The 110,453-nt window shown below is 32.4% G+C and overlaps 3 protein-coding genes and 2 pseudogenes across 5 annotated transcripts; 4 read left to right on the top strand and 1 right to left on the bottom strand.

Moving 5' to 3' along the window:
* The first annotated feature begins 4,512 nt into the window (after positions 1 to 4,512).
* Positions 4,513 to 8,413, top strand: LOC132277988 ((E,E)-alpha-farnesene synthase-like; annotated as a pseudogene).
* A 12,886-nt stretch (positions 8,414 to 21,299) lies between these two features.
* LOC132307303 ((E,E)-alpha-farnesene synthase-like) lies at positions 21,300 to 24,881 on the top strand. 3 transcript variants are annotated; one of them, XM_059805040.1, is made up of 8 exons: positions 21,409 to 21,544; positions 22,058 to 22,076; positions 22,329 to 22,586; positions 22,689 to 23,031; positions 23,169 to 23,387; positions 23,642 to 23,783; positions 23,911 to 24,159; positions 24,305 to 24,881. In XM_059805040.1, the coding sequence occupies exons 3-8, from the start codon at positions 22,352 to 22,354 to the stop codon at positions 24,611 to 24,613; spliced, it is 1,497 nt and encodes a 498-aa protein (XP_059661023.1). In that variant the 5' UTR covers positions 21,409 to 21,544; positions 22,058 to 22,076; positions 22,329 to 22,351; the 3' UTR covers positions 24,614 to 24,881. The 3 variants fall into 3 exon arrangements, with proteins under 3 accessions (XP_059661015.1, XP_059661009.1, XP_059661023.1); XM_059805032.1 differs by lacking the exon at positions 22,058 to 22,076 and having other exon boundaries at positions 21,300 to 21,544; positions 22,331 to 22,586; positions 23,962 to 24,159; XM_059805026.1 differs by lacking the exon at positions 22,058 to 22,076 and having other exon boundaries at positions 21,300 to 21,544; positions 22,331 to 22,586.
* A 9,262-nt stretch (positions 24,882 to 34,143) lies between these two features.
* Positions 34,144 to 39,790, top strand: LOC132307293 (UDP-glucose:glycoprotein glucosyltransferase-like). Its single transcript, XM_059805015.1, has 5 exons — positions 34,144 to 34,399; positions 35,272 to 35,345; positions 37,390 to 37,488; positions 37,588 to 37,752; positions 39,426 to 39,790. The coding sequence occupies exons 3-5, from the start codon at positions 37,396 to 37,398 to the stop codon at positions 39,531 to 39,533; spliced, it is 366 nt and encodes a 121-aa protein (XP_059660998.1). The 5' UTR covers positions 34,144 to 34,399; positions 35,272 to 35,345; positions 37,390 to 37,395; the 3' UTR covers positions 39,534 to 39,790.
* Positions 39,791 to 45,225: 5,435 nt separating this feature from the next.
* On the bottom strand, positions 45,226 to 76,096 carry LOC132277981 (uncharacterized). Its single transcript, XM_059779818.1, has 2 exons — positions 76,011 to 76,096; positions 45,226 to 45,802 (listed from the first exon to the last, which is right to left on the bottom strand). The coding sequence occupies exons 1-2, from the start codon at positions 76,094 to 76,096 to the stop codon at positions 45,226 to 45,228; spliced, it is 663 nt and encodes a 220-aa protein (XP_059635801.1).
* Positions 76,097 to 76,141: 45 nt separating this feature from the next.
* LOC132277976 (alpha-farnesene synthase-like) lies at positions 76,142 to 79,826 on the top strand (annotated as a pseudogene).
* The last annotated feature ends 30,627 nt before the right edge of the window (positions 79,827 to 110,453 follow it).

The raw sequence follows: 110,453 nt of genomic DNA, 5'->3' as shown, positions 1-110,453 counted from the left end.
GGCCACTTTCCGGCCCACAAGGTGGGCACGTGACTGTCTTTTTCTTTTAATTCCAAAATTGCCCTGGAATATTACCGTTGTAGCCCTTTGCCTATATGTAAGTATATATACGTGTGTGTGTGTGTGTGTGTGTGTGGCTACTGTTACTGCTCAGGCAACCTCGCCACTTCAGTGCCGCCATTAAAGCATTGGAAATTGGGGGTTCCATGAAGGTGGTGGTTTGGGCAAAGAATTGGGATGGAATCGAATACAAGCTTGTCGGAAGAAGCCAGAAGGCAACTCTTCCACGTGAAGCGGCGTAGTCTAGCCATGATTACGATAATCGGCTTCAGCGATCGAGTGATTCAGCACACTCGCTCCCTCCAACAAATTTAATGAAGGCACATGAATCTGGATTTAAATTGACCAAAGAAAAAAAAAAATACAGAAATAAGCAGAAAACAAAATCCATAAGTGATAAAAGAAAGTTGGGAACTTTACCTTAAATACAACACTATCTCTTGCATTGACTGAAGATTTAATGGCGCTGCCATGCATCTACCAAGAACTTTAACCTTGGAAGAATTTACTAGTGGGATGAGGCATTTTGCCCACTCCATAGGAAGATGACCAATCTAAATTATGAAATGCATAGATGGTGTGAATTAACAAATTAGTACCTATCTCGCATTTTTAATACTATCCCACACACACACAAAATGAACATTTTAGAAAACATTAGTATACTACAACAAAGGGCAAAATAAAAGAAAATTGAAAATGGAGATTACCTCACCGGATCGTTTAGTTGAGAAGCGAACAATCCCCGATGTTGTAGCAGTAGCCTTTGCACTCACCCACTGTGAACTGTGTCTACTTCGACCCATGATTAGATTGAGGTTCTTCTAATTCGTTTGGCCTATCCGGTTTAATCTGGATCTTTGCACATTCATTATTGGAAAAACTTTAGTCTCAGTTGATTGAAGACTATCTGAACCCACTATTTCTCCGTTTTCAGACACCTTCTCAATAATCATATCAGGTTCCTCCTTCAAATTCACATCCAGCTTCGACTCAATAATCGATTGAGCTTCTTCTGATTCTTTTGGCCTCTTCTGCTCAATCTGGGTCTTGAGATATTCATCATCGGACATAACTTTGGTCCACTCACGATCTCGTCCACTTCAACTCTCTTAATCACCTGGTCTAAATTATCTCCCTATATCTATATATATGTCGATATATATAAATTTGTCTCGCTGTACCAGTCGGCCAAACCAGGAATCCTTGCCTGAAATTGCACATCGCCGATTTAGTCCTTACCGCCGATTCAGTCTCGCTATCACCATCATCGTTCTTCGCCGAATTCTCAGCAATCAACAAGCTCTGTTTCGCAGCCTCTGATACGATGGAGACCATCCTCTGAAGCCGACCAAATTTGCCGACAAATAGAGAGGGTTACAACACTTGTGACCATAATAAATTGATCTGTATGCTGTTACAAAAAGTAGGTAGCCTTCAAATTTTTTGATTACCAATAATCACCACTAGATTGCCACCATATAAAATAAACTTTGATATATCATCATGAATAAAGTTACAAGAAGTTCAAAATAATAACCTAATACTTATAATAATCGGAGCTTCAGCTTCTCGCTGGACTGTCGAAAATATTTTTGGGGAATCCCTCATTTTCGTTAATTTTAGCTTATCGTCGGAATATATGGTGATTTTTCCAACTAGATCTCCTTGTGTTTGCTACGCCTCTTCGATCTTCACCAAGAGAGTTTTTTACACATAAACATAAATAGCAGAGTTTTGGGGAGAGTTTCTTCACCGGATTTCAAATTTCAAAGAGAGATTTCCTATTTGATATTTCAGACATAGTATATATAACAGAGTTTTGGGGAAGGTTAACTTTCCTTTTGGGGAGAAATTGAAAATTAAAACTCAAATATAATTTTGGAAAGATGCAATAATACGGTGCATAAAGAAGATGTATAAATTACGCCGGATTGGATGATCGGAGCTTCAGCTTCTCGTCGGAAGGGATGATCGAAACTTCAGCTTCTCGCTGGAATGTATGGTGATTTTTCATAATGGAACTTCTGAACAGGGACCTTCTCTTCAAAAATCTTTAAGTGTCTAAAGTCTTGGTTGCCTTCTTTCTCGGTTTCCCTTTCTCTTAAAGTTCAGTTTCATTGTTTGAGAAGAAAATTTCAGGATCTGTATATATATATCAGTATCAGTTTTGAGGGCAATTTTAATTTTGGTTTTGGGGAGAATTTGAAATTAAAAATCAAATACTTATGTACAGAAAGGGTAGAAGCTACAGAGTATTATAAACAAGTATGTAAATAAATGGTATAAGAAAAACTACACTACTTACCCATTTTACCACCTTTGCCACATCAGCCAAGGGGCCCCACCACTGGGCACTTTCTTGAGATGCGAATGGAGAGGTTTTTTTTCCTTATTGAGCAGCTTGCAACATTAAGTCAAAATCATAAAATGATTTAACCAAAAAAAGTTTAAAAAAAAAAAAGGTGTGCCAGTTGCAACATAAAGAAGAGTATCCAACTTAACCATCATATGGTGGGCTCATTCTCTCATGCGATTTTATGTCATAAAAAATCAATTAACATGACATGCAATCAAATTTACAATGCATCTGTCTCGTTGAAGAAAATCTGAAGCAGAGTGAATTGAAGAAAATGAGACCCAGTCTCCGCGCGCGCGCGCGCGCGGGGGGGAGGGGGGAAGGGGGAACAGAGTGAAGTGAAAAAGTTGAGCCACGTATCAAAGGAATGGTACACATGTAATACATAAAATAAATGATTCATCAAATGAATCTGTACCCATATTACTGTTCTTTCTTCAGCTGAAAATGGGAACATTTTAGTCCGTATATATTTTATTTTACACCAAGCAAGAAAATGAATTGACAGCAGCGGCTCAATAATGTCAACAATATGCCAACTAGAATTAACTCTTATGTCCCGGAATGCCACATAGGGACAGCTAAAGGAATCTAGACTAATCCCTTCAGTATCATTTTCCTAAAGTCTTTCAATTGAATGGTGGTACTTCTCAATCTAAGACTCTGAAAGAGGTGTTGGGCATGGGAAGCAATAAATGCAATGAAAAAGGAATTTTAAATCACAATCAAAGATTGACGTGGTTTACCAAATTTAGATTTATCATCCATTGCACTTACAACCTCATGAGATTGTCCGTGAGATTGTCCTTATGATTACACGTCTCTCCACTCATGCCTCTCAACAATGCCCAAAGTGTCTCAACAACACCCTATATGTCTATTTATAGAATTTAATACCCAATTTCTTGATGGACAAACATTACAATTTCTTACGGTCCAAAACACATCTCTATAAGAAATTAACACAATAAAATAACTCTAAAATAGAAACCAATATTAGTAAGAATTATGAGCCACAATTCATAACAAGAGGAAGACCAAAGATGAATCTAACATTAAAATACCAGTACTTGGCTGGAATGATACTCTGTCGTGCCATTCAGTTCAAACTTTTACTATTAACCACTAAAATTAAACTACTTGAATAAAATGAAGGGTGATTTCTACTTATCTCTCCTAAAGTGTCAATATTTCACATATACTCATCTATTTTTTATAATCTCACGTATCTCTTTTGTGTGTTAATTTACTGATTTGCTTATGAAATATTTGCTATTATTTGAGGCATTGGAATGTCAAAATTGACATTCTGGTCACTTACAAGGGAGGTAAATAGGATTATAATAAGGTAAGTTAGATTATGAAACGTAAAAATAATTTATGTGAGATATTGACAAAACTGAAAAGAGATAAGTGAAATTTACCCTAAAATTAAATATATAGAACATGTCTAACCGTTTGATTTTTGCAAGTGAGCTAAGGATGAAATGTTCTTTCGTCCAACTAATATTATATACAGGTTGCTTATTTAGAACTGCATATAGAATTGTTTATTTATGCAAACACTCAGACTGCGTTCTGCTGTATGGAATTGGTGGAGCCTTGGAACTAATTAAAATTTGTGTAATTGGAGAAAATTTTAGTTCTATTTTGTGAGTTATTTTGCTCCAATTGCACAAATTTTAATTCTAAAACTTCAAGTTCATGTAACTGAACGCAATCTCAATTAATGGAGCCATGTTTGTTGTGCAGCGAGTAGGGAATCACAATCACAATAAATGTAGGGGACAATGGATTTTCCTTACACGGCTTGATTGAGGACCACAAACTTGTACGTTTCTTTCATTTTCAGTGCATGTAATGCCTTCATATATTTATGAGGCACAGTTACTTTTAGGTAAAATATATTGATATTACCTGCATCAATAATGATCCATCAACGTGTTTCACGTGCTAGATCAATATGACCCATTGTTTATATAAACACGACCAATGTAGGTCTCAAAGCACAGTCTCTCATCAGCTAGTTACTCATATTATGGATTACACTAATGGAGTAGTGCCTACTGAGGAGCAAGTGGTTTCAGTGCCAAATGAAGGCTGAAGCCTTCAATATGACACATCAAAGCTCGCAAAGGCGATCCGCGAACTACAAGCCAAACATTTGGAAATATGAACTCTTTCAATCTCCCAAGAGTGATTACATTGTGAGATTGCTAACTTAATTTGAAATTCAATTTGCATAGCTTTCATTATTATAAATGTTTCCTATTGTGTTATAGTTATGCAATATTGTATGAGTCACAAACAATAATACAAAATACCTCATTACCTAGCATTCGTACTGCGCGATGAGGGACTCACAAACATATTTTTTAATTTTTTTGCAACATTTTTACACATAGTGAATGCTCTCAAAACTGTTCCCCCATGGCTCAGGGTTCGGTTTTTAAAATATTTTAGTTGATTTGATTAAAGGAATTTGCATAATAAGATAATACTTAACATTTTGAAAAATAATAAATAATCTGAAAATGGAATGCATTATTTTATGTGAGTAGAGGATCACTGTAATTAATTATGAGAAATATAATGCAAATAGATATAGGGGATATTGACTAGCTATTAACATTTTTCATTGTTATTGCAGGATGAGAAATATAATGCACACGTGGAGAAGCAGAAAGAGGAAGTTAAGATCATGTTTGTTGAATCATTGGACCGAGTGGCTAAGTTGGAGCTAATAGACAGAATAGAAAAACTTTGGTTTGGCTTACCTATTTGAGGAGGAAATCAAAGAAGTCCTAGACAACATAGTATCCAAAAGTCCAAGTGTAGAGGACGACCTCTATGCTACTGCAATATGCTTTAGGCTCCTTAGGCAGCATGGCTACAGCGTTTCTCAAGGTGAACAAATGAATCTATTTCTAAATTTACACTATAAATCTCTTAGAATATATCTTGCTATGTAAGTATATAGTAGTAACTTTAAAGAACGTGTTTTGAAACTCAGATATGTTCAGAGGGTTCGTGGACGAGAAGGGTGCATTCTTGAAAGGAACACATGCACGATTTGATGTTAAAGCAATGCTCGAGCTTTTTGACGCCTCTGATCTAGCCTTCGAAGGTGAAAACGTATTGGATAATGCTTAAGCTTTGTCTAGTGAAGTTGTCACAAAATTGAGCCATGCAGTAGAGCTTCCATTGAACTGGAGAGTGCAGTGGTACAATGTCAGGAGGCAGATAATTGCGCTTGAGAAAGAGGATAAAACAAATCCTATCTGCTTGAACTGGCAAAATTTAACTTCAACATGGTCCAAGCCATAGACCAAAAAGATCTCAGTGCCATAGCTAGGTGCGTAATGGCAAGAGAATCTCACTTGCATGGATATCCTATACAAATGAAAACAACCACACACAGAAACACACACAAATGTAAGATATTATATCCTAATATTTTTTGTCATTCAGGTGGTGGAGGAATCTTGGTCTAGCAGAAAATATGAACTTTACAAGGGACCGACTTGTTGAAACTTATCTGGTGGCAGTGGGAATTGCTTTCGACCCTCAGTATGGAAATTATAGAACACGGTTAACCAAAGCCATTAATTTTGTCGTAGTTATTGACGATGTTTACGATGTCTATGGTTCACTGGAAGAACTGGAGTGCTTCACTAATGCAGTAGATAGGTTAGTATTTGCAGATAGCAAGATAATAGAATGAAATGTGTCCATTTTGAATTTAAATAAGATTTACTTTGAGGAGGCGAGCATTGTCATGTTTAGTACGTAGGAGTATATATTATCAACATTCTAACTGATTTTTAATTTCAGGTGGGATCCCATAGAGGTTCAACACCTTCCAGAATGTGTGAAATTTGTTTTGAAGCACTCTATAATACCACTAATGAAGTTGCTGATGAAATTAAGGAGGAGAAGGGTTGGAACTCAGTATTGCCTCATTTACAGAAAGTGGTATATCACTGGACCACTCTTTCGTTGTCATATCAACATTAGTTATTTTTAGTAATTCTTAAATGATATATAATCTTTCTTCTTTATCTCAGTGGGCAGATTTTTGTAAAACCTTACTTGTGGAAGCAAAGTGGTACCACAAGGGTTATACACCACCCTGCAAGAGTATCTACACAATGGGTGGATTTCATCATCTGGCCCTGTGTTTTCTCTTCATGCACTTCTTTCTGTTACAAAGGAGGTCACAGACGTTCTGGAAAATGGTCATGACCTTGTGTACTATACATCACTCATCTGTCGACTTTGCAATGACCTTGGGACCTCATCGGTAATTATTCTTATTCAAAACGAAACAAATAACAAATAATTCCTTGAGGGGGTTTCTGCGAGTAAAAATTACCCCGTCGGTGTATCCATAGTAAGACAATAGGGTATATCTGGGCCCCATCATTTTCGATGGTCCATATATAGTCCCATAATATGGTGCTCGGTTTGGGTTGATTTGGCCGGGATAGTATCACTCTTCACGATTTATGAGTATGGACATATTAAAAATATTTATGAAGTGAATCATGGAGTGTAATTTTGCAAGTAGTATATCTTTTTTTAAAGAAAAAAATAGTAGCATGACTGATTGAACATATAAATATCAACAGGCTAAGCTTGAGAGAGGTGATGCCCCTTCGTCAATTTTATGTTTTATGTGTCCCAAAAGCTGAGTCACTGAAACCATTTTTGAAGTATACTACAAACATGGCACACAATGGCGAATTACATGTACCAAAATGGAGATGGATTTGGTGTTCAAGACCACGAAACTCGGGACCTGGTTCTGGCTCTACTCATTGAACTGTAACGACCCCCTTTCCAGGGGGTCACCCATCTTGGTACTACTCCAAGTTAAGCACGCTTAACTACAGAGTTCTGATGGGTTCACGGCCATCACGGCTTTAAAACGCGTTGTGTCATAGAAGGGTGTTGAATCTAAATATAGCACTTACCCCATCCACACCTAGACGATGTGGGATTGTGCACCTGCAGCTCGCCCAGTGTGATAGCCTACTGGTGCCCCTTGCACACGCTCACACACACCCGCCCACAAGGTCGCCACATGAACCTCTCCCACTTTGAGACCGACAAGTCTAGAGGCAATAGCAGCAGATGCCGCCGTCATGGTTTCGCTTGCAGCAGCAGCAGTGCTAGTCAGAACCGTCACCACCAGATTGACTTAGTTCGTGAATATTTAAGACATTTGAGTATTAAGCTTTTGTTTTGCTGAATATTTGGCTTACAGCATGTGCTTTAAGTATTTCATCTTCATGGTTTACTTCAGTTCTTACTTTGGATTTGGACGTTAATATACAATATTTCAGAGTTTTTTTTTTTGACTGGGCAATGTAAGTGGGGTTAGGGAGTAGAGATTAAGGGAGTGGGGAAATGATGTAGGTAGGTTTTGAACACGGGCGAAATACCCCGAACATTACATGTCCTACCGTTGGGTTAGCATCGCACATGCTAATGCAGAGTTACCTAACTGGAATTTTAAAAAATAAAAAAATCAAGTAAAATCCCCAAAAAAATAAAATAAATAAATATAGTATTAGGGGGAGTTTGTTACTGTTGCAATAACAGTATTACCGATGGTATTACAAATAACACATATGGCGTCGCTAATACTTGTATGATTAGTGACGGCAACTACTAAGCATTAGCCACCCCGCCGTCGTCCTGATTAATCTGCAATGGAGTCCACCGGAATTGACATCCTTTGGGTTGGGCTTGTATGTGGGCTTCTGGCCATGCTTTATTTGGGTTATCTTGTAATTACCGTATTTTGATTGTCTTTATTGAGTCCATTCCCTTTTTGACTGTGCATCTTTTACATATGAATATACTTACTTTTACCTTATCAAAAACTACTAAATTATCATTTTATTAAAAAGGGTTGAAATTTAAAAAAAAAAAAAAAAATTACTTGTTTGGAATGATGGGACTTTAAAGTGGAATTGATCGGTAAGCTGAACAAATTCCAAGAAAAATGATAGAATTTGATTTCATTTGGAATATAATTACAAAATTATCCTTTTATTAAAAATGTTTTCAATCACTAATTCTACCAACCTCCTTCACAACTTTTCACGATTCATTATCTCAAACTAGTACAAAGTCTATTTTATTTCATATTCTTTTTTATAAATTCCATTTTCTTTCGAGCATTGAAATATAATTTTATTTTAATTACAATCCAATTCCTTTTCTATTTCCAAATTCAAATCCAAGGAATTTGGTTTCAAACAAAGCAAGTATCAGTGACCCTCAAACTCAAGACCAGTTAAATGGGTTGTGAAATTTCAAATTTAATCTTGCTATATTAAATTAAAAGTTAGGGTAAAGTACAATCACACCTCCTGAGGTTTGGCAAAAAGACATTCAAATGAAACTTATCTATTTTTTGGACAAAGACACCCTCTGAAGGTTCAAAAATGGATAAAGATACCACTTTAAATAAGAAAGTGACCAAATTATCATTTGACCGTTTATGAGATTTTTTTAAAATTTACAATTTAATAAATTGGACCAATCTATCCTCATGAACAATTTATGTATAAAAAAATAAAATAAAATAAAACATTTATATTGTTCACTTTTTTTTTGTTATTTACTTTATAAATGTCCTAACTTCTTAAAAATATAGACGTCTAAAATAATTATTTGATCCAATACATATATATCAAATAAATTATATTTTGTTATTACTTTTTTTCTTTTTCTTTTTTATTTTCAAATCAAGATGCTTAATTCTTTCATCTAAAAAAATTCAACCAATCTATTTTCCTTAAAAATATAAAATATGGTATCAGTATAACTTTATGCATCTTCAATTATATATCAAATATTATGTATTTCCCAACATAAAAAGGAAAAAAATAATAATAATTAAAAAAAATAAATAAATAAAGATATTCATAAAGTTAAGATGCATAAAATTATACTGGTACCTATTTTCTTTTATATTATGAAATGCATAATATTTGATATATAATTTAAGATGCATAAAGTTATACTGGTACCATATATTTTATTTTTAAGGAAAAGAGATTGGTTTAATTTTTTTTAAATAAAAGGATTAAACATCTTAATTTAAAAAAAGAAAAAAAAAAGAAAGAAAAGAAGTAATAGCAAAATATAATTTATTAAAAATATATGTATTGAATAAAAAAATCATTTTAGACTTCTACATTTTTAAGAAGTTGGGATATTTATAAAGTAATAAAAATAAAAAATAAAAAAAAAAGTGAACAATATAAAGTTTTTTTTTTTGGTTACTTTTTTTTTTATGCATAAATTGTTCATGAGGGTAGATTGGTCCAATTTATTAAATTGTAAAGTTTAAAAAAGTCTCCTAAAATGTTAAAGGGTAATTTGGCCAATTTTTCATGTAAAGGGGTGTCTTTGCCTATTTTTGAACCTTCAGGAAGTGTATTTGTCTAAAAAACCAGATAAGTTTCCTCTGAGTGTCCTTTTGCCAAACCTCAAGGGGTGTGCCTGTACTTTACCCTAAAAGTTATAATAATTATTTTAAAATTTACAACTCATTTAATGGTAAGGTCATGGGTTTGGGGATAATTTGATAAGTTTTGTTAGTTTAGGAGTTTTTTAAATTTTATTAGAAATTCTATGCACGATTTAAAAAATAGAAGAGAACTTTATTATTTCAACCCTTATCTTATACTGATTTCCCTCCAATAGTAGGCTAGTTCGGAATTCTTAGACTTTTCTAACACCTGAGGCATGCCCCTTGTAATCTGGGCTTTGTTTCCTTCTTTATAAAACTGCTTGCTTACCCAAGAAGATGTAGAAAATAGTAAATGTATTTTTTAGAATTGAAATTTTATTTAGGAAATTAAGATTTCAGTAACTAAACTTTCTTCAAAGTTTTCTGCAAAAAAAACACAATAAAACATGGATGTGTTCAAGTTATAAAATGGAATTTTCTACAATTTTTTAGTAAATTTTTAATCTAGCTAGACAAGAAAAAATAGTTTTAATTTTTTCGTTGACTACATTTTCCAATAGATAGAGGAGGAAAAAATAAAATAAAATAAATTTCAGAAGCCCTAGTGAAAAAAATAACATTTCTCTTCCGATTGCTTGACAAGGTTATGGAAAGATAAGGAGTTTGCATGGTTATTGTAGTGGCTGTTGGAAAGTTCAGAGGCTGTATTCGGTTGCATAAAATTGGAATATTGAAATTAAAATTAATAAAATTAGAGAAAAGTTTGGTTCAAAATTAGAGAAAATTGAACTAAATTTTTTTCCAATTCCATCGATTCTATTTATATGCAACAGAACATAGCTTAAGTTATTTTCTAAAGATTTAGTAACTATTGAAGATAAGGTTGTAATTCAGTTTATGGGGTGCATTGCATGAAGTTGCTTCATTGATAACAAGGTCAAATGCAAAAAACACCTTTATAATATGTTTACAATGCATATTACACCAGTCATGTACAAAAAAATAATCATAAACTATGACATTTGTACAAGCAAGACTTCTTACAAAAATACTCGAGCACATTTTATAAAATATATAAAATAATTTATATTTTGCGAAATGACTAAATAAAATAAAATAAACTAAGGTAGATCTCATCAAAAGTGTAAAAATAATAATAATAAATAAGGAAATCATTATCTTCTCTCCTCTTGCTCATCCATACCCAAATCAACAGCCTAAAGCTCCAACAAACGTGGAGACCGGCGCGACCCAGAAGCATCGGCGACAGATCAGAGTGGCAACGACCCACCTTTGCTAGACCCATCATTGATATATTCACATCCACTCCGAGAACAGATCTCGGAAACATGTTCGTCAAAAAGTAACTGATCCCTCTCTTGATCACTTCTGCTTTGATTCAATCTCTGATTTATCAAATCTTCGGATTGATTGATTCGAAAAGTTGAAAATTTGGAATTGTTTAGAAGATTAGAGTACGAATTGGTGAAAAGCAGTTATATATATATATACACACACACACACTTTGTTTTTTATATAATCATTATTTTTAATTTTTATTTTAGTCATTCTGTTTACTGTTTCGTGGTTTGTGTCATTAAAGGTACAAATACCTATAGTCAAAATGACAGTTATATGGACATAAAGACAAACCAAAAAAGAGCAAAGCAAATAAATGATATTTTATAGAGTTGAAAGTTAGCATCGAATTATATTTAATTAGTGATATTTGAGGTTTTCTGGGCTTAACTGATGCTCACCGGAACTGGAACTGAAGGTTTCTGTTCTTGACTGATACGGAGATACCATGGCTCACCGAAGCCGTGCTGATTGTCTCTTTCCTCAATTACATCTCCTTTTGATTAGGATCAAATATATTATTATGATATTTACAACTTCTTTTTATGACTTACGTCCTATTTCATTACATGTTAGGACACAAATCCTAACATCACTGTCATTTGACGCTTTTGTTTGAAACCTGTTATTTTCGTGTCACAATGAAAAACCCGCATTCTAATGAAATATAACATATATATTATCTAAAGCTTTGAGACTTCAGTGAGAACCTATAAGTTTTATCTAATGAGGAGGAAAGATTATTGGTATGATTTTTTTTTTTTTTTTTTTTTCTCTTAAAGGAAGGCTGATTGTTTGAATCTCTATTTTAAGTGCGTGTTTACTTTAACTTATGAAAAAAACATTATAGGAATATGGTGATGAGTGTAAAATTATTTACTTATTGTAACAGTCCATTTCATATGATAATGTGTTTGCATCATTGGGACCTCGGCTTTGCTTAATTGGGTGCTATATCCTTTGAAGTACTAATTGTGCCTCATTCTCCAAGTAAAAATATTGTGTGCGTAATTCAAAGTATAAAACTGTAATTTGTACGGGAAAGAATCTTCCCTTGATATGACAGACCTTATAATTACCGAAAAACCAAAAATAGAAGCCCAACAAAAAAGAGCTGTGTGAATGATCTTACCCGTGTAAAGGCGTTTGAAAACTATAAATACAAAATGTGTACAAAGCAAATAATATCTGCATGGTTGATAGAATAATTATAATATATCATTTGCTGCAAAATCATATTACGGTAGTGATTGACTTTCTGCTACCTCACTTTTCCCTATAACTTGCTTCCTGTATACCTTTGGATTTTTTAACCCATCTTTCTTTCAACAAATTTAACGCACAAAAATAAATAAATAAATCTTTTGGTCAAAAACCTTTGTAGCAAGAAACTTTAAAAAAAAAAAAAAAAAAAAAAAAAAAAAAGAGGATTATTTGTTGGTACAAAATAATGATAGTCTTCTACGCTTCTGATTTTGATTTGTGTGTGTGTGTGTGTGTGTGTGTGTGTGTGTGTGTGTGTGGAAGGTAAAGGTAAATTTTATAAATAAAGAGAATGCACAGAAGGTTGAGGTAGTCAAATACAAAAGCCCAGTCCAAAGGACAAACAATTACAACCATTGTGGTACACGATTGAATCAACCAGGGACATGAAGCTTCAGTATTCCATTCCTAGCGTGGAGGTCAAAGCACAGACCAAGGGATATACTGAAATTCTTTTTCGCCATATATTTTAAATGTGAAATTTTAACTCGTCTTTAGTAAATTAAAATAAAAATAGATTTTAAGTTGCATTTATAAATTATAATACCTATCTAGCTCTTAATTTTTATGTGGTTTGGGCTGGGCCTTGACAAAATTCGTATACTTTTCTGGTAGGTTTTGGGTTTTACTTGGCCCAACTCAGTCCCACTCTATCATCTACGTGCTGTCCAAGTGGAAATGTTAAAGCTGAGAGAAAAAAATTAACAAATAAATCATGTGATGTGATTGATTTGGGGTTGGATGGATTAAATTCAGAAATTTGAGCCGCCCCCCAAAATTTTCCACGTCAATATTGAGACTGAAATTAAGTTTAAATCTTTTAAGGCTATCATCTATGTGCTGGAGTTGTCAACGCCAATTGGATGGAGATAAAGTTTTCAATCATTCCATGAAATGCCAAGTCTCTAACAATAAAGTCATATATATTTTAGACTTGGGTGTTTCATGTAATTAATGGGCCAATTCAAAATTAGGACTTGGATACTAAACTATCATGAGTTTTTACATTTTGACTTCATCGAACAATATAGTGTGTCCTTAAATTTCACTTGTCTATTAGGTATTTCAATTGAGAAAAAAAAAAACAAATTAGGTATTTCAATTGAATGGTACTCTGTCTATTTAAGTCTCTTACAATAAATCCAATTTTACATGCCTTGGTGTTTCATGTAATGGACATATTCAAGATTAGGACATGGCATACTAAAGTATCATGAGTTCTTTTACATTTTGATCCTTCATCTAACAATGGTAGTGATTACATATTATTTTATATATATGATATGTAATCACAAAAATATAAAAATTAAACTTTTCTTGTATTTTGGATTACTAAAAAATTTACCCAAGTTTTACATAAAATAATTTTGGGTCTAACAAATTTTCTTTTTGTTAATTATTAAAATTTTAATTCCAACATCTAGATGCAGTGAATTTTTTGAAACTTGAATTTGGTGCGAATCGCATTATTAATACCTTAACCTATCTAACCATACAATTACCACCCATAAATGATTGTCATGGATCACATGTTACATTGTTATGTCATAATTCAATGTCACATTCAATTTGAATTTGGTATTAATACCTTAACCTTTCTAACCAGCCAAATACCACTTTTGTGGTTGTCATCGATCACATGGCAAATTATTATGCCATAATTCAATGTCACATTCAATTTGAATTTGGTTAGTCAACTTCGAAAACCATTCCATGAAAACTTTGTGTATTGCCCATATTTACATAGTTCTCGTACGTTGTAGTCCACCATTGAATGTTCACCAGAAAACGTGGATCTGTCCTCTAAAATCCAAATTGATAATAAGAACAGCAGAAAACATTAAACGTCAATATGAACCCATCCATTCACTTCACATTACAGGTTATCAAATTGGAACTCTCTTTGTTAGGCCGTCTCAATTTGGTATCTTCTATTGTTCACTCATGCCAAAATCTTATGACAATAGTTCCACCGTACAAATTCACATTTTCAAAAAGAAAGTTGAGAGTTTAAGTTTCATATGCTTGTGTAAATTTGTTTAACCTTTTGAAAAAAAAATAATAAATAAATTAGCTAAAACTACAAAGTTATAAAATGTTAGAATCACATATAAGATAATCAATAGCATAATTAAATGTTAGAATCACAAATAAGATAATCGAAAGCAGTCATTATGACGCTTCAAAGGCGCGAATTAATGTTAGGACTTCTTGAGAAAATGTAAGGTTATTTTATTGTGAGTTGGAGGTCACAGATTTAAAACAGAAAATAGTTTCCTTAATCAATTTGACTTGGAAATCACGAGTTCGAAACAAGAAATAGTAATATTACTCCATTGTGATTTGAAGGTCACAAGTTTAAAACAAAAAATAGTCATTCCATGAGATATAGGTAAGACGATATATATCTGACCCTCTTCAAACCTTGCACCAACTAGAGTGTTGTACATTGAGATAGCCCAATTAAAGTCAATCTGGACAGAGGGCAAACTAGTACTCATACTTTACCACAAGGCCGCAACTTCAGTCAATGGTGCACCGACTAGAGTGTTTGTACATTGAGATAGCCCAATTAAAGTCAATCTGGACAGAGGGCAAACTAGTACTCATACTTTACCACAAGGCCGCAACTTCAGTCAATGGAATTGCGTACATGATTGTTTATTTATGCACGTTCATTCAGTTCCAAACATTTTATTTGAGGAAGTTCACGGAGTCATGTTTGTTGTTCACACTAGTCGTAGTCCAAGCACAAATCACAATGTTAAAATTTAACAGGCATCTCATGAGGGATTCATTTTGCAGTAGTTCCAATATGTTAACAATCTTACATCTCTAATGATGCATTGGGGTATATGAAATGACAAATAATTAGTCAAACTCTAAGCGGTAATACATTCAATCCCGTACAAAAAAAGTTGAGACCAACATTTGAATTGTGCAGCGAAATAGATTGTGAAAAGTTTGGGTATTTAATTAGAGAAGATTTAATCACATATTTCTCCGTTCAATTTACTTTACTAAAATTATTGATTAATTAAATAATCACATGTAAATTAAAAGCGAGTAAAGTTTAGAGAGATATCGGATTTTAACGAGAAAATTAATTAAAAAATCTAGAGGTTTTGTCCGTAAAAAAATTCACTAAGTATGACGTAAAGTACACGAAACTTTGACCTAGACTTAAATCCCTTCGCTCTACCAAGACTCAATTCGCTAAACGTTCTTGACTTTGCAATTTTTCGTTCAACAACTCTCGACTTCAAACTTATGTATCGAACTTTGTAAAAAGATAACTGGTAGATCAACAACACTCCACAAACGTCTTAATCCCTTCAAAGTGTAATATGAAATTTTTCTCATTTAAATTTGAATTTGATGTAAAAGAAATAAGATCTATTTTATTTGATCATTAAAAATGCAATCTTCAATGGACTCGAATACAAGCAGGATATGAATAAAACTCTAAATTTACCGAATCTCAAGTGACAAGCGAAAATATAATCAAATTTGTATAACAGTTCTAAATTAAATACGTACATAATATATACATATTATACACATATATACATATAGGAGAGATAGAAACGAAATTTTTCGTAAACAATGGAATGCACCAGTGTAATACCCCGATAATTTTAAAAGATTTATTAATTAGGATTAATTATTTTATTTTATTTTTCAATGATTTATTTTATTTTATTAAGTGCTAGATTAATTATCTTATTTTAATTAAGTTATATTTCGTGATTATGTATGATGATTGATTGTTTGTGTGGTTGATTATTGATTGAATTATTGGTGTGTTGATTTTATTGGTATTATATGACTTAGTTGTAAATTCTTGTTTGTTTATGTGCTTCATGTAATTAGTATTTTAATTTCTGTATTTAATTAATTATCTTATTTATTTAAATTAATTGGATTGGGCTTAAGGAAAGTTGGACCAAAAGATGTGGTTTGGGCTTGTATGAAACCTTATTGGGTTAATTAATGAAGGTCCGTGGTTATTTAATTATTTAAATGATCACTTTTGTATCAATTATATATATATATATATAATTATATATAAATATAATTAATTAATAATTGTTATGGAAAGATATATATATAGATATATATTTATTGATATGTATAAGTATATATGATTTAATTAACTAATGAGTTAATTATGGAAGGAATATATATTTATATATATATATGTTTATAGATATAAATTATTTAAAGATTATTATTTTAATTCATAATACTAGTTGGAATAGGATTTGGAATTTAAGGTGTATAAAAATAGACATAAGGCTTTAGGGTTAAATGTTTTACACGTTAGAAAAATAAAACAGACAGAGAGAGAGGAAGAAGAAGGACTGACAAGGAGGAGGTCGGATCTGAAAAGGAGGACGTCGGAATTGGAAGAGATAATTAAAGCTTAAAGCGTTGGTTTCGTTTCGAAACCTTCAGGCGAGTTTTCTCTAACTTTCCTCTTAGAACTCATAAGGATTTCACCTTGAGTATCAAGGCTTTAATTAAATTTATTTGTTTAAAAATTATGGTTAGATCGGAATAATTAAAAAGTATAAACTATTATATTTGATTTTTAGATTATTGGATTTTAATTGATATATATAGGTGTTATGTATATTTTAAAATCAATCTATAGGTGGATTTGTGACCCAAGAGAGTTAATTATGGTTTCTTTATTTTCTAGAATTGTTCTGTAATTTTCTGGAATTTTTCTGATATTTTTAGGAATTTATTAGGATTTATTTTCCTATTATTTGTTAGGATATATATATATACTAGGTAACTGGTGCATGTGGAGCGGCGGCACAATAAAGAATTGATCCAGTGCGGCGCGGTGTAGGATAATAGGGTGTATATGCCAATTAGGGCCATTTGATTAATTAAACTTATGTGAATTGATATGGTGCATCGCGGCGCATAAAACTTTGGTGCGCATGTGTATCTGGACCATAGAAGTGGTCTGGTCAACTATGGGATTATTTGGTGTATTGCAGACCATGAGAAGATGGTGCACTCGCTGATCTGGACCTTAGATCTATTATAGTTAATAGAAAATAATCTAGTGTGAGCGTGTTCATTTGCGCACTCATTTATGACCATTGGATGCGGCATAAAGGAAGTGATGGATTCAGTGTGGTGAGCTCACGGTAGCTGAAAGAGCTTAGCCAATACCAGCACACAAGGAGGCTTGAATCCAGCGCGTGCAAGTGCATAGTAAGCACGTGGGCGCGCGTGAGAAACTATGTTGGCCTAATTCGACACTAGAAATTAAAACGGTCATAACTTAGTCATTTTAAATCGAAATTGGGTCATTCTTGAGCTCAAATTCAAGGATTTTTCGTCTTCTTTCCAATGGTACCAATTTCATTATCAGATTCCCATCCTACTAGGAGATATTTATGTTTTAGTGAGAAAGTGTCGGAAAACTATTTAAACCAATATGGAGTATTTAAAGGAAACTATTTCTGACATATTTAGTTGCACTAATTGGTGTAAATATAATAAATTAATAATTTGTTATGGAAGGAAGTATATATATATATATATATTTAATTTGCCTATGAGTTGTATGGAAGGATGAATATATATATATATATATATATATATATATATATATATATGTATGTATGTATGTATATTGATTTTAAATAATCAAGGATTATTAAAGAAGGTGTTAAACACATATATACATTAAATAACATATGTGTAGGTATATATATATATAAATCATTTAAGATGATTAATATTATCATTCTTATTTGGCATATCTTAATAGGCTGGTTGTTAAATTAATGATATGCGTATAATATGCATGTGATGGCTATGTATGATTTAGCGTATTGTTAATTTTAAAGTTAATTCATGGTTAAAGTGTGGGCATGGATGAATTGTCAAATGATTAAATATATTACCTAAATATTTGTATGAATAGAATACATATATGGAAAGTATGGATGAATTGCTAATTAAATGTATGAATAAATATACCTGTGGAGGCATGGTTGAATTGCCAATGTATAAATATACATACATGGAGGCATGGTTGAATTGCCAATGTATAAATAAATATACTTATGGAGGCATGGTTGAATTGCCAATATATAAATAAAAATATTTACAATGGCATGGTTGATTTGCCAAAGCATAATTACGTTGTTATGTGTTAAATGATTAAAATATCATCTATAGTTGTTGTATGTATGGATTGGATTAGGGTTAGATATTCTTAAATGAGAATAGTTTAGTACTTACTGGTTAGTGTATTATTTTACATTAATAAAATAATATTGGGGAAGACGTGGATGATTTGTCAAAACTTGGATTTTGGATATGTGATTTAAACAATTAAAATCATTATCGGGTTGGGATTAAATAGAGTATTTCTTTTATTATAATTTGTTGTTTAAATGATTAAACAACTGACTAGGATGGGATTAAGGTCAAAGGAGTTTTTATAAAATGAAATGGTAGATTGGTCTAGGTATGAATATTATTTTAATAATTATTTAATAGGTATGGAAATTTAATAAACCTAATAATGGATGTGATTAGTATAGTATATATAATTATATATAGACATGTATATCGTGCTTTAAAGTTGAAACTTTATTAGGTTTGGTTTTGATCAGAGATGATCTGCTTATTGGTTTTCAGAGGCCTGGTAAAGTGAACTTGCTCGTAGGGTTTAACCCACGATTTATTTTTCAGGTTATTAGAGGTTCCAGTCTCGAGGTTGAGGATCCGCAGCTGGGAGACTGTCATTCGTCTATTTATCTTGTGTATTTTTAAATAGTATTGGATTATTGGATAATGTTTTAAGGGGTTCTTGAGTTATGGGATTTCCGAATTGTAATTGTTGGAGAATCATTAAGTAATATTTATTTATTAGTTTTCTTTAGCGGTTTATTTATTCTTTATTATTCATCTTTGTATTCTGTGCTTGTTAAATACTTAAATTGTTTTGATATCCCTTGATTTTGTGCGCGGAGTTGATCAATCCGTGTTCCAAAATTAAGGGGTATCACAACCAACGTTGAGAATGACATTTGAAATATAAATTAATTAAAGAGAAGCAATTCTTAGACAACTGCCTTCAAAAATTACTGCCAAAATCTAATACTAGCACAATTGTTCTCTCAGTAAATGTACCATTACAGGGTGCTAACTTAACACTGACGTTAGCTGTTATCAATTATTTTGTCACGGATTGAATCATTACAGTTCTGTTTGTTCTGAAATAGCATATGTGGATGAAATTTTCACACCTCAATATCACCCGAACCCTACCACCTGACGCCAACAAAAGGACGCGCTACAAAGAAATTTTCACACCTCATTATCACCACGAACCCTACCACCTGACGCCATTGTATATGGGACAAAAGGACACGCGCTACAAGGAAATTTTCTTAGGCTGCTTGTTTGAGAATCACAAACTTCTGTTTGTCCTTTCTTGTATTCATAGATGTAGTCTCCTCAATGACGAGGACACCAAAGACTTTGCTGACTGAAGATTTCTTTTGAACCCGCGCAAAATTGAAAATTCTAGAATACCCCAATACCCAAATCTCTTATGCTCTATTCCGTTGTAAAGAAAAAAATTGAGTGAAAGAGGGAAAAATGAATGGATGCGACATTTCAAGATAATGAAATTTTGTAATTTTTTCGGTTGGATAGAAACAAGAAAATAAATTTATAAGTTAACTATGTTAGTTAAGAGAGAAGGAGAGAGAAAGTTTTAGTGGTTTTTATCATTATATCCAATAATATTTACTAGTATAACATTGGAATCTATGGAGAGGATAGTATTGTAACTTAAAACTAGTATAATTTAGAATAGTATTTAATTTAAAACTTCTAAAATAGTCCACATATCTTCTCTCATTTTTTTGGATGAAAATTTGTAAAGTTGGAAGAATATGTCATTCTTCTTATTCTCCTTTCTTTCTATCATCTCTAAGGAATAAAGAAAATTCATTTTTTCTGCCATCTTTTCTTTCCACACCTCTTCATTTCTTCCTACCGAACACAACATTAGTTTTTGAATGCGGTGGCGGAGCTCACCTGCTAAATGATCCAATAATTGGAATATGCCGTACACCAAAGTACTGTAGAACTTCTGGTTCAGAGGCTGTAAAGATTAGATTTGATTGTGTTGAAAATCTTTAATGTTATTATTTTTAATTTTAATACCATTATTTTCAACTTGAAATAATGCATTAAAACAAGGCGAAACCATAGGTGATACAATGGTTGGGAAACCCTGGGGTGTCCTACCCAGAGTATTATAAAACTTCTAGTTTAGAGGCTGAAAAAATTAGATTTAATTGTGTTAAAAATTAAGAAAAAAATAATATTCGGGGGACATTATATAATACTATACTATTTTACAAATTTAGGGTGACATTATGTCATATTTTATCAATTTTATACATAAATATATATAATATCTATTGTGTCAAAATACGATTCAATCGCGTTAAACACATAAAGATAGCAAGGCATAGAAGAGAACCTTTCTTATGAACGTCATTATTTTTACTTCAACACTATTACACAGTTTTTCATTACCCGAAGGAACTAGTGATTCGTTTTTCACTTTCTTTGAAGTTGACTCAACCTACATGACCACAATAAAATAAATATCTTAATACTACCAAAATCAATAGGGACCAGGTAACGTGTTCCACATTGTAGATCAATTTGAGCGTTGTATATATAAACATGACCAGTGTAGGTCTCAAAGCATAGTCTCTCACCAGTAGTTACACATTATTGATCATTATTTTCCTTTCCTTCACACACAGCTAGTAAACCAAATAATGGATTGCACTAATGGAGTAGTGCCCAGTGATGAGCAATTGGTTCAGTGCCAAAAGAAGGCTGAAGCCTTCAATATGGCACATCAAATCTCCGAAAGGAGATCCGCGAACTACAAGCCAAATATTTGGAAATATGAACTCCTTCAGTCTCTCAGAAGTGAATACACTGTGAGATTGCTAACTTAATTAATCTTGCATCATACCTTATGACATTAGTTTGTTTTTAATTTTTTTTTTTTGTTTGCGTAAGTACTCATACACATTTCTGCCAGACCTGACTGTTGGAAATAGTGGCCTAGTTACACACACAACACTATACTATTTCGAAGAGAATAGAAATGGAGGAAAATACTTTTTATTTTACTTGATCTATTATTTGACTAGAGTACATGAATATATAGGCCTCACATATGTATGTGTAACCATTACATTTAAATGTCCATAACTCTCCTATCTCCCACTAACATAATCTTCAATATGCATAACTCTCACTAACATAGTATTTGTTAGGCTTAACTCTCATGACTCTTTATTTTACATAACCTTAACTCCCACTAAGACAATTTACTACCCACTAACATGCTAAATTAACACATGCATCATGGATACAAAAATACTTGAAAATACTAAATACTAAAATCAAGTTTATTTTCAACACTGACTTCTTTCCTCCTTTTTTAGGACGAGGAGGTTATGCCATTAGGTAAACTTTTGGTATTATGTACAAGTTATGTAATGTATATAACTTTCGAGCAATGTTACAAAAAGATAACATTAGCCGGTATTTATCTTGTACGCTGATGAATGTATTGGACAAATTAACATAATTTTATACAAAGTAAATGATCTCAAAACTGTTTCTTTATGCGGAAAGGTTTGAAGGAACTTCCATTGTAATAACAATATATATATATATATATATATATATATATATATATATATTTGTTATATCAGGATGAGGAGTATAATGCACACATGGAGAAGCAGAAAGAGGAAATTAAGATGATGTTTGTTAAAGCATTGGACCAAGTGGCTAAGTTGGAGCTAACTGACAAGATAGAAAAACTTGGCCTGTCTTACCTATTCGAGGAGGAAATCAAAGAAGCCCTAGACAACATAGTATCCAACAGTCCAAGTGTAAAGGACGACCTCTATGCTACTGCACTATGCTTTAGGCTCCTCAGGCAGCACGGCTACAGCGTTTCTCAAGGTGAGCAAATGAATTTACTTCTAAATTTACAGTAAAAATCTCATAGAATATATATTTCTAGTAAGTATATAGTAACATTGGAAAACTAGTTTTGAAACACAGATATGTTCAGAGGGTTCGTGGACGAGAAGGATGAATTCATGAAAGGAACACATGCGCAATTTGATGTTAAAGCAATGATCGAGCTTTTTGACGCCTCGAATTTGGGCTTCGAAGGTGAAAACATATTGGATGATGCTAATGCTTTATCTAGTGAAGTTATCACAAAATTGAGCCATGAAGTAGAGCTTCCATTGAACTGGAGAGTGCAGTGGTACAACGTGAGGAGGCAGATAATTGCGCTTGAGAAAGAGGATAACACAAACCCCATTTTACTTGAATTGGCAAAATTTAACTTCAACATGGTTCAAGCCATACACCAAAAAGATCTTGGCGTGACAGCTAGGTAATGACAAAAGAACCTCACATGCATGTAATTATCCGATACAACTGCACACAACCACACACACACACATGCACACACAAAACAAAAACAAAAACAAAAGTAAGAGATTAATATCTTGATATTAATATTTCATTCAGGTGGTGGAAGAATCTTGGTCTGGCAGAAAATCTGAAGTTTACTAGGGACCGAGTGGTTGAAAGTTATCTGTGGGCAGTGGGAGTTGCTTTCGAACCTCAGTTTGGAAATTTTAGAAAATGGTTAACCAAAGCCATTACTTTTATCATAGTTATTGATGATGTTTACGATGTCTACGGTTCACTGGAAGAACTAGAGTGCTTCACTAATGCAGTAGATAGGTCAGTATCTGCAGATGAATATTGATCACAATAAATCAACAACCCTTGTTTTCTTAAAACTGAAAATTCGTAAACTGTACAAAAATCTTCCTTGACTGTTTTTGAAAACTGCTTTTCAAAAACTCACTATAAAAAGGCATGTTTTCAGAATATCGTCTTTTATAATTTCTCTTAAAACAATTTTCTATTTTCTGTATGGCAAACCAAGCAAGCCTTCGCATCTATCAATATCTTTATTGATTTTTCAATTTCAGGTGGGATCCCAAGGAGGTTCAACACCTTCCAGAATGTATGAAGATTTGCTATGAAGCACTCTATAATACCACCAATGAAGTTGCTAACGAAATTAAGAAAGAGAAGGGTTGGAACTCAGTATTGCCTCATTTGCAGAAAGTGGTATACCACTTGATCATGACAACTATTTTTTTGTCATATATATACTAACATTTAGTTATATATAGCTCTCATTATTAGCTAGTCTGAGTTCGATCTTGACGAAAATCGATCTTTGTTGTTATCTCAGTGGGCAGATTTTTGTAAAGCCTTACTTGTGGAAGCAAAGTGGTACCACAAGGGCTATACACCATCCCTGCAAGAGTATCTCGACAATGGGTGGATTTCATCGTCTGGCACCGTGCTTTCTCTTCATGCACTTCTTTCTTTTACACAAGAGGTCACAAAGGAGGTCACAGATGTTCTAGAAAATGGTCATGACCTTGTGTACTATACGTCACTCATAATTCGACTTTGCAATGACCTTGGGACATCATCGGTAATTATGATCTTCTTGAAATTAAGGTTTTCAATATAAATAAATCATGTTAATTTAAAAAAAGAAACTTAGACCGATTTTTCCTAGATACCTGTACTTTACATGTTTTATGTGACTGAACATATATATATATATATTTGAACAGGCTGAGCTAGAGAGAGGTGACGCGCCTTCTTCGATTTTATGTTTCATGCGAGAAGCTAATGTTCCTGAGGAGATAGCTCGGAAGCACATTAGAAGCATAATAAGGAGTACATGGAAGAAAATAAACAGTGAATGCGTTGACCAAAAAGCTGAGTCACTGAAACCATTTTTAAGGTATACTACAAACACGGCACGAGTGGCAAATTTCATCTACCAAAATGGGGATGGATTTGGTGTTCAAGACCGAGAAACTCGGGAACAGGTCCTAGCTGTACTCATTCAACCTCTCCCACTCAAAGACAGATCTTGAGGTGCTTGTCCCACGGTCTGTCATGCAGAAAGGTTATGTACTTAGGTCACAGTGGAAGACCCGCCTTCTAATATAATATAACATTTATATATATATATATATATATATTAAGTCTTCAGTGAGAAGCTATGTTCTTTCTGCTGTGAGGAAGAAAGATTGTTGGAGTCTGGGTGATGTGTTTAAAGTTATTTGCTTATTGTAATATATAGTGCATTTCATATAATAATTTGTTGCATCAGTGTGGTTAATGTGGAATATGTTTCATTCAGCTTGTTTCGCTCTATATGTAATAGTTAAATTTTGATTCTTGTTTGTATACTTGTCGATCGATGCATAAAAATACGCATTGTTCATCGCAACCAAAACAAATCACAAGCAAACATAAAAATTCAATCACAAAACAACAAACAATTACACAATATTTAACATGATTTGATTTCACTCGACCTATGGAGAGAATAAATTTTACTATCATTAATTAAAATTATATTGCAACTGTAAAAAAATATAAAAATTTTTAAGGATAAATTAAATTGGTTCAACATTCAACATTCACATTCACCATTCAAATAATAAATTGCTTTCAATAAATTAAAACGAAGAATGTTGATTGAATGGGTATGAATTTCATCTGTCCTTCCTCCTGGAATGACCTCATCATCAACAAAGCTGTTATATGAGATTTTGAACCCACTCCATTTCATAGTATAGCCTGAAACCAGTCACCCAAGTCAAATATATTACTACATTTGTAGGTTTTGTGGGCCCTAGAACAGCCTGATATGAGTTTTGGGGTTAGGATCAGACATGATTGGCCCAATCCAAACACAGCTTCAGTCCTCCAAGGCAGTTGGCCCTACATTTGTGTACTCCATTTCACGTCACAAGGAGACCCCAAAAGTATTTTATGATGGGCCCAATAGTTGATATTGAAATTGAGTTTTAAATCTTGGAAGTCAAAAGTATTTTGGATGAAATTTGAACAAAAATTTCTGTAATTAATTAATTTTTATATTTTTAGGACAACATATTATTCATATAAAGCAAGATTAAGGTTAAAATTGGGTGATTATTCTTTGCTGACATAAAGTTATTGATAATTACTAATATAACTTGTGACAAAGTTGGTTTAAATGCTTGAAGCAAAATAATAATAACCGATATTAAATTAAATTTATAAACAAAATAATACAAACTATAAAAAATTTCAATCCTTTGAAAATTATAATCCAAACGTAACATTATTGAATTCACAAGTTTAAATAATTTCATTTTAAGTTAAATGTATATAATTTCAATGTGTAATGTGTAATGTATATGCTTTAGTCCTTTGTTTTTTTAATAATTGAAGATTTTAATAACCAAAACAATTCCCAAAAAAAAAATCTCTAACAGTTAGTTTTTATTTTTTTTTTTTGCATTGTTAAGAATGCCACTCACATAATTTTTTTTGACCACCTGACCCGAACTCCTTCCCTTCTGAAGAGAATGCATAATTTATACCACTAAACTAGATGCTCTTTAATCTCATAAACAATTTGACATACTTAAAACTTGAGTTTAACTCGAGTTGACATTACTTTGAATCTGACAGTGGCCCCTTAACACTCCAAATCCATTAAATTCGTCCCGCCACTCTCACGTCCTAATTGTCATTGATATGATGGTAGCTAGCTATGCCATAATTTAGTATCATATCCAACTTAAATATTTTTTTCTTTCAGTAAATATATCTAATTTGAATTTGGCGAAGTAGAATACAAGTACTACTTTACAATGTACACCATTTCATGTCACAATAAGGGAGAATAAAATATATACCTGGATCTTGTACTCTAAAATCTAAATTAAGACAATGTGTCAATCGCTATTTGCAAAGTACTTAAAACTTAATTAACTATCTTAAAAAATTAAAATCACAAATAAAACTATCAATATCGAACATCTTAAGAAAATGAAGTTGGCATGACAAGGTTATGAAATGTTAGAACCACAAATACAATAATCTACAACAACAGATGTTACGAGGTGTACTTAAAAACAAAATTTATGTTACATCATTTTCAACGTTATTTAATGTTAGGAACTTATATGAGTTTTTTCAATTATTTCATGAGTTTTCAATTATTACACATGCCTTGGACAGTTCCATGTAGTCAATGGACCTATTTACCAGTAGGACTTGAGAAACTAAACACAATTAAAGCAAAATAATTTCGTGTAATATCCATGAGTTTTTACATTTTGATCCTTCATCTAACGATGTAGTGTTGTTAAATTTCCCTTATCTAAGGTGCTGAAACAGGAGGACCAAAGATGAATTTCACCAACATTTAGATCAACCTAACATTTACAAAGCAGTACAACAGCCCAACAAGATCAAGCTCAAACACTATATATACAAATAAAAGGGAAGCCAAAAATAATTAAAGCCAACCCCAATAAGCATGAGCTGAACATATATGTTGGAGTATTCAGGTTATAAAAATTTCGTATTTCGAGTTACGGGTAGTGCCCTATCCGATTAGCGATATAAGAATTCTCACCTCAATAAATTTAGTGTATTGAAAACAAATTTATTTACGTTGAAGGCACCTATAACTACTATAACCTATCCTTTCACGCAGAGGACTGATCTCTAATAATTAACTACTATAACCCTATCCTTTCACGCAGAGGACCGATCTCTTTGGAGTGTACTCCACCATTTTACTTCGCAAGAAGTTGGAATCTTGTGTTATAGGTGCCTTCAACATAAATAAATTTGTTTTCAATACACTAAATTTATTGAGGTGAGAATTCTTATATCGCTAATCGGATAGGGCACTACCCGTAACTCGAAATACAAAATTTTTATAACCTGAATAACTCAAAATACAAAATTTTTATAACTACATAATATTCATATAAAATAACATTAGGATACATAAAAATTGGATGATTTAATCTTTGGTGGCACAAAGTTGTTGGTAGTTGGTAACCAAACTTGTGAAAAGGTTGTTTTAAAAGTTTAAAGCAAAAAAATAAAAAATAAAAAGGTACTATGTTAAATTTATAAACAAAATAATAAAAAGTAATGGTATAAAATTTTGAGACCTATCCAAATTATAATACAAAGGAGCATTACTGAATTCACAAATTTTAGTAGCTTTACTTCAAATTAAATGTATAAAAGGGTTAACGTTGCTACTGCGGTTAACATTGTTTGTATTTTTCTTTTTTCAAGAATCAAAATGGTAGTGTTTCTCTTATTCTTGCAGATAATTTTATTTTTTTATTTATTTTTAATTTTAGATCCAGCCCTATGTGATCCGGCTCGATAGAAAAAAGTATATAATACTCCATTACTCCAAAGATATTTTATATGTGATTTAACTGTTCAATACATGATCACGTTTTTTCTTAAAAAATTATCATTTCTCATGTATCAAGATAAATTAAGAGTTTTCACGAATGTGCGTGGGTTTAGGATACCATGAGTAAATACCCTAGCGTATTGTATATTTTCTCGAGCGAGATCGCTAGGAGGAGGACATCTGGCTATGGCTGTGTCCCCAATCTTTAGTGCCTTGAATCTGACATTGACCCTTAACCCATCTAGTCTGGTTAATCTCACCCTAATAGTCTTGGGTCTCATGGTACGCTATGTCATAATTCAATTTCATATTCAATTTGACCGACTTTGGTGACAATGAAATCGTAGAACCATTCAATGAGAATGCTACCTGTAACCTATCTTATGAGAATGCTACCAGTGTCCCCAATCTTTAGTGCCTTGAATCTGACATTGACCCTTAACCCATCCAGTCTGGTTAATCTCACCCTAATAGTCTTGGGTCTCATGGTACCCTTAACCCATCCAGTCTGGTTAATCTCACCCTAATAGTCTTGGGTCTCATGGTACGCTATGTCATAATTCAATTTCATATTCAATTTGACCGACTTTGGTGACAATGAAATCGTAGAACCATTCAATGAGAACGCTACCCGTTAAAGTTGAAGAGAGACAAAAAATGAAACAAGCACAAAGCCAAAAGGACTACATTATTTTTATTATATTCACTAATTTAAGGAGGAAAGAAGGAAAAAGGAAACAAAATATAATACATATATATAATATACATTTCAATAGAGACTATTTGTACATTTGTGATTGGATCACATTAGTAGTAATTAGGGAAGACCTACTCGATGAGTAGAGAAGTCTTGTCCTAATTGTAAATTGTTTTGAATTATTGAAGAGTGATTTTATGTTAAAATACTAATGTTGAAATTAGAAATAATGTTGTTGAAAAATGTTTTCAACACAATTTATTATGGGATTATTATATATAGATGGACTTATGAAGCATATTTACTAGAGTCAAAGTACTAATCTTTTGAAAAAATGAAATTGATCAAACTGTTAATGTGAATATAAAAAAATATTATTGATTATCCAAATTACCCTTCATTTTTTGAGATATCACTTTTGTCTATGGAAGTACTACTTTTTTGCACATAATTACCACTTTTTGTGCATGAAAGTACAATTTATTTTTATTTTTTTTATTTTTTTTATTTTTATTTTTTGTAGACATGTATACAAAACGTGGTATTTCTGTACAAAAAATAGTATCTAATGCAAAAGAATGGTGCATTTGTGCAGAAAAATAGTACTTGCATGCACAAAAGTGGTACATGGAATTAATACTAAGGGTAATTTGCAAAAACGAATATGGTTTTTCACGTCCATGTCAGCATTTTGATCAATTTCATTTATTTAAAACATTATGATTTTTATTCTACCAAATAGTATATATAAGTCCTTAATACCATAATCCCATTTACTATACTACAAACGCATTACAGAGCTAGCTGTGCACGACAAAGATTCGGACTCAATATTGGGCAAAGCCTTAATTTGGTGTCCGTGTCACTGTGGAGAGAGAGAGAGAGGGTGTGTGTGTGTGTGTGTGTGTGTGTGTACCAGTCCCCCCAAGTTTGTGGTTCTCAAACAAGGTGGTGGTAATGAGCCACCAAAATTTATGGCATTTGGGACCTTGTCAGGTAGCTGGGAAAAAAAGAATGGTATGTGTGTGTGTACCAGTCCCCCCAAGTTTGTGGTTCTCAAACAAGGTAGTGGTAATGAGCCACCAAAATTTATGGCATTTGGGACCTTTTCAGGTAGCTGGGAAAAAAAGAATGGTGTGTGTATACCAGTCCCCCCAAGTTTGTGGTTCTCAAACAAGGTGGTGGTAATGAGCCACCAAAATTTATGGCATTTGGGACCTTTTCAGGTAGATGGGAAAAAAAGAATGGTGTGTGTGTGTGTGTGCGCCAGTCCCCCCAAGTTTGTGGTTCTCAAACAAGGTGGTGGTAATGAGCCACCAAAATTTATGGCATTTGGGACCTTGTCAGGTAGCTGGGAAAAAAAGAATGGTGTGTGTGTGTGTGTGTACCAGTCCCCCCAAGTTTGTGGTTCTCAAACAAGGTGGTGGTAATGAGCCACCAAAATTTATGGCATTTGGGACCTTTTCAGGTAGCTGGGAAAAAAAGAATGGTGTGTGTGTACCAGTCCCCCCAAGTTTGTGGTCAAACAAGGTGGTGGTGATGAGCCACCAAAATTTATGGCATTTGGGACCTTGTCAGGTAGCTGGGAAAAAAAGAATGGTGATGCAATTTTGTAACAAAGCTACTGCTAAGTTAACAAAATAGTCCTAAGATCATATAATAACTTCTCGTTATAGTCATCTAGTGATATATTTGCTTAGAGGTAAGAATTGTTTTATTTGATTTTGGCTGCAATTTTTGAGCAAGTAGTTTCATAATTGCTTCTCTTTATTTTATATTTCAAATGCCATTCTTTTTCGCCTCTCTCTCTCACACACACACACACACACACATATATATATGTGCATTTTATGTACATGGTTAGTTTACATGTGATATCTAATAATATTACACTGATCTTCTCCTGCTTTATCATAGTAAAAACGTTACCAATCAAAATTGATTGATTGATCAGGAAATTCCCTATGAGACTTCGGCTTTTTATTAGAGTACTTCAGAAGACCGAATTTGATACTTTTAAATGAGCAACCTGTATGTTTTTAAATTATAATATTAGTTGGATGAAATAATACAGTATATAGTACCCACCTCATAAGATGTGATTTGCATTTAATTATATTTATGTTATTGGTTATAGGACATTTAAAAATTAGTACTGACCCGCACCAGAATATGAATTCCAATTTAGGAGTACCAGCTTTGTACATGTTACATTCATCTTTGGTCTTACAATTTCAGTACCCTAGAAAAGTTATATTTAAGAACACCATATTGTTCGATTAAGGATAAAAAAGTTCAAAACTCACGGATATTTCATGAAACTCTTTTGCTTTATGTTTTTATTTTCTCAAGCCTTAATGTTAAAAAGGTCCATTCATTACACGAAACATCCAAGGCATGTAAAATATGATTTTTTTGTAAAAGACACATCATGAAATAATTGAAAAACTTATATATACATCGGATCATTAATAGACACTGAGCAGGCCATCAAGCAGGAAATAGTGTCCCATTTCACCACAGCCCTTGGGAAGAATCCTCATTCCTACCCTGGTATTAACCACCTAAATCCATTTATCCGGCCAACAATCCCACCCCATTTTATCCCATCACTTACAATCATTCTCACAGACACTGAAATCATGCAATGCATGTTCTCATTGAGTAGTGATAAGGCCCCTGGTCCAGATGGATACAATGCCTACTTTTTTAAAAAAAAAACTTGGCCTATTGTTGGGGCTGACATTACTCTTGCCATCAAACAATTCTTCCACAATGGGAAACTGCTCAAGGAAGTTAATTCCACATACCTTACACTTGTCCTTAAAACTTCCAACCCTTCAACCCTCAATGAATTCAGGCCAATTTCATGTTGTTCCACCATTTACAAATGCATCTCCACCCTTCTTTCAAACAAACTTAAACCTATCCTCCACTATATTGTTGGTCCTACTCAATCAGCATTTGTTCAAGGTAGAATCATTAATGATAACATTCTTATGGCCCAAGAACTTCTTAATGGTTACCACAGGAATGCTTCTTCCCCTAGATATGCAATCAAGATTGACATCAAGAAAGCCTTTGATTCTGTTTGCTGGGAGTTCCTTTTTGATTCCATGAAGTTGTTTGGTTTCCTGAAATCTTCATAAAATGGATCCATGCCTGTGTAACAACTCCCTCATTCACCATCTCTATCAATGGCGAATTTAATGGCCACTTCAATAGTATTAAAGGCCTTAGGCAAGGAGACCCACTCTCCCCTTTTCTCTTTGTGCTTGTAATGCAGGTTTTTTCTTCTATTATGGAGAAAACTATTTCAGGAAATCCCTTTAAATTCCACTGGAAGTGCAAGGAATTAGGCCTCTCTCATTTGATTTTTGCTTATGACCTTTTTCTCTTTTCTCATGAAGCTTACATTCTATACAGACCATGAAAATTGCAAGTGACACATTTTCTAACCTTTCTGGTCTACTCATCAACCAAAAAAGAGCCATGTTTGCTTTTGTGGTGTAAATGATAGCCTACAAGGTGAGATTCTCTCAGTGTTCGGTTATGAGAAAGAGGAGTTGCCAGTAAGATACTTAGGTGTCCCATTGGTGGCAACTATGCTTCGAGCCAATGATTGTAGAGCCCTGTTAGACAAGGTCACAGCAAGGATTGCTCACTGGACCAGCAAAAACTTATCATTTGCAGGGAGATTGCAGCTTATTAAAGCAGTCTTATTCTCCACACAGATGTATTGGAGTTCCAAATTCATTCTCCCAGCAAGTATCACACATGAGCTTGAGAGCATCTTTGGAGCTTTCCTTTAGACAGATCCAATCCTAAAGAAAACTAGGGTAAAGATTGCTTGGGATAAATGTTGCTTACCAAAGAGAGCAGGAGGCCTTGGTTTGCCAAATCTTCACACATGGAATGAGAGTGCTATAATGAAGCACTTTTGGCACATTATAAACTCAAAGGACATGTTGTGGTTGAAATGGATCAACATTTTTCTTTTAAAAGGAAAAAGCATATGGGAGGTCAAGATTCCAAGTCAGTGCTCATGGAATTAGAGAAAATTGCTTAGCCTCAAAGACACAATTCATCCACTTGTCAGAGTAAAAATTGGAGATGGTTTAAGCTCTAATTTTTGGTTTGACAACTGGTGCCACCTAGGTCCTCTGCACCAACTGACATCTCCACAAATGATCTCTCTCTCTGGCTTCAACAGCAAAACAAATGTAGGTTCCTTCATTACAAACAACTCATGGTCCTTTCCCCCTTCTCTACTATCTATAATTCCGCAGCTAGACACTACATCAAACCTACCCATTCTACAAACCAACTGCAATGATACCCACATCTGGACACCCTCACCCAATGGGCAATTCTCTATATCACATACCATGAAGCACTTCAACAAACAACACACCTCTCTGCCATGGACTCACCTTGTTTAGACCAAATCATCTATCCCTAAACACTCCTTCACACTTTGGGTGGCAATTCAACAAAGACTTCCTACTTTGAATAGGAGATGTACTGCACACATTAACTTCACTTTGTGCCCCCTCTGCAACACAGAACCAGAATCCCACAATCACCTTTTTTTTTCCAGTTTTCCTTTGTTAAGCCTTTGTGGACATTTTTACAAACAAGATGTGGGTTTCACATCCTACCTTCATCCTGGCCTGATCTTATTAATTGGGTTGCACATCATTAGAAGGGTTTCTCAACTTCTCATAATCACACTCTCTCCAAAATGAGCTTGGCAGCACTTATGTATCACACATGGATTGAGAGGAACAGAAGGATTTTTCCACTACAACATATTAGGGTTTCACCAGCGCTTTTAAAAAAGGCGTTGGTGTTGAGTACTAATTACCAGCGCTTCTAAAAAAGTGCTGGTGCTGAGTATTAATTACTAGCGTTGGGGTTGAATACTATCAACACCAGCGTATCTAAAAAAAGCGCTAGTGTTGAGTACTAATTACCAGCGCTTTTTAAAGAAACGCTGGTAAGTGCGAAATGTAGTGCGGGAAAATTTGGCGCTCTAATATTATTTCACTTTATTTCTAACTTTACCAATTTCATCCGAGCCCTAGTTTCTCTTCAGCTTCCCCAATCGTCTCCATCTCTATTCTCGGTTTCAACTCTGAACTTGCCCCCCTCTCTCTCTGCAACTCCCCAATCGCTTCAATCTCTCTCTCTGCAACTCCCAAATTGCCTCCATCTCTATTCTCGGTCTCAACTCTGAACTTACGCCCCCCTCTCTCTCTGCAACTCCCTAATCGTGATGACGTGTGCCCCTCTTCCTTAACCACCCCTCTCTCTTAGCAACTCTGCCTCCAATCTCTCTGTCACTTTTCTCACTTTCTCTCTCTACGTACCTATATCATACCAGTCTTGATTGATCAGAATGGTGAAGCTTGTATCGGCCCGAGAGGGTCGGATATACGGACCCTAGCTGGCTCGAAACTGGTCCGAGTACATAAACGCCGGCCTATCTGTGGCTTCGCAGTTCAGCTCTCCAGCGAGCCGAAATCGGTTTTGGTTCTTCTATTTATAGGCTTAGCTCTCATAATCTTTGTGAACGTTCACGATCTTCTTGCTCATCTCGCCGGCATCGATTACCGGTTGCCGTTGATGAAATTCGACGTCCAGCTCGGCCTCGTCGAGTTCGCCGTCCCTGTGGTTCAGATTACAGCTACACTTCTCTATTTCTTGGGGATTCTTTTTATTTTCATTCAGGTATGTTCTTGTTTGTTGTAATTGTGTCGAAAAATCTCTACCTTGGTGTTATGTTGAAGATTATGTTCATTGGACATTTTGATTTAGACTTATATATATATATATATATATATATATATATATATATATATATATATATATTTCTAATTATGGAAGAATTGCCCATGGGGTTGCCGCATGTATCATTTATTTTTTAAAATTCATTATTGCCCATGTTGTATCTATCACCAAATAATCTCTCTAGTTTTTATTTTATTTTTAATTTTATTAAATTCATTATTTTTTATGCACATACTATTCTGTGTTAGAGAAGGTTTGGTAATGGGTTTAATACATTACTAATCATGGACTCATAATGTTCCTAGTCTATTTTATTTTTGTACATTTTTGCATACATTGATGTCTTTCTCATCTCTGAAATATCCAAATTGGAGTAGTCCTTGCTTATAAAAACTTTTGGGCTGAGCTCATTTTTTATTCTAATGCTTCAGGAGCAGAAAATAAAAGAGGGTCAGTACATGATAGGTCTAAAAGATGAGATATTCTATTTTTCTTGGTTTATTACATACGCTTTGCAGGTAATTTTTGCATTCTTGCTGTTAAAATGAGTTAGTACTAGCATACCTTTTTTCTGTATGACTAATGGTTTTTTTTTGTTTTGTTTTTTTTTTTTTTTTTTTTTAATTTCTACAATTCTGTTTTAGCTTTCTGTTATTCTAATTTTCAGTTTGGTTTATGGAAAAGGAATGTTATATAACTTTTTTGGGTTTTCTAAATTGTTACATTGCCATAGAAGTAAGACACTTCCATTTTGTACTACTAGGTTTTTCATTAAGATTAGTTTCTTTAATAAAATGATGTATGTGGTGCAGGTGTCACTCTTGAAGATCCTCACACTGAAGATCTCAGTCAAGAAGTTAGAGGGTTCATATTCTCTAAAATTCTGGTTTGTTTGTTCCTGAAAAAGTCACTTTACTTTTACCCAAATTGTGATACCATGTTACAGTGGCTTTAATGCTTTAGTTGTTTTTATTACTACTTAAATTGATGATCCTTTATCTGAAAACATTTGAATTTTTTACTATCTAAATATTCTGTATCACATTTTAGTGAAACATAGTTGTGAATTGTGACTCATAATTGCTATTGTTTTCCGAGTAGGAGAATCTTCTTGTCTGAAAATAAATTTTGAAGAAACTACAAAATGTCGTTTCATCGTCATACGCCATGTCTTCATCTTGTATCTCCCTCTCTCTCTGTCTTTATATATACATATTGCTTGGTCTATACAACCCCAACCTCACAATGGGAAAATTAAATATAAGAATATGAAATCTTACTTGGTTATGAGCAGCAGATTTAATCCTAATACTTTTGCTAGTGGGCTATGAAAAGTATTAAGTCTAATCCAAATGTGAGCAATTTGATTCCAAACAAAATGTTCTAAGAAATCGCATCCCAGTTCAAGAAAATTAGAAAGACAAGTGACTTGTGTAAGGTCAAAATTTCTTAACTATGATGAAAAATTGTTTATTTTTTAATTTTTAATTATGTTGATAATCGATTGTGACTAGCACATAGGATACAGTGACAGAATATTTTTCTTTTGATAAGTAAGATACAGTGACACCATATGATATTATGAAGTTCTAACAAAATTTATGTATTGAGAAGACTTTTCCTCTTAGATCCTAACTGCAGTTTATCACCTGCTCTGTAAAGGATAAACCATCTAGAACACAAAGATTGATTAATCCCAACACTTGAGCTTCTTAAGTACCTTCTAACAAAGATAAATTTCAGCCTTAAAAGCATACCCAGTATGACTGGCCTTAAGTGAAAGTATTGTTCTTTTTGTGAACCTTTATGACACCTAGTATGCTCTCCTACTCCTTTCTTTGAAGGCTTTCTAGTTTGGCTACAAGAGTTGAGTAATTGTAAATTAAGGTAGGTAGAGATATGCTAGTAAGAGATCTAGATTACAGTGATTTTATTCCCAGTTAAATGTATACCTTCTTTCACCCTTCTAAGTACTTGGCACCTTTTTCGCTGCTGGACCCCAAAAGAGTTTTCCCTCTTCACTCTCAAAGGAAGACCAAGATACTTAAGCAGCGAACCTCAGATATCACAACCTAAGGAGCTAGTAACTTTCCTCGGAATACTTTGGTTTTATCTTCATAGCCCAAACACAAACACAAACAATTCAGAGATGGGATTATAGAACCCTTACTAAAAGAAAGAAATTAATATTTTATATTTGTATTTTGGGGTGTTATACAAGCTCCAATTGTTCTACCCTCACAACATTCTAGTAAGAACATCAACTGCGAAAGTTACAAGAAGATTCTAGCAAGGAGAATTACCCGATCTTTTTATGTAGCTGGTACCAGGTTTTCTTCGAATGATCTTGGTGTTATATATTACTAATCATATGGATGTAGGGTTTTCAGTTTTGTAGATAACACCGCAAAAGGACCTTTTTGTGTTTTGAGATACTAAAAATTATAACTCAACAGATCAGATCCTAACTACTCTGGATTGGAATGTCATTTTTCTTTCCTTTCCAGGTTCAACTTATATAAGAATAATGAAAGGTTTACTGTAGGCTGCCTTTCTCCTTTGTCTGAGCTCTGGGGACTACCTTACACACAACCTCCTTGTAGTTCACGGGTTTTCTTATGCACGAAAGAGATAGAAGCTTAGAAGTAAAATTTTAACTATCTTATAGATTGGCATCTGATTAAGTAACCTAGATACACTAAACTCTTATGAGTAGAATACATCTTCATAATAGAGCTTTCGTGATTTGATAACCAATGGTGGTTTTGGAGGTGGATGCAATGTACAATCGTTGGCGTAGTAATATAAATGAGGTGTGTTTATCTTTCACATGGATGTATTCAATTCTATTATTTACTTTAGATGGCTTCACGCACTAATTTGCATTCTTTTGAAAAAAGTGTTTCTATCTTTTTACTTTGGTGTTGTAGATTTTGATGCCGGTATTCCCTGAGCAACTACGTTATATTCGTAAGAACTTGTTCCATACAGTTTTTGTTGTGGATTCTACCTTCATTTATGGACTTGAGGCAAGTTTTATTGTGTAAAAAGTGACGTCAGTTCGTTATATGTGCATTATACTGTTGCCAGAATTACTTATCTAATTTTAGTTTCATTATCTTTTGCAGGCAATTGACACGATTATTTCTTTGTACGAGAATAGTTTTCCTATGAGATTTGGGGTGATATTGTACTCAACAAAGTTTATCAAGAAGATTGAATCGAACAATGGAGAACTCCCATTAGATCCCGTGGAAAATGACAGTGGGACAGAGGAAGATGTGTCCAGTTTGGTACTTCTTTCTATCTTATTGTACCGTCTTTTTACATCTCAAACATGTTTAGGCTAAAGTTGATAAATTTGTACAATACGTTATATGCATTTAAGGAGAATGCCTTAGATAATCCAAACGGATGCATCTTCTGAGTTCGGCCTAAACTACATCATTTTAAATAGAAATATGTTTTACTACTCCTAACAGTTTTACTTAAACCTCATAAGAGTACAAATTTTTGTTATAGTAATTTGAAAATCAAATTTTTAACGAATCAGTTATAGAAAAGGTTTATGTTCTATCATCTAGGTTGTAGTAACAAGTTCTGCCTTTTTTTTAGGAAACCAATGACTTACAATAGTTGATAAATAATATAGACCCAGACAAAAACAAAATACAAAACATGTATTGTCTCTTCAAATCACTAATTACTATAGATTATTTGCAAAATTAATAATAATTATAGTTCCCACAACTAATTTTAATCCTTTGGAGAATTATTATTATAAATGCTATGATTCGCCACATTATCATTCTTTTAGGGAAATCTTGTTTCATATTGTTACTATTAGAAAATCTATCACACACACACACACACACACGTTGTTTATCTCCTAAATTCTCTTCATATGAGTGATTATTCTTAGGTTCTAACGAACATGATTTTGCTACTAGTATTTCTTATAGCAGTTTAGCAGAACTCGGAAATTATTGTCTTATATATAATTTAGTATGTAAAAGGTTTTGTGCATGTTCTTGTGTTGTATATAGTCATTTTCTAGTCATGATGCCAATTCAGTTAAGGTTATGAACTTTAATTTCTCTTATATGTTAAATTTTCATTTATTAAAATGTGCGCTTAATGAATTTATAAAAAATGTTGGGTAATTCAAATCAAATGGGCAAGAAGAGTTGTTAAAGTTGAAGTTGAAGCTGAAGATAGGGTTGTGGCTGTGCTTTCAGCATTTCCTTCGCTTTGGATGGGTTGTTTTTGAAAAACTTGTACTACATTTGTCAAAAATTCTTAATTCTTTTTTTTGTCACATTTAGTAGATCTAGACAATTTGGATGGTTATTTCACATTGGCAGGTTAACTTGTGGTTGTATTAGTAGACATTTTTTGAGTTTTGGTTGACATTTACCAGCTTTATCTATTAGTAAACAATTTCGATGGTATTTTTCATATTGGCAGCAGGTTAACTTGTGTTATATTGGATGACATTTAGCAACCAAGACATTTTTCAAAAAAAATAACGGGTAAAAATAAAAATAAAAATAAAAATGTGCCTTTACCAGCACTTCTTAAAGAGCACTGGCAAAGAGGAAAAAAAAAAAAAAAAAAACATAAAATGACCTTTTACCAGCGCTTCTTAAAAAAGCGCTGGTAAAAACCCTATACCAGCGCTTTTCAAAAAAGCGCTAGTAAAGGGTCTATACTAGCACTTCTCAAAAAGCGCTGGTAAAGGGTCATTACCAGCGCTTTTGAAAAAGTACTGGTAAAGTCCTACCGACACTGGATTTTCCAGTGCTTTTTCAAAAGCGCTGGTAAAACGCTGGTAATTGAATTACCAGCGTTTTTTGGGACTTTTACCAGCGTTTTTGAGCGCTGGTAAAAGCCATAACTGTTGTAGTGTTCAGAAAAAAGCCTTAATTGCAAACTCACTACTACACCAAATTCTTGAATCAATCAGATCAAAGATCATACTCTCATCCATCACAGACACATCCAACGTTTCATGGATTATAGCAGAGTGGGATGTACCAGATTCCTTTATCCAACCACCAAGGAAACCACCTGACCACTGCAATTGAGATACTATCTAGCTGGAGTTACGCTCCTGTTACCGGAATTAGGATGCAATATATGGTTATCTGTTTATTGCTTTGTGCCTTTTGGGCTCTTTATTTCTTTCCTTTGCTTTGTATTTCGGCCTAGCCCAACTTTCTTTCCATTAGTTAGCTATGGCTAACTTTGTTTCTCTACTTTTTTTGCAATTCAACTTTAACTTTCAAAAAAAAAGATACAATTTTGTTTTCAAGTACACATAAGTAACATTAGTTGTTGTTCATTATCATATTTGTTGTGGTTTTGACATTTTATAACTGTATTATTTATTTTAATTTGGACAATACTTAGATCCTTATTGGTGAAAATGTATAACATTCTGATCAGTGATGTGGACCAATAATAAATGAGTACCACTCTTTTATTATTAAATTTGGTAATTAACCACCATATCTGATTTGATTAGTGAATATATACCCCCCCCCCCCCCCCCATTTTTTATTTGGTAATTAAAGATAATGTGCTCATGTGTTATTAAAAAAAAAAAAAAAAATCTTCTCAAGTTACTCTCTCACTCGATGACGTTCAGTAAGCATCTAAAGGTAATAATTAACGCCACCTCCTCAATATAGTCTTGTCATCACTAAATCAAGTTAAGAAAAAAATTACTTTTGTTTTACCATATGTACGAATGTCACTCTATATGTTTATAATTTGTATAATGAGTATATATATTATTATACAATTGAACTTTATCTTTTGACTGAAATTAAAATAAAATTAAAATGCAAAATAAACTCATTTTAAAACAATTCAACAAAAAATAAAATATGCATACAAAACATACTACTTAAACAAAATTATAAGGAAGAACAAATCATATAATTATAAGTTATTTGGGTTAGTATATCAATCATTCTCAAAATTCGAACCCTAGTTGCGTAGGATTCGATCGAATGGAATAACTTTAATTCTTGCATCACAAACTAAATCTTACTTCCCTAATCTTAAATTCTAAAGAGAATGATTGAACAAAAATAAAATTTTTATTATTATTTTTTTTCCCTTGCAAATACGATTCTATGTTCTTCCCCTTTTTTATTCTTTTTTTTTTTTTTTTCATTTTCCACCTCTCTTCTTATATAGACACAAATATTTGCCAATGAAATCAAGGCAATCAAAACAAAATTAGCAAATATAATACTTATATATATATATATATATATATATATATATATATATATATTTCTCAATATATATCTGCATTTTTTCCTGAAATTCTTTTTCTGTTTTTAGTCGTTTTTTGGATTCTTGTTTTTTTTTTTAAGGGTTTTTATTCTCTTTTTCTTTTGAGAATATTCAAATTTCAACCAACTGGGACTCATGAGGTGAAAGTCAATTCATTAAATAATAGATATTACGTATAATGTATATTGTATGTATATATATATTAGAAGTTTGGTAAATATGAATTTAATTGAACCGCCAAGTCAGCTTTTTTACCCCGCATTGGACCAAATCCAGTGAGAGAGTAACTGGAGAGTATTTTTTTTTTCCCAAATCAGTAATTAGGATGTTGTACATCCTCATTGGTAATTAGGAGCTTTTTTACCCTGTATTGGATTTTTTTTTCCCGGATCAGTAATTAGGATGTTGGAATCCCATAGAAGAATTAGTTTTAAACCAGTTAAAAAGATCATTAGTACTTGCAACAACAGCTAACTGAATTAAATTCCATTGAAGCAGCTCCCCTAACCAGTTCCAAAATTGATTAGAAAAACTACATTTTATAAAGATATGCTCAGTTGAATCAATAGCATTGTGACAAAGTGTACATCTCTGCACCAAGCAAACCTTTTTTCTCTGAAGATTAACTATGGATGGCACTTTGTTTAGAAGAACAAAAACAGCAGTAACAAACCATCTTGGTTGAGCTCTTCCCCAGCAAAATTTATACCACTCAACTTCCTCCACCTGACTTTTACAAACCTACCAAGCTCTCTTAAAAGAAAATTTACCCTTAGCCCACATGAACTTATCAATGGAATCATGTATAGGCACTGAATTCAGAAAAGATCTAACTTATTGCAGACCAGGGCCCTGAAAATGCTGCCAATCCTAAGTACCATTCTTCAATAACATACTCAATGGAGCAGTTCTGGAGATATTCAGAGACCTTAAAATTCTATGTCCAAATCTTTGAGCAAAGGTCATACCATGACACCATGGATCTTGCATATGAAACATCAATCCATTCCCAATATAGAAATTAACATGTTGTAGCATAGTATCTCGGATTTCTACCATAGCTCTCCAAATGACAGAGTGTGTGATTTTAGGAATGACATTCCAGTAACTTGATGAAGGAGTATATTTGTTTTTGAACCAAGACACCCAAAGTTTATCTTTACTTATCAAGAAATCCCAACTAAGAACAACTCGTGAGGCAGATTGAATATCAACAAGTTTTCTTAAACCAAGTCCACCTTCAGCCTTGTCCCTAGTAATCTTATCCCAACTCATGAGATGGAGTATTTTGGAAAGATCAATACTACCCCATATAAAATTCCTACACATCTTTTGCAATTGGTTGATCACAAATACTGGAATATTGTATATACTGCACCAATAAAAAAATATAGGATTGACAGTAGATTGAATAAGCTTCACCTTACCAGCAACGGAGAGCATTCTGGTGCACCAACAGTTAATCTTGCCTGAGACTTTATCAATTAATCTTTGACAGTTTACTTTTTTCAATCCATAAGGTCCAAGAGGCAACCCCAAATATTTAATTGGAAATTGTTCTTCAGAGCATTTCAGAATTCTAAGCATTGTTAGCTTCCTTCTAGCTGCTCTAGAAAAAATTACAGTGCTCTTTTGTTGACTAACTTATAACCCTGATAACTTCTCAAACTTTTTAAATAATCCATCTAAAGCTTTAGCATTAGGGATAGAAGCTTTACACGTAATCAACAGGTCATCAGCAAAGAAGACATAACTCAAAGTAGGTTGAGTTTGAGAAGCAGCATGTGTAGCTGAAATATCATTCTTCTGAAAAGCAGTGTTAATAATAGAAGAAAGATGATCTGTAACCAAAGAAAACAACAAAGAGGAGAGAGGACACCCTTGCTGAAGACCTCTACCTGGCTGAATAAAACCTTAAGGGGAACCATTAATCAAGAATGAATACCTAGTAGAGTTAAGAATTGTGGAGATCCAAGCAATCTAAACATCACTAAAACCATACCCCTTCAGAATCTTCAACAAGAAATCCCAAGAGACTGAGTCATATGCTTTCTTTATATCCACCTTTAAAGCCATAGAAGCATGTCTTGGGCCCTTAAAATCCTTTACCATTTCATGAGCCAGAATTAGAGCATCTTGGACTTTCCTACCCTTGACAAATGCATTTTGTTCAGGACCCACCAGGCAATTTAGCACTAAAGCCAATCAGTTAGCCATAATTTTAGTAATGACTTTATAAATCAAATTGCATAGGGCAATAGGTCTAAATTCTCCTAATTTCTTTGCATTTCCAACCTTCAGAATAAGGGTAAGAAAGCAACTACTAATCCCAAGTGGCATGTTGGTATTTGAGAAAAAATACTGCACTGCTGCAACCACTTCCTTGCCCACAATTGACCAATAAGTTTGATAAAAACGTGAAGGAAAACCATCTAGCCCTGGAGACTTGTCCGGATTGAAACCCATCACCACACTCTGAATTTCTTCTACACTCACCATTCTGTCAAGAGCCTCAACCTCTTTAATTTGCAGTTGTTTAGAAGTGTGAATAACCTCTAGAAGTTCTTCATTTTTCTTAGCAAATAGATTATGATAGAATTCAATGAACCAGCTTCTAATCAATCCAAGATCACTAGTTGTCTGTCCATTCTCATGTTCCACTGAAGTGACGACATTGAAGTTTCTGTGTTGCTTCATTTTGTTGTAAAAATACCCAGTGCATCTGTCAGTATCTTTCAACCAAAAGATTTTAGATTTTTGAGCAATCAAAGCCTCATGATCAACAACAGCAGCTTGATATTTATCTCTAGCCTCTTGTTCAACCTAGAAATTGTTATCAGTAGGATCAATCAAAAGTTGCAACTGTAATTGCTCAAGCTTCTGTTTGGTCTGAATCAATCTTTCCCCCATATCACCATAACAGTTTTTGTTCCATTCTTTAATGACAGTCTTGACTAGTCTTAGCTTTTTCAAAAGGATATGCATAGGGTTACCAGTCACCACCTTATCCCAAGCCTTCTAAACAATAGGTCTAACACAACCTTGTTGACATTAGACCTTAAGTAGTTTGAAAGGTTTAGGGCCAGATGCAAACTCCTTAGAGATATGAATCACCAATCTATAGTAATCTGAGCATACTGCAGCAGTGTACATAACTTTAGTCCCTGGAAGTTTGTCAAGCCAGCTTTCATTCAAGAAAACCCTATCTAATTTTACATAAATTCTCCTTAAAATTTGCTGCCTATTACACCAGGACCAGTCTCCATTAATAGGGTGAACTTCAATAAGGCTAGCATCTTGCAAGCAATCATTGAATTCATTTAGTAGTCTTTGAGGAACTCTTCTCCCACCCCTTTTATCACAAAAAAATCTAATGGAATTCTAGTCCCCCACAGCCATCCAAGGACCATTCACCATGGCAGCATATTGAACAAGAGACTCCCAAAGCCCTTTTCTATCTTTAGCCAAATTAAAAGCATAAATAGGAGTATAAAAGAAATACTCACCAGACTCTAGAACTCCAATCTTGAGCAGCATACATTGAGCCTTCACATCTAGAATTTGTATCGAAAACAATAATGGATTCCGTCCTATCCAAATTCGACCATAGTCATGGGCATCATAATTATGAGTCCATTCCCAATTATTCCTTAACCTACTAGTAATGAGATCAAAAGAATTTAACTGCACTTTAGTTTCCACAAAACAAACAAATTGAGAGGCTTCCTTAGCAATCCAATTCTTAACCTCCATTTGCCTTCTGGGTTTATTCAAACCCCTTACATTCCAAAAACCAATCATTGAGTGGAAGGGGTTGGGGTAGGAACCCCTACTTAACTTCTAGTAACCCTATCAGAGGCAATCAAAGCTCGGTATCTAGATTTCTTGCTCACTTTCACCTTTAATATTGCCTCAATATCAACTGATTTTTTATTGAGAGAGGTATGGAGAATTGGCTCCCCCACATTTGTTTCAGCACTTGTTCCTGTAATGGGTAACTGAGAGTCTGCTGTAGGACTGCAATCCACAATGTTAACCCCTTCAATCACAACATTATTTTTATCCAAAGCATTATCAGTTGTATCAACGGATGATTCCAGCTCTCTACCAGTAATAGCAACTGAAAGAGTATCCCTCACCATGGGAGACTCATTTTGACTCAGATTGGTATCCTTCTTGGAATCGGTATCTAGATTAACAGCCAATATAATAACTTCGCCCTCTTGGTCAGAAATTGTATCTTCAACAACCTGATCAAGCACCGCAAAAGAATTATGAGTAATAGTTTGAGCACTTTGTAATTGTCTCACAGGTTCTTTATCAAGCACATGGTGTCCATCATCAACTTTCACCATTTTTCCTTTATATTTCACAACCCATTTGTCCACCATCTGCTTCTTTGGTTTAGGTTTGGACAAAACTTTTTGGGGACATCTGACTACAGCATGATCGACCCGCTAGCACAAAGAACACACCACTGGTTTCCATTCATATTCAATATTAACAGTGTAATCTTCACCATGTATGTCAATAACCATAGATTCTGGCAGATCCTGGCAAATATCCACCTCAACCATTACTCGAACAAACTCATCTTTATCACGATGTAAATCAGGTTCATCCATGTAGATCGGCTTTGAGAACAATGAACAAACCTTAGATAATGAAATAGAATTCCTACAATGGACTGGTAAATCATGAACACGAATCCATATTGGAAGTGAATCAAAATTCTCCCTCTTTAAGGTAACATTCTTACTCCATTGCTTAATAATAATTACACGGCCTTCAAATGTATGAATACGTGATAACACTTGTTGCACATCGGCTGCATGTTGAAAACGTACCATAAAGAAACCATTCTTTAGATACACCAAGGTGATTGCTTTAGACCAGTATTTTTCAATAAAGGCATTGAAATGAGGATAGTATTGCCTCTTACCCATCACATATCCAACAACTGAAGATTTCCAATAGTTGATTTCCTCCGCAACATCCTCTTCGGTAATGGAAACTTTAAAGCCAATAGCCGTACTGACATATCATAGATTAACGAAAGAGTTAGTTTTACCTCCTTCAGAACAACTTCGCCATGAAGGATGAGAGTTAGATGGTATAGGTATAATAGTTGGCATATTCAGAAATTCGGGGGTATCACAGTTGGTATCAGAGCACTCCAGGTTCAAGTGTCCTTAGGAGTGTCTTCCGTTATGTGACTTTCGCGTTGCATCTCTTAAAACTTAGAGCCCATATTAGGATTCATTGTACTCTATTTACGGTTCGTTAAGAAAAGCTGATGTCAATTATATTCTATAGTTACAGAAGGGTTGGCACTAGGAAAAGGATGGGGTTCAAGGCGACAGCGATAAAGACCCAAAGGAGTAAATGAGTACGTTATTAATTTCATTGCCCAAAGGCAGAATTAGGGATCGAAGGTTTAGGTTCATTTGGAGCTACGTTAAAGTATAAGCCAAGGAAGGATTTAGATGTGCATGATAGGTCACCGCATATCGGGGCCAACACGACTTCAATTGATCTCAAAAAGGAGACAAGCGGGGATTAGGAGTCCAAAGAGGATCCTAATGGGGGAGATTTTAGCGTATCCAAAAGAGAGGGTACTACATCTAGAAGATGGATGATCGCGCGAGGGTGATCTTACTTGCTGGTTGTATAGCAAATGTTATTTGTAGAATTAGTATTGATTAATCTACGTATAATTAAACTGTCTTATCATCTCTAAAAGAGATATATAAGAAGTACTCTTCAGAAGATTGGGAATTTGATGGAATTCTTATTAGAACAGAACGTATGATTTTGTATCACATTCAGGAAGGTATCGGTATTATGTTGTGACGTTCTAATTCGCTTTATAAAGCCAACTTAGATAGTTTACATTCCGCGTATAGGGAGGATGAGGGTTAAGTCCTTAGTATTTGCTTAGGCAAACATATGTTGCTTTTAAGCTATGTTTAAAGGATATGTTTCGAGGTTGGATGATTACCTACGAAACTATAAAAGGAAATTGTGAAACAATCTAGTAAGGTTGATTTCAAAGGAGACTTTCTTTTCTAGAAAGAACGATGTCCTAAGTAGGAGTATATTTTGTGCTAGTGTGTTTGTCATATGTGTTTTATTTTCGTTGATTATTCCGGTTAATGGTATGTGGTTTAGTTGGGGACACAAGTATGTGATCAGTCAACTATTATTTTTAATAATATGGAGTAATAACGCTATTTACGCTAGATTTGTGAGCATGCGGTCGTAGGATATGGTAGATACACATAATTCTAGCCAATTTATTAGACCTGGACATGCGTCATTCTAGCATATTGTTTGGGATGGGATAGTTAAACCATCACTGTGAGTCAAATAATCTAGTATGATTAGTTTGATTTACTTTACTCTAGATATGGATTCGTGTCATATTACAACGCCATGATAATGGTGGTTGTTAATATTTTGGGATGTGTGAGATGGTGGTAAATAAAGATCACTGTAACACCACGATGATTTATCTGAGGTGCCAGATTTGTTGAACATCTTCTTGGAAAATTCCAGAAGTTGTTACCAAGTTGGAACGAGGATTTAATACTGGTTTAGGTACTTATTAGAATGACACCAATTGAGGATAGTAGACTGAATAAATATTCATCAGTCTAATCTTCATCAAGAATTTTATTCGTGAGGGCGTGTCATTAGGAGGAGTTGCCGGTGTTGCATATAGAGAAGGAAACTAAGTCTTATTCACTTGCATAAATAATATGGAAATTTTTTTTAGGTCACAATTTGCAATAATTAGCTATTGCTAGGAAATTGATAACTTATTTGGAGGATGATATTTCATATTCTTTTGAAGTTAGACAAAGATGTCAGATTAACACTAACTTGTCTTAAAGAAGCAGGGTGTGTCAAAGACAAGATGGTGAGACCAACCACCTATATAAAGAAAAGGTGCATGGTATGTCTGGAAAGGTCGTAATGTGTTGACTTTTGTAGAGTTAATAGGATAGTTGACGTTTGATGAATATAATTACCGGTTGACTTTCGTTATTGGTAAGTCTATCACAGATTAATGATGAATGGATTCGGTTACAGAGTTCGCTTTTGAAGATGCTCCAATTTAACCAGTGGGTACAGATGAAGGCTGGTGGTACCGGACTAACGGTACTTTCTACAGACAAACTGGATGGAGGGATTGAGATTCACAACTCTTCGTTCTCTATTTTATCCAAGTGGAGATATGATGCTTCACGATATGAAGCAAATGTTTAGAGGACAGGCAGGAGGAAGGACATAGTGATTTTGTCTCAAAGTCTAATATTTATTAGATAATAGAGATGGACCCTCAGAGATCACCAGATCCTTGCAACCATTTCTTATACTGAAGTGGAAATGAGAGAGCATTTTATGGATTTAGTTGAGGGATTTCTGATTTTACATACGGGTCCGGATTTTAGATGGGATATTAGTTGACTGATAAAATTAAATTAGTTTCATCTTGTCTATTTTGATTGAGCTGGTAAGATATCAGTTCATACGAATAGAACGGATCACGAGACGGCTTAGATAGATGCAAAGTGTGAATCATCAAGTTTCGTCTGTTAGAAGCGAAGATAGAAGTGGATGCTCTCAACAACCGATAGGATATTTAAATCTTTCGGTTCGTTGATGAGTTATCAGTTGAATATATAACAGGTGTAATAATAACACTTATTATTACCAAGGTAGTTCAGGTAGGCAATTTTGAATATCAGAGCTGACCCTAGAGAAGGTGTTACCCTACTCAGATAGAGTTTAAGTTACTAGAGGATGAGTTAGTAGTCTCTGTAAATAGTGATATGACGGTCGGACGACTGAGATGGAAATTTATAATTTTTCTTGGTACACTCAAATGGTTAGAAGGTACATCACAACATCAAATGTCAGTTTTGGTGAACAGGTATGGATAGGGACGTGTATATAATTGCCCTAAGTGTGAAACCTGCTACAAAGGTGGAAAGTTGATCATCAGATATCATAATATGGAAGTTGAATTAAACAGGATTGACGGTCGGTGGGAAAGATTGACATTGATTTGGAATTTCAATTTTCCATATGGAATCCGAGTGGTAAATTAAAAAAGATCGCTTGAGGACATAAATTTGGTAGATTAGCAAGAAAGACGTTTTTTGGATAACGGTCAATTTTACTTACTACATTGACCTTTAAAGGATTGTGTTTCGCAATTGAGACAGTCGCCTCTGGATTAACGTTACCAAATTATTAGCGCTGGGTGCATAGGAATTTGTGTGTATATTCTATGGCACTTAGAGGTATGTAGATCATTCCCTTGTCGAAATGGGAGGATTACGTTGTTATTTGATACACCCTATGCATTGTATGATTATTGTGTTTCTTAAAATATAGGAACCCTATAAACCACTTGGTATATTGGAGTTAAGTGGAGCCCTCATAGTAAGGTTGCATCTACTTGGGAATAGGAGGATGTTTTTCGCTCACAGTTTCCAAGTATAATGGAAGAAAGTAAGGGCGAATTTGAGGACGAAATTTCTTTTGTTAGGGAGGAAGAATATAATATCCCTAATTTTAAAAAGATAGTCTAGGTATTTATTTATTTATTTTAGTTGTATTTTTAATTATTTAATTGATTATTTGACTAATTGCTTATGGGTGAATTGAATTAAGTGTTACTTGAGTATTTGATTATGTGTCTATGTGTTATTTGTATTTGTCTATGTGTTAATTGTTTAATTAGATTATGTGCTTAAATGGTGATTTGATTAATTGTAAATTAAATGTTTTCTTTTATTTTATTATTTTCTTTTATTTTTTTTTTTATGGTTATGGTTAGTAGTAATGAGCCAACCAATTGGGTCTCATGAACTACTTGGATGGGAGGTTAGATAGGTATGGATTATTACCTATGGATAATTGTGTGTGTGTGTGTGTGTGTGTGTGTGTGTGTGTGTGTATATATATATAAGGGAAAGTAATTTATTAATTACTTTTATGGTAACTTGGGTAGTAATATTTAATCTCATGTATATATTTTATATTTAAATAATAAAAATATATATAGATTTGATACGTGTTATGTTTTAAGTTACTTTATAATATTATGGTAACTTAAGTATTATTAGATAATCCATTAATAAATAATGGGTAATTTATTAATTACTTTTATGGTAACTTGGGTAGTAATATTTAATCTGATGTATATGTTTTATATTTAAATGATAAAAATATACATAGATTTGATACGTTTTATGTTTTAAGTTACTTTATAATATTATGGTAACTTAGGTATTATTGAATAATCCATTAATAAATAATGGGATGGGTATAATTTATTTATTTAATAAAGATATACATAAATTATATACGTAACATATTTTACTTACTTTTTTAATATTTTAATAATTATTTTTTAAGTTGATTTGGATTGGTAAAAGGGTTAGGGTTAGTTTATTTAGCCTATAAATATATAGCTATAAGTTGTAAAAGGGGGTTAGAAATATTCACGTGATATATTCTAGAGAGAGAGTTAGAGAGGGAAGGAGGAAAATTAAGGAATGAAAGAGGAAAAAAACCCTGTAAAGAGAAGATCAAGGAAGAAGAAGTTTAACTTTCGATCCGAAAGTTTAAGGCAAGTTCTTCTTCCATCTCTTTTCTTTTGATTCGTGTTTCTGTACATGCCTAGGAAATTCTATGATTTTTTAAACACATAAAATTAAATAATTATGCATATTTAATTGGATTAGAATATAGGTTTTATGAAATTGGTTCATATCTGTTCTTGTGTTGTGAATTAATAAATGTATGATTTTGATTTGATTTCTGGTGTGAATTTTTACATGTTTGAATTATGTATTTTTCATATCTATTGAAGGATGGAACGTAGAAACATGCCTAGAATTCCTGAACATTAAATTGGGACTATGTTTGAGTTTAAATAGACTCAATCATAATGATGCAAGCTATTTGAATGTTTTAAACAAACGAATGGATTTAATCTTTTAAAATGTTTTAACAATTGAAATTAAATGTGTAGGATGAATTAAATATGAAGAATGCTTATTTGACGGTGTAATAAAATATCATCATGTATAAGATTCAGTTTGTGTAGGACATATGATATAGGAAGATTAAATAAATAATAAGTCATTCCTATTATGTGATAATTTGATATCATATTATCATAATTATTTCTGGAATGTTTGATATATTTCCTTAATTGTTACATCAATTGTTGGATTGTGTGGTTTAATGCACCGGTATGGGATTGTGGTATTCTAGGGACAGATTAACTTATCAGTTAAGTCCTACCTATTTTATATAAGAAAATGGATTAACTAAAATGTTAAGTCCTACTTATATTCAAGTTAGGTCAGTTGAACAAGTTAAATAACTTATGGAGGATTAATTTATTATATAAGGAAATGGATTAACTAAAATGTTAAGTCCTACTTATATTCAAGTCAGGTTAGCTGAACAAGTTGAATGACTTATAGAGAATTAATTTATACCGGATAGGATGGTTACTAGATTATATATATATAAGTATGGTACCATGATATGAGGTTGAGTCTCAGGATCAGTGGTTAGGGCGCGTATATCGTCAGGGATGTGTAGCTAGATATAGTGTAGTTATGTATCCTGGTAGGTCTAAGTACTCATGCACACTATATATGCGTTTTGCATGTTATCTACTATTCAGGTTGAGACAACCCTATAGTCTAGTGAGGTTCCTTTAGTGTGTGTGTATGAACTACTAGTTATTGTTAGATTGATTAAGATGTATACGTGTATCGAATCTCTGCTTGGACTGTAGTAGAGTAGAACTTGTTTGTGGGCCTGACCCACCATTATTTTTCAGGTGTTCGTCAGGAGTAGAGGTTATTCGTGCTGAGTAGGGATCAGTCTACTTCACTTTTCCGGAGTCTACATAGGAGTTTCTTTTATGTTTCAGTCTTCTGATGTAAACAGTTATTGCTGTCACTTGTTCTATTTTGAATTTTTTTTTCTTGGGGTTCAAACAGTATGAATTCCCGAGTTGTATTAATGAAGGATTAATTATATCAGAATGTTTTTATTATTAATAAGAATTTATTCTAAGGAGTTATTAGATTGTTATTTTAGTTTTCTTTCAGCAAATTATTTATTTCTATTTATTTTTTTGTACTCTGTGTATGTTTATTACCGATTTTGTTTTTGATATCCTCGAGTATTCGGGCGTGGGCTTGGACAACCCGCATTCGGAAATTTAGGGATATCACAGTTGTTATCAAAGCCTGACCCAACCGGAAGTGTGCCGACGGGGACGTCGAGCCTCAAAAGGGGGTGGATTGTGATGACCTTGTGGGCGGGTGTGCCGTGGGCAGATGCGAGAGACACTGTCAAGCTACCACAATGGCGAGTTACGGGTGCATAGTCCCACATAGCCTAGGTAGAGAAAAGGTGAAGTGCTTATATGTAAGTGTGTCATCTCCAATTGGTATGAGTCTTTTTGGGGTAAAGGCTAAGAGCAAAACCGTGCGGACTTAAGCCCAAAGCGAACAATATCATACCATGTGATAGAGTGGGCTTTTACAAATGGTATCCAAGTGGCAAGCGAAAAGATAATCAAATTTGTATCACAGTTCTAAATTAAATACGTACATATTACATATGTGTGTGTGTGTGTGTATATAGGAGAGAGAGAAACAAAAACTCGTGTAGAAAGCGAAATTTTTTTGTAAACAATGGAATGCACCAGCGTTGAGAATGGCATTTGAAATATATATTTATTAAAGAGAAGCAATTCTTAGACTACTAACTTCAAAAATTGCTGCCAAAATCTAATAACACAATAGAGTGTTCTCTCTGTAAATGTACCATTACAGGATGTTAACTTAACACTGACGTTGTTTGTTCTGAAATAGCATTGGTGGAAGAAATTTTCCCAGCTCATTATGTAGGACAAAGAGCACGAGCGCTACAAGGAATTTTTCTTAGGTTGCTTGTGTGAGAATCACAAACTTCAGCTTCTCCTTTCTTGGACTGATACATGTAGCATCCTCAATGATAAGGACACCGAAGATTTTGCAGACCGAAGATTTTTTCTGGCCATTCACTGCAAAAAATTCTGGAATATTCGGGAGTATTGTACCCCTTGGTCTCTTAACCGTTGAATATAATGGTGGAATCCACTTAAATAAATGATTAAATGATTGAGAGATCGTAGAGTACCGTACTCCCGTGGTATAGTAGAACTTCTCGGTCAGAGGCTGTAAAAATTAAATTTAATTATATTGAAAATTTAAGGGGCATTATGTGATTGATATTTTATAAATTTTATACATAAATATATATAATATCTAATGGACTTTATCTGATGATTATATATATTTATGGAGTTTATTGACTACGCTTTCATATTCTTGCCCTTATCATTCATTTCTCAATAAAAATTGAACTTCTTTGGGTCAAAATATTGGATATGACTCTTTCTTAGAGAGAAAAAAAAAAAGAAAAGAAAAAATACTAGATCTAAAAGAAGATAAAATTAATTTTCAGAAAATATTTTGTTGTAGTCACTGTCGAACCATATTGTAACTCATCAGAACACATTTAGTCAATGTCAACTATGGTGTAACTAGTCGGAATACATGTGCAGTAACATAGGAAATAAGTAATTTTCATATAAGGTAAGGAAATAAAAATAATAATAATAATAATATATATATACATAATTATAGATACGTGTCTAAAAAAATAGTTGCCGACCTTTAATTATCTTGAAAGTGGCAACTATTTTTTTAGACACGTATTGAAAAATTATTTTGAAAAATTATCTTGAAAGTGGCACATTTAATTTATCTTTAATTAAAGATCAATTTATAATTTTTATCATTTCTCTTTACGTATTGAAAAATTATTATGAACTAATTAAAAATATACATGATGTGAATCATGAAAATGTTATTACAATAGATTATATTTTTCTTAAAAATAAAAAAATAAAAAATTGTATCATGACTGAACAAATAAATTTTAACAGGCTGAGCTAGAAAGAGGTGACGCCCCTTCTTCGATTTTATGTTTCATGCGAGAAGCTAATGTTCCTGAGGAGATAGCTCGGAAGCACGTTAGAAGCATAATAAGGAGTACATGGAAGAAAATAAACAGTGAATGCGTTGACCAAAAAGCTGAGTCACTGAAACCATTTTTAAAGTACACTACAAACACGGCACGAGTGGCAAATTTCATCTACCATTTTTAAAGTACACTACAACCTCTCCCACCCAAAGACAGATCTTGAGGTGCTTGTTAGTTAGTTTAACCTAGTCCCAGGGATGTATGGATTCTCCTAATTGCATGGTCTGTCGTGCAGAAAGACGACTTCTGTTTTGAACCTGTTAACTTCAGGTCACAGTGGAAGACGCGCTTTCTAATAGATTATAACATATATATATATATATATATATATATATATATATATATATATATATATTACCTAGAAGCTATGTGCTTTCTCCTGTGAGGAGGAAAGATTGTTGGAATCTGGAGATGGGTTTAAAGTTATTTGCTTATTGTATTAATGCATTTCACATAATAATTTGTTGCGTCATTGGGACCTCTGATACTTTTTTTTTTTTTTTTTTTTTTTTTTTTTTTTTTTGAAAATTCAAGTAAATTTATAAAAACAAGAATACAAACATAGCCACAACATAGTACAAACAAGAATACAATAGTGTCATAGTACAAACCAACTCGCCAAAAACACCATTTTTTTTTTCTTTCTATTAATATATATTGGATGATGAGTTTTCATTAGTGGTCCTAGTGGAGACCACCAACGTACATTGAGATCTTATGGAAATCGAGAAAGCAGTCGCACATCAATACAAGATATAATCCACGAATGAGGATCGTAACGTGGTTCAACATAAATCTGCCGACATTTGCGGATAAGAAAAGATTTCACTGTAATTTATAAAAATATTAAAACAATACAGCACTAACACCTTGTGTGAGTAAGGCAGTGCAGAAGCTATTAATTAATTAAGTTGTGATTAACGGTCTAAATGACCTAGATGAGATGATTCGGTCACCTTTGCTCAATTTTTGTGATTGATTAATATACCCACAAATATAAACAATTAAATATTCACAACCACAAACTAAATATATACTAAAAAGTTAAGCAAAATTAGGGAGATGACACTAGAATTTTAACGAGAAACCAATTGAAAAATCTCGAGAATTTTTGTGTTGTCTCGAACGTAAACGATCCACTATGTATGAAACAAAGTACACGTACCGAACTTTTACATAGCTAGGCTCACACCCCTACCAAGACTCAATTCACTGAACGTCTTTGACTTTGCGATTTCCCATCCAACAGTTCTCGACTTTAGACTTTTACCTCGAACTTTGTAGAAGGATTGCTAGTAAATTAATAACACTCCGTAAGTGCCTTGATCCCTTCAAAGTATGATAATAAAATCTTCTTCTTCAAATATGAATTTTATGTGAAGGTATATAATTCCTCCTTCTCGGAATTTCTAAATCTTCAATTAAGCTCCAATTCCGATAGGATAGAGAATAACATTCTTAAATCACTCTTGTTTTTATATGTTGCTCTCTAAACAAAATCAGAAAAATCATGTTTGATTTTTTGAAAAAATATCTCTCAAAGGCTCTCTAAAAATATCTTAAATCTTAATTTTTGTTCCAAAAAGTCGTACTTAATTTTGAGTAAAAGAGGGATTATATAAAAATTTTGGAAGTCCTAAAAATACTTGAAAACCAAGTCAATTTCGTGCATATTCATTATAGAAAAAGTCTACCCAAAATAGGAATCAAAACAAACCAGAAACCAAAGTTACCATAAAAGGTCTAAAGGACTTAAACCGGTTCAAGTGGGGTTGACCCGGTTCAAGTTAGCCAGAAATGATTTTTGAAAAATGGCGTTACCACTTGAACCGATTCAGGATGACTTAAATCGTTTCAACTTGGCTAGACTTGAATTCTTGGAAATTCTTCAAAAGTTGAACCGGTTCAAGTTAGGCAGAATGAAAATTTTCTCTAAAAACCTAATTTTGAACTCCCCGAGTATCCTCACACACTCACATACCTTACTTAGGCGATGTTATCATCATCACGGAGTGTATCGAAGCATGAGCACAATCACTTCTTCAATTCCGCTTCCGATCTCGAATCTTGACAAAGCGAACAAAAATCTACCACTCTATCGGACTCGTTTTGACAATGAAATTTGCCAAAATACAAATTTGCATATCACAACTTTGTACATTTGTTTTTGTTACTATTATTTAATAAAAATTATAAATACTTTTAAAATATTATTGTTATAAATAATGAATATTATTAAGGTATTATTATTTTATTTATTTCCATTATTATTATATTCTTAATTCTATATTTGTGGTACAAAGAGGTTACAACTTTGATTATATATAAAAGGGTCTTATTTTATATTTTTTGTATGACACTTCTGGGACATATACTTGAGTGTGACAATTTGGATGTGAGAACTAACTTTGATAAAAATCATTTATCTCCCTCCTTCTTGAGTTTTGTTGAGATACTACTATACTTAAGAGAGAGTATTTTATATTGTGTTTGGGACTACTTTGAAGATAAGGCAACTACAAACTTGTCTCTCTTCGGACGTGTCTGGAGAAGATCACTAGTGGATATGAGCTGTATTTTGGAGCCGTATTGGACTATTATCACCTGCATATAAGGAGGCCATACAACTTTAGGACAGCACTCGCATGCCTCCCAATATCCAGTCCAGTTCTTTCCCACTATTTTATTATCATTGTTTTCCTATCTTAATTTCTATTGTTTATATTATTTCTATAGGTTAAAATTCTATGATTCATTGTTCATGTTGATGTATCATTTATGTTAATGAAAGTTTTATTAATTCATGTTGATATATTATTCTTTGATGTTTTATTCTTAGTGTAGTTTTTAATATATGTACATGCAATTTCCCCAACATTTTTACCATGTACCACTCCACAAGTACTACTAGTGTTTTTCAACTCTACCAACTATCTCTACCCTTCAACTCCTTCATCAGATTAAACCATTCTCAATCTCACAAGTTATATATATATATATACTGAAAGGTTTCAATCTCATAAGTTTTAATCCATAATTTAGGTACTTATTTATGGAGTTCCAAATACTTTTTTTTCCAGTAAATAATCAAGTTCCAAATAATATTTTTTTTTTTTTTTTTTATCAAGATTACAATTTCTTGAAGTCCAAAACTTGTCTAACAAGAAATTTCTAACAAAATACAACTCGAAAATAAAAACTTAATTAAATTAGGTATTTGAGACACAATTCCTAGCAATCTCCGCCTTGACTTAAATTTCATCAAGTCAATCATCACTACCCATGATATTAATCGTGACAATTCATTATAGCTTCAATCTTGACAATTCATTATAGCTTTAATCTTAACCAAATCACGTACTCTTTAAGGACTTCAACCAAATGATTGTTCCTACCACCTAACCTGATTTAATTAAGACTTTCACCTAAGGAGTTAGTTCCTCATTTTTCTTTGGATTGCATGCCAAGATGTCAAAATCCTCCTGCAAAACTCTGATTGTCTCAATTAGTCAAATGTCCAAAGATCCACCTTAACTACTCTAGCTTGATGTCATGAAAACTTTGATTCACTTCACTTTGAATTTTGGTAATCCATTGCCTAAACTTCGTCGGTTAGTCAGGTGGGTAATACGAATATTTTTCAGGTGGGTAATACGAATATTTTTCATTCAGCTTGTTACGTTCTATATGTACTAGTTAAATTTTAATTCTTATTTGTATCTTTGTTGATAGGTAAAAATATTCATTATTCATCACAGCAGAAGCAAATCACAAGCCAATATAAAAAATCTCCTTGAATCACAACATACCAACAAACTGAGATAATGATCAGCTATTAAAGCAGATTTAGCCAACCAAAGAGATACGAAACAATCAATACATTAAATTCCTACGTTTACTCTAGAACTTCGGTGACTAGTTTGATTATCGGAGAGTTCTTAGCAGACATCACACTGGTGTCGGTCAGGATCCATATGTTCTCTGTGCGGGGAAATGGTATCGTTCTAGGTCGTGCAGAATTTAACTTCAACAATTAGCATGTCCACCTAATCAACATTCACCATTCAATAAAATTGGCTCTACTTAGATAAAAATAAATAAATAAATAAATATATAAAAACTTGCACTTAATAAATAAAAATGATGAATGTTGATTAGATGGACATACCAATAACATGATATGTCTAACTCATCCAATATCTAATAGTGAGTTTCAGATTCGACCTTCCTCTTGAAATGACCTCATCTTTAGGCTAACCATCACTAATAAGCAAAGAATATCTCCAATCCACCAACAATTGAACAAAGCTATCCTATTATCCATGGAATCTCTCTATCACATGTCAACTGAACGGAATTCTAGAATTTTGACTGATTACTATCAGATGTCAAGTTTTGAGGTATAACATTTTGAAGTTCCCAACTTACCCATAGACGTTTGTCTAGATTTTGAGCCCAAATAAGTAAACTAATATTTTTTCCGAAGATTCGTCAGAGACAATATTGGAATTTGGAATTTCTTTTAAACCCACTCCATTTCATACGTCAGCCTGAAACCAGCCGCCCACGTCAATATGTTACATTTGTGGGTTTGGTGGGGCCTAGACCATGTTTAGGCCTGATATGAGGTTTGGGGCTAGGATCAGACATTAATTGGCCCAATCCAAACACAGCTTGAGTCCTCCAAGGCTGTTGGGCCTCCAATAGTGGATATGATTTCATTGTTAGACTTAAAACATCATACATATATATATATATATATATATATATTATTAAAACACCGCATGAGGCGTAGGCTCGTAGCAACGAATAGTTTAAATTAATGAATTAGATGGCAAGCGTTAGACCCTTTACAATTGATCTCTTTATAGTGTACTCAATTTCAAATAAGATTTTTTTTTTTTTTTTTTGTTTTTTGAGATGGTCATAATAGTTGATATTGAAATTGAGTTTTAAATCTTGGAGCTCAAAATTATTTTGGGTGAAATTTGAATAAAATTTTCACTAATTAATCAATTTTTATATTTTTAGGACAACATATTATCCATATAAACCAAGATTAAGGTTTAAATTGGGTGATTATTCTTTGTTGACATAAAGTTATTGATAATTACTAATATAACTTGTGACAAAGTTGGTTTAAATGTTTGAAACAAAATAATAATAACCAATATTAAATTAAATTTATAAACAAAATAATAAAAAGTATAAAATTTTTGAATCGTTTGAATATTATTATACATCGTAACATTTTTGAATTCACAAGTTTGAATAATTTATTTTAAGTTAAATGTATGTCTTTTCAGTATGTAATGTATATACTTTTAGTCTTTGTTTTTTTAATCATTAAAATTTTGAATAACCCAAACAATTCCAAATAAATAAATAAATAAAAATTCTTTTTCCATTCTCAAGAACGCCACTCTCACAATTTATTTATTTTTTTGTCGGGCTGAACTCCTCTCCTTCTTTAAGAATGAAAAAATTATACTATTAAACTTTTAAGCTAGATATTCGAAAACAATTTGGGATTATTAAAATTTGAGTTTAACGCAGAGTTGATATGTTAGTACTTTGAATTTGATAGTGACACTTTAACTCGTCCAATCGGTTAATTTGAATTCAGTTGTCATGGATCTGATGGTAGTAATGTTCTAATGTCATTGATGTGGTTGTGTGAGGTAACTAGTGAGTAACGAAATTGAAACGTATACACCATAGACTTGGATCTTGTGTCCTCTAAAATCCAAATTAAGGCAATATGTCAACCACAAAGCACTTAAAACTTAAACCACTTAAAATTTTATAATAAAAAAAAAATATTAACATTGAACATCTTAGGAAAATAAAGGTGGCATGACAAGGTTATGAAATGTTAGAACTACAAATAAGATAATTTGTAACAACATATGTTTGAACGTGTACTTAAAAACAAAATCTTATCATACATATTTTTCACCATCATTCAATTTTAGGGACCTTAAAAACAAAATTTTATCATACATATTTTTCAACGTCATTTAATGTTAGAACCTATATGAGCTTTTTCAATTATTTCATGAGTTTTTATATTTTAATCCTTTTCTACCGATATAGTGTCTAAGGTGATGAAACATGAAGACCAAAGATGAACCAAACATTTACAAAGCACAGACAACAGCCCAACAAGAGCAAGCATGAGCTGAACATATATATATACATATATGTTGGAGTATTTTTACCCGCCGAAAAATTTATGAGCACGGGCAAAGTAGTAGATAGTATAATGAGAATGGAATTGTGTTTAAATATTACTCCCTCCATTTCAATTTAAGTATTGTTTTTGGGGAATAGTAAATTTTAAGGGACATGTGATATATGCATTGTCTCTCTGAAAAGTTATTAAATTGTTCTTTTAAAATTTTGAATATTTTAGTTTAAATTTTAAACTTAAAGAATATATATCAAAAAAGGTCAAATATATTGTTTGAAAAAAGGTAGTGGATAATTATTTTGGGACAGACAAAAAAAAAAAAAAAAAAAAAATGATACTTATTTTATGACAGAGGGAATAAAATCCAAATTTATTATGGGTGACATTTGAACAAAACCTAATTTTATTGAGTAACCCGAATTACAAAATTTTTATAACTACATAATATTCATATAAAATAACGTACCAATCTTTACAGTGCATGTGCCCCACCAATTTTGATTATCTAAAAGGAGTAAGTTGGTACTGCGATTAACATTGTTTGTATTTTTCCTTTTTTATTAATCAAAAGGTGGTGTTTCTCTTCTTCTTCGATGAAGATATTTTTTTATTATTATTATTACTTTTTTAGATCTGGCCTAGGTGAGCTGACTCAATAGAAGAAAGTATATAATATTTTTGAAGTGTTTTATACTGTGTCCTTAGGTGCCTTGAATCTAACGATGACCCCTTAACCAATCCAATCTTGTTATCTAAAAATATATTCTGGAATGTACTAGTACTTTTGAGAGCTCAAAGCAACAGAGCCCCTTGCATCCGCCGGTGCCCTAGTTGTACGTTGTCATGGGTCTCAGAGTACAGTGTGTCATAATTCGGTATCATATTCCATTTGATAGACTTTGATGACAATGAAATCGTACGACCATTCAATGAGAATGCTACTTGTAACCTATCCTCAGAGTGTGTACTCGGAAAATAAATGTCTTGATGTGGTTGTGTGTGGTATAACTACAACTAACTAAACGGGAGACATGCACCATCAAACGTGGAACTTGCCCTCTAAAATCCAAATAAAGACAATAAGTCACAGAACCCTAATATATATATGCCCTAATATATATATGGAAAGTTATTTTTGTACTTCTCTTATTGATAGTTGCATTTTATTTATATTGTTATTCCAATATTATTAGAAAAATGATAAGTCTTTCAAATTTAATTATTAATTCTTTCTCCGAATATCACGTGGTTAGATGCTATTAGAACTCTTAAATAAATTCCCGTAAACATCGCTTTCTCTTCGACTCATTCTTAACCACGTTATATTCGGAGGAATAGTCGACAATTAAAGTCGAAAGATCTATCATTTCTCATATTATTAATGACATTTTTGCCATTTGCATATATATATATATATATATATATATATATATTATCCCCACTTGAACATCCAACTGAAACCTACAAGGGTATGAAATATTAGGACTACAAATAAAACTATAAATACTGAAGATTGTAAGAAAATTAAAACAACTAAAATGACATGATACAGTTACAAAGTGTCGGAATCACGGATAAGATAATCAACAACAACAAAACAAATGTTACAGCATGTACTTGACATTTAAATTGTACCTAACAATTTTTTTTTCTTTTTTTTTTGTTTGCCCATTTTATATATAATATGGAATCTAGGCACCCATATAAAGTTATTATCAACATCTTCGATCGGATGTATATATAAATTTTTTTTATTATAGCAAAGTCGTTACCTTTTTGTTTAGTGAAAACATAACTGGTCAAAGTTTTTTGATAGGGCAATTCACTCCAACTCTTCCGTCCTAAAATTATTTTTTCTTACCAAAAAGAGGGTCAGTATGGATAGAGAACTACCTCATGCATTGGAGAAAAGAAATTGATTCATAGGTTAGAGTGTTGGACTTATATATCACTACTGTTGGGAAATTAGGAAAATGATAATTAAGTTGATTAGTTTGACTTATTTGTTAAAGTGAATTAATTAAGGTGATTGTTTGCTTGAAGTGGGAGCTCCCATGAAAAATTAAATATGAAAAAAATAAAATAAAATTGTATTATACAAAGGAGCATTATTGAATGCACAAATTTTAGTAGCTTTACTTCAAATTAAATATATAAAAGGAGTAACGTTGCTACTGCGGTTAACATTGTTTGTATTTTTCGTTTTTCAGGAATCAAAATTAATGGTAGTGTTTCTCTTATTCTTCAATGCAGATAAATTTTTATTTTTTTTTTCATTTTTTTTTTTCCAGCCCTATGTGATGCGGCTCGATCAATAGAAGAAAGTATATAATACTCCAAAGATATTTTATACGTAATTATCTGTCTAATACAAGGTCATATTTTTTTCTTAAAAAAATTTCATTTCCCATGTATCAAGATAAATTAAGAATTTTTTTTTTATTTTTTTAATAAGGATGCAGTTGAGAATATGATCAAGTACTGCATATTGTATATTTTCTCAAGCGGGATCACTAGGAGGAGGACATCTGGCTAATCTGACATTGACCCCTCAACCCATCCAGTCTGGTTAATCTCCCCTAGTTGTCATGGATCTCATGGTACGCTTTGTCATAATTCAATTTGACAACTTTGGTGACAATGAAATCGTAGAGCCGTTCAATGAGAATGCTGCGTGTAACCTATCTTTTGTACTCGAAAAAACAAAATGTCTGGTAATGAATGTGGTTGTGTGTGGTATTCTTATTATTATTATTTTTTTTTTTTAGTGTGTGGTATAACTACAACTAAGCAAACTGAAGACATGCACCATAGAACGTGGAAAGTTATTTTTGTACTTCTCTTGTTGATAATTGCATTTGATGTGCTATGGATATTATTATGACAATGAAATCGTAGAGCCGTTCAATGAGAATGCTGCGTGTAACCTATCTTTTGTACTCGAAAAAACAAAATGTCTGGTAATGAATGTGGTTGTGTGTGGTATTTATTTATTTTTATTATTATTATTATTTTTTTTAGTGTGTGGTATAACTACAACTAACCAAACTGAAGACATGCACCATAGAACGTGGAAAGTTATATTTGTACTTCTCTTGTTGATAATTGCATTTGATGTGCTATGGATATTATTATGGACAAGACTGATTTATTCATCGCTGAATACTCATCTCTTATATGATTCAATTATAAATGTATAAATAATTAGTAATTAAAAATTTTTAAAAAGTAATAAATAAAGAAATTAGAGAGAGTGGTTGGATTTTTTTCTTAATCCTTATTTATCACTTTTTTAATTTTATTATTATCGATTATTTGTGTATTTGTGATTGAACCACATCAATAATGAGTAAAAATGACCTACTCATCGATTAGGCACGTCTTATCTTATTATTATTCCTATTCATGAATGATATATATCAAGCATGAATGAAACTTTTTTCATGCTTATAGATATATACTGTGCTCATGGCCCATGGGGACATCCAACAAAAATTTAGGTGAAACCCCAAGGTAACTAAATATTAGGACCACAAATAAAATGGTCAAGATGGTAGGAAAATTAATTGGACAGTACTTAGGTTTCGCCGGTGAGGATGTACACTATCCTGATTATTAATTTAGACCAATAACACATGAGCAAGTTATCTTTTAAGCAAGTTATCTTTTAAGTACCAGCTAAAAAATTGTGAGGATATATATTCAATTATCAAATCATATATGGTGTTTAATTACCAAATCTAATTTAGTAATTAAAAGAAGACGTGCTTATTTATTATTGGTTCACATCACCAGTCAGAATAGTATATATCTTCACTAATGAGGATCTAAGTATTGTTCAAATTAAAATAACATATATAATACGATTATAAAATATCAAAACCACAACAAATAAGATAATCAACAACAATAAATGTTACCACGTGTACTTGAAAACAAAAACAAAATTATATCTTGCAATTTTTATTATTATTATTTTTTTTTTTTTGCACATTTTATATATAATATGAAATCTAGACATCACACAAAGTTGTTATCCACGTCTATTAATGATGGGATGTATATACAAGTTTTTCAATTATTTCATGACATGTGTATTACAAAAAAATTCATATTTTACATGCCTTGGATGTTTCGTGTAATTAATGGACCTTTTTAACATTAAGGCTTGAGAAAATAAAAACATAAAGCAAAAGAGTTTTATGAAATATCCGTGAGTTTTGAACTTTTTTTATCATTAATTGGAATTCATACTCTCGTGCCGGTCATTTCAAACTTCTATGGTACCACAACTAAGCTAGTACTAATCTTTAAATGTCCTACAACCAATAAGATAAATATAACTAAATGCATAGCACATGGTATGAGGTGGTTACTATATATTTCAAATGCCATTCTCTTCGCCTCTCTCTTACACACACACACACACACACACAGACATACATATATACATTCTCTTCGCCCCTCTCTTACTCAAAAATTGCAGCCAAAATCAAATAACACAGTTCTTAACACCACGTCAAGTGCTGACCTTAGCAGTAGCCTTGTGTGTGTGTGTGTGTGTGTGTGTGAGAGAGAGAGAGAGAGAGAGAGACGAAGAGAATGGCATTTGAAATATAAATAAAGAGAAGCAATTATGAAACTACTTACTCAAAAATTGCAGCCAAAATCAAATAACACAGTTCTTAACACCACGTCAGGTACTGACCTTAGCAGTAGCCTTGTTACTAAATTGCATAAGTCATCATCACCACCAGTACTCTTTTTCTCCTACCTACCTGACAAAAACAAATGTAAAAAAAAATTTGCTGGTTCATTAATTACCACCACTTGAGAACCACAAACTTGGGGGGACTGGATATATGTACTCGGACCCAATATTGATTCGGAATCGTGCCTTGCACAGCTAGCTGTAGTGTGTTGAAAGTATAGTAATTGGGATTATTACCAAGTCATGGTTTTAACAACTCATATTTATTATTTGATGGAGTTAAATATATGATATTTTAAATATATATATATGTTATATATAAATTTTGTAATTAGCAAATTTCGGTGTCAAAACAAGTCTAATCGAGTTATAACTTCAATTTGCCATATCAAAACCAAGATCAACTGCGGAATTAGAAGGTTGTTCAAATATAATATACTAAGATCATCAAGAAATGAAAGAACAACACTTTAGAAAGAGATCTAAGAATGTTAGGACACTTGGTGTATTTTCAGAACTTACCAAAACAGGATTTTTCAAGTTTCAACCTTCACGACCTTCAGGATTCAAGACTGGTCATCTTGAACCGATTCAAGATCTTTGGAACCGGTTCCAGACCTTCAAATCTTGCTTCAAATTTTCACTGCCTTTCTTGAACCGGTTCAAGGTCTTCTAGTAGGTTAAGGAAATTTTGAATCCTGGTCTGATTTTCCTTCCTAGTTGGTTCAGAATACTACCAAAAGTCCTATTTTATGCATGATTAGGTCTTTGAATATTCTATATAAACCTTAATATTCATCTAAGTTTGTACAGCTTTTGCATTATAACTTCATATTTCATAAAAACCTTAGAGAGATATTTTTGCAAAAAATCTATTTGATTTCTCTGTCATTCTTTCTAGAACACACACATAAACACAAGAATGAGTTTAAAGTGTTCTTCAAATCCAGATCGTGATCAAAGTCTTGCATCTACAATGATTAGAGAAAAGTAGATTAACTTTTATATCGAATTCAGATATTGAAAAACAGAGGTGAAGTAATCACACTTTGAAAAGCATTTGAGGAGTATTGTTTGATCTACCAACAATCCTTCTACAGAGATCAAGAGCAAGCCTAAGGTCAAGTGCTATTGGACGGGACATCACAAAGCCAGAGGATTGTCAGCGTTTGATATTTGGTAGAACGATAGGGTGTGAGCCTGAATCAAAGGCCATTATACTTTGTTTCAAATATAGTGCATGGATCGGTTTACTTTGGACTGCACAGTCCACGAGGTTTTTTCCGCGCAAACAGTTGGTCTATTTTACCAATTGGAGTTTTCTCGCTAAAAATCCTTGTCATCTCTAACTCTATTACTTTGCTTTATTTTATTTTGAATGAGATTATTTGATTAATTGATAAAATAAGTAAGGTTAGTAAGGCACATATATGTTTCTAAAAATACAAAACTTTCTAAATCTTCCGCTGCACATACTCACAAAATGAAGTTGGCCAAAATGCTAAAGTTGACATGAAATAGCCATATTCATTTATCCAAAGTACCCTTCATATTAATTCCACGTACTATTTTTGTGCATGCAAATACTATTTTTCTACACAAAAGTACCACTCGTATGCATATAGATGCCATTTTTTTTTTTTTACATAGGTACCACTTCTTGTATATACAGATATGGTCACACAAAAAGTGATACCTATGTGCATAAGAATAGTATTTCTAAGCACAAAAGTGATACCTGAAAATAGTAAGGGTAATTTGGACAATGAACATTGTTTTTCCATATTCACATCAATATTTTAGTCACTATCATTTTTTCCAAAGACCATGACATTGATTCCATCAAATGATAAATATAAGTCTACAAGCCTATTTATCTGTAATAATCCTGTAAATTGTGTTGAAAACATTTTTCAACAACATTATTTTTAATTTCAACTTTAGTACTTTTAACATATAATTAATGTGTTGGAACACAATTTAATTGGATTAAGCACATGTAATAGGTTGGCAAAGGCAGAAAATTCTCTCGGAATGACACATCCAACGTTATAAAATATACATATATATATATATATATATATATATATATAATACACAGGTATTTTTTTGTCCAAATTCCTTCATTTAGGTCCTTTTTTCCCATAAGAAGACAATCAAGTTTTTCAAATTTTTTTGGTACTAATCAAATAAGACTCCGATTTAGTTAATTCTTTCTAGATATCTTATTTTAGTACTTAGGTTCATATTCTTTTTTTTTTTTTTTACTTAATTTTTAGAAATAGTGCCAAATTGATAGGATTTTTTTTTAGGATTCATTGAGTTTTTAGATTTTCTTTACTAGTATATATAATAAATGTACTACATAGCATATTTACACATACACGCATTTATAATATTTCAATTTTCTCTCCAACTTGTGATCGTCAATTGCTTAGCATATGTACTTCTCAATTTAGCTTCTACTTCATTAATAATATTCAACAATTCATTCACGGAGATTTTATATTTATACAAAAAACAAATAAAACACGTTAGCATTATTTACACAGACAAAAAATAATATACAAAATTATCTAAAAATAATTTTGATAATTACGTGGACGGGAACCAGTGGTTTGTCTTGTCTTTCACTTGCTTTCAATTTGACTCACCATACATCACCGCCATTAAGATACTAGGTACCCACTGTTGGAAAACGTGCAATATTTAAAAACTTTTCGAGAGATTTAAATTCATAGATCTTGATTCATCACATAGAGACAAGTTTTATATAAAAATAAAACATGATGTATCATTCAATTAAAAGATTGAATACTTACATCAAGGTTTGAGTAAACTTTAGATCTCTCCTCTAAAGTGAACGTTCTCACTTATTATAAATCCCTTTTGCTAGACACCTTTTCCATGGATCTCCATCTTCTTGGTAATGGTCTTGCCTTTAGGAATCACTCATAAGCCTCCATGAATGACCTTGGAAAATTAGGCTTGTGGGAGCCTCCATTAGATGAGAACACTAATCCTAATTTTCTAGAGAGAGAAAATTTATTCTTTTTTTTTCTTCTTCCAAAAAAAATCACCCTAAAATATTCAAAGACCATGTATATTTATATGCAATATAAAGGTAAAGAAAAGGAAACACAAATCCTTCTCAATCTCTAATTCACATGTCTCAAATTTAATATGATTCCAATATCAAGTTGGGCTATGAATGAGAATTCATTGGGCTTATTATTTTATTGGCTACAATGAATTAATAATTGGCCCGGTCCATGAACCCAATTTAATTAATTCATAAATTAATTTCTACTCCACTAAAAGAAATTAATTGAACTCCAATTAACTAATAAATAACCACTAAGTCAATATTACACTTTGACCCCTCTATGCATAATTAGTTATCGGATAAATAAAGCCATCAATCCGACTACTTAATTAATATATTTATTTTGGTACCATTGATTATTTCTGGCTCGATCACAATAAAAATATTTGTTTGACAAAAATAATAATTTAAATAAATAAATATATAATAAATCATTTTGTCTAAAAACATACGAAGGCCTTCGAATTTACTTTGTGATCAACCATAATCAATACAAAATAAATACAAGTAGTAATGATGCAAATATTGAAAATATAACCCTCTAACTATTAATTACATAACTACCCAAAGTGTCGGTCTAAGGATCCCGAAGAATTCGCCGAACAAATCAAAGTAATTATTAATTAATAAAAGAGTATATAATTTTCTCATGCTTAAGAGTCAAATATTATGACGGTGATAGGGAGCAATTGCATACGACGGCTCTCGCAATATATCTCAACTTAACGCGGATCCAGTTCAACTCTTAATCAATTATGAGTCCATCCATAATTACCGACTATGAACCATTTATGATTATTATTTATATTCATGTATTGATCGCCATCACATACATATATAAATATCTCTTGTAATCAAGTGGACACTATCAATTCTATAATGAATCGAAACATAATACATTGAATTCACCAATTGTATAAAACATAAATATTTCAGAAACGTAAGGAACTTATGTCACTTTAATCCAAATAAAAATTTGCTATGACAGGGCATATAAATCCCAACAGCTCCCACTTGCCCTCATAGCCAATTCAAATTGCATCTAACTCCAATGTTATCCAGATGATGATCAAAATTATTAATCAATAACACATTTATTAATAGATCAACAAAGTTGTGTTCCAATGCAATGTTCTAGCCACAAGTACACTTTCTTGCCGGACAATATCATGTGGAACATGATACTTCCTCTCAGTGTATCTTGTTCCTCTATGGAACCTTGGGGCATTGGTTTGGACTACTTCTGCACTATTGTCGCAATATAGCTCGATAGGCAGACTAGTATGCTCCACAACCTCTAAAATCAGTGAGATCAAACCAAAAGGCTTCCTTTGCCGCCATTGAGGCTGCAATGTACTCCACTTGCAGGTTTGAGTCAGCAGTTAAAATCTGCTTAACAATCTACTAACTGATTTCCCTTCCATTGAGTGAACATACACTAAGTCATGAACCTCATAGTATTTACTTCTGATTGAAAATCAGAACTAGCATACTTGACTAGGACCATATCATCACATCCATAAATGAGTATGAGATCATTGGTTCTCTTTAGGTACTTAATGATATTTTTCACAACAGACCAGTTATTAAGTCCAGGATTGGACTGATATCTACTGACTATCCCTACTATGCAACGGATATCCTGTTTGGTATAGACCATGGCATATATGAGACTTCCATATGCCAAAGCATATAGTTCAAGTCTCATTAACTCAATCTCCTCTGCTAGTCTTGGAAAACTACTTACTAGAAAGAGCAATCCATATCAATAAAGTAAGAACTCATTCTTTGAGTTATGCATACCAAACCTGGTCAAAACTTTATTAATGTAGGATTATTAAGATAAGCCTATTTTCCTTTTAACCTGATCTTGCAAAAGCTTGATCCTAGGAATATAGCTTAAATCTTGAAAATCCTTCATTTAAAAGTAATTGAACAACTACCTCTTTATTAATGACAAAACTTCCACATCATTCTATATGAATAGGATGTCATCAATATATATAAAATCAGAAAAATAATGGCATTCCCTTGTACACTCATGATTTATTCACTAAGAAATCTTTTGGTATCTTTTTGTAGATTAACTTGCCTTCCATATGAGTCACCCTACTAGAAAGTTCTACAAAATCCCAGAATTTATTAGAATACATAGATTCCAACTCTGATTTCATAGTAACTCGTCAAAACGATTTGTATCCATATCGGTTCACGCTTCCGTGTAGCTTACTGGGTCCAACTCATGTTTAACAAGGATGTCCATAACGGTCTCACCTAAAAATATGATTCTATCGGATTGGATAATTATCCTCCCACTACATCAATGTACCGATGAAAGAATCTGTGTACTAGACGATACTAATACATCAATAGGGAATTCATCTATAATTCTAAATCTCTATACTAAGTGTGTTCATATGTGGTACATCTGGTACTCATACCATATTCTCTAATATTATGCTACTAGGTATGTGATTCATAATATGATTCTCATATAGATAAACAGTGAGTGTAAACAATCAACTTTTATCATTGAGATCATAAAATAATCCGTCCTAGTGATTTTTAAAGTAACTATCAAATCTATCATGCGTATGATCTGTTTCCAACTTACTTGTCCATATCAAGCGCACATGCGCAAGACTACCCCATATGCGCATGTGATTCAAACTAAGATTTAGTCAAAAACACGGCTCAACGGTATCCTTGAGACAGACTAAGATGGAATGCAGTTCATAATGCGCATCGATGTCATTAACGCTAAACTCTTAAATGAAAGAGATAATGTGGCATAACTAATTATAGATCTAACCATGTTAAGTGGAATTCTGTTATTCTTATTTGACACCTAAATGTATTTAGCTTCAATTGCGGAAAACTGGTACACAACACCCTCATTGACCATATAGTCTTTGCACTATCCCAAGAAATACTCATATCCTCGATCAGATCGAAGTGTCTTGATAAGTTTACCTAATATGTGCTCCACATCAGTCTTGACCTTCTCAGAATATACCAAGAGTTTAAGACTTGTGTTGCATCAGATAAACTTATTCAAAACGTGAGTAATCTTGCTTGGATGTTCATAAGACCACACGTGTCAGTGTGTACCAACTCCAATTATCCTTTATGTCTATTTCATCTGGCTGATTAAGCCCTAAGAGTTATCTATCCTTCAAAACAGGGTTCACAAGTTTGGTTTAGGCTCCTCTGCCTCACTAGGTAATTAACCTTCTTTGACCAATCTTTGAATCTCATTTTGACTGATTACAACCCCAAAATAGACACTAAAAATACAATGAGTCAGGAATAACAATTTTTCTCTTAACATTCAATCTAGAAGATGCAACATTAGTTTCTACATTCTGAAAATCTTAAGAGTTTGTGATTATAGTATATTAACCATCTTTTAATGCACCAGAACTAATCGTATATCTATTCAATTTTATAAAACCAGTTTTACAAAATAACAACACAGTTTTTATAAACTACAAGTGAAACAAGAATAAGATAGCGTCTAACATCTGTGTATAAAGATAGTTCTCTAATACTAATATCCTCAGACTCTCTAATTTCAGATGTAATACTCCCACTGACTTAGTTACAACCTTGACATCAGTTCAAGTACAAATATATTCCATATCATCGAGGCTTCTAGATTCCTGAAATCCTTGCAACGAATTGCAAAAATGTTTAATGGCTCCAAAATCTATCCATCAGGAATTAATAAATACAACCACATAACATGGCTCAATGATTAAATATATATTTTTCTATATCACGTCATTGCTTAGACAGTTCGTCCTTTAGTGTCTTCGTTAGCAGCAAAAGAAACAATTTAATTTGCCCTCAACATACACTGCCTTATTCCATTTAACCTTTTGGATACCCATGTTTTGTGCTAGCCTAGTCCTATTATCATCCTTCTTCTTTGCTTTGCCCGTCCACTTGGGCCTAGAAGAAGATGGTATAGACTAGGTTAGATTGATAGGAACGCCTATACTCTTGATTATCCCTTCATCTGTTACCAATTCTATAAGAATATCAGTGAGTGTGAACTCAAACTGATTCCTTATTTAATTCACTCTAACAGAATCGAACGAGTTTGGTAACAAGGCAATAATCATGTCAACTTGAAACTTACCACTCAAGTCAGCCCTATTGATCTCCAGCTAATTTTTAAATAATAAATAATCATTTTCCAAAATTCGATTTCATACTGGAGTTCCTTAGGCTATCTTGATGCTATTCAAGTCTGATATAGTACTTTGGCATACTCTCTATCTAATCTCACCAAAACATCTTATTGACATTTAACATGATACTTGAAGAAAATAAAATAATGTAAATGTTAGCTTTGGAGCGTATTCGAGATAAACTCTAGAATATTGCATCAATTCATCTCATTTGCCTTATTTCACTTATTCAAAACATTAATGTTCTCTTGGGTATCTTAAAGTAAAAGGATTAGGTTTAGGAGTAGTAAATACATTTGTACCCTTACGTTGTGAATAAAATATCTAAGTTCCTTTCCCAGTCAATATTAATGAGATCCAGTTACATTGAATATGTAAGCAAGCAGATAAACTGGACTAGACATAATTAATCTGAATATAAATGCATTCATACAATATGCAAGGTGAATTATTAATACTGTCATGCATATTTAAAATTAAAATGAGTTTATTAACCACATAATATAATAAATCTCAATCGAACAAGAGATCATTATCATTATTGGTGAACAATTCCTTTTAATTAATGCGGGTCCCTCAACTCTGTAGCATAATAAATCAACCAATCAATATGTCAATAACTTATCCTGTTGGAGGAGTTCATTATTACTATTGTAGAGATTCATTTGCTATTAGGTAAGCACTTCCATTAAAATAATAATATGTAGGTCCCTTAACCACTGCATGAAAAATCGGATAACCAATACGCCAATAACTTATTCGGTTGGCGAAGTTCATTATTGCTATTGGCGGGCAAATCCCATCATCTCCATATCTCTTAAGACAATGCCTTGTCTATCTATATGAAATGATTTCCGATTATATTTAGCCTTTCTAAAATCACCTAGTATAGACCACTCCATTGGGGAGCTAACACTATTGATTTTAGATTGAGTATATAACATTATTAAAGCTCTAATGAAAAATAAAATATTAAATATCTTGTCATTATAATCTAGACTCTTTAAATCATGCGTAGAGCCTTATTTTTAAAGATTTAATTACAATGAACATTTAATATTTTTATTTTCATGAGACAACCATTATTGTAATATTAAGACTCTTCAAATCATGCGTGGGGCCTTATTTTTGAAGATTTAATTATAATGGTGTTAATAACGAAGGTCATAGGGCAATGTATAAAAATCCCTGCTCCCACTCAATTTTTTATAATCATTCATAATTAGGGTTTTCATTTTATTCAAATACATGATATGATGCATGCTAAACATCTTGATTTTAATCCAATTAAATTTAGAAAATATTTGGACTTTAAATGATTCACTAATATTTAATTTGAAGCACACTTTAAAAATAATTTACAAAAATAATTTTTCGTTTCCCAATAAGTGCCCTCAAATTAATTTGTAATCAGATCCACTTAATTTTCATAATTTAATTAATATAAATCAAGTCATTCAATTAAATATCATGAATCCATTGCATGAATAATAATTAATCAACAATTATCTATTACATGCATCACATACATCAATAAATGACAGATAAAGCAAATAAAAACGGCCAATGGAATCAGCTTTTAACATTTAATTGCTCTACTATTGCGCGAGGGTCCTCCAACGACTTGTAAACACCTATAGGAAGCTGGTACGCGTCTGGAGAAGCAAAAAGCCGCTTGGAACGCGCCTGGAGGGCCCCACACGCGCTTGCACGCGCCTGGGGCATGCTGCAGGTGAAGGCACGCGCCCCTACGCGCTGGCACGCGCCTAGGGCGCGTGAGACGCACCTCTACGCGCCTGCACGCGCGTGGAGGGAAAGTGGATTTGGCTGGCGCGTGAGACCCACGCGCCAACATGTCTTCAATGCCTCCAACTCCTGGCGCGTGCTCTTCACGCGCCAGGCTCACCACCATAGAGCTGCATTTGATTCTAGCCTCCTCCGACGTCTTTTCTCGCCGCCAGAGATGCTCCGCCCACAGGAAAAACGCCGAAAAATTCCAGAAAAATAAGAAAAAAATCCCAGAAAATTAAATTAAGCCTCAAAAAATTTCAAAAAATTACTGAAGTATAATTTAACCCTTTCGGACCCTCTTGAAGCTTCATAGCATCCTTTGATGAATATTACATGACTTTAAATAAATTTACAATTTGAAATACAATGGAAAAAATTAAATTACATCATTGAAGTTTCGAACGGCTAAATCAAAGCCTTAATTACATTTATCCAAAGATAAAATTACATTCGAAAACCTATAAGCTTCATCCATGGCCCAAACACACATCATCATCCATTCACAATTATACATACATCATCATGTATCAATATATTAAATCATACATCAATATATATATATAATTTGGATCCATGATGATGATTTTGATAAAAACATGATCTCTAGTAATTAATCAAACCATGCTCTGATACCACTGTTGGGAAATGTGCAATATTAAAAAACTTTTCGAGAGATTTAAATTCATAGATCTTGATTCATCACATAGAGACAAGTTTTATACAAAAATAAAACATGATGTATCATTCAATTAAAAGATTGAATACTTACATCAAGGTTTGAGTAAACCTTAGATCTCTCCTCTAAAGTGAACGTTCTCACTTATTATAGATCCCTTTTGCTAGACACCTTTTCCATGGATCTCCATCTTCTTGGTAATGGTCTTACCTTTAGGAATCACTCATAAGCCTCCATGAATGACCTTGGAAAATTAGGCTTGTGGGAGCCTCCATTAGATGAGAACACTAACCCTAATTTTCTAGAGAGAGAAAATTTATTCTTTTTTTTTCTTCTTCCAAAAAAAATCACCCTAAAATATTCATAAACCATGTATATTTATAGGCAACATAAAGGTAAAGAAAATGAAACAACAAATCATTCTCAATCTCTAATTCACATGTCTCAAATCTAATATGATTCCAATATTAAGTTGGGCTATGAGTGAGAATCCATTGGGCCTATTATTTTATTGGCTACAATGAATTAATATTTGGCCCGGTCCATTGATTCAATTCAATTAATTCATAAATTAATTTCTACTCCACTGAAAGAAATTAATTGAACTCCAATTAACTAATAAATAACCACTAAGTCAATATTACACTTTGACCCCTCTATGCATAATTAGTTATCGTATAAATAAAGCCATCAATTCGACTACTTAATTAATATATTTATTTTGGTACCATTGATTATTTCTGACTCGATCACAATAAAAACATTTGTTTGACAAAAATAATAATTTAAATAAATAAATATATAATAAATCATTTTGTCTAAAAACATACGAAGGCCTTCGAATTTACTTTGTGATCAACCATAATCAATACAAAATAAATACAAGTAGCAATGATGCAAATATTAAAAATATAACCCTCTAACTATTAATTACATAACTACCCAAAGTGTCGGTCTAAGGATCCCGAAGAATCCGCCGAACAAATCAAAGTAATTATTAATTCAAAAAATAATTTATAATTTTATCATGCTTAAGAGTCAAATGCTATAACGGTGATAGGGAGCAATTGCATACGACGGCTCTCGCAATATATCTCAACCTAACGCGGATCCAGTTCAACTCTTAATCAATTATGAGTCCATCCATAATTACCGACTATGAACCATTTATGATTATTATTTATATTCATGTATTGATCGCCATCACATACATATATAAATATCTCTTATAATCAAGTGGATACTATCAATTCTATAATGAATCGAAACATAATACATTGAATTCACCAATTATATAAAATATAAATATTTCAGAAACGTAAGGAACTTATGTCACTTTAATTCAAATAGAAATTTGCTATGACAGGGCATATAAATCCCAACACCCACATCAATAGCCACCCCTAACGTGTATCACATTGTATACATAAACATGACCAATGTAGGTCTCAAAGCATAGTCTCTCATCACCACTAAGGTCTCAAAGCATAGTCTCTCATCACTAGTAACACTATCCATTATTAATTTCCTTTTCCTCCACACAAAGCTAGTAAATCATACTCCATGGATTGCACTAGTGAAGCAGTGGCTGGTGATGGGCAAGTGGTTCAGCACGATATGAAGGCTGAAGCTTTCAACATGACACATCAAAGCTCCGAAAGGCGATCCGCCAACTACAAGCCAAATATTTGGGAATATGAATTTCTTCAGTCTCTCGAAAGTAAATACACCATGAGATTGCTAACTTAAATTAATCTTGAATCATATAGGACATTCGTTTGTATTAATTCCATTTTTTTTTTCTTTTTCGTTGTTGTTGTGGTAAGTATTAAGTATTCAAATACATTTTTTCCACACCGGGCTCGACTTCTCCCCTCCTCTTTCTAGATGGAGAGGTTAAGCCTTATGGGTTGAGGAATATATTCAACAAACATTAATTTTGACATTAATTTTACACATAGTGAACTTTCGTGTAATTCTTTCGTCATGCCTGAGCATGTGGCCGGAACCGTTTAAAGGAACTTGCATTGTAAGATAATAGTAACATTTTTATTTGTTATTTCAGGATGAGAAATATAATGCACACGTGGAGAAGCAGAAAGAGGAAGTTAAGATTATGTTTGTTGAAGCATTGGACGAAGTGGCTAAGTTGGAACTAATAGACAGAATAGAAAAACTTGGTTTGGCTTACCTATTTGAGGAGGAAATCAAAGAAGCCCTAGACAACATAGTATCCAAAAGTCCAAGTGTAGAGGACGACCTCAATGCTACTGCACTATGCTTTAGGCTCCTCAGGCAGCATGGCTACAGCGTTTCTCAAGGTGAGCAAATGAATTTACTTCTAAATTTACAGTAAAAATCTCATAGAATATATCTTTCCATGTAATAAGTATATAGTAACTTTGAAGAACATGTTTTGAAACTCAGATATGTTCAGAGGGTTCGTGGACGAGAAGGGTGCGTTCATGAAAGGAACACATGCACAATTTGATGATAAAGCAATGCTCGAGCTTTTTGATGCCTCAAATCTAGGCTTCGAAGGTGAAAACATATTGGATGATGCTAATGCTTTCTCTAGTGAAGTTGTCAAGAGTACGATCAGTACGTCAAACATAGAGCTTCCATTAAACTGGAGAGTGCAGTGGTACAATGTCAGGAGGCAGATAATTGCGCTTGAGAAAGAGGATAAAACAAATCCCATCTTGCTTGAACTGGCAAAATTTAACTTCAACATGGTTCAAGCCATACACCAAAAAGATCTTGGCGTGATAACTAGGTAATGACAAATGAACCTCACATGCAATAATCCGATACAGCTGCACACACACACACACAAAACAAAACCAAAAGTGAGAGATTAATATCTTGATATTTGTTTCATAATTCAGGAGGTGGAGGAATCTTGGTCTGGCAGAAAATCTGAAGTTTACTAGGGACCGAGTTGTTGAAAGTTATCTGTGGGCAGTGGGAGTTGCTTTCGACCCTCAGTTTGGAAATTTTAGAAAATGGTTAACCAAAGCCATTACTTTTATCATAGTTATTGATGATGTTTACGATGTCTATGGTTCACTGGAAGAACTAGAGTGCTTCACTAATGCAGTCGATAGGTCAGTATCTGCATAGGAAAAGTGATCAAAGGAAATCAACCTTATATAAGAAAAACAAAAAAGGGTGAATAATATTTAGGGTTTCAGTTTTCGTTTCTAAAAATTGTGCTTGCTTGGTTTATCTTGCTTATTTTGTCACTTTGAAAGTAATCAAAAAAATGTTCTCAAATAATTATAAAAGTCAGTTATATGTAAACACGTTTTTTTTTTTTTTAAATGGTTAACCAAAGCCATTACTTTTATCATTGTTATTGATGATGTTTACGATGTCAATGGTTCACTGGAAGAACTAGAGTGCTTCATTAATGCAGTAGATAGGTCAGTATCTGCATAGGAATAGTGATCAAAGGAAATCAACCTTATATAAGAAAAACAAAAAGGGTAAATAATATTTAGGGTTTCAGTTTTCGTTTCTAAAAATTGTGCTTGCTTGGTTTATCTTGCTTATTTTGTCACTTTGAAAGTAATCAAAAAAATGTTCTCAAATAATTATAAAAGTCAGTTATATGTAAACACTTTTTTTTTTTTTTTTTAACTGAGTATTTAGAAAAAAAACTTTCAATGTACCAAACAATTTTTTATATAGTTTTTTAATTTTTAATTCTCAAAGAACAGAAAATTGTTCTCCAAATATCGAACCAAGCAAACCCTTAATCTAAAATCTGTACGAAAATTTTGCCTTGCTTCGATTTTCTAAGAACAATATGAGAACTGAAAATCAGAAAGCTGTACAAACAATTTTTGAAAACTCAGTTAAAAAAAAAAAAAAAAAAAAGAAAAAAAAAACAAACTTGGCCTATTAGGTTTATCACTCATAAAACAATTCTCGAGAACTCAGAAAATTATTTTCAAAAAACTTTAAAAGACAGTTCTCGACTTTTTTATAATTGAGTTTTGTAAAAATTGAACCAAACAGAGTTTTACTGAAAATTATAAAATTGTTTTATGAGTGGCAAACCAAGCAGACCAATTTTCAGAGTACTGTTTTTTTATAGCTATCTAAAAACAATTTTCTGAGTAATAAACCAAGCAGGTCCTTAGTTTATAATTTTTGACAACTTTTTTTTTTTTTTGAAAACTCAATTTAAAAAAGGCATGTTTTTTGTTTTTTTTTTTTTTTTTTTTTTGAATGGCAAAAAAGGCATGTTTTCAAATATCAATATCCTAATTGATTTTTAAATTTCAGGTGGGATACCAAGGAGGTTCAATGCCTTCCGGAATGTATGAAGATTTGCTTTGAAGCACTCTATAATACCACCAATGAAGTTGCTAATGAAATTAAGAAAGAGAGGGGTTGGAACTCAGTATTGCCTCATTTACAGAAAGTGGTATACCACTTGATCATGACTACTATTTATTTGTCATATATATACTAACATTTAGTTATATATAGCTCTCATTATTAGCTAGGTAGAGTTCGATCTTGACGAAAATCGATCATTGTTGTTATCTCAGTGGGCAGATTTTTGTAAAGCCTTACTTGTGGAAGCAAAGTTGTACCACAAGGGCTATACACCATCCCTGCAAGAGTATCTAGACAATGGGTGGATTTCATAGTCTGGCCCCTTGCTTTCTCTTCATGCACTTCTTTCTTTTACACAAGAGGTCACAAAGGAGGTCACAGATGTTCTAGAAAATGGTCATGACCTTGTGTACTATGCATCACTCATAATTCGACTTTGCTATGACCTTGGGACCTCATCGGTAATTATTCTTCTTGAAATTAAGGTTTTCAATATAAATAAATCATGTTAATTTTAAAAAGGAAACTTAGACCGATTTTCCCTAGATACCTGTACTTTACATGTTTTATGTGACTGAACACACACACACATATATATATATTTGAACAGGCTGAGGTAGAGAGAGGTGACGCGCCTTCTTCGATTTTATGTTTCATGCGAGAAGCTAATGTTCCTGAGGTGACAGCGCAGAAGCACATTAAAGACATAATAGGGTTAAAGTATACTGAGTCACTGGAACCATTTTTAAAGTATACTACCAACACAGCACGAGTGGCGAATTTCATCTACCAAAATGGAGATGGATTTGGTGTTCAAGACCGCGAAACTCGGGAGCATGTCCTGGCTCTACTCATTGAAGCTCTCCCACTCAAAGACATGTCGAGGAGTGCTTGTTAGTTTAAACTAGTCCCAATAATATAAAGGATATGAATTCAGTGCATGATCAGTTCTCCATTACAAAGTGTGCTTTACCTTGGTATCTGAGTGTTTAGTGAGAAGCTATAGATATGTGTGTGCGCGCGTGTGTGTGTTTTCTCCACTGTAAGGAGGAAAGGTTGTTGGAATTTAGGTGATGGGTATGTAAAGTTATTCTACTGGTATGGGATGATATATTTAGTGTTTACTGTGGACTCGTCACTAATGGTAATTCATGTAATTTAATTAGTCAATCAATTTGTGAGACAAAGAAAAGTCCCATGACTCTAGTCATAATCATTGCACTAAATTTTGTACGATTCTAATTTTAATGGATATATTTAATCATTAAGCTCTCACGCAATATATTACAGTACATCTAATTTAAGAAAAATTTAATTAAGCCGGTTGTACATTATGTCCTCGTCAAAATTCTCCTTCAATAATATCATATTTTACCATATCTAAGTATACAACTAAATTTTGTATGGAAGAGTATCCTCCCCTTTATAGAAAAAGATCAAACAATTGTGAATGTGAATTTTCTGCTCAGCTTTACAGAGGCTTGGGATGGGACTCACGTTTTTTTCCTGAGTGTCTTATGAAAAATTCAAGTTCTCCACGTTTTTTTTACTGGCGGCGAGAAAGTCACTGGTCTGTCATTGAGCTGCAGGATCAGGTGATAAACCCATGACATCTTTGACTTTTTGTAATCTGTCATTGGAGTGATATCTTTGACTTTTGGTAATCTGCCGCGGAACTTTGTGGGTGAGAAGGTTATTCTTTTATATAAACTTTTAAAAAAAAAAAAAAAAAAACCTTTGTCTGTCAGAAAAAATTATTTAATTGTCTAACACAATCAAAACTAATGTTCCGACTGTAATATATTAATGCACTTTCATGAATTCAATTTTTTATAAATTGAGAGTATGAAATTGACCGGATCATCAAGTATCAGGCAACTATTTAATAATTTCTTAGGACCAAAAAAAGGGACACAATACTTTTAGCGTTCATTTAAGATTATGTTCATAAAGTTATAAGAGTTGGAATTTAGATTTTCATCAGTATTTTTCATTCAGCTTGTTACGTTTCATATATATATATATGTGTGTGTAGTCATGCACGAATTTATTATAAGAGAAAAATTTCGCTGCACTTTTAATATTTCGTTATGACATTAATCTTGTATTCTATCACATAAGTAAAATAATTTATTTTTGTGAGGCATATCATTATGTGTTAATGTCTAATCAGTTGATGATAGTTACCATGTCACTAATACAACTTGTGCAATTAAGTTTTTCTCTTATTATGTTTGTAATAGTTACAAAATAGTAAAAATTCAATATTACCCCATGCATGAAATCAGCAACCATACTTCACTCATCTCATTTCTTGTGATGGTTTAAATTTTTTGATCTTCTTGTTATTAATGCCGTCCCGATATGTATGCAATAGTTAAAGTAACTTCAATTGCATAGTTCAATTTCAGACAATTTAAAATATATATATATATATATATATATATAAGAAGAAGAAGAAGAAAATTCATCAACATTATTACTTTTGTCATCATTCTTGATTCCTTCCTCTTTTACATGATTAGGCTTGGTTGTTGTTGCTTAGTGCATATTATTTTTCTCAACTCAACTCAAGAAATAGAATTTAAAAAATATTGAACGATTTATATAATCTAATTCGTAAATCCAATCTAATCCAATTCTATATTTCGCATGTTAAATTGGATTGGCTTAAGACCATTAGATCGGATTGGATTCGAGTTTTATAAATTTGTTGGGATCAGATTAGATTTAGTTTTATGTCTAATCGGATTCTTGTGAGCCCCTAGTGATTGGCTAGAAAGCCAACACGCGTTGAATGTATAAATTTTCTCTTTCTTTTAGGACGGGGCTTTTTCCTCAATCACATGAGGGTGTGTCTATATACATTCATTCATAGTCGCACTTCAAACCTCTTGATCGAGGATTAGCATAAAAATGGTAGAAAGGTTTTAAAAGTTATTAATATGAGCATCACTCATTGGTCTAATTGGTAAAACGTTCAACTCTCCGAATGAGTGTGCCGGTGTTCAAGTCAAAAAAAAAAAAAATTGTTTTCTAACATTGCTACTGCTAGCAAGTTAGTTTGATGAAATGCCTATTTGTATTGCATTAGTGAATATGTACTGTATGCATATCGGCCCATGAACAAAAACGGACCAACAAGCCCAAAGGGCATTAGAGAGTGACCCAATAATACCAACCAAGTCAAAAGGAATTACCCGATTTTGGCCAACTAAATAATTTGTTCAAGCCCAAAAAGACAGCCCAGGACGAAACTAATTAGTTGGAAACCTATGTATATGGGCTAATTAAAAACGACCATGTGATCGGTAGTTTTTCAAAATTCACTTCTAAATATTTTGATTTCTGCTTAGAGCTTACTAAATTAAATGTCAAGTTCTTTTAGTCTTTATTCGAACCCCTACCACGCCTTTGATTTTGCAATCTTCTTTCATAACACCAATTTATTAAAAATATAATTTGTTATCTTGTTAAATTTTACAATAAAATAAAAATTAGAATAACCCCATTGTAAGATAGATTAGAACTATTAAAGATTTTTTCAAGTCCCTTTTATAGATTAGAACTATTAAAGATTTTTTCAAGTCCCTTGTAGTTTGATGGTATCTTACAGTTAATATTAGAATACAGTATAACATTAAATGCAAAAATTATATATAATCATTAGACTATAAAACATTAAATAAAAGTTATTGGGTTGTACCATACTTGTAAGTTAGAAACTTTATAACATTGAATGCATACAATTTTTAATAATGAAAGTATAAAGACATTTAGATAGTTTAGTCTCTCATCTTATATTTTATATTATATATATATATATATATATATATATATATATATATTACAATTCAATTCAATCCAATCATAATGGACCTGGAATTGAAATCGGACTGTAAAATAATCGAATCGAACCGATGGTTTGTACCGATTTACCAATTTTAGCGATTTTTTGTGCACATTTTCGTACTTTACATAATTTTACCATATACAGCACTTAATTAAAAATTAATGATAAATAGATAAAGTGTGTGTGTATATATATATATAATACTAAATACCATAGTAAAATCTCTGTAATTTTGTATTAAGCTTTACAAATACTATAATGAATACTAACAAATAGCAAATTGATAATCTTTTCTTCTTTTTTATTTTATAAATAATAGCATAAATGAGAAACCACAAATATGTATAATAGAGAAAATAAAGAGTGTTTCATAACTAATTGTGAAGTCTAAAAAAGAACAATAATACTTTACAATAAGAACATGAATCAAGTTAAAAGCGGAAACTATATTAAAGATTTTAAGAGGGGAACATTATATTGTCTAAATTTCTAAATAATTTCTATAATTCATTTATGGGTCCCATCAAACGAAAGCCAATGCTATTAAAGAATCAAGATTTTTGACTTTGTTGCCTTATGAATTCTCATATATCAAGTATTTATTTATTTATTTTTTTCTCTCTCTCTCTAAATGAGAGATTTTATAAATAAGAATATGCATTACAATAATTTTAAGAAGGCATACCTCCTCTCACAAAACATGAGCTAGAGTGAGCCCATTTCCAATAGTCACAAAACAACCTCAAAGACATCATAATGAAAATACAATTATCAAATCATCTTGCCTATTATTGAGATATGCAAGCACATCCCAAATAATGGATTGCACAACAAAAGAAGAAGGATCATCTTTGCAACCATTATGAAGAGCAGAATTTCTCATCATCTAAAGCTTCAATATGGTAGCTGTAAATAGTGCACACAAAATCTTAGACTTGATATTTTTTATACCAGTTTGTACCACAAACCAATCCAGTCTCACTGACAGAAGAGAAACTAGGCCACTCCAGCTGTAGCAAGATGAACAGATTGCTCCAAACAGCTTTGGCATACACACAGTTGCAGAATAAGTGATCATTGGTATCTACATTATCAAAACAATTATGACAGATAGAAGTTAAAAATAAATCCTCTTTTCTGAAGGTTCACTAGAGATAAATTCTTGTAATGCAAAATAATATTGACACCCACTGAAAACTTTGGTCTACAACCTTACCAACATAGTCTACTCCATTTCACAATCTGCTTTTTGATTCTGCAAACATTCCAAACAGATTTCAATGAAAAAAACCCCATGCCTCCAAGAAACTGTATCACTTCATCTTCAAATCAATTATGTGAAACATCCTTAACCTCATCAGTGAAATATGAAGGAATACACCAGGTTCCATCTGCTATGAAGACAGCCACAACCTATGCTCTGTTAATTTGCCTGAACATAGTGGCACCAAATTTCTGAATCAGGGTTTGATTACCACACCAAGGATCAATTAACAGTTTAAAACTCAAACCATTTCCAACCTTGAAATCAATATTATCTAACAAAATCTGTCTAGCTTCAAGAATTTGTTTCCAAATTCATGAGTCACCAACCCTTGGGCTCACATTCCAGAAAGAAGACCTTTTTAAATATATAGCATGAAGCCATTGAATCTAAAGTTTATCCTTCCTCTACACAAAGTCCCAGCACAAGGTAATTTTAGCAGCAAAATCAATATCTTTAATTTTTCTAATATTAAATCGTCCCTCAACCACAGGAACTGTAACTTTACTCCATTTTAATTGAGAAAGTTTCTTCAAATCTTGTTTTCCACTCCATAGAAACTGTTTAAATCTCTTTTCCAACTGATTTTTAACTTCCTAAGGTACTTTAAAACCAAAAAGCTAATGATACAGATAGGAAAATAATACGGATTTAATCAATTCAACTCTTCCAACCAGAGACAAATTGATGGTATTCCAGGGAGCTACTCTGGAATTAACTTTATCCAAAAAACTCCTAAAATCTACAATCCTTAAACTGTGATTTGACAGAGGTAATCCAAGATATTTAAACGGGAAATTTTCAGTTTGAAAGTGAAGAATAGCAGACAATCTTCTCTTACCTCTCACAACCTTTGAAAATATGACAGAACTTTTCTCTTGATTAACCTGTAAACCAGACTCTTCTTTAAACTTTTTGAACACTTCTACAATTACTTTTGCTGTAGAGATCTCAGCCTTGACCACCATCAGAAGATCATCAGCATGGAAAACATGAGATATCTTCATCACTGCATTAACCACGTATTTGCATAGCTTAATCTGTAATACCCTAATTTTAAAAAGGATAGTCCTGGTATTTAGTTAATTGTTTAATTGCGTTTTAATTTATTTAATTGTGAATTTGTTGATTTAATTGTGAATTGTTGTGAATTATTTAATGACTTGTTTATTTAATTGTTTTGTTTGAATTGATTTATTTAATTGGTTAATTATTGTAGTTAATTATTATTTGATTTGTTTTTTTTTTTTTTTGTTGTTAATTAATTAATTATTAAATTGTGTTTTATTTTCTGTCATTACGTCAATTGGATGTTTATTCTTTCCGGGGTATAATTGTGTGGGTAAGGTGAATGGTTAATTGAAATTTAGGGTTTGGTTTTAATTTTCTTTCACGTTATAGCCGACTTAGTGTAGGATTAATTATATTGTCGGTTGTATAATTTTCTTCCAATTAGAATTAGGGTTTAGGTTTTACTTAAGCCTATAAATATAACGTTAAACGACTACTTAGGGTTTAGAGATCAAAAACCCTATTCACGACATAAAGAGAACAGAGAGAAGCATAGAGGAGTCTGGGAGAGAACAGAGAGGGAAAACCAAAGGATCACCGGAAAAGGTTAGGAGAAGACGTTGAGATTTTTGAACCGAATCTCACAGGCAAGTTTTATAACTAACTCTATTCCTTTGACTTGTGTTCTTTGCTTCTCTAACTCAATTCCAGGAACAGATAAAAGTTTAAAATCAATCTGGTTTGCATGCTTGCATTGTTTAATAAACATATGTTCATGAACTGTTTAATTGTTCGTTTTACAGTTTTGGTTGTTTACAGTTTTGTTTTACATAATTCATGATTTAAAGGATGTCAATTGATGGATTAAGAATTTTATTAGTTCTAAAACATCTTAGGAAATCTTAAAATTAACCTGGAGCGCAGGGTTAGATACTTGAACAGAATGTGTTCTTGTATGGGTTTTAGTCCACTTAGAAACTGTTTTGCGTAATTATTATTCCATATGGTTTTGAATAATAAGTAATGAATTTAATCAACTTTGGAACTCCCTAGGACTTAGTTTTAATCAGTAATAAACTTGGTTGGAGGAACACAGTTGCCGGACACTGCCGGAATTACAGAAGAAGACGCACAGGGGAATAGCCTGCTCTAATTTGAGTAGAGCAGGCTCAACAAAAGAGTAGAGCAGGCTCTACCTTAGGTAGAGCCGGCTATTGGGGTTCTAGAGGCGGATCCACCTTGTGTGGAGCCGACTCTACAAGGAGTTAGAGGCGGTTCCACCTTGTGTGGAGCCTGCTCCTCCAATTTTTGTGATTTTTTGCCTTTTCAGTGATAGTTTTGGCTACGGGTTTCAGAATTGGGTGTTTTCAGATGCAATTAGGAGCTACACAGGGATTTTTCCGTAGCATTTAAGTCTTATAAAAAATTCTGAGGGTGTGATATTATATAGTAAATCACAAGGAAATCGGTAGATTAAACCGTTAGGGTTTTAAGGGAACTTGTGGATTGTTTTTGGAGGTAGAGGATTTCAAGTGCATATCCTTATGGGTTGCTATTTATCTGGGAATGGACATATTGTTTAATCATGTTTCTGTAATTCAAATTAAGCATATTAGATTACAGAATGATTATATATTTATAATGGACAAATTGTCGTATACATATGTTAAAATGTATTCTCAATTCTTGGATAATTAAGAAGTGTGTAAGTTAAGCATGTTCGATTATATATTTTGACTTTGCTTAATATAGATTAGTTGGTGTTTACATTCAATATTTTGTATTATCAACTTACTAGATGATGTGGATTGGTTTAAGTGAACATATTAATTCTAATATTGACATTAGTATGTAGATTGGGAAATGATGGATTACACTTGTGCCCTACGTTTCTAAACTATTAAAAGAATCATGTACTGTTCGTGTATGACAAGATGTTATTTATACATTCTTGTTGTACTTGTTAAGGATGTGTTGATATTGATATTTATAATGTCATCTATTTTATCAACAATTGGATGGATAGTGTTAGACTGTTTATGGATTTGTTGATATTGTAATACTTACTGTCTTTTATATTATCAATACTGGATGGATGGATTGTATGCTCCGGTATGGGATGGTGTCATACTAGGGGGATTAGCTCAAAAATGTTAAGTCCTACCTACTCTGGATTAAGGGATGGATTAACTACAAAAGTTAAGTCCTACCTGTATTTTGTGTCAGATCACTAAATAGTTGAGTGACACTTTTGGTTTGGAACGGATTTTAAATATATTTTTATGGTGCCACGATATGAGCCTGAGTCTCAGAATCGTTGGCTAGGGAGCGTATATGCATTGGGATGCATAGCTGGCTATGATGGTTGGATGTGTACCCTGCTAGGTCTAGGTAGTCGTGCCCAACTCAAGTGCGTTTTGCATGGTGCCTACTAGTCAGGTTGAGACAGGCCTGCAGTCCAGTGAGAGTCCTGTAGTGTGATTATATATATATATATATATATATATGTATCTACGGACTATTTAGTTATTGTTGGATTGGTTATGATGTACATGTGTATCGGGTCTCTGCTGGGTAGTAGTAGTATAGAACTTGCTAGTGGGCCTGACCCACTTATCATTTTTCAGGTATTGGACGTTTGAGGTCTTAGGGCTTGTTCAAGCTGAGCAGAGACGATCTTCCATTCTACCGACGACGTAGGACTTCTTTCCAGATATTAGATTTGGGCTTTTATCTTCAGTTATTTATTTTTGTTCGGTTTGGGTTTTTAATAGGGGTCCACTAGAGATGGATTCCCGAGTTGTAAACTTATGAAATTTGGATTATCAGAGTCTAAATATTTATGTTTGAGGATTTTTTTTTTAATTTAGTATTCCTTCAGCTTATTATTGTTATTTCTTAAATTCATTTTGTATTCTGTGTTCGGTTAAATATTAATTGTTTGGTATCCCTTGGATCTGTGCTCAGACTTGATCACCCGTGGCTCTAGAATCAAGAGGTATCACATAATCCTTCCACTATCTATATATTGTGTCATTAATATACTGAAATATTCAGTGACAAAAGCAAATAACAGAAGAGATAAAGGGTATCCTTGTCTAATCTTTCTAGAAGTAGAAAAGTAACTTGCAAGCACACCATTACATAGTACAGAGAACTTGGGAGTAGATATACAAGTTGTAACCTAATTAATCCATTTTCCATTGAAACCATAAGCCTGCAATCTCTTTATAATGAATCCCCAATCTACAGAATCATAAGCCTTCTTTAAATCAACCTTCAATGTCATATTGGAATCTCCAAATTTCTTGCCAAAATCCTTAACCAAGTTAGATACTAGTAATATATTATCATGTAATCTTCTATTCTTAATAAAAGCTGTCTGCTCTGGACCAATCAACTTAGGTAACATGATAAGCGCTGAATACTGTATATTCAAGCGCCCTAAATTACATTAACAAAATCCATTAATTGATTATTTTATGTAGATTAACTCCATTTGCATGTTTTTATGCATTTTCAGGTTAAAGTGCAAAAAGGAAGCAAAAATGATGCCTTGTGGAATTTTGAACAAAAAGGATGCCATTTCTGAATTTCTGGCAGCAGTGATCCTGACTTTTGTCACCATTTTCGACCTAGAAAACTCAAGAACTGGACTTCCATTATAACATGAAAGATTTAGATCTCTGAATCAGCTTTCCAAATCTTCAAGCGGTTCATCATTCGGAGTTCGGAGCAGAGAGTTATGATCTTCTTAACAGAGGTGCGCAGAACTGCCTGGCAGCACTGAAGTACTGCCTTTCTCCCCATTTTCGACCAACCAGACTTGAGAATTGGGTCTTCATCAAAACATGAAGTTTTTAAAACACTGAATCAGCTCTTCAAATCTTCAAACAGATCATCATTCGGAGTTTGGGACACAAAGTTATAGCAGTTTTACCAAAGTAGGTCAGCGCTGAGCAAGAAGAGCATGTTGCACATTACACTAATTTAGAGTGCTCGAGACCACTTTTCGAGTGCTCGAAAATCAGGCAGATTGCACTCGGAAATGGCTCAATTTCAGCCACTTGCACATTGGTTTCCTCAATGCCATCTTCCTTCTTTATGAAGTGGTTGGAGGTGTTCCTTGGAGGAGAGAGAGGGTTTTGTTGGAGAATAAAAGGCTACCAAAGGCCACACATTTGCTATGCTTCATTTTTACAAGATAAGAGGAGAGAGAGGAGAGAAAAGAAAGGAGTTCTTCAAGCTAACAAAGGGGAGCTCGAAAATTGGAGATGGAGTTCAAGCTTCTTCTTCATTCTAAGGCACCAATGGGTAACTAACTCTTCTTCTACTGAGGTGATGAAGCCTCCCTTGTAAGCATACTCTAGTTTTGTTCTTAATTTCGGGAATGAAGTATGTATGTGGTATTTTTCATAATCTAGAGCTCTACACATGTTGTAATGGATCTTAAATTCTATTAATGATTATGTTGAGTTTTATCATCTTGTTTTAGTTTATATTCTCTCATGATTTTATAGCTTGCATCTTCATAGTGGGAATGGAGATGAGATTATGAAATGGTTTTCTTGGCATGTCTTGTGAAGGTTTTGATAGTCCATTCCTAGGAACGATGAACCATACTACACCCCTAGTTTAATGTAATTAAGTAGATGGTTCATACCAACCGTGGATGGATTATACTTAGTCTTTGATTACATGTGCATTAACCATACAAAGTAAGGGATTTGATAGGCCATTCCTAGGGGATTATACTTAGATGGTTTATACTTAGCTCTTGATTGTATGAACTTCTTGAAGATAGTGTAGTTATCATGCATCTCTACATATCATGGTCGTTTACATAAGTAGCTCCCCAAGTTAATTGCAAGCTAGCATGTTTATGAGGTGTGTAGTGGATTCATTTCCCTAGTCCTCTCCACCTAAGTTTCACTCCTTTTAATCTCCTTCCATTTATTATTTTATGCATCTTTACATTTCTAACTTAGTGACAAACCAATCAACAACTCTTTATTACACCTTATCACTCTAAAATGACTCTAGACACTTAGGTTGCCATAGATTAGCGCAGTCCCAGTGGTTCGACTTACCCGACCAATAGCCCTATTTTACAATGATTCGTGCTATTGTGAAGGTTGATGTATAATTGATCAACCGATCATAACACTTCACTCAATCTGTTAGCCAATATCTTGGATATAACTTTATAAACTAAGTTACATAAGGCTATGGATCTATAGTTTGTGATTTTATCTCCATGGTTCAATTTAGGGATCAAAGGTAGGAAGGTGAAGTTAATACCTTGAGGGAATTGACTGGTGTTGAAGAAAAACAACATAACCTTGATTATATCAGCCCCTACCACACTCCAATATTTCTGATAAAATCTAGCAGGAAAACCATCTAGACCTGGAGCTTTGTCTGGATGAAATCCCATCACCACTCTTTTGATTTCCTCAGCAAAAACACCACTATCCATATTACAGCATTCATCTTGACTTAAGCTCTTTCTAAATGAGATAAACTCTTGTAATATACCCCCTTGATGCTTATATAGATCAGTATAAAACTGTATCAACCATTCTCTAATGGTATTAGGGTCATTAGAAACTTCCCTAATCACATTATCTAATTATGTAATAGCATTCATCCCTCTTCTTTGTTTAATAATATTATAAAAGAAAGTTGTACATCTATCACCCTCCTTAATCCATTTAATCCTTGATTTTCAAGCCCACATAATTTCTTCAAGCTCAAGTGCATGCTGAAGATGCCCAGTAGCTTCCCTTTCTCTGTTTATACTGTCTTGAATTATAAGTTGTTGCAGCATCTCCATTTGAATTTTATGTGAACTCTCCCTTGCTCCTTGAATTTGATCTAAGACACTCCTTGTATGCTTATTCCACTATTTGGCTATAGTCTTTACAGCCCTTAGCTTCTGCTGAAGAACATGAAAAGAATTACCTGACCCTACAGTCTTCCAAGCCTTGACCACAATATTACTAACCTCTTCTTGCATGCACCGGATTTTTAGAAACTTAAAAGGTTTTTACCCTTCTGAAAAATTGAAATGCCAATTAATAGTCATTCTATAATGATCAAATAGAGAGGCAAGTGTAAAATAGACCTTAGTAGCATTGAAATGTTGCAACCACAAATCATTAATCAGTATTCTATCAAGCTTGGCATTAATTCTAGAACTCAGATTTTGCTTATTGCACTAAGACCAATCATCATTGTTAATAGGAAGATCATCTATCTTGAGATTATAAATGGCACTGTCTGTAATTTTAAAGGTATTATTTATTGGGATTAATGATTTTTATTTTTATTTAAAATAATTTATTTGATTTAATTGTCTTATTTGTATTAATTTATATTTCGTGATTATAAATGATGATTGTTTGTTTGTGTGCTTAATTATTAATTGAATTATTGGCGTGTTGATTGTATTGGTATGGTGTGACTTGGTTGTAATTTCTTATTTGTTTATATGTGTCATGTAATTATTAGTTATTTAATTTAAGTGTTTATTTAATTACTATATTTATTTAAATTAATTGAATTTAGGCTTAAGGGAAGTTGGACCAAAGAATGTGGTCTTGGGCTTGTATGAAGCCTTTTTGGGTTAATTAATAAAAACCCATGGTTATGTGATTATTTAAATGATCATTTTTGTATAATTATAAATATATATTTAATAAGTGTTATGCAAGGATACATATATATATATATATATATATATATATATGAATATATATAGGTATATACGATTTAATTAACTAATGATTAATTATGGAAAGTGTATATATATTATTTAAAGATAATTATTATTTCTTTTATTTGGTAGTTATAGTAGGAATATGATTTAGATTTTAATATGTATAAATATACATATAAGGCTTTAGGGTTAAAGGTTTACACGTTATAAAATAAGAGAGAGAAGAAAAGAGGGTTGACAAGGAGGAGGCCGGATCTGAAAAAGAGGACGCCGGAATTGGAAGAGACAATCAAAGGTAGAAGCGTCAATTTCATTTCGAAACCTTCAGGCGAGTTCTTCTCTAACTTTCCTCTTAGAACTCATAAGGATTTTACCTTGAATATCAAAAGTTTTAGGTTAAATTTATTTGATTAAATCATGTTTAGATCGAATTATTTAAAGGTATGAATTATTATATATTTTTAATATTAGATTATTGGATTTTAATTGTATATATAGATATTGTATATATATTTTAAAATCAATTTATATGTTGATCTATGACCTAAGAGGGTTAATTAGGGTTTCTGGAATTTCTGGTATTTTTCTAAAATTTTCTGATATTTTTATATATTTTTCTGGAATTTATTAGATTTATTTTCCTATTATTTCTTTGAAAAATTATATATATATATATATATATATATATATATATATCACACTGTGGGATCAGCGCATCAATAGGGAATTGATCCAGTGCGGCACGACATAGGGTAATAGTGTGTGCACGCAGATGATGCTGATGAGGGATGGATGATTCTGTGGTCAGGCATATGAGATTTTGGTACACATGGTCATCTGGACCATAGAAGTGGTCTGGTTAACAAGGAGGTGATCTAGTGTAGCGCAGACTATGAAAAATGGTGCACATTTAGATCTGGACTGTTGACTTATTCTGGTCAACATAGAAATGATCTGGTGCGGACGCGCTTACAGTAGCGATTGAGATCCGCCTATTATTCTGTCTGATTTGTTACTCGAAATTGAAACGGTCATAACTCAGTCATCATAAATCAAAATTGGGTCATTCTTGAGCTCAAATTTAAGAATTTTTCGTCCTCTTTCCAATAGTACCAATTTTATTATCAGATTCCCATCATACTAGGAGATATTTACGTTTTAGTGAAACGATGTAGGAAAATTATTTACCGATATGGAGTATTTATGAGAAACTATTTCTAACGATATTTAATAGCATTTAAATTGCGTAAATATAATTAAATTAATATATTGTTATGGACGAAAGGATATATATATATATATACACATGTATATATACACATATATACACATATATAAATATATATATACACATGTATATATATATTTATATACACATATATTTATATATATGTATATATAAATATATATATACACATATATAAATATATATACATATATAAATATATATACACATGTATATATACACATATATACACATATATAAATAAATATATAATATATATATACACATATATATATATATACATATGTATATATATATTTATACATGTGTATATATACATGTGTATATATATATACACATGTATATATACACATGTATAAATATATATATACACATGTATAAATATATATATACATATGTATATATATATGTATATATATATTTATACATGTGTATATATATATTTATATATGTGTATATATATATACATGTGTATATATATATACATGTGTATATATATATTTATATATGTGTATATATGTGTATATATCCTTTCGTCCATAACAATATATTAATTTAGTTATATTTACGCAATTTAAATGCTATTAAATATTAACAATATATTTAATTATATTTATATATGTGTATATATGTGTATATATACATGTGTATATATACACATGTATATATATATTTATATATGTGTATATATACATGTGTATATATATTTATATATTTATATATGTGTATATATATACATGTGTATATATATAAATATATATACACATGTATATATACACATATATAAATATATATATACATATGTATAAATATATACATACATATGTATATATATATACATATGTATATATATATTTATATATGTGTATATATACATGTGTATATATATATATATATATGTGTATATATGTGTATATATCCTTTCGTCCATAACAATATATTAATTTAGTTATATTTACGCAATTTAAATGCTATTAAATATTAACAATATATTTAATTATATTTATATATGTGTATATATGTGTATATATACATGTGTATATATACACATGTATATATACACATATATATGTGTCATGTAATTATTAGTTATTTAATTTAAGTGTTTATTTAATTACTATATTTATTTAAATTAATTGAATTTAGGCTTAAGGGAAGTTGGACCAAAGAATGTGGTCTTGGGCTTGTATGAAGCCTTTTTGGGTTAATTAATAAAAACCCATGGTTATGTGATTATTTAAATGATCATTTTTGTATAATTATAAATATATATTTAATAAGTGTTATGCAAGGATACATATATATATATATATATATATATATATATATATATATATATATGAATATATATAGGTATATACGATTTAATTAACTAATGATTAATTATGGAAAGTGTATATATATTATTTAAAGATAATTATTATTTCTTTTATTTGGTAGTTATAGTAGGAATATGATTTAGATTTTAATATGTATAAATATACATATAAGGCTTTAGGGTTAAAGGTTTACACGTTATAAAATAAGAGAGAGAAGAAAAGAGGGTTGACAAGGAGGAGGCCGGATCTGAAAAAGAGGACGCCGGAATTGGAAGAGACAATCAAAGGTAGAAGCGTCAATTTCATTTCGAAACCTTCAGGCGAGTTCTTCTTTAACTTTCCTCTTAGAACTCATAAGGATTTTACCTTGAATATCAAAAGTTTTAGGTTAAATTTATTTGATTAAATCATGTTTAGATCGAATTATTTAAAGGTATGAATTATTATATATTTTTAATATTAGATTATTGGATTTTAATTGTATATATAGATATTGTATATATATTTTAAAATCAATTTATATGTTGATCTATGACCTAAGAGGGTTAATTAGGGTTTCTGGAATTTCTGGTATTTTTCTAAAATTTTCTGATATTTTTATATATTTTTCTGGAATTTATTAGATTTATTTTCCTATTATTTCTTTGAAAAATTATATATATATATATATATATATATATATATATATATATCACACTGTGGGATCAGCGCATCAATAGGGAATTGATCCAGTGCGGCACGACATAGGGTACACATATATAAATATATATATACATGTATATATATATTTATATATGTGTATATATGTGTATATATACATGTGTATATATATTTATATATGTGTATATATGTGTATATATCCTTTCGTCCATAACAATATATTAATTTAATTATATTTACGCAATTTAAATGCTATTAAATATTAACAATATATTTAATTATATTTATATATGTGTATATATGATTTAATTATTTATGATAAGTATAGGAAGATGTGTGTGTATATATATATATATTGATATATATATATATATATGATTTAAATAATCAAAAATTATTTAAATAATCAAAGATTATTATGGATGGTATTATGCATATTAGGCTGAGAAGGTGTGATTATTATTTCTTTAGCTCTATAGTTTTATAAGAGGCTTTCATGTAATCGTTTTTACTTAAAACCAATGTGGGACTTTGTAATTTGAATTAAACTATTTTTATATTTTGTTAATTTGAATTAATTTTAATTTTATATTAGGTAATTTTGAGTTTTATAGAATTTATATCAATTAATAAACAAATACTGAAATATTGAAACACTGAAATACTTTGCATATTTAATAATAGTATAGATTATATAATACATGTGTATGTATATATATATATCATTTAAGATGATTAATATTAATTATTCTTATTTGGTATATCTGGATAGGTTGGTTATTAAAGTAATATTATGCTTATGAAATGCATGAGATGTGTATGTGTTATTTAGTTCATCGTTAAGTTTAAAGTTAATATATGGTTGAATTGTAGGCATGGATGAGTTGTCAAAGGCTTAAATATATGACCTAAATATTTGTATGAATAAAACACATATATAGGAAGAATGGATGAATTGTTAATTAAAAGTATAAATATATATACTTTTTTTTTTATGGTAAAAAAACACACACACACTTTTTTGCCCACGCCGGGGTTCGAACCCCTCCCCTCTTCTTTAAAGAAGGGGAGGTTATACCATTAGGCTAAAGGTCCGTTGGTATTAATATATATACTTAAGGAGGCATGATTGAGTTACCAGTATATTAATAAATATATTTATAAGGGTATGGTTGATTTGGCAAAGCATAAATTAATGGCTATGTGTATTAGATGTTTAAATTACATCTAATGGTATTGTATGTATAGGTTGGATTAAGATTAGATATTCTTAAATTAGAATAATCTAATAATTATAAGTTAGTGTATTATTTTATATATATTAATAAAATAATATTAGTGAAGACATGAATGATTTGTCAAAGCCTATGTATTGACTGTGTAATTTAAATAATTTAAATTATTATTTAGTATTAGATTAAATGGAATATTTTTTTAAATATAATTTATTGTTTAAATGATTAATTAACTATCTAGGATGGGATTGAGGTTAAGGAACTTTTCTTTAAAAGAAATGGTGGATTGGTCTAAGTATGATTATTATTTAATCATTGATAATGGTTTTGGAATTAATAAATCTAGTAATAGATGTGACTGTTTTATTTATATATATGTGTATCATTGTTTATTAAATATAAGAATTTTATTAGGTTTGGTTTTGATCAGAGATAATCTGCTTATTGGTTTTCAGAGGCCTGGTTGTGATACCCCCACATTTCCACGTGTAGGCTGGCCAGGCCCACACCCGAAAATGCGAGAATATCAAAACAATATAGTACTTAAACGAACACAGAATACAAGAGGAATAAAAAAATGATTAAATCGCTGAATGGAATTCTATTAATAAAATTAAATCTCTTTTACAAAAATATTTCCATGAGTTTCAAATTCTGAAAATATTATACAACTCGGGAATCCCATAAATTAAGGACCCCTAAACCAAAATCTTATAAACCACCAGTTTATACAAAACATTTAACAATAATTAACTATACTAATTAAAGGTAAACAAGATGAGTAGATGAATGACAGTCTCCCAGCTGCGGATCCTCAACCTCGAGACTGGAACTTCTAATAACCTGAAAAATAAATCGTGGGTTAGACCCACGAGCAAGTTCCCTCTACCAAGCCTCTAAAAACCAATAAATAAAACATCTCTAACCAACATCATCCTAATTAAAGTTTTAACCTTTAATATAAGATGTTACAAATATATATAAAAACTTTTATATAAAACAGTAATCCTATCAATTATTAGGTTCACTAATTTGATTAAACCATTCACCAACGATTAATTCTTAATCATCCCTAGACCAAAACCATCATTTATAAGTATTTAAATCACACAACTAGGCTTTGACAAATCATCCATGTCACCACCAGTAATATTTTGTTAACATGTATAAAATAATATACTATCCTGAAAATATTAGACTATTCTAATTTAAGAATATCTAATTAATCATAATACAACCTATACATGCAGTAACCATAGATGATATATTTTAATCATCTAACACATAGCAATAATTGAATTTTGGCAAATCAACCATGCCATTAAAAATATATTTATTTATATATTGACAATTCAACCATGCCTTCTTTAAGTATATTTATTTATACATTTGGCAAATCACCCATGCCTCCTTTAAGTATATTTATTTATACCTTTGGCAATTTAACCATGCCTCTTTTAAATATATTTATTTATACATGTGGCAATTCAACCATGCCTTCTCTAAATATATATATTTATACTAATAACCTAGCAACTCATCCATGCTTCCGATGTATATATTTTTATTCATACAAATACCTAGGCAATATAATTACGCCTATGGCAACTCATCCATGTACAAATTGTAAGTTTAACAATAACTAATTTATACATAGATATCCCCTACTGATTATAAGCACATACTTAATTAAATAACCAGTCTATCCAAATATATCAAATAAGAAAGAATAATACTAATAATCTTAATTCACATACATATATATACACATATTTAATATAATATATATGTGTATAATCCTTCCCTAATAACCCTTGGTTATTTCAATCCTATATATATATATATACATCCTTCCTTCCTTACTAATCATAACTTAATAAAATCCCTTTTATACACACATATAGGTAAATATATATATATACTTATATATACATATATACACATCCTTCCATAACAATATAATAAATTATTATATTTACTCAAAAGAAATGCTACTAATCCTCGTAGTAACACTCTATGGTTTTCAGAATACCAAGACACCTCCTCTAGTGGTTGTTTTCAACCCCAATAAGCTTAAAACAAATTCTGAAAATTCACCGGACCTCACAGGACCTTAATGGAACCCTAAACAGTATTTCACGCGCCCCCACGCGCCACCACAAGCTCCTAAACACATCCCACGCGCTTCCACGCCCAACCACTAGCTGGCAGCTTCCTTCACGCGCTCCCACGCGCCTCTTACTTCTCTCTGACTGATGTGGCACACCTGCATTCACTGGATGCATTCTTCTTTGTGCAGCGCGATGCACAGGATCGGCCGCCCTTCTTCAGCTAAATCTAACCGCCAGATCCGCATGTGTACCATCTTCCTATGAACCATACCACACTGAATCATCCCACACCCATCTACTTTAATCAACAGCTCAGATCAGCGATTGCAACCTTTCCCACGTCTACGCTAACACTGGATTATTCGCTGGTCATCATGACCATCCCATGGTCTTTATTTGAGGCACACTGAAGTTCTTTATACCGCATCACACCAGATCCCTCTCCCTATGATCAAACCGCATCCAAGGGTCAGATCCGCGGCACACCATAGTTCTTTGTACTGCGCCGCACTGGATCACACCCTCTTTTGAGGCGCTGATTCTACAGATGCCGCCTCTAGTGTATACAGTGTATATATATATATATATATAATAATACACATAAATAATTATATATATAATTTCTAAAATATCAGAAAAATATAAATAAAATCCAGAAAAATATAGAAAAAATTTCCAGAAATCCTAGAAAAATTCCAGAAATTATAATTAACCCTCTTGGTTCACAAATCGAACCTATACTTAATTTTAAACAATATGCACACCTATATACATAATTAAAATCCAACGAATCCACAAATTAAATATAATAATTTATGTTTTTTTTTTTTTTTTTCGATCTAACATGATTTCATTAATGATTTTAAACTAAATTCTGGCACCCAAGGTGATAAATTTATGGGTCCTAAGAGGAGAGTTAGAGACAACTTGCCTGAAAATTTCGAAACGAAATCGAAACTTTAACCTTTGATTGTCTCTTCCAATTTCGGTATCCGCTTTCTCAGATCCGGCCTACTCCTTGTCCGTTCTCTCTTCTTTTTCCCTCTTTGTCTCTTTTATTTTTCTAACATGAAAACTTCTTAACCCTAAACCTTATGTGTATATTTATACACATTAAACCCTAAATCCTATTCCTAGTAGGATTACAAAATAAAATAATAAACTAATATTATTTAAATAATATAATATATATATATAAACATATATTATATTACTTATGCATATATATATCTCCCATAATTAACCATCGGTTAATTAAATCCTAAATCCTATATATATATATCCATAAACCTATATCCTTCTGTAACACTTATCAATTAATTATATTTATATATAATTAAATCAATAAAAATGATTATTTAAATAATCAAATACCCATTGGCCTTTATTAATTAACCCATCAAGGCTTCATCCAAGCCCAAGACCATATCATTTGGTCCAACATTCCTTAAGCCCAAACCAATTAATCTAAATAAATAAAATAATTAAATAAATACTTAAATTAAAATACTAATTACATAAAACACATAAACAAATAAGAATTTACAACTAAGTCACATCATATCAATACACCACAATTCAATCAATAATTAAATACACACACATCAATCATCATATCAATTCAATAAATATATAATCACAAAATAAAATCTAACTAAAATGAGACAATTAATCTAAACACTCAATTAAATAAAATAAATCATTTAAAAATAAAATAAAATTCATTAATCCCAATTAATAAATCTTTTAAATTATCGGGGTATTACACTGGTAGAGAGAACTTACTCGTGGGTTTGACCCACTTATTTTTATCTTTCAGGTTGCTAGAAATTCAAACCTCAAGGTTGAGGATCCGCAATTGGAGGACTTATCCGTTCTTTTAGTTTATTTCAAAGTAAGATGATAAACTTATTTTTATAGTTGATTGGTTTGTTGGATAATGTTTTAAGGGGTCCTTGAGTTACGAGATTCCGAGTTGTAATTGTTGAAGAATTATTAATTAATGAAATATTTATTTATTAGTTTTCTTCAGCGGTTTGTTTATTCTTTATTATTCATCTTTGTATTATGTGCTTGTTTAAATACTTTAATTGTTTTGATATCCCTTGATTTTGTGCACGGATTTGATCAACTCGTATTCCGAAATTAAGGGGTATCACACTGTTAAATTCATCCAGCCTACTTTGAGGAATTTTTAAACCTCATTTCTTCTTACAGTTATAACGCACTATATTCCAGTCACCCAGTGCTATCCAAGGTTCATGAATTGTAGCAGTATGAGCCTTAAGAGATTTCCACAAATCCCTTCTTTTCCCTACTCTATTAGCAGCATATATAGCAGTAACACAAAGAGTTAAACCAAAGTGTAAATGTCTCATTTTCAACAGCATAAATTGTATATCTTCATGCAACAAAGTTACATAAAAAATAGATATATTCCAACCTATCCAAATAATTAGACTTATAGTTAGATAACCAAGTCTAGCGAGGGCAAATTTTCTTCTGTATTCTAGGTTCTTTTCCTTCTTTTACCCTAGTTTCTACAAGGATAGTTAAAACAAACTTTTAATATAAAATCCATTACTTTACTTCTTTTTGCATGGGAGGTCTATTAAGACCTCTTACGTTCCAGACCCCTATCATTCAAAAGGTTGTGACAGTAAACCACTACCAACATATTTATCTCTGACCACTCTATCTAAGGGAGGAATAAATGGTTTTTTTTCTTTGCCTTGACTGTTTTCCTCCTCCTTGAGTATCATCTTCTTTTAGAACAATATCTTCCAATTTCTTTTCTAATGTAAATTCACTATGCTTAATAAACTAGTTTTCTTCACTATCCTCATCATGTCTCATGATTGTAGTATTACCTATTGAATCCCTTATAGCTTCAATCCCCTCTGAAATATCCATCCCCTCCTCTTATGCAAATCCCCATTCAGACTATTAGGCACTACAAAAGAATCCTCACTATCCACCTCAACAATATCCTTATCTTGGTGTTGTTGTTGATGTTCAAAGCTTTCATTGATTACACCATCCCCAGCCTTGGACACAATCTCAATTTTCTTCGGAACGCTTGGAATATTTGGAGACACAGCCGTAGCCAAATCATCTTGTTACTACTGCAACTGCACAATATTATCATTCTCCTTATCAAGAAGGATTGCATTATCAGTTTATTTTTCCACCAAAACCTCCTCAACAATATCATCCGTGACCTCTAACAAAGCAAAAGCATTAGTTGTAACAACAGTGTTATCTAATTACAAGCCCCTCACAAGTATATCATCAATCATCTTGTCTGCATCCTCGTTATCAACCTCTTTTCCTTTCTGCTTAACCACCCATCTATTCAAAGTTTTTTTAGGCTAACCTGTAAAACTTTTTTTAGACATTTGTCTTCTATGTGATCCACTCTATTACAAAGTTTAAAAACCACTGATTTTTATTCATATTCAAGTGTAATAGTACAATCAATGCCATGTATGTCAACAACCATCTCTTCTGGTAAAGCTTCCTTAACCTCCATTCTACCATAACTCTGACAAATTGGCATTTGTCCCTAGTAGTCTCTAGATCATCCATATAAATAGGTCTTACAAATAATGAATAAACCTTGGACACAGAAAGCTCATTACGATAATGAATAGGAAGATAGTAAATACGTAACCATACCAGTATGATTTCAAGAACATCCTTATGAAGATTAACATTCTTGCTCCACTTTTTCAAGATGATTGGCCGTCCTTCAAAGGTATGAACACTTTCTGAACATCTCCTCCATTCTTGAATCGCACCATAAAGAATCCGTCTTTTAGATAAACTAATGTAAAGTCCTTGGACCAATATTTATCCACGAAAGTTTTAAAATATGGATAATATGGCTTATTTCCTATTACATAACCAATTATAGAAGATTGTCAATACGCCACTCCCTCTACAACATTCTCATTTATGATAGAAACCTTCGCTCAATGGCATTCATGGTGATACTGCAAATTCTTGAACGATTGGTTCGCGCTTGTTGTGTGGATGCCAAAGTTGTGATATGTTTGTGGCCAAGTTTAAATTTATAAAAGTCACTGCCACTACTAACTACTAACGTAGCAAGAGTGAGTAGGGATCGTTCCAAGGGATTTACACGATATTTCGGAATCAAAATTGGATTAGTAGGTCGAATGATCAAATAAGGGTTTGGTTAGTTGAATTATACTAATGGTTCAATTAAAAACATGCAAATTAACAACAATTTAGAAATTAGGGAAAAGAGTATGAGAGAAAGATCTTGGGGCTTAGAGTTCACCACTAAGCTTCATTTCACAAAACACTAACAATTGTAAATTAAAGGGGAAATTCATGTTGTAAATTGTGTGCGTGTGTGTCATTAATTGAAAACTAAGCATGAATGAAAAATAAATATAGATTGTCTAATTAATCTAGTGAGTAGCACAATCTATCAAATAAGATCATTAACCATTCAATGAAACCACAACTAATGCACACACAAAAATCTAGAGAAATGTACTTCTTGTACTCATAAGCATGGATCATCAAACAACAAGAGTGGATTGTCCACCTATCTAGGAAATTAAAGCAATTACACTACAACTATACTAATAACATGAAAACTAAACTAATTAGGCTAAGGAGGTAACACAATCCATCAAGAAATAAGCATGATCCATCAAACAAACCACAAGAGTAATCAATTAAGCACTATGCCTTGACTATCACTAGATTTATAATTCCAACACATATAGACATGCATCAAACTCATAAACTCTAGAGATAAGCACATGAACATTCATTCTAGCATACATAGACATATGAATGGAATTAAATGATTAATTAAAAGCATTAATTCATACAAATCATGTAAAAACACAAGATCTATATTTATTCATAATCAAAATATCATTTACAACTAAAATCCCCAAAAATCACAAAATGCTAGGTTTCAAAAGTAAGCCTAGGGGTTATCTTTAGCCCTACGAAAAGGATCTAGTCACTCATGGTAGTGGATATGGAACCCTCAAGGGTTGTCTTCATTGTATGCACCATCTTCTTCTTCTTTGCTTTCTTCCCAAAACCCTAGTTTTAGAGAGAGAAAACTATTTCTATAATTGGTAAAATCTAAATCAGCTAGAAGAGCTAAAAATTAGAACTCTATACAAATTAGTTCATTTGATTTTAATACAAGCCTTTTAGAGTAGCAACAAGTCAGAAATAAGGCTTTTGATTGGTGAAAACTCACAGCTACAAAAGTTAGTAGAGTCTGGGCGCACTCGAGAATTAGACAACACACTGCCAGCAGTCTCTTCGATCGATCGAACAGGACTTCGATCGATCCAACACTTGCTTCGATCGATTGAAACTGACGTGGCAAGATATTTTTAACACCTGGCAACCTTATCCATTGAGCTGGCACCGCCTTCTTTTTAATTGATTGTAGCTTCCTTCTATCGATCGGGACTTCCTTCGATCGACTGAAGATCCTTCAGTGCAATTTTCTGACTTCTTCCGGGTCTTCTACTTAGCTCCAAAATTGAGCTAAAAGGCTCTTTTTAGCCTGTTTGAATCTTATTGACCTGAAATAAACAAAAACACAAATAAGTATTAAAACATGAAAGTAAGATAGATGAATGGACTAAAATACCCTAACTTAGGTGCTAAAATGCATCACATTTGAGCACTTATCAACGATGACTGGGATTCGTCAAAGAAACTACTATATTTAGGTCTAGTGGGGGTAGGGTTCCGGCTTAAAGCTATTACCGGCGGTGTTGGGGAGGAGGATTACCCCTCCCCCTTGCTAGATTCTCCCCCTTCAGGCTGTAAACCCTAACATGTTTGTATCGCCCTATAAATGAAATAAAAAGGGTAAAATTGGAATTCCAAATTTTCATATATCAAGTAGAATCAAAAGAAAACTTCATTAAAATAAAAGAAAATTAAAACTTCAAATTAAAACATGAAAAAAGAATAAACATATGAGAGATCGAAGTGGTGTTCGCGAAATCTTGCAAAGCTTTGGGTAGCTTTGAGGGTGGTGGTGACCTTTTTGATAAATTGCTCATTGTTGAATTGTGTTGAAGTTCTATAGAGTCTAATCATATCGATTGATTTACCTGCATTTAAAGAGAGATAAGAAAATTTAAGAGATATTTTTTTAGTTTTTTTTTTAGAAAGAAGATGTAAAAGCTTCATATAGCACGCACACACGTATAAATGGAGTCTAAATTTTTTTTTAATGGTATAAAGTTAATTATTAAATACATGTTTCATCAACTTTTTAAAAATCCTATTAGGGTTAGAAATTCAAACACGTATCAAAATGCTATTAGTGCTAGGAATTCCAAAGATTACCAACTATTTGTATTAAAATTTTATAATACTATTTGATTAAGTTATATAAAAATTCAAAAATTTATACACTATATATATGTGTACGTGTGTTATCTAAAATGGAGTTATTTATTTATTTTTTTTATTATAGAAAAGTAGTATAAAACCTTTAATGATGAGATGCATGCTTTATCAACTTTTAAAAGCTTATTACCTTTGAGATCAATTTCAATAGGTATCAAAATACTATTTACCTAGGAAAAAATTGTAACGACCCTAGCTGATACCAAAAATTTTAAAAAAAAATCGGCATAACCTCCCCTAAAAATGGGCCTACCACAACCTGTTTTAATGTATTTTTAACCTGTCCCAGCACAATAAACATATAATACATTCTAACATCCCTTTCATCCATTCATCATGCCTTAACTTAGTTCATTTCATAGTGGTACAACCACCTACTATATCATCCAGATACCATAATTACAGTCCCAAAATACAAGATTAATATCAAATGTCCATAAATATAATTACAATAATAAGAGTTCACAAATTTCTATACTAAATATAACAAACTAAGAGTTTACAAAAAATATGGGACTTAATACAAAAAAAGCAAAAAAAGTCTTCTAATCCAAATTAAGCCTATGGTGGAAAGTCATCCGCCACTTCTTTCCCGTTTCCTAAAAAAAATTATTAAATAATAGGGTGAGCATAAAGCTCAGTAGGTAGCACTTAAGACACGCCTCTTGTGTCCTAGTGAATTCAACCAAAGAATAGAGCAATGGGAATGGGGGTCATACTATGCCGGGATCATATCACTTAACAATCAACTCAAATATAAACAATATAATGTAATGTAATGGGAATGCAATGCATGTCGATGTCGCTCCCCATTTCCACATCTCAAAAATCATCACTTTCAAACTGTTAATATAACTCGCCCTTTGGTGACCCGCAGCGACATGAGAGAATGATTGGCTAGTGTCCCTGACCCTTGGTATCCCCGCGGCGTCATTATGTGTAATACCCCTAATTTTAAAAGGATAGTCCTGGCATTTATTTAATTGTTTAATCTTTTATTTAAATTATTTTAATTGTGTGTTTCTTCCATGGTTATTTACATTTGTTTTTTTTGTTTTAATTAATTGATTAAATTGTTTGGTTTTCTTTTATTACATTGTTTTAAATTAAATTGTTTATGATGTTTTATTTGACTTAATTGATAATGGGGTTTATTTAATTAAATTGGTTTAAAGTAGGATTGTGTTTTCTGTATATTCACGTATTAACCGACACAGGTTTTAATTAACTTCTATGGGCCGGTTAGGATTTAGTTAGGGCTTTAATTAATTTAGGGTTTTGGTATAACTTTATAAGTATATGGGTATACGTCTGCCGACGGTTTCTGAAAACCCTATTCACCATATTCAGGTATACAGTGATACAGAGAGTTGTGAGGGCAGAGTAACAGAGAGGGAGTTTGCGTACGTTACAGAGAAAAAGATTTAAGGGAAACACAGAGTGAACTTGGGTGATTAGCAAAGCAACTTAAGAAGGAAAGAGCGTGGTAGTGGGGAACTACAGTGTAGGACACAAACATATCACACAGAGACGGTGAATTAGAATTTCAAATCTGAAATTCAAAGGCAAGTCTCTGTTCCACTCTATCCCTTTAATCTGTGTTCTGTGCATACTTGGTTAAGACTCCAGGGATTAAAACAAGGATAAAATGGACTTAAATAAACTTTATAACAAGTTTTATATGCATGTATGAATTTCATTTACTCTCGTGAATTAACTGCTTTGCAAGAATTGTTGATTTTCTGCTACTTAATTTTGCTGCGGATTGTTTTTGAATCTTGTGTTAAATTCTTGTTGTGAATATATATTTATGCTTGAGAATTAGTCTGAGACATTAAATGAACCCTTGTATAAGTAAGTAACACAGTATTGAATGTCACCAAATTAATCTGTTGTGAGTTGCTTAAAATTTCAGACTAAGGTTCCGTGATCGTTGCTCCTAAACCTATGTTCCATGCATGCTATCATTGAATATCAGTGGTTCAAATATGTACCTAGGACTGAGATTGAACCTAGAATAAAAATTAAAACATGTTACAGAGGCTCTGGTAATCACCGGAATCAGAGAAAACGAAGCTGGAACGGACAACGGCTGTTAAGGGAGGGAGAGCAAACTCCCAAAACCCTTAGAGCCGGCTCCCAAAGAGTTGGAGTCGGCTCTAAGTGATTTAGAGCAGGCTCTAAAAGTTTTAGAGCAGGCTCCAAATGGTTTTGAGCAGGCTCAAAGTTTTTAAAGAGCCTGCTCCATCTTAAAACGCACAGAACTGAGTTTTAGGGACTTTTTGGCTGAAATTGGATTTTCTAAAATTATTTAAAGGCTACTGGATGTTGTAATTTAATGTTTAAGACTTGTAAAAATGTTGGGAAGTATGATTACAAATAGGAACTAAGAACGGAATTAATCTAAGATTAAACAGTGAACCCGTGGGTGGATGATTTGAAAATTAATTTCTATTGTCTACTATTTTTGGAATTTTATTTCTCTGCATGACTTGGATTTATAAATCATGTTTTGCAGCTGTGTTATAAGTATACTGTTGTATAGTTATATGTATGCTTAGTTGGGATCAACTGGTGTTAAAATCTATTTTACATTGCATCAGTTATGGTACTGTTTGGAGAGGTGGATTGTGTAATTCTACTCTATCAATTTAACGGACTGTAATTGGGATTCTAAATCTTATATTGAATGCATAAGTTGGTTATATACATGTTAAACTATATTTATGCTAATTCTGGAGTATGGTTGATAAATACTTATTTTTTTTGTTTTTGTCAACTTCGTTAATTGGAGGATTGTATGTACCGATATGTGACGGTGACATACTAGGTATGGATTAGTCAAATACTAAATCCTACCTACTTTGGATTAAGGTATGGATTAACCCTATGAGTTAAGTCCATCACCTACTTGTGTCATGTCAACAAAATAGTTGAATGACTTAATATGGTTTCAGGACAGATGGATATACATATACCAGACCACCACACAGATGGATGGTATTATGTATTAGGAGGAGTATGGACTTTATATATTTATTATATGTGCCATGGTATGAGCTTGAGTCTCAAGACTATGGTTATGGTGCGTATATCGCCTAGGATGGATAACTGGACATAGGTGTTGTTCCCTGGTAGGTTTAGGTACTCATGCCCACCCTAGGGTGCGTATTCGCATGTTGCCTTCTATTCAGGCTGAGACAAACCTACTGGACTAGCGAGCGTCTTATAATGTGTACTATATACATATATTGACTACTCTAGATATTGTTGAGTCTTCCTAGGATGTATCTGCGTATCGGATTACTGTTTGGATTGTAGTAGATCAGGACTTGCATGTGGGCCTGACCCACTTCTTTATTTTTCAGGTGCTCGTCAGTTCCAGAGTTAGAGTTTGGACGTGCAAAGCAGATACAGCTATTCACTCCTCCGATTATGTAGGAATTTTCTCTATGTTAGCTTTGGATTTTGTTTTTATTATTTCAGTATCGTTTGGAGAATTTAAATAAGGGGTCCAATGGATGGATTCCCGAATTGTAAACTGATAGAGTTTTGGAGTTTGGGTTTGATGGATTTTAATAATTATAATATTTTGCGGATTTTGTTTTTAGTTCTTTTCAGCTTTAATTTCATTTCTTAATTCATTTTGTATTCTGTGTTCATTATAAATACTTTAATTGTTTGATATTCCCTCGGGCTCGGGCCTGGGCCTGATCAACCCGTGTCTCGGATCCGAGGGGTATCACATTATGGGCCCAGCTAGCTCAACCACGTTAGGGTGACTCCCTAATTCCCTCTAGGCTATATTAACACTCCGGCCCTTTGATACCTCCGCGGCGACCGGGTTTTCATAAGACACTTTTCATCAAATACTTTCCCAAAATCCCCCTTGTTCATTTCAAAACAATCTTCCTAATCATGACCTATGGTATGCATGTATGTCTTGCTTTCACAATGCCATAGAATTAAGGGATTTTATATTTCACATTTAAACATACTCTACAAATATTGAGGAAAAATTACATATGCCATCACATATCATTTCTAACAAATTTTACAACAATATAGACATGCTATATCAACTATTAGACAAGAAATTAACCAAATAAACACATTCACATACAATTCACATAGCCCATTTAATCACAACTTCTTATATAACATCTACATCATCCTCAAGATAATCAAGTATGCTTTACAACAATTTAGGAGATGTAATTCACATAGGAGCAAGAAAAACGGAAATTAAGAGCCCCTACCTCAAATTTGCACAAAACCCTTAAAATAGGTCTTGAATTTCGAACTCCAAGGAGGGCACCAAATCTGAAATTGTTCGTATGGATGCGTAGAACTCGTAGTGGGCTTCGTTTTACCTCAAATAACACCTTAATCCGCCAAGAAATGAGGGAGAAATTAAGCTTTGAATTTGCAAAAGAAAAAAGAAAAAAAAGAAGAGGATGCCGAGAGGAAGCAAGTCTGGCAGCGAGAAAGAAAGAGAGTGAGATTATAGAGACTAAAAAAAACATGGTCTTATGACCACTTTTAATGAAAAAATTGTGGGCCCCTCCACTAAAAGAAACTCACCCACTTTAATATACACACACATATATATATATATATATATAAACTTAAACATTACAAAAATACTATAAATGTTGGGATTTTCAAAGGTTACCAACTTACCAACTATTTGTATTCACAAATTATAACATTATTTGATTAAAAAGTTATATAAAAATTCTAGAAACTATACACCACATGTGTGTCATCAAAATTGGAGTTTATTTTTTTAAAAATATTATAAAAGCTCTATAGAATAGTAAAAAAAACACAGGCAATGAATGTGATTCAAAGCCATTTAGAATCATAAGTAATTAAATATCAAATAGTTATAATAAAGGCAATAAATAATAGCCTAAACTAATAAGATATGAAAACAAATGAGTCAAACTAATGTTTTTGGAAAGGTCAGGCCTCTTAAAATTCAAAGAAAATGTGACATGATTCGGAGTGGTATGCCAAATGAATAATGGGATATTTATTGGTTCATTTACACATATTAATAATAATTAAAAAAAAATCACAATTAGTAAAAATAATTTAAAATGACCCTAGCCGAGTAGGCCTATTTGGGTTCGTATCGACCTTGCAGCAAGGTGTTTGAGCTCGACTCGAGCTGAGCTCTAACCAGTAGATACATATTTCAAATGGGCCAAAATTTGAAAACTGATTCCCTTCTTCAAAGTTGACATCTAGCCATCACCATAACGTCTTTGGCTTTGAGATTGTCGAGAGATCGAGGGATGTAGTTGGTAAAACTTAGATGGATATTTTGCAAATAACTAAGTGGGGAATAAAACAGAATATAAGGTTATATTGCTTTAGGGTTTGCATTTATCTATGTGTTGTGCTGGTTATATGTGTTGACTTGGAATAAAAAATGTGAAGGATGATTATATAGTTAAGTGGACAATCTTTTTAGGTGGGTTAATCTAATCTTACATTAACTAAACAAATTATATATATATATATGAATGTGTATATATTTTAAGCTCAAAACAGGCATTTAAATGAGTCTGTTCATAAATGTATTCATGAACAAACGGACCGAATAGACGGGTGTTTGAGCTTAACGTGCTCGTTTAATAAAGAAGCCTAAGAATTATATTTGAG

Source organism: Cornus florida, unplaced genomic scaffold (assembly GCF_030987335.1).
Source record: "Cornus florida cultivar Cherokee Brave unplaced genomic scaffold, ASM3098733v1 CherokeeBrave_3.0.0_Hap2_Chr01, whole genome shotgun sequence".
Classification (NCBI taxonomy): domain Eukaryota; kingdom Viridiplantae; phylum Streptophyta; class Magnoliopsida; order Cornales; family Cornaceae; genus Cornus; species Cornus florida.
The sequence above is the reverse complement of the archived record's forward strand: the minus strand, read 5'-3'. Positions and strand labels throughout refer to the sequence as shown.

Excerpts from the sequence above, each read along its gene's own strand:
- LOC132307303 (XM_059805026.1), top strand. The coding sequence starts at position 21,377 with ATGGATTGCACTAATGGAGTAGTGCCCAGTGATGAGCAATTGGTTCAG. Across the intron at positions 23,784-23,910 it reads TGCCTCATTTGCAGAAAGTG|TGGGCAGATTTTTGTAAAGC; the intron begins GTATACCACTTG and ends TTGTTATCTCAG. Across the intron at positions 24,160-24,304 it reads ATGACCTTGGGACATCATCG|GCTGAGCTAGAGAGAGGTGA; the intron begins GTAATTATGATC and ends ATATTTGAACAG.
- LOC132307293 (XM_059805015.1), top strand. The coding sequence starts at position 37,396 with ATGCCGGTATTCCCTGAGCAACTACGTTATATTCGTAAGAACTTGTTC. Across the intron at positions 37,489-37,587 it reads CCTTCATTTATGGACTTGAG|GCAATTGACACGATTATTTC; the intron begins GCAAGTTTTATT and ends TATCTTTTGCAG. Across the intron at positions 37,753-39,425 it reads AGGAAGATGTGTCCAGTTTG|ATCAAAGATCATACTCTCAT; the intron begins GTACTTCTTTCT and ends TGAATCAATCAG.
- LOC132277981 (XM_059779818.1), bottom strand. The coding sequence starts at position 76,096 with ATGGATAGTGTTACTAGTGATGAGAGACTATGCTTTGAGACCTTAGTG. Across the intron at positions 45,803-76,010 it reads TTGAGACCTACATTGGTCAT|TACGGCTATTGGCTTTAAAG; the intron begins GTTTATGTATAC and ends ATGATATGTCAG.